Source organism: Leuresthes tenuis, unplaced genomic scaffold, assembly GCF_036924035.1.
Source record: "Leuresthes tenuis unplaced genomic scaffold, fLeuTen1.0.hap1 SCAF_10, whole genome shotgun sequence".
NCBI lineage: Eukaryota > Metazoa > Chordata > Actinopteri > Atheriniformes > Atherinopsidae > Leuresthes > Leuresthes tenuis.
The window spans coordinates 21,663,412-21,805,295 of NW_027325364.1; the positions used below are offsets into that span (position 1 = coordinate 21,663,412).

Below are 141,884 nucleotides of genomic sequence, written 5' to 3' on the forward strand. Positions count from 1 at the left end.
CTCCCAATATTGCCTCAGATGCGTAATGATCAAAGGGATATCAGCCAAATGCTTAGTCTTTCTTTGGAAGGATGGGTCGTGGCTCACCATTTTGTGCCAAACTTGCAAAGAATTTAGGTTTTTGAACATCTACAGCACAAACCATTGTAGGAAACTACTGCTGGATGGACATGACCTTTGAGCCCTGGTATAGCACTGCATGAGAAACCATCATGCTATCATGATCCGTGTTGCCACACGGGCTCAGGAGTCCTGTGGAAAGCCATTTTCACATACCACACCCTGCTGCTAAATCCAGAAATGCAAACTGAAAATGCATTACACAAGGAGGATGCCGTATAGCAGCTTTGTGCAAAGGTGTTGCGAGTTCTCTGCTAAAAGGAACAGTGATTTAACACGGTGGTAAATATGTCTTTATCCTACCTTTTTATAGTTTGTTGCTGGTATAAAAGTTTGTTAAAAATAAAGTTAATATTTCTACAAATAATAAAACCATGAGAACCACAGTATCCAGCTGGTGGAAATCCCTTTTCACCATTAGAAACTTATCTTGTTCTGGAAGAAGAAATGTGCTTGTACTGCTGTGTCTGGGACTGATAACTTTACTGTTACAATTACTGTAATCTGATTTACCACTACTGAAATGGGATGCGTCTGCACTTGTCAGATCAGAGCATTGTGACAGTGAAAGGATGTTTTCATCCCAGATAAAACAGAACATGGGTCCACTTTCTTTCAGAGCATTGTATGTTTCTGACGGTGAATTGGGATTTAATGCATCTGAACTCACATTTCATACCAAGGGCTACTATTTCAAATGATTTTGCAACCAGGATTTGGTTCTATATAGAACTGATATATTTGATATAGCTGTGGTTACTTGGTCCAATATACAAAATAACTGCCACAGATCTACATATTCTTTATCTTTTTATTTTTCAAAAAGTTCATTTTGGATCCTAACTTTTGCGTATTCACTTTCCGGTTTTAAATGTATGTCTGTTACCCTGGCCACCTTATTCCTCTTTTATCATACTCTATCTACATCTTGAGATATGAAATTTATACATGAGAGTTATTGCAACCAGTCAAAGAATATTCTGACCAGCCAAAGCCCCCTTAATCCACCACTTGAGCCCTAAAATCCCATTTCTGTGCTAAGCTAACTGATTCCTAGCCTTAGCTTTCACATTTAGAATACAGACTTGTGTGGTATCAATCTGCTCATCTAACTATGAGTAAAAAAGCAGATTAGCCTATTTCCCATAATAGTTTACTTGTAGAGGACTAATACTTTGCTGGAAGTCTCTACTTTAAAAACCATGTGAGTGTACTTGCAACCCACTTCTATCTAAACAGTTCACAAATATAGAAGGCCAATTGTTATGATAAATAACACATGCTGACAGAAAGGCCGGGAGCCAAATGATGAATGAACAACCATGAACCCATTAAGAAAAAAAGATTCATCATCAGAGAGTGCTTGCACCAAGGAATATTTGTGCCGCTCATTCAGCTGCTCTCTATCAAATTACTCCAAAAGCAGAGTAACAAAAGGTTGTTGATTCAGACTTCACATGCGATGGTCTCTGCTTTATGGTCCGTGATCGCTAAACCCACACCGATGACAGTACTGTTTGATTTGTGTGTGTGTGTGTGTGTTCATGTGTGTACATGTAAGATAAAGGTATGACTAAGTGCACCTTGTCTACAGCACTCACATGAGAATATCTCATCCTTGTGGTGATACAAAAGGCCATCAGCTGTGTGATGAGCATATTTGTGTACATATTTTAAAAGTAAAACTGAAGCAATAAAAGAACATCTAACACAATCATCATAGTGTCAGTGTTATATAAGATTAATGTGGGAGGACAGTAAATACAGCAGAGTATGTCATCTGATTGATAAACTGATAGAGTTGGCAGATGTTGGGCTTTCTTCGTACTGCAAAATAAATTCCCAATAGATTGAAAATGATGATTAAATCCATCAACGTTTATGCACATATTGAAGCAAATGAGCTGACAAAGGATCGTTTTTAAAAACAAATATACAGTTTACACTGTTACACCAGTCAGAGCTTAAAAAAGGGGGTTCCCAAGTGGTGCAGAGTTTTCTGATCTGATTTTATTTTCTAGGAGAACTTAACCTGTAACCTCTCTTGTCCATGTTGGAACGAGAGAATCTTTTCATTTGGGTCAGCAGAAAGAACAGGCTGCCATATTTACAGAGCATTCCTTAGAGATTTGTGACTTTGCATGGTTCTTATTGCTGAGATTATCTTCATGATCGAAAGGTCCATCTTTAGCTCAGTAGTCAGATGTGCATAACTAAGAGGAGGATAATTAGGGTTTATATAAATCAATAGACCAAGTTCATTTTTAAAAGCAGGAATGATTTGGTTAGCTGTTCTTACTGATGCATGAAGTAGTCATCTAGCCTCTTCTTCATATTCATAGTGATCATGTCTTGATTTGGAAATAAAATATTCAGCCTGTTGATTAGACAGGATATTAAACTCAGACTGTAATGACGTATGATTTCTTTTTTGTTCAGTCCTTTTTTTGTATCTGCAGGTTTTTTCTTTTTAGTTTTTGTACCTTTTTAAAAAAAAGTTGTAATGTATAAAACATACCAGCCTCTTAATGACTAAGCAGAAAACAAATTGTGTATCGGAAATGCACACTTTCACATTAGACCATGATTCGACCGGACCAAGCCTGAGCTTTATCATTCATTCGATGTAGGACTATTTTCTGAAGGAAATGTGAAATTCTTCTAAAAAAAGGGGGAAGTTATCTCCACTATATTGCCAAAAGTATTCACTCAGTCATCCAAATTACTTCCATGGCCACAGGTGTATAAATTCAAGCACCTAGGCATGGGGATTGCTTATACAAACATTTGTGAAATAATGGGTCGCTCTCAGGAGCTCAGTGAATTCCAGCGTGGTACCGTGACAGGATGCCACCTCAACAAGTCCAGTCATGAAATTTCCTCGCTGGTAAATATTCCACAGTCAACTGTCAGTGGTATAATAACAAAGTGGAACGACAGCAACCCAGTCACAAAGTGGTAGGCCACGTAAAATGACAGAGCAGGGTCAGCGGATTCTGAAGCGAAGAACACCTTTGGGATGAATTAGAGCGGAGACTGTGAACCAGGCCTTCTCGTCCAACATGTCTGACCTCAAAAATGCGCTTCTGGAAGAATGGTCAAAAATATCCCATAAACACACTCTTGTGGAAAGCTTGTCCAGAGGAGTTGAAGCTGTTATAGCTCCAAAGGGTGGGCTGACGTCATATTAAACCCTATGGATTAAGAATGGGATGGCACTTAAGTTCATATGTGTGTAACGGCAGATGAACGAATACTTTTGGCAATACAGTGTATGTGGGAACACGATTTGATAGTCTACAGCAAATAGAGGTACAGTAATTTCTCATATTCCCATCACTATGATACACAAAGAGATTACAAAACACCATAAACTTTGTGCTGGTGCTGTGTGGTCATAGAGCAGGTCCCAGCTCCTGCCAGGTCTCCCAAGAGTCAAAGATAGGACAGACACAATAGTCATCAACTGTTGTGTTAAATATATCAGCTTTAATGTTAAGTAAGATGAGGGATTAAAAATTTCCATTAATTTATAGAAATTAATTATGATTTTTGGCAGATTTTAATGACTTCAAAATATCATGAGAGTGAGCTTTGAAATGGAATGTCACCTAAAAGACAAATAACTGGCCTGTTCTGTTGTAGTTAAACATTGATTATCTGCACTGTAAGAATACAGAATGAATCAGCAATAATCACACAAGGTAAAATAATATCTTAATGAAAACTGTTGCTGGCTTGCGGCAATATTCAGAGTAAAGAAACTGATTTTCTTCCAAACCTTTAATTACATTTTTGAATATGTTGGTATATAAAATGACATTGAGCAAACATTAACACCATTTCTTTCATTCCAAAATTTCTCATTTACGCATGTTGTTGCTCCACAACCAACTACTGTAAAAGATGGATGTAGCCACTGGGTTTGAGGAGCAAAGCCAATGAGGAAGTGTCTTATGGTTCAATTTCACTGACACTAAGTTTTGATTCCAAAATATCTCTGGCTCCAAGAGACTAGAAGTGTAATCTTCTCTTTTGAGAATTTCAATTTCAACCTTCTAGTAAAGGCTTGATTAGTTAGGTTAAATCCTTTTGGGGGTTTTCTTGCAATTAATTCCATAATCAAGTAGACATTTTGCCCAACTATACATATTTTTGTTCCAGTTTTAGTCCAAGTTTTAAGGCCACAAGAAGGCTTTAAAACTTGTGGCTTTTGTGAAATGATAGGAATAACATTACCATACCTGACTAACCTCCAATGATCAGCACTGCAAGCCCACCCAAAAGTTCTTGAATCTTCAGAAAGTACTGAGCCTGAGCAAGAGCTTTCAGGGGACAAAAACAAAAATTAAAAAAATATTTTATTTGTTGTGCTCACACCATCTTATAAGGCTCTTGACCATCATGGAATGAACACCATCCTACCTTTCTGACAAAGTGCGGCAATAATGTAGCCAAACCTTTCTTTTCAAGCACTTTAATATTACATACTCTTTCTTCTTCGCTGCTCCCTAATGGCGCCATGCCCTCACTTCCCCTTTTCAATTCATATTTTACGTAGTTTGTTTCTGTTACCTTTTCTTTGGCACCATGCAGCCTGGAGGAACACAAGGACAGACACAGATCATGGCAGAAATACAGAGGCACCCACACACAGGGACACATCACACACCTGCCTCAGCAGGTTAATTGCAAAATGTATTTTCTCTGTAGAGTTGCTCCCTCCTGCACCTTTGAGTGGCTGTTCGGACTCATATGGATTTTGTGCACATGGGGAACTGGAGCAAAAAGAAATGTGTAACAGAGAGATACAGTATGTGTGAGTCAGTGATCTGTCCTTGGTGTTATTTCATTATCATTGTGATGACAGATCACACACTGAATTGGCCTCCAAAGACCAATCAGTCTCAAAGGGCTACCACAAGCACTGTGGACCAAGCCCTGTCTAACCAGAAACTGTGAAATGGGAATGTTTGTCCACACTTCAATTACGATGTTGTTTTACAGTCCAGGTTGAGAAATGGTAAAATCATCATTTATCAAGGGGGTGGGTGATGGTGGGGGTGTGTGGGGGTGTTCTTGGTGATATGTTGGTAGCCTAGAATAGCCACCTAAACACATAAAACATCCAAAGCATCAGCACCCAAGGTTTCCCCTTTTAGCAAGAGGATCATCGTTAAACGCACCATCTGAGAGGGGTTTTAATGTTGTGGCTAACTGGCGTATACACTGAAAGAACTAAACCCAAACAGCCCTGTTGAAAAGGACTTGTATAAATGCAAGCAGAAATACAATTGGTTCAATTTTACATCACAGTGTAGTGGAACTTGATGTTATTACATAGTTTATCTGTCCTCTTATCTGCTTGTTTAAATATAAATGTACTTTTAAGTACTTTGTTGTGTGTGTGTTGGGTGGGTGCGCACAGCATATCGTGTTATTTCCAAAACAATTTTTTTATCCACTCCTCTATTACCTGAGAGTGACAGACTGCCTCAGGCTGGTAACATAGCTATGTAATGGAGGAGAGGAGAGAAGAGATAAGAAGAGAACAGGAAGGAGGATTTTTTTTAGGACTCAGAACTTCTACCTCAGAACGAATCAGAAAAAACACTGTATATGGGATGAGATTTTTGACTATTCTAAAATCCATCTCAGATGCATAGGAGATCCAAAGCAAAGAGGTGAAGCCCACAGGGCCAGTGATTTCTGCTGCGCAAATGGTTGCCATTACATTCAGACTAACTTTAGGTAGACTTTCCAAAGGGTCATAATAGAAAAAGATGGTTAGATTGTCTGCACTCAGTCAGGGACAATACAAAGACAATGCAAATGCCATTCATTCCCTGTTATAACTAACAAGATTGACACTAGAAAGAAAATTAATCATTGTTCATCCAACCGATATCAGACATTTAAAATGCAAGTAAATATATTAGTCAGGTAGAAATTGGACAAAGTTGAATTAAATCTACTTCTCAAAACTTGGTTAAAACATCCTGATAAGGCAGCAGGGGTTTGAATCCCTTCTGCATGCACAGTATATCTTTGACTAGACTCAATTTAGCACAGGTGCTCTGTACATGCTCCAAGGTTCCATCTTTATGCCCCTCTACATATAAATGTTAACATGTATCAACACGGTTGAAATCCCAAATAATCCAGCTCTCAATCACATATCTTTCGGATTTTTTTTGTTCATTGTCAGACAGCTAAACTAGAAACTGTAACTGAAATCAGCTCAGTTTATTTGTCATCTCACAGTTGCTTAAAGCATTTCCAGAATGTCGCTCTGCTCTAATAAAATTCAGATTTTATTACCACGGCGTCATCTGACGAAATCCACAGTCAAGTAACTCAAAGTCAATGCCTGTGCAGTGAATTCAGCTATAGTTACATGTAGGATGATCTCCCACAGAGAAAGTTAGAAGCAGCAGATTGTCTTGTACACTTTCTCATACAGTCCACAGCATCGCATTGTCAGTCAATAGCTCGACTCAGCTCCTTTGCATTTATACGGAGACAATGACAGTGGTCCAACTTCAGTAACTATGCTTATTGAAATCAGACAGAACATGACACAGTACACACTTATTTAATACACCACATGTAAACTGTCATTTCTGAATGAGAAATACTAGAGAAATATATTCATGAGTCCACTGAAATGCTTTTCAGAACACAAACATCTTGTTTTCACTGGTTTTACTTTTTGGTATTGGATACCCAAGATAAATTAATCCACCCAAAGAAAGACTTTCGATTTCCTGTCTGATTATAACTCCAAACAATTAAAGATATCCCATATTCAGGACTATCTAATAACATTAGTGAATTAAGATTTCCCCCAATTTCCCCCCGGTTTAATGTGCTGCATCTGAACTTTCTGTCATTAGTCTTACAACCACACACACAAACACACAGTGACACATAGAGAGACACAGAACACGCAGTGTTTTTATGGCCCACAGAGAAGCATTAGTATTGATGAAAGGTTCTATTAGAAAAAGCAACAGATTGTAGTCTTGCTTTATTTCCCATGAGAAACTAATCTCTAAGATGACTCAATAGGACTTCACATTTAGGAGACCAGGCCTGAACTCTGAATAAATTGCACCGTTATTTTAAATTCAGAGAAGCAGAGGACTTTTTGGACTTTCTGATCATCTTGAATGAGACCAGTTGGATTAGCTTCAGTGCAAAGTTTCAGTGCAAAGATTAAAAAAGGGCAGGAAAGTTCAGTAAGATTATTTCCTTTGAGAAAAGAGAGTCCCTAAACAACATACTATAGTAGCAATGTTGTATAATACCTCAGACAGTTGATTATGATCATAACAGAACACACCTTGTTTTCGAACAAAGCTGATGTGGTAAATAACATATCTGATTTTTTTTTTTTTTTTTGCAACTTCGACATGATACAACGTTTATATTTAGACTGATATGTGCTGGTACTTTCACAGCCTTCCTCTAGACAACTTTTCCTTGAGGCTGTTGAGCTGCCTCAATAAAAACATCTGAAACAGATGAAAAACTTCTCTATGAACAAACGCATGACAATAATATTTAATTTTATTATACATGGTTTCAACTAAAGGTTTCATTAAAGAAAACGAGTTATTGTTGTTCTCAAAGGCTGGAAGACCTTCAAAGTCTTAACCCTTTTCATCATCCACAAATATCAGGTGAACACGACATCTTTTCCTTATTTAGTTACTTACAAAGAGAATTTTAGACACTTAAAGTCGAAGAAAAGAATGTAACTACTTCAGTGTTATGAAAATGAAAGCCAATACACTTGCATTGCATTTATGTGTTGCTTTGTAGTCATGGTGATCATGGAAGTTTTGGCCTGTGTCCTATAATCTATGGCTTCTCTTTCTTGTATGTACATGAAACCCTTACTTAATCTTCTGGACTTTCCACTTTTACCTGTGACAGAGCAGCCTGCTGTACAATAAATGGTGACACGTTTGTGTTTTTGTTTTTTTTACAATGATCTTATTATTAATCTATCAACTGCCCCTGCCTTGTGTTCATCTTGCCACCAGCCTCTCCTGAATGTCTGACAATGTAGAACATGCTGGTTATAAGAGCAGGAAAAAAAGGATCCATCTGGTAAAGAGGTTTCTGACCCACACAACACTACAATTAATTCAAGTACCATGACTCACAAATTGGAGAAGGAGAGACAGAAAGAATAAACATGAATCTATTCTTTGAAAAGCTGAGGGTTTTTTCTTGGACACTGTTGAGTCGCTATGAGCCACAAACCTGTGCGTACCGCCTTGTTTGGGTATCCTGAGATAGACTGACAATTTTTTTTTCTTATTTCAGCATAGGCTCAACATCACATTGTACGTCAATGTAAGATGTACTTATCCAATGCACTTTATCGGGAAACACATCTGTGGCCATCGGCTTTTGTAAATAGGTTTAATAATATTAAGCGGGAAATTTCCATTGAAGTCAACTCTTCACGTGGATATAACTAGCAAACCACAAAAGCAGTCTACAAAACTGCATTGTAATGAATTCATAAACAAATAGTGTGTCTTTGTATCAATATGCAGAGTCTGAAGGACCAGAACTGATAAGATTTTGTGTTCAACTTGTATTAAGTTTGTTAAACATGAAGTATTGACTGATCACATCTAAGATGGCTTTGATAGCAGGCAGGTAAATCACATACAGAGGGTAAAAGAGATAAAAAGTACTGGCAGAAATAAGATCTCAAAACCATCTGGATTTATTTTTTTGCTGAGACTGTCTTCCACCCAAAAATGAACCCATGGGGCTTTTGTTCGAATAGGTATGAATTTACATTTACATTTCTAAAACATACGTCACACCTCTAGTAGCTGGGAGAGCAACAGGTTGGGAATTGTAAGAGTGGCATCAATAAAGGTAACTGTTGTGGCTTCATAGTGAAAAGAGTGTATTTAAGCCCTAACTTTGATCTCTTCTGACCCGAACCAACTAATGTTATTGCCTGTGACAAAAGTGTTTTAGTAAAGTGTTGTTGTCTTTCCAACGCTTCTCAGAAGTGAAAAATCTGTTCTCAAAAATTGGTATTGAACTCATGTCATGAACCTAAGAATTATTGAAAGCACTGCACATTGCCTCGACATCCAAACCTCTCATCCCGACTTCAGATGAGAATTTTGTGGCTGCTTAAGAGAAACAGATCACTGACATTTGTTCCCATGTGGAAATGCTCACATGAGTCATATTTTCCTCCTGCCGCCTGTAAGGGCAGTACATCATTGAACACTATTGTGGGTAGTTTATTTTGGGTATAAACAAACAACCAACATGCTTGTATCAATTGGAAGACTAGTTATAATTCAGACAATGGCAACCACACAGAGAAGGAAATCTTGCACCAGATACCCAATGTTCCAGTTGCTGCTGGCTACACAAGGAGACCCCACAACCTTGTTGCAGCGTGCACAGTCAACTTCTTTACCAAAGGTACTCCCCGAATTGGAAAAAAATGTTGCATAAGTAGTCTTGTGCAGTTTGCAAAATTACAGAGATGTCATACATACCAATTCAGTAAATAAAACTGCAACAGATTTAAAAAAAAAAAAATAAATTCTTAAGAATTTAAAAGACAACAAAACCAATATGCTCCCACAACCATATGCTCGCCAAGGCAACTAGTCAACTAGCACACACATACACAAATTACACAGCAAGTCAACTAGCTTCTACTCATATTTGCACCAAAGTAATGCAACAAACTTAGTTTCATATGGTTGCATTTAATCACAAGAGATGAGTTAACCCTCTCCAAAGGAGAAGTAAATTTTCTCTTAATTTGTTACAGAGTGACAATAACATAAATTTGCTAAGTCTACAAAAGTACTACAAAAAAAACTTGAAATCTTAAAGGTAAAATACTCATAGAAAAAAAATACCATATAATATCATGAATCATATCATTACATTATCAACTAGAACTATAACTTTACTTTACAAGAAAATGTGAATCTGACTACGCACGATAATATCTTATGTGAATTATGCAAAAAGTCATGGTTACATTACTGAGCCCAGCATACAATTTTCCCCTCAGCCGAGGATTTGCTTGGAACCATCAGGAAGCAAAAACAAATCAGGCAACAACCTCAAGGGAACCATTCGAGTTTGAAACTCAAATACAGGTCATGTCTCACCACTGCATAAATCAGCATTATGAATAACCTGAACAAGCACCATGAGAAAATGCTAAATTTGCCTTTATTCACCTGACATCGTCAGACTGTTAGCAGCACAACAACACAAGCCAACGGCAGCACAGGGAGCCTCACATACACACAGCTCCTGAGAAGAGCCACAGCATCAAACTAAAGGCAACAAATATCTGCTGAAGTCAAGCTGTGGTCCTCTTCAGCAGACAGTCCTTCAGGTTTGGTTCAAAGCAGAAAAAGTCCAACTCCCTACAGGGTGAGACTGATGCCCAGCAGGTAAGCTGAGTGTCCTCTCAGCAGCAGAAGCAGCTGGCAGTATATAAAATCTCAGTTATGTGTTGCTCCAAACCACCTAAATAGATTTGATCTCTCTGCTGATAAGCCTGAAGGTCTCAGCAAAGATTTCAGATGCAGCAAGGAACAGAGCTCAAGATGCATTTGTTTGTAGTATTATTTTAAATCTATCTCTATATACCAACCAAAATGTAACCCAGTTCTCCTTTCTGCCTTAGCTTGTTTCAGGCTTTTTACAAAAAGTTATATTCAAAGGCTGGCATAATTTATATATCAATATTGTATAAAATGTGTATAGTTTTATATATTTTTGGAATAATCTGTTTTTTAGTAGATCTCCAGATTGAAATTTAACTTAATACTCAAGGAATGCAGACATATAGTATATGGTTTGTACAAATTTGAATATGCTCCTTCTAATAATCGCTCTGAACATCTGTCAAAGGGATGTGATGGAATTTGTAAATAAACAAGTAAAATAAAGAAGAAGTGACAATCATTGATAGGATCCTGTATCCCTCATAAGGATGCAGGAAAAGCAGATTGAGCTTCATTGCACAGGGAGTATATCTGGGAGCAGAAGGCACTTTTTTACATTTACATAGCCGTTTGTGTTTCCCACTTTATGATTCACATCTTTTCAACCCCAAATAAAAGCCAGGACCTGTCTAATGAGGCTCACAGTTTTGCTTCTTTAATCAAATCCTGTGGGAGGAGAAAGGATTAGAAGGATTCAAGTCAGTTGTCTGTTTGCCCAAATGCAGACACAAGGTATTAGACTTAGAAAAATGAAGGCCTCAGGCTCTGTTAGAGGAAAAAGGTAAACTAGAAATGTGAAGTTGTGTCTTTGAACAATCAATAGGTAAGATTGTGTCCATTCTTCCTAACTGTGTGCAGCAGGTGGGCCCTAAATCCAGTTAGAGAGGTGGTTTGAAGGTATTCAAAAAGCTGGTTTTGTGTTTGTGCATGAGTTAGTATTAGATATTAAAGAAGTGGAAGTGACAGTGTTTGGATGCCTATCCTTTAAAAATGTAGCGACAGATGATAACAGAATAATGTTCTGTCCAGTGGAAGTCCAGAGGTGCAGCTCCACATGCCTTTGGCGTCATCTCATCTCATCTCATGACAATCTCACCTTTTACTACTTTATTCTCTCTCTTCAGAATCGATCCAGGAAGTTAAACTTGTTGAGCTACAGGGATTGAGGTGTGAAATTCTTTTTTTCAGAAATACTTCAAAAACCTCCCTGTAACTGCCGCAGTAGCTGAACGAATGAAGAACTGGAAACATTTTCAACAAACCCTGAAGGTAAATCAATGTGCGTCAGAGAAATAATGGAGACACACTGAGGTAGGACTGAATAATTGCGTGGTTTGGGCTTAAACATTTTCTTTTCTCTCACAGAGAAAATAAATGTTTGATGTATTTGTTAATTTATTGATCATTATGGCTTGGCTATTACCATAAAAACATCATGCTAAATGATAAAGAAATCAATCATTCATTAATTGATGCTTCCGCTTGAACAGTGTCTTAACAGCTACAATATTACAGCTTTAATGTACCTTTTACAAGCTAGTTGCTTTATGACCATGTCTTGTTGAATTTCCAGTATGCAGCTCAATAAAATGTGCCCATCAGCCTCTTTTCACTCCATTCATCCTCTCATTCAAAAGACCCTCGTACTGTAACTTTTTCTTTAGCTCTGGAAACATTCATCAGACACAAAAGCTTGATAGTTTGTTCCAAACGTTCTCTTATTCAACTTTGACCTTGAGACCAGTTACATAACACATGATATTTCTGTTGAGCCTTTTCAAAGAAGAATCATGCCGTTGAATAATGAGTTCAGCCTTTCTTTCCTCCCTATTAGACTTACAAATGTTTCATATGTGAATCAAAATCTTGTTGCTACTTACTATACTTTCTGGATCTGTGTTTCAAACCCAGTCTCACAGAATATCTATTGATTAATTTTCACAGGCAGGATTTTTGCTGCTTTCTCATGGTGCAGAACCTGCTGAAAATCCCACATTTAAAGTTCAGAGGGTTTGGCTGGTGGAGCCAAATACCCCGCTGTCAAGTTGAAAGCCGCTGTTTTACACATTTCAAAACTACCTGGTTAGAGTAAGCTGTTAAAACCTACATGGTTAAGGTTTGAAAATCATTATGGCTGATGTTAAAGATGGCACTGTAATAATTTACTGCAGTCCAAACATTTAAATCGCTGCCAAAGAAAGAGAGGATCATAGAGATGTGTGTGTGTGTGTGTGTGTGTGTGTGTGTGTGTGTGTGTGTGTGTGTGTGTGTGTGTGTGTGTGCGTGTGTGTGTTTTGCTTCTCACCCAGGTGTGTGAGGTGCTGCCATCACAATTAAAGCTGTTTCCTCCTCCAGGTTGATGTGTGTGTGTTTGTGTCATCTGTGCATCCTTAGCATGTCTACATGCTTGTGTGCGTCTTCAGTGGCGTCATTGCTTGCAGTTTCTGCGCCAACAGTAGGTGCCTCCTACCGTAATAGGCCCCTCCCATTTCCTCTCTGGCGGTATTAAATATTGCTCCCCCCCTCTCTCTCATTCTGTTACAGCCTCTACGTTGAAGCAAAGCTCAGCATCTTCAGAGCATCCTGTCCTGGTCTCTGCCAGTAACTGCAGGTAAGGACAGAAAATATGCACTGCAGCTTGTGTACTTACTTATTGTATTATGCATTTTTTGTTGCTGTTTTCTTCTATTTTTTTTTTTGTTGCAACTGGGTAATTACACACGGACCACAAACTCTTAAAACAAAAATACTTCTCAGATGGGAGTAGAAGGGAGTTCTGTCTCTTCACTTAATTCTTATTTTCTGTTATTTGGCTGACTTCCTTCTTTTTTTTTTTTCCCTGAATCATCTTTTTGATTTTTCATGAGATTTGTGAGAGCCTAAATCCAGCATCTGTATGTTTGATGTGAAATTTTCAGCAGACGGCTGTCATTCCTAAAATGGACTTGTTTCTAAAAATTGTTTCAAAATAAAACAAAGAAATTATAATGACTGTCAGAACATTGAAACAGGTTGATTAACAGACTATTTTAATGAAAATAACAAGAACATAATAAAACATAGTCAAATCTACACCCAAAAGATAATTCTGATGATTACTTAAGAGCAAAAAACATCCTACTTTCTGAGTGTTTAAATGATGACATTTGCTCTTAACCTCCGCCTGGAGCTAAAATTCTGTATTTTTGTGCATTACATTTACATTATGTGTTGTTGATATACATATCCATTACGAAGATAAAGACAGGGGCTCTACTGATAAAAGAGACAAAAATTCCCAATGAGTGTTGGGGAGTTGAGGAGAGGAGAGGCTTTCACACGCAGTACCACATCATTACCAGTCCACTGAATAATGAGTGAGAGACAATGACCAGCTGCAATCAGGAATTATATTAGCATCAAAAGAATGACTATTTACACCACCACTGTGCCAGTTTAAACAAAAGTATTCAAATGGACTGATGTATTAAGTTACAGTGATAGAAAATCATTCTCAACTTCTCAACTTGGATCTGTATGGTTTGGTTTAAAACTAGAAAGGGGAACAGATTCATGTCAATGTGCTTTAGTTTGAAATAATCATGCCCAGTCAACACCAAGTAGAAAAAGGTTTGAACTGTAAAACTGCACTATAGAAATCTCATTCAGCATATTAAGAGAAGAGCCTGTAACCTAAAAGGATCATTAGGTGATCAGTGAAAGTGTTTCAAATTGGATGTAAAGGCTGATGCTGTGACACTTCTGCACCATATTGTCAAAACGTTTTCCAATTTATGTTTTTCTCAAGTGTACCAGCTCAACAGTTAGTAAAAAAAAAAGAAAAGGGGGGAGACGAAAACCATCCACTGAGTAAATGTGTTTACTAAGAGAGTGAATAAGAGAGATGTGCAGAGAGCGGTGCTGTAATATAACCACTGAGATGGCCGAATGTTTCAATTACTGGAGAATGAAAGCCTCTGAGCAACTGGTGTTGTTGGCTATAATTGGATGTTTTGCACTGAAAACGTTCTGGTATGAAGTGTCATTCACAACTACTGAAAGACACAGTGTTGAACAATCAGTGAAACAGTCATACAGATGTCACGTTCTATTATTTCAGAACACTGACCTACATTTCATAGAGAAAACATATTCTTATGTCAAACACATGATGTTCTAATCCAGTGTTTCTCAATTCCGGTCCTCATGACCCACTGCCCTGCACGTTTTCGATGTTTCCCTCCTCCACCACACCTGATTCAAATGAATGGCTCCTTATCAGGCCACTGCAGAGCTTGATGATGAGCTGATCATTTGAATCAGGTGTGGTGGAGGAGGGAAACATCGAAAACGTGCAGGGCAGTGGGTCATGAGGACCGGAATTGAGAAACACTGTTCTAATCATAGTATGAGAACTTAGAAAATGTATCCTCTCCCCTTTATTAGATTTTTTTATGTAATTTTGCTTTGAGCCCTTTACGTGAGTTGATTGGAAAAAAAAAAAAAAGGAAAAACAAATGTAATTTATTTACCCGGTGTGAGCAATTTAATACAATCTGAGCCCTGTTCAAACAGTGAGGCACGGAGCAAAATTAAGATTTAGAGATAATTAGTGTGTTTCCTTTGGGATTCTGTTGTGTTGCCAGCTATGTGTCCTCATCGAAGCCACACAAAGCCAAACTGTTCCATCACTCAGAGTGAGGGAGCGTGTAAAAAAGATAAAATGATGTTTGCCGCAGGTTCCAGCAGAACCATCAAAGGTTAATCTCTTCCTCCACTGCTGTTCTTCAGTGCCTGTAAAAAGATTTATTGCTGCTTTCAGCTAAGCCCATTTGAGCTGATTTCTTTTTTCCCCGTTCAACAAGCTGAAGGGAGGCAACAAAAGAAGACAAACTGCAGTGGATTGGTTCAAACTTTGTTTTATTTTTCTTTTCTTTCTCTCTATCTGTCCAGTCATGAGTGTAGGTATCCGCCTGTGCGTTATCCTGGCGGCTTTGACCAGCGGCTCCCTAAGTTCGCCTTCACAGCCCATGGTAAGACACACAGATGTGCAGCAAGACATTTTTTAAAAATCTTTCAGCTCATTTGCTAATTTTTTTTTTTTAACATTCGAGTCAAGTAGACATACATAAACGCACTCTCTTTGCATTAAGGTGGAATCCCACAGAATGAGGGATCATGTTTTAAGTTGTATTGAAGTCAGGTATGATTCTATTAAAATGTCTTTCTTTACCATCTCAGAGAGCTGAGAGTATGGCTCATATGACAGAAAGCCTATCTGACCCCTCATCCAACCACATGCGCCAGGCCCGCTCAGCTCCAGCACCCCCCTCAGGACAGTTCACCCACTACAACCAGCCCCAAGAGGACACAGAGGCTCTGAACAGCCTGAGCAAGCTGTTGACCAGACTCATCTCCAGGAAAGGTGAGTGGTCAGAAATGTGAATGCAGACTGAAGAGAAGAGATGGACCAAGAGAGAAATTGGGGCCAATGTCTTTCCCTTCAGTCACCTCATGTCAATACACACACATCATTCTGCTGGGCTTGTTTTTTTCTCTCGTCCCAACATCTATCCTCCTGTCGACTGCCGTCATTCATGCTGTGTTTGCGTCCCACCATCTGGCATTTCCCACCTCCCTCTTGCTTCTTCCGCTTTCCGTCCATGCCTCCTCCCTGTCTCTTCCAGTTCTGCTTCCTCCGATTCCATCCACCAGCCTGCCCACTCCATCATCCCCTCACTCATCTCCCTACTTCCTGACCTCTCTCTGCTTCCTCTGTCACCATGCATCTCTGCTTCTCTCTGAAGTCATCATTGTGTCAGTGGGAGACCTGCTGAGCTCACTGGTCTTACAGAGCACATAAAGTCGGAAATAAAAACAGAACAAGTCAGCAGGAGTTACTTCGACTTTGTAATTCTGGAATTATAGACCAGTATTAACTAAATACAGTAAGGTAGAAAATAAGCTCTGTCAAATTTTCCTCATCCCATGATCAATGTCCACTTTTCTAGGGTTTCCCTTTCAGACCAGAACCTCCCTCACCAGCAGAGCCGTAGCCCCAAGCCACAGGATAAAGGACAGAGATTACCTCGGCTGGATGGACTTTGGACGGCGTAGTGCAGAGGAGTACGAATACTCGCCATAATAAAGCCACAGCTTGCTTTCTTTGATCCCCTGAGTTACAACTCCCAACACCCTCAATCAAAGCTGGCAAAAACACTGAGCTCTTTTCACACTGCACTCACTGTAACCCAGGTGACAAAACAAGATCATACAGTGAACTCAGCATCAGATCAGACAAAATCCTGTGGTCTGCAAACCCAAATATCCATGCTGAACCTTTGCAAACTGTTTCTCACAGTATGTAACAAATGTTACAAGATAAAGCAGAACTTAAGAAAACTTCAGTTCACAGACAGGGCTGAAAAATAATCTGGAAGGCTGTGGCTGCTGAGCAAATGTATGTCAGTGAGATCGATTTACAGATAGTTTAGCTTTTCTTGCAGGATTTGTGACAGTGACAAAATGAATGATAGTTTTAACTGGTGTGAAAAGATTGACGGGTCTGAAATAACACTTAAAATCAGTCTGTGAAAGAACTAACCGTTTGAAAAGTGTCTTCAGATTCAGATTAGATTAGTTCAAAGTAGTTCTAAAATGTTTGCTTTTACGGACATTTCATTGTTTATCTTGGTCCACCAAGGCTTCTTTGGAAAAATGGGACCAAAGTAGGATTTACGTCACTGTCTTCATTTGGTATCATAATGCACAAAGCAAACCAACTTCACTTCGCTTCAGCTTTGGATGAGTGCAGAAGAAAAACATCTTTTCAGATTTCATCATCAGCAGTTAAAGGAAACTGTGAGATACAACATGAAACATATTTTTATTTCAGTTGTTAAAAGTATCTCTATCCACATCCCTGAGCTGGAGTTCTGCCTGCAGAGGGAAACCTTGGGATACAAATGTGCAGTGTGAAAAGCCCAAATCATGTTTTAGAAAGCACAGAGTGTCCATTAGAGAGTTGCCAAGGAGTCTCCTGATCGTTGCAATACTGGAGTTCAGTGGCAGATAAAATCCAATCCTGATTACGATCTGCAGATCAGATATCACAAGTATTATTGCTTTTTGGAAGACCATTATGTATATTTGCACTCTAAAAGAGTAAATTGCTGTAATAAATACTAACATGTTTCCAACTTTCGGACTGTGGAGTATATGTCAAAATAAAGCTCAGTTTTCCTCTGATATCAGTAAGAACTGAATTATTTGGGGGATAATCATTTTTTTTGAAGGACCACTTGAGAGTTTATCCAAAGCAGTAGGAGGTGCAGTGTGTTATTCAGCACTGGAGCAGAAGAAAAACAACATGTCCGTCTTTCCACGAGCAATAGCTGCAATTCAACATGGCTTCAAATGTCAAAGTTCTCATCCTTCCCGTGTGACACATCTTATTGGGGACTTCAGCTACATTGCGACAACATTGTCACTTTCATTATGCAATTTTTACAAATTGTCCCCATGTTCATAATATTTCTGTCCAATACAACACACGTTCTTACACAAGCTGTTGTAGAAACAATCAAGAATAGTTGCAAATTCTCACAATGGACGACAGAGACGATTCTGACATCACACACACACACACACACACACACGGTATATAAACGCAAAAAAGTTTGGAACCCCCCATATTTATACTGGTAAGAGAACATGATGACCACACAAACAACTCCACATGCTGTTTGATAGAAGTAAGCAAAATATGCTAGAATTAGTCCTGTACCATTGGTTGAATCATTATTAGATCTTTGCATTTCTGATCTACTGTGTTGACGCAGTAATGCTGATACACACCGAGGTGTGGTGACATGAAACAATGACACACCTACTGACTCCTAGCTAATTAAAACATTTCTTCTTCTTCTTCTTTTTGACAGTGTTTTATCAGAACTTTTTAACAGCAAAAACAAACAACAACAACAAAAAAGGTTCTCAGAGGGTAATATTTTATTTTTTTTTAGCATATTTTGTTGCTACATTTGGCTTTTTCCTGGACCTGTATGGTCACAGCAAAAAGTGCGCTTCCTGTGGACATCAAATGGTTCTTAAGAACAAATTTAAAGATGACATGCAGTACATGTGCTGTGCAAATATGGAAGCAAAAGAAATGTTTAAAAAAAAAAAAAACAGGTGGGATTTAAAAGCTCATCTCTGAGCATTTAAAAAAGAAAAAAAAAGCTGATTGATCCATAAGTTTTAACAAGTAGTGTTCTACAGCTGTAAAAGCAACTTTCACTTTCACAAGCAGAAAAGGAGAATGAGTCCCACTGCAAGACCGTACATCGTTTTGTAAAAATGAAATAAAATTAAAAAATGAATAAAAATTAAATTACAGAATACCAAAAAAAAAAAAAAAAGACCAGTAAAACGTTAATAGATCGGTTTATTTGTTCATTTTTCAAACATTCTCTCACCACTCTTCAGGTGCTGCAGAACATAAAGTGACATGCAAACATTAACAACACATTTATCCTTTTAAAATAACCATACAGCGGTACCATCGTGTTAGATACACACAGACACATTTCACAACATTCAACATGTTTAAAAAGAAGAAAAAAAAAAATGAAAAATATCAATGGTACAAGATTTATAACTCATTTTAAAGCAAAAAAATATGACTAATAACTATTCATCATTCACCCTTGACCAGGCCATAGTGTTTAAAAGTACAGGAGGACATAAGTCCCCGATTGAAGAGCATGAATGATACATCTAATAGAGATCCAAGACCAGCCCGCGAGAAACATTGTGCAGAAACATTTGTGCAGCTGGAATACTTAAAAAAATATATCAATGAAAGCAGAACTATGGCTCCACTCAAGTTGCAGAGTGCAGCTCTCTCCAGACTTCACCTTTGATATTTGGAAATTAAATGTCATCATGTAATTAGATATTTGTGTGAAGCTTCGTCACACACGTATCTAGTTGTAAGTGAATTCTTGAGTTCCGGGCAGAAATGCATCTTGTGGAGCCACAGAGATTTGGCTGACCATCAAGACCTAATTAGTGCAATGTTAAAATTCAGCCGAGGCGTTCCTGAGATTTCATGGGAATGAGATGAAGACATGGAGGGATGACCTGAAAACAGAATGCTTCCAGCAGCCAACTGTTCCATAAAAAAACAAAAACATAAAAGCTGTGACTCACATCTGTTAAAGGATATTAGCTGAGGTTTGTCTGGAAGCTTTCAGAACAGGGGCAGCATGCCAAAACTTAAAAGTGCAAAAATTCATCTACTTACTGGAAAAAAATTAAAATGAGGACAGACGATTATTTAGCATCCATCTCTGATCGGCTTCAAAGTCCATCATTTGGAGAATTATTCAAGTCAAATGTACAGACCTTCTTAATACAACACACCACACAGACTAATAACTACAGGATGGTAAGTGACAGTTTCTGAAACACACAATCTTGAAGCATCTTACTGTCCAGTCAAACAACGCTGAATGTATTCAGCATATAAGAGACAACCATTAAAAGCAGGCGCAAAGTGTTACTGGAAGTGGTAACAGACATTTGGCACTGGTTTGAGAGTGGTTACACTGTGCCACCTCAGAACACTGGTAAGTATTGGCTTGACTGGCTGGAACTGGCTTGTTTAGAACAGAGTAAGTCGCATTACACCAGCCCCAACTCAAATAATTAAGACTAAATAATGTTTTCCTCTCAAAAATATGAACTGGTGCGTTTATTAAAGCGAACACAGGTGATTCTTGTGGCATGCTAGATGTTTGCACAGTGCACAGCTGAAGACCTCAGTCATAAATAATAGACCAGCCTAAATAATAGACTTTGTCTGGCTCTATGAGGTTCACTAAGGAAATAAATGTTACACCAGAATGTGCTCCGTGTGGCCACCGAGCTGTGATTTATAAAAAGCTTTTCTATGGTTCAATAATGTATGTGAAGGGCAGTGTATGGCACCCATAGATCAGAAGTGTACAACTACTATCCCTGTTCTGAACAAGCTAGTTCACATGTCAGCCACTGTAGGACTGTAGGGTAATGAATCCAGCTGGTTAACAAAGTAAAAGTAATTACTGACTAGTTATTGCTGGCTATGGTTTTGTTTAAATGATATGGAAGACTGGACACAGCTAAGCACAACTATAAACCTTCAAGTTTATTCACTCCAAATCTGGTATCCACTGTAAATTCTAATATTTTATATTACTGATGTAAACGTATCACTGGATCTTCATTTAGGTGTAGGAATAAATTCCAACTGACTGACTGGTGAGAGGGAGAATGTCCAGCACACTCAACACAAGCCAGCGACACAGGAGTAGTCTAACTGAGATTGTCTGAACCTAAACCTGACATCCACTGACATTATCACTAACACACACACACACACACACACACACAGACATGCACCCACACACCTCAGCTACCAGCCATAGGAAAAATTGAGATCATAAATCACGTACAACGCTCATGTGCACATGGAATGGAATATTTAAAGTTCTGATCCTCAAATGTGTTTTAACTTTTGGAATAATAATAAACTCCTACAAAAACGATGAATCTCACTGATAGAAGACTGTAACTCTCTGGCATTGTCAGAGTCAATAGTGAATGCTCCAAACACAGTCTTTGGTCACTAAAATCTAGTTAAGAATGAACACTTCAAGTAACACAGTCAAGAAGATAGATGAAGCTGCTAACTGCTAATTGCATCTTTACTTGTATGATAGAATAACATTAATCTATGTGATAGATGGCTTCCGACTCATTTTTTTCCCCGTCTTGTCCCATTTTGGCTTGACTGAACGTTGCAGTTTACTGCACATTTCAACATTAAAACTATTCTGCAGTGCTGACCAACCACTACTGTCTATAAGAAGCCATTCTGTTACGTGGGTGTGTGCATGTGTGTGTCAGTGAAAGTGTCCCATGGCCTCAGCAGCCTTCCCTCTCACCACAGGATCTGGATCTTGGAGCAGCATCACTAAACCTGTACACACACGCAGACAACAACACAATTAAAACCAAAAAACATTCACAATGACAACTAACACTTTTAAAGAACATGAAGGTTGTGCTTGACATTACCTTTAGTAATGGTGCCCATGTTGAGATGAGAAAGATGCTCCTGTTGAAGATTCCCCAGCAGGAACCCTGATGATGATGAGATATCATCATAATAAGACCAAAGAACATCGCGGGAGAGTGACGGACATATTGTGATCAGGATGCATGTTTGCTACTAATTTGATACAATATTTACGGTCAATTTGTTGATTTGTGAGCATGAGAATGAATCAAAACTATAGCCAGTGCTTATTGTGTGACCGATGAGTGAAGTTAAAAAGTGCTTTGGTACCTATAAACATGGCAGCTGCTGCTCTGACCTCAGGCCAGTTGCTCTTGAAGAACTGAATGACTGAGATGTGGTAAAAGTTCAGCATACCGGGAAAGTCCTGAATCTACAAACAACAAAAGGCACGCTGAGCTGAAAACAACCATCAGCTGTTCAAACATACAATGCACTGAATCCGTGTGGGTGATCTTAAAGAAAGAAAAAAATAATCTTTTTACTACTAGCATTGATATTACACAGCACCGTAAAACTAGTAAGAGCTCAAATGAAGCAAACAACCTAAAAAATTAATTCCTTTTTTCCCAAGACGGCACAATTAGGCTGCTTCTCACCAGATACTTAGTGAGGTCATTGATGAACTCTCCGTAGTGCAAGCTCTTGTCATCGTGCAGGTGGTTCTGAAACATGGCTGTGATCTGTTCTGAGCCCACTACAGGAGCACACACTCGCATTGCATACTTGCAAGCCTGTAATAATGACATGAGCGAGAAGAAGAAGAAAAGAAATCCATGTTTTTATTTTAAAGTAAGCTAATTCTACAACAAGAAAAAAAAAAAAGCTTGAGTGCCTTTACTGTACCTTGACCACCTGTGGGTTTGGGTCAACCAGATGCAACAACAGGCTGACCAGAACATTGTGGATCTGGTCTTTGAACACCGCTTCCCCTGAGCCAAACTTGGACAGGTTCCCCATCAGATGGATGGAAGCACAACGGATATCATCATTATCCTGGATGAGCACAAGAAGATGGTATTGTTGTTATTGCACGAGTCTGTGTAGACATTCAAGTCATGGTATTTTTAAGTTCTAAATTTTTAAATATAAGTCAACTGTATTGTTGACTCTTTGTTGGTTCTTGACGATTTTTAACCTCTCATCTGATTAAGCCTAAAACTCTTAGCTTCATGCATGTTTGAGGCTTTGTTCTTGGATTAACACACAAATGGATGCTTCGTTTGACAGCTATAAAATGTCGTAAATAACATTGACAGTAAACGTACACTTTCTAGAAATGGTTTGATCTTCATGAAGATATAGACCACGAGTAAATGGACATTCTTCTTGTCCAGGTGGAGGAGAACTTTAGACAGTCCGGACATGGCCTCGTGTGTAATCAGCTTACCTGCAGGAGAGACCAGAATTTTTCAAAGGAGCAGCATTTCTGCCAATGAAAATAAATCTAGAATGTCAACAATAAGTAATAGTAATGAGGTGAAACCTAGAACAAAAAGGAGAATCTAAGCTGGAGAATCATTGTAAAATCAGGTGAGCTTGAGCGCACATCACTGTGGCTTCACCTTTGCTGCTCCCTTACCTGGATCATCCTTCTCCTCCATTCCTGAACTCATGGCTGCCAGCAGCTCCTTGGCATATTTATTCACCTTCAAAGGAAGCGAGACACAGAAAGCTTTGAGTGACCTCACAGCTGGAGTGCATACAGTAGCACATGTGCACTTTTGTATATTTGTGGGTACCTTCTCAGGCGATCCCACTGCTATGTTGCCCAGTCCTCGTACAGCTAACATACGAACCGTGGGGCATGGATCTGATATCCTCTCCATCATGTTGTTCATTAAGACATCTATTAGCATCAGCTCAGTCACCACATGATGGTTCAACAGCTGGACTCAGGACATGACAAATAAAGACTGGTCAGTGCCATACATAATGTATTGATCTATTTCAGTTTTATACTTTTTACAACTCTATATGACCCAGGTGACATTAGTGAAAGGCATTAGCAGCTTAGATATGTCAGGTTGAGGGCGCATCAGATTAATTTGACTTTTCTCAGTGGTATGCTGTGTTTATCACCTCAGAGAAGAAGGCCGTGACAGTGATTCTCTGACACTCGTAGATGTTGTTCAGGGACGGACACAGACACTCCACGATTGCAGGCAATCTGGGACCAGCATGCTTAGCCATCGCCCTTATAGAAAAGACAAACATATTCACTTTTATAAGGACATTATTGTAATTGTTGAGCTGAAATATACATTTAGGATGTACTGGGATTTTGCAGTAGTTCCCTGTGAAGTGAAGTGCACGGTGTATTCAGCCACTAGAAAACGCCTTCAAACTGTAGGGTGCAGAAATGCTCAGTTCAAACTGTGAATGTGTGTAAGGAGAAACTAAATAACTATTGATCACTAAGTTGAATAGCAAGATCATCCATTAGTCATCGAGACTCATTTGAGTGTAAAGAGAGGTTGCTAAACAGTTAACATGTGTATTATCATTGTAATCACTGGTATAATTATTGTTGTGATTTAAATAATGACTGCAAAAATGAAAACTCTAAAACAAATTCTCTAAAATCTTTAGGAAAATAAACAACTGCTGACAAGCTAAACTGACTTTGGTTTGGCTAGCTAAGGTGTGGAACCAACATTAAAGTTAGCTTTGGGTGCTTAAGTTACAGCAGCAGCAGTTAAGAGGTATCTCAGGTGATGTGACCAGCATAATGCATGGAGGGAGTACGATCTACGTTAGCAACGCTGCATTGTGTCTCAAATAAAGCAGTTTTGTGAAATTAAGTTCCTTTAGCTGACGAGTTCTAAGCAGGAGGTCAAGGGTTACATCTATGCACACAGTTGAATGCAACACATCTACACTTTTGCATCTATATCCTTAGTCAGACGAGGTTTGAGCAAGAGCCAAAAGATGAGCATGATACGCTGGCAGTACTTAGCATTTTACACAGTTTAACATCCAAGTGGCTTGATGTTTGTGTGTGTGTGTGTCCTTACCTTGCTAATAATGTGATTCCTGTAACGTGTGTACTTTGTTCCTTCATTGCATCCCAAGCATCTTCTTCATCTAGTCTTTTCGTCACTTCATCTAACTGAGCTCGAGCTACCAAAATTCTCAGTGCATCAGCTGCTACCCTGAAACAGAAAACACAGAATATGATGGAACCATTAGCTCATATAAAACAGGTGCTTTCTTAAAACCAACTAACAGTTTACTGGACATAAAGCAAAGATGTTTACCCTGCTACATGGATGGAGCCCGCCTGTTTAGCGTTGTTGTCCTTTGGTGCCAAGACTCCGACACTTGCTCCCAGTCTGACAGTGAGACATGAGAAGAGCTGAGGAAACCGACTGACTGCCGGCTCCTGACTCTGACCGTTTAATAACAGCTCTCTGAGACCACATGTCATCTGAAAACAAAAAGCACATGAATCATCTATAATCCACTGAGTAAACATTTTTTTCATAGTGGTGTATCTAACAACTGTCCCAATAGCAAAACTGAACTAACTGTAGTAACTTCACCTTTGTGGAATTCTTTTAAAGTGGACATGACTTGATCATTTTCGGTCAATTCATTCTTAATCTTCAGTACCTCTAAATTAGCTTTGCACACTTTAATAATTCTGACAAATAGTTTGTAGTTAGCTCAGAACGACTGAGCGCATTCTCTCAGCGGAAGCCTCTTACTTACAGGATCTGGCTAAGCTGTCTTCTTATTGGTTGAATTCATGGAGGTTTGCTGAGACGGCGGGAGGGCAATGATGGTGGCCCATAAACGTGCACTACTACAGTAAATATGCTCAGTACCTGCCATTGTTTGTGAAAGTAATTCTGTGTTTCTGAGCAGTTGTAGAAGCAACAAATGGATGTTGAATTGTCTTGTGTATAAATTCATTAACACAAAATATCATTAACCACTTAGCTGCCTTTGCACACAGAGAACCCATTATGTTTGTGCTTCATTCATATCGCTAATGCTAACACAACGTAGACATTTGAAACCATCAGACTGGTTCTTAGTAACGAAACGGTTCTTTGTGAAGCGTAGTGAACAAAAACGGAAAAACAAACGGCATCCACTGATACAGACTCTTCGGGGAAGCTGAAAAGGTTCAACTTTCCCTCAACCAAAAACAATTTTCTCTTGAAGACATTTCTGAAGCAAAAACAAGGTACCATGCACTGGATTACACGTTCATGGGTGATAATTTCTACTTTTAAAATGCTAGCGGTGGATAATGTGCATGCTGTAGCTCCCACGAGGTGCGAGTAAAAACGGTCAAGAAAAAAAGTGTTGATTGGCAGATAAATGAGTTCCTTTTGCATAAAAACACTAAAACCTGCGTATATACACCTCTTTTTTTGTTGTTTTTTTAAAGCATAGCATGTCATTAAAGCATAGCATGCCATGCAACCTTTAAATCATATCAGAGTGCGTCTGAATATCATTGCAGTCAGTGACGAGTCTGTTGGACTTACAGCCAGTGGCTGACTGGTGGCCACCTTTGTTGCCCCTCCCCTCATCATTGACTCCTTCTTGTCTACATATGGCGCCATGACGACAAGCTTCTCCATCACCATCTCTATGATCTGACTGGCTACAATCGGGTCTGCTCCCAAAGCCATCCACATCTCACTGGTCCAACTACACAAAGAAACAAACAATCTGTACGTTTACACAACGCCCAGCAAAACTACTGGCAGCAATAAAAGTGAGACAAACTGAAGAATGTGGTGATTCAATTAATTTAATTAAACATTTTGTGACCATACGGATGTACATGTTTCTTATATATACCTGTCATAAGGAAGTGGTTGATGAACAAGTGCATTGATAACAGTCTGCAGATGCTGAGAAGCCAGGATTAGTACCGTCTGGCCCACTGCCACCCTCACCTAAACACAAATACAACAAAATATTTATTTAACTTTGACTTTATTAGTATTTATGTACAGAAAATAGATAAAAAGACATTTGCTGGGACCTGTAAAAACCAAGCAAATGAAGCTTGATAATGTTGTACAAACACAGCAAAAGAAGCCTCTAAATAGTTTCTACTATTCTAAACATGACAAAAAATGCAAAAACAACAACTGCTATTACATAATACATGTTGATAACGAATAATATGAGAAATGTACATTATTTTTACCTGCTCCTCTGTGACGCTTTGCAGACGTACATGTAGCACCTCTAGCATCTCTGGGACCTACAACACATGATGCGAAGAAATAAATTTTGACCTCAGATGCTCCAGCAAAAGTACTATGCAAGTGTGTGTGTGTTACCAGGTCTTGCAGTCCGCCTCCTCTGTTCTTCAGCAGAGTATTTAAGATGACTGAAGAAGCTCTGCAGCAGTTCGTTTGACTGTCCGCCAGCCCTTCAAACAACATGAACACCAGCGTCGTCAGCTGTGGCTGAGGCAGACGCTTACTCATCACCTGAAACAAGGAAGAAAAGATTCATTTAAGCACCATTGCACTGGAATAGTTGTTTTTACACCTCTTACTTATCATGAGCAGAATAAAGGCAAGCCGACAGAGAATTGTTGTAAAGAGTTGTTGATGTGAGCCAAAAAACAAAAGAAAACATTTACTCGGCAAAGACACAACAGTGTCTTATTATCATGTTACGATTTAGAACAATTGTGACGCCCACATGTACCTTGGTGAGGTCTGAGCAGGTCTTGTAAAGAACTGTGTGGTCAGGGTTATCTAGTTGATCTTTTAAAGACAGCAGATCTTCAACAGCTTCATCCTTATAACCCAACGAGAAGCCTAGAAAAGAGGAAAAATTTTAAACACAAATCATACCAACTCAGTGTCAACAAAGTTTAAGCTGTGGACTCGATATATGCTGTGCAACATTCTTTATAGATTAAGATTGTAATGTTGCCAAACCCTGCTCGTCATCACTTTTAAAGCCCATTATCACAGACAAAAGACAAGGTCTCATCATTGCCACGGCTTAACATCAACAAGGCAAGGCTTTCGTCAACAAAAAAAGCATTTCCTCTATAGAAAACTTTAAATCCTGAAAGGTTCAGGCCCCATGTGTGTGTGTTTACCTTCATATTGTTGCTGTATACAAAGCAGTGTGTAGATGCAGTCGACGGCAGCAATGCGCACAGCAGGGTGAGGGTCAGAACAGCGTGGAGACAGTCGGCCAAGCAGAGCTCCAAGGTTGTGAAAACACACCATGTTCTGGACAAAGATCCACAGAAAGACAACACAAAGTCAGTCACTACAAAGGCTAGTTACACCAAGCAAATCTAAAATATATAAGTGTTGTTAACACATTCTTTACTTTTTGTGTCAAATCACAGTTTTTTTTCCACCAAAAACTGTAAATTGTGCTGGTGAAAACATAAATGATTCTTTAGTAGATAGTAAAGGATTTCTTAGAATTCATGGCTGATGATATATATCGGCTATGTTTGATAATATTCACAATATCTGTGTTAGTGTCTCTGTGCACCTTGACGTTCAGGTTATCCAGGTAATAAGCCAGTATATGAGCAGTGGCTGCGACAGCCCTCTCCCTCTCGTGGTCCTGTCCAGAGCTCAGCCATGATTCAAGGTGCTGCAAATAACACACACCACAGCAGAAAACTCAGCTCACAAAATCCCATCATTACTTTTAAACAGACGTATGAACAATTACTTAAAACACAAGAGGGGGGCAAAGAGAAAAGGAAACATGGTTGTGGAACTGGTGTAGCCTCTCTGACCATTCTTCCAATTATGACTGAAATAAAATGTAGTTCATCTATCTTTAAAGTTCACCATTTTCTAGAAAGAAAACACTTTTTCAGGTTCCCTCAAAAGTAGACAGTAGGTTTTTTGTTTTTTTTTCAGCACAATGATGTCATCTAAACAGGCTGACGATAATAGATGCATTTATAAAATATCAAGCAGAATCATCAGGCCTCACCTTAAAGACACTCTGTAAGCCATCAGGTGTGGCGTCCCTGGCCAGCACACTCTTTAGGAGCTCCTGCAGCGCTGCCAAAGTGTCTTTGTACAATACCTGTAAAGATTAGCCAGAAAATATTAGTTAAAAAGTACTAGTATTAAAGGTGATGACTTGAAGATGCCATTCACTACACATTAGTGAAGCAGCACCTATATTCTGTGTGCTTGTGCGCACAGCTCGGCCTGCTTTATATTACCTTTCTCTGCTTTGGGTCAAGTATCTCCTCTTCTTTGGATTTCTCTGGAGTGTGCGTCTCAGATGGCAAAGAAAACACACTGTTCACACACACCTTTAGCAGATCAAAGCTCTCATTCTCGCTTAATGAGGGATCCAGGGGCCTGAGGCACTTATGGTCAAAGAAAAAAAAACAATAGAAACCGATCCAGTACAACATTGATGGCTAATCCAACTCTGCCAAGTGTTGGCTAATATCAGTTATAGCTGTCCTCTGCTGTGTGACTTTAAGATCCTATAACGTGGCTGTTGTGTGTTTTTTCAAAGGAAATCATCGTGAATTAGGCCTCTTGAACAAGGAGCTTCATGCGGAGCCTTTTGCACATATTACAAGAAAATGTTCTGTATTCTTTTCTATAACATGGCACAACAAATGCAGTTGTTTTATCAAAATGAAGGATACATAAGGTTGGCACAGGTGGTCATCACCAGATGGCGTACTGGGGTCCTCAATGAATCAGCTGTTTCTGATTTGATAAAATCCTGATCAGCAGAGACAAATGCAGGAAGAGATATCAGTAAAAATCATTTCACTTTCATAAATTGCTATAAGATTACACAGTTGGCTGCTACATGTTTAATCAAACGACTGACCAGCATCACAGTAATGAGCTCCTGCTTGCGGGAGAAGATGTAGCCTTGTTTCTTCACACACTCGCTGATGGCTTTGGCTATGAGCCCAACACTCTGGATCAAACTGAGCTTCATAGTGAGGTCCTGGATAAGGACAATACAGAAAAGTGGAGGTGCACAAAATAAGAGGCAGAAGACAGACAAAGGCTGAGACAAAAAGACACGCACACACGCGCATTTCAGGCAAGAGGCACTTCCCAAAGAGTCGCCAATGCAAAGAACACACTGCAGCTACGCCAAAGCAAAGCAATAAACAACCCCACATCACCCAGTTTATCAAACAATTTAAATCAATCCAAACATGATATTGTAGATTGATCCTCCATGCCTACGGATGGAAAGAAGTTTGAAATCAAAGTTGTGGGATTAGATTGTTACTACAGCAAAAAACCATCCACAGGCTCAAAAAGCTTCAGATGAGCCTAAAGCCTGGAGACACAAAATGTTAGAGATTAGCAAGAAATTACAAAAGCCCTTCCACACTGAGAGTGAGTCGTTGGTAAGAAATTTAAAAACAATCCACCTCTAAGCAACTAAAGACAGAACCAGTGAGTAGAATGTATTGTGAAGGAAATACAGAGACAGATCTGAAAGTGGATTTTTTTTATTCTAAACACAATCAGTGTAGAAATTTCCATCTTATAAGCTGCCATCTTTCAAGTCTTTGTGGGGGAAGTATTTATCATATATTGTGGGTAATGTACCAACTTGAAAAATTATTTTTACTCATCACAAAGAGCACAGCTGTGGTCAACTTGCAATACTGGTCCCAACTATTCCATTTCTGAGCAATAAAATGTGAGAAACTTCAATTATCTCTCCCCATCAGGGTTAGAAGATCAGCCGCTCTGAATCTTTATATAGATGCAGATGCGCAGAAGCTGGAAAACATTTTAGCTTCATTGTGCCAAAGCTTTGTTTTCTTGTCTTGGAAGACTTTCAGGTAAGTCTTTAGTGACCCCACCAGAGAGAATCAAATTAAAACAGGAGAATAAGATGAAAATGACCAAGAAAACAGGAAAGGATAAAAAAAAAAATAAAAAAAATAAATCAAAGAGAATTTCAGAGCCCTTAATTCCAGTAACGATACCTTTGTCTCTACTTTAATCCCGAGGACCTGTATGAAAAAGAGGTGACAGGGTCATGAGCTCAAACAGAATTGATGTGCAGTCCTGATTCCTGTAAGATTATGTTGTTAGAACTAATGTGCTTCTGGCTCAGTAATGGTGTACTTTACATTAATCATCACTTCCTTTATGAATATTTACTTTTATTTATTTATTTTTAAAAGTCTACATTACTGTATCAAGCCAAACTAGGAAATGCTAGTGAATGCTCACAGTTGGATTATCAGTTAAACTGAGAAACCTATTATGCATCATGTGCTGTTAGGTTGGTACTGAACTAAGTCAGTCACATGAGAAAGGTACAGTATGATGAGTGACAGCTGAAATTAAGCCCAATTTTAAATTGATATGCTGAATGGGATAAAATAATTTGAAACAGCTTCACTCTGAAGTAGGGAAAACTAGCAGTAACCACATTAGCTAAAAATGTCATGTGCTTGGAGTAGATTCTACAAATAGCCTCTCACGTTACAAAGGAAAGTCTATCTGAACCATACCAGGAAACTGACTGGATATTGTGTATAAGCTACAGCAGCAAAGAAATTAGTAACATTCAGGGATACAGTAGTGACAGTCACTAGTTCAAACGATAGGGGGATTTTAGCCTGCTTCCCATGCTCTGTGTTACTGTGAGGTAGTGTAGAAATCAGTCTAAGCTGCCGTCCTACATCAAGCGTCTACCATAAAATTCCCGCCTTGTTCTCTTAACCTTTACGTTACCTTGGTATTGAAGTGTTTACTGATGCAGCGCAGGATGTCCTGATCAATGCGGTTCAGTATCTTTTCTGGAGGTGCGTTCAGAGCCACGTGACCATAGCACAAGATTAACGTGCTCTTTACCTTCTCCACCTCAACGTCATTACGCTCCTGGAAAACAGGGAGCCAAGCCCTTTTCATGTAAACAATAAAGCACAGACACACCGGTTTCCTTTGAGATGTTTAATAACAGTTTTGGTACCTTGAGCAGGTTGAAGATGCTCTGGGACTTTTTGAAGGCTTCTGATTTGCCAAACTCATCCAGCTTGGTGAGCGTTCCTTCTAAGTGACTGTTAGCACACAAACCGATGCCCATTGCTACTCCCTGATACACAAAGATAACAGAAATCAAAAGTGGGATCTGAGTATAACAAACTATATCAAAATCAGTGACAGTGTTTTTTTCTTTTTCCTTTTTTAATGTAAGATATGTGGGTCAGGTACCTCTCTTTCAACTGCATCATTGTGCCGTGCTGTGAGAAGGATTTCCTGCAGTTGTTTCTTCACAACCTCCTTATTGAAACACTTCTGGAGAGTCATTCCTATGCATCGATACAGGAAGCTCTATATATGGGGGAAAAAATATATATATATAATTATTATGTGTGACCTATACTGCACTTACTAGTCCCACCCCACATTTCTGTTGTTGAACAAATATAAAACTAACTGAACCAAGATGTGACGGAACCTCAAACCTGACAATTTAACAAAGAAAAATTTAGTTTTTTTTCTTTCAAAAGAGGAAAATACAATTGTGCACAAATACTCAGCAACCATTACAGTGAAAAGGTATTCTGCAACTAAACAGAGAAGCTTTTTCCAAACTCATTTGTTAGTTTTTGGTGTTTTGAGGACAAATAACCAACAAAAAAAAAAAACCGGCCTAATAGCTGACATTAAAAATCTTAGTCAGACATACTGGTCGGCTAACTGGGGGTGAGGAAAGCTCTTTGCCAGTAACAGATACTTGTATTTTATCCATGGTTATTAGATTAGAAGAAACAGAATATCTCAATTCTATCTCTTTTACTCACATCCATGTCCTTGTCAGTTGTCGTCTGGCTCTTTGTTCATTAAATTAGCTGCAGCACCTGCATGATATTTATGTAATGCACTTCTACCAAGTCTCCCTGTCTGTACTTAAATCAGGGGGGGCAGAGAGGGACTCTCCTACACAAAAAGTAATAGTTTTTTTTAAATTGTTGCTCCATTTTTCAGTAGGGACTTTTTACTAAAAGCAGTAATGCAGCCAGATTTTTTCCCGATCCATTCATGATGAACTTCATCCGACGACAGGTGTATTGTTTTCATTCATAAATCTGACATTTAGAAAGGGCCAGTAAGTTTTAGCTTTTTGCATCGGATTGAAAAACAATAGACCGGTCACATTTGAAAGAAAAATTTCTGTATTTTTGACCATTCAAAGCCAGTTAAATCTCATTTGGGTCCAAGGTAATGAAGTTATTAAAAACTTATGCACTCTTAATTATGAGGTATTAATAATTCTAGACATTGAATTATCCGTTATTGCACGAGCACATATCCCCTGAAACATATTAAATAAAGTTTTATGGGTTGAGTTGAACAATGAGCATGGAAATAATTCACAATTCTAATAATTGTGGGATGATTAGTTTAGACATGACTTGCATAAAGTCCTACAGTGATTCAGGCTCATTACGGGATCTTACAGAAGCACAAATGACTTACCTTCTCCTCTAATGCATTGTTATATGTGGAGAGGTATCTTGTTGCCTCGGCTGCCAACTGACACACCCACTTGTCATCGTCAACTGTTGTCAGGGTTTTAGACAAGAGCTGTGGATGATTTCAGTCACATTCAGATTGACAATTCACTAATTCAAAACTCATGCAGGTATTTTCAAAGGAACTAACGAAGCATAATCTCTGGATAAAGATGCCTCTGTCGTGTCCAAATCTACATAAAAAGTCAAATGACCATCATTTTGTCTCTGCACACATAAACAGAAATGATATTCTGAACACATTACTTTAATATTCACAGAAAGCACACCTTCAGCAGCTTTTCATCCCACTGCTTCTTATCCAGACTCTCTGCCGTCGACTCTGGAAAGAACAACAACAACAGGGTCTTCTACAAATGCCGACTTGGATATAAACTCGGTTACAGAAGAAAAGCTACTCTTTTCCTTAAGCCTTCACCTCACTGGAATAAACATTTGAAAAGATCATTTCCTTACCCTCTAGAACAGAGAGCAGAGGAGGTATCTCTTTCTCCCAGAGTACCTCTGTATTGGGGTGGATGTTGTTGCTGAGGATTTGGAGAAGCGAGAGGGAAGGAGCTCCGTGACATCTGTTGTTGAAAGGGAATGCTGCATTGACCTTCAACAAATCAACACAAACCATAAAGACATTTAGTCAGATACCAGACATGAATGATAGACATCATTTATACAGTATTCATCGAAGGAAAAAACAACGGCATTAAAACAATATGACTTGAGCTGTATAATGTGTTGCCGTTTTCTTTGCTCTGGTCTGACCATTAAATCAGTTAAACGAATCAAAACTGTGACCGAAACAGTTTTAGAGGGAAAAAAGAAGAAAATCAGGCTTGAAAGCCGATTAACTACGTAAATATTGGATGTGCAGTTGGAGATTATTTAACAAGATAAATAAACATTGCAAATCGTTTTTTTGACATTTGATTAGAATCCATTCCACCAGCCAGTGATTACACAGGAGGTTTATGGGGCCTTTATTCTGCACAGTAGATGCAGAAGGACAAGCTGTTCATCTACTGCTTCTAGCAGAGTGGCCGATATTTGTGTTTAGTTTTACATGAAGCCACAAAATTTATCATTAAGTAATGTGTGAATTCACTTACCAGCAGTCTGATCATTAGCGTTTGAGGAGATGGCAGATTGACTGACAGAGAGAGAGAGGAGACATTTAATACGAAATCAATCATTCAGAACAAAAGAAATAATGTGGTAATAAATACATTTCAATCTTTTCAACAGCTGTGAAATCCACTGCAGCATGGACCTGCACATTAGATTACTCTAGCAAACTAGTCCACCAACCTTCCTGAGTAAAGTCTATGTGGAAGCTGGGCTCCTGGTTATTTTTCTTCTTGTTCCCCAGCACTGTAAGACTTTTGCAGAGAGGAGTAGTTGCATTGCTGTACTGTGAGGGTGTTACATAGTACAGCAGCTTGGGCCAGAGTACCTTCAAACAGAAAAAATGTCTCTATGTTAAGTGTCTCAGAAATTACAATCCATCTACAGATGAGACAGGCAAACAGTCTGGTAGATAAGCAAACATTTACATCAGCTAGTCGTCCAACTGTGGTGGTCAGGAGATGAAGAGTGTTGTCACACATTGTCCTTAATGCCTCATTAGTCACCTCCTCTGGATCAGTGAGCCTCTGGCCTCGCTAGAGACAAACAGTGAAAAGCAGAGATTGGAATAGAAATATACTCAGCTACAGCCCTGAGTTACACTTCAACTGTACGGTTATTTTTGCTTTACCATACCATGCAGTAGCATGTGTCTGCTTGCATATTTATTGTCTTCCATTTTTGCTTTGGTTGATTAGAAATGACTCTTTCGTTTACCGTTACCTTCCTGTGTCCCACATACACATATTAACAAAACTTTGTCTATCAAGAAATTCCACACAAATCGTGAAATGAAAAAGAGAAAAAATAAGAAATAAACAAAAGACATTTTACCTGATATGTGTCAGGTAAAGCACAGTTTTGTACAATGAATCGAACCAGTAACTCCCCTCCCTCTAATTCCAGGTAGCCGTGATGAGCCATTGCACTGATTACTTGGATCACGCGCTTCTTCACCTACCAAACAGAAATATACAGAGTCAGATATTTAGAGAAGTAAAAAATTACACAATTATCTATACGACTCAGAGAACAAAAACTAAAATAAAAAACACTAAAAGAAAGACTTAAATAAAAGTGTGTTTACACTTGTGTTACCTTGTTACTGTGGTCAGCCATTGGCTGTCTGATGCTGGCCAGGATCAACAGCTTTTTGCTCTCCATTGAAGAAGCTGTAACACACAAACACAGATAAAAAGATGAAAAAAATGATCATATAGAACAATATCATCTAATATGAGAGCACAGTCACAGATAACGGTTTATGTGGTCAATTAGAAATGGTATATACTGGGGTCAGTTATCTTATTTGCTCACTGGAAGAGTTGATGAAGTGACGAAGTACAGCCAGGGAGCCCAACCTGCTCCGTTCATTACTGTTCTCCAACCTCTGAAGAACAAACATAACCAGCCTGTCTGGGAAGGAGTTAGCTAGAGGGAGAGGAGTGGAAGTATTATAAAAAAAGGATTCAACATTAGACATGCACAAGTTGCCACAAAAATAGTCATAAATTACTAAAAACACAAAGACAAAATGTGAAAAACAAGTAGGACAAGGGGGGAGGGAGAGTGTCACAGTTAACATAATTATCTTGAGTAGAAGACGAGTCCAACACACTAATGCATGATCTCATTACAGGACTTGTGACTCCATAGAACTGCAACAGATAGAGCAGCCTGGTGCTGTTGGACAAAGTGTTTGAACGCTTGACTCGGTTTTCACATATTTTTCATATGACTGCAGACATTTAGAATAAATAAATAAATAAATAAATAAATAAATAAATAAATAAATAAATAAATAAATTGGTACCGAGCAAACTGAAGCAGCGCAGGACCTCGTTGTGATTCTTGACAGTAAGGGAGTCACTGTAATCTACAGGGGCAGACACCTGGGGGAGCCAAGGGAAGCGTTACATAGTTTTCAGAAAGAGTAATTAGATTTAATGAGCACATTGTTGGAAAAAGAATGCCATTCAAACAGTAGATTATGCTCAGACACATATGGTCTCACTGTAACTTCCCGACTTAGTTTTATGTATTAACAAACAGAAAGATTGTAGCATAAATTGTGTCTTAGGGCAAAACATTTTTACAGACATTTTCAAAGTGTAATAACATGACTGCAGCAGGAGAGATAAAGTAAGAGCTGTAACAGGTTCAGCTGTCGCAACATTTTGGAGAGATACTCTTCCCCTGCAGGCAACCTGAGATCACAACACACATGAATAATGTTGTGGTAAAGTGTTGCAACACTCAAGCGTTGTGCAAAGTGTCAGCTTAGTCACAAGTTCATAAAAACATTTGACTACAGAGACTTTGTCATTTGACATAACCACATGGAACAGTCTAGTCCACTAACCCAGTCACAGATGAATGCTTTCACTATGGTGAAAACTCACCTAAAATAAAAGTAAAACATCCTTCTACAACACCCTCTAATACCTCTACACCAACATATGATCCAGATCTTTGACCATCACTTGTTAAACCAAATAGACTTTCACAGTATTCTACACCTTCACATGTTATTATGAGTATCTGTATCACGCATTAGCCATTTGGTTCACTTAAGTAAACCGGCAGTATCCAAGTCATGATGTTCTTAAAGCATACCTGCTGATGCAGTGCGATGAGAAGACCATCCAGTTGTGTCTCCAGCACTCTGCTGCCCATGTTGACAGATGCATCGAGGACTTGGCATAAGCTCTGGTCAGATTAAAGACATACACTGCTCAACCTCAAGTATCAGCCAAATGTTTTAAACCAAAAGCCTTGTTCAGGTATGTGATAACTGATAGAAATAAGAGAAGCACAACACATAGTAGCTTAGAGATGAAAGGAGAGTGATGGTCTTCTCTCTCTTTACACAAACTATCCACATAGCAAACCCAGAACAAACAGACCACTGCACTGATGAGGTGTACCGTACCCACCTTACTAATTACATAGTGCTCGTTGTTTTTCTTGTACAGGGACAAGATGGCTGGGATGATTCTTGGAATCTGCTCCTCCAGTTTATCGCTGGCCATCAGATGACACATAGAGCCCACTGCCTCAGCCACTGTCATCCTCAGCTGAAAGAAACAACGACATGCAAGATATGAGGTGCACGACATGAATGAGACGAGATGACGTGCTACAGAATAACCGACTTTAATATCTAGGTGTGTACAGACAGAACAAGTCAAAAGGGGAAAACCGGGCTTTAAAACAGCTTAAAATGGTAACTGCAGGAAAGATTTAAACCCCAACACGACGCATCGCCAGTTTTGAGAGGGTCAATTTCGGTCAGACTGTCATGTTTTTATGCATTTCAAAAGTTTTGGTAATGTGCTTAGTGAAAGTTCTGCCACCATACAAGTATAAAGTCTGCAGAAACTTCTTACTGCGGATGTTGTTCGAGTGAACCAAAATTATCTGTAATGAGCACCACAGTGCCCTCTATTATGCAGCATTACGTCACTCAGTGGACAGTTGATATAGAATCAGAACAAACACTGGTTACTAGATACTAATGTTCATGGGAGGATTAGAATTCTCTATAAGTTTCTCATTCTGAACATAGAAACTAATGATTTCAGTAAGTTTTGGAAATGAGAGTGATCTGCAGTGGGGAAACTCAAAATATCAAACTTTAAAAAAAAAAAAAAAAAAAAAAAAAAGGCCTTCTACTTACTGAACTAGCTTGAATACTGGATGAACATGTGATCTCAGGCCAAGGTAAGTTTGCATTGGGACCATAGGGACAAGTCACAACCAAAGTTTAGGAATGTCCGTTGTCCCTGCCAATATTTGATAATATTCTAATATAACTTTTTTTTTTTTTACATAATGCATTACCTATAATATTTTTCAGTAGAGTTAAGCATTTGTAGAGAACTATTTTTCCGATGTGGCATCTCATCGCAATGTTCAGTGTAACCTGCATTGCAACAAGGTTAGATATGCTGCCATTGATTGGCTGAAGGTCAGCCCCTCTCGTCACCGTGCTCCCGATGAAAAGACGTGCTGTGTGGCAGAGTAGCTGGAAGATGCTGGATTGACGGTAAAATATCAGACTGGGTGTTGCAGAAAGTCACAAAATCATGAAAGTAAATCTTCACATTAATATTTCGGAGTGTCCCTACCAAACTTACGCCCTTGCCTCAGACCAATTATATGTCGTGCATGGATGCTGGTGTTTCAAACCATCTTGCTCACCCAATTATCAGCCTACAGTGACTTTACCTTGAGCTCCCTGCTTTGTAACCAGGTATTGAAGAGGATGTCAAAAGCAGCATAGATTTCACTGGAAAATGTGTCTTTTCTGACTGTGGGATCTGGAGCCTTGTCCAGGTTGGCCAAGTACTCCAAAATGCTGTCGCTGAAATGACACAGGGCTGGCAGGAGAGACGCAAAACAGGGCAAATGAGAAAAACGTAAAATTATTATTCAAATAAAAGAAGGAGAATTTGCAAATACTGAAGTTACTATTTAGTTTTCTTTGTCCTACCCTTATAAATGATATATGGCAATATTCCTGAAATTCAATCAAGTAAAAAAAAAAAAATACAAATACCCACAGGTAATGTTTTAGTTTTCATGGAAGCATGCTGGAAGGTTCTTACCAGAAGAAAAGACCCACTTCATGTTGTCCTGTTTGGCCATGCCCAACATGGGCAGCATGGTGCCGAGAATAGCATTCAGGAATGGTACCATCCCATAAACTAGACAACAAGAGAGAGAACTTGATTAAGTGCAATTAACTGATCTACTTACGCAGTTCCATCTTCCCTAAAGTAAGGTAGCTTACAGATTTTTTTTTTTTATGGTTTTGTTTTAGTTTTTCACAAAGAGTACGATATCAGTATGACATGGTGAAATAACATTTTTGTGTTTTGTTTTTATACACACACACATTTATTGAAATAACCAGGTGAATAAATAGTATCCTAAAATCATAGTACGTCTCAAAACAGTTTAAACAGACTTCAGAGCATGAAGGCGGGGTATTTCCTGCAAGAAGTGGCTTAATATGACAATATATCATAATATGAGTGTATAAAGTGGTACTTATGCACAAAGAAATCTTTTGCCTGCACATGCCATTTCTAAACAGGTTAAACAGGTTCGGCTTTTTCTTTGTCACTCAATACTTACCTTGTGACCAAAAGGTGTAACTCTGGTATTTAAGTGTTTTTTGGCTTTATTTGTGTGTGGAACTACAGATCCTATTTCCAGGATTGGGAAATTTTATTAAGTGTAACAAAGATAAAATTAAAAACAGACAGAAGATTAAAAGAAATTAATTTCAGCATTATCACGGACCAACTTCACTGTACTGGATATCAATAACACACAAAAACAAATTGGGCAACAGAAATGTGTTACATCACCTTTTTAATCATTTGAGAACTGAGGAAACTAACTGTTGCCATTTCACAAGAGCAACAAGTGTGTCCAGTCTCACGAATTACTAGATATCAGCTGCTCAGCAGTCTGTGGCTGTTGTTGTTGGATTCTCCTCTTCATAATGTGACACACGTTTGTTTTTTGTTTTTTTAAAGTCATGCAGAATGTGGTCTGACCTTTACCTTCTGAAATAACCACTTAACCACCCCGTAGAGAAGCTGTCACATTGATAGAAGCATATGTCTCTCCAAAGCTCCAATGTATGCCTCTGTATCAATGGCATCTTCCCACATATGCAGGTCATCCATGCCACAGGCACTGATGCGCCCCCAAACACTTGGAACAGCCTTTACAGTCTTTTTAAACTTTGGCACATACTGTAGAACCCAGCATCCATTTTTTGTAGAAACACCTGAAGCATGGACTGACCTGACCACTTAACACATGTCCACTGTGTTATTTCTGCGCAGAGTTGAAACAGGAGTTTGTCCTTGTGTCATACAGTTTCAGGTTACAATTACAGATGCAGTGTTGGTCTGTGGTTTTCAAGATACTCCTGAGCGCATGTAGCTACACCGATTGTGGTGGCATGATTTGTTTCTCATGCAGTGCCACTTGCACGCACTTCCAACAGTGGATTCAGTCCTTGGCCTTTATGGACTGGCATTTTCTTACTCACTTCCTCCAGGGATGCCCAATCCTGGCATCCTCACCTGTCAGCAGTTGATCTGCCGATGGTAGAATCTGCCAGAACTATGTTCATACTCTTCCAACCTCTTTTAAATGAGTTGCTGGTATCAAAGTTTTTTTTTTTTGTTGTTGTTTTTTAAACATGTTTTAAATACAATGAGGTTTATCAGTGAAGACACTAAAAATTATTTCCTTTGTACTTGTGCCTTTTACATAAACATTGCAAATTACAGGATCAAGTTTTTGCCCTACTTTAGAAAACACAAAAACTTTCCTGGTTTATAGTTTCTTACCATTTGAGTCAGAGAGGTTGGCTAGAGTTTGGACCACAAAGAAGTGAGGTAGGATTCCTGGCTGAAACTTGCTTAGTATCTCCTCCATGATGTCATTGATGTGCTTGTTTCCCACAGCAACCAAGATATTACTGGCTGCCTGCTGCCAGTCAGGGATGACCTCCTGAGTCAACCAGGGGCAAAGAACAAAAGTCAAATAAATGATCCAATGTGTGTTTTCTCTTCTAGATAAAAAATAATAAGTAAAGTTACATAATTTTACCTTTGATCGGGTCATTTCATCTGAGGCCAAAGAGATAATACTCTTTATTCTGGGAGCACTGATCTCCTCTATACTGGAGCTGACAATAAGCTCAATAGTCTGAAGTATCACAACTCTGTGGCTCACTACCAACTTCAGGAGGAAGAGAAAATTGAGAAAAGGAGAAAAATGGAGAAGACAAAAATAACATGCAGTTAGAAATAACAGAGCAAAGTTGAACATCTCAAAAATGGTACAGCAATTATTCATCTGCAACATAAAGTTGCGAATCTACTGCTTCCTCTTTAAATGATAGAAACTGATTCTCACAGACAGAAATGCAACAAGGAAAGGGACTTTTCGAGTGTAATATCGCTGATATTTCAGGACATTTCCTCAGTGCCATAATGTAATCAAATGATCAATAAAATGAATCAGTGTATGAGAGAATAAGAGGATGCTGCAGCATTTTATATATATATATATATATATATATAGTCACAATACGGTTACACAGATTTCAAAACCAGTTTATGATCTTTTTCACTTTAATTTCACTTTTAATTAGATCAAACATAAAACAAAAGGAAAATACTTTCAGAACAATATTTGACAAATCTTTTACTCAAAAAGAATTTGCTCACAAATTAAACTTTTCAACTTTGCAGCTGTCAGAGAAAGTAAGATCTTGTTTTGTTTTGTGACAGTCTGAAACCATGGTTACTGTGACATGAGCAGCACAAATAACTGTTTCCCTGTCTCTCTTCAGTGTTTCCCCGAGGTATCTCTGTGACAGAAACTCACAAAAATAAACTTATTTAAAGGTTATTTAGTATAATTGTGGACCTCGTGAGGTGTATTCCAGGAAAGAGGTTTAAAGAAAATTTAATTTGTTAACCCTGAGATGAGAGAAACTTTTGGTTTGTCATTCAAGAAGATGTACTATAATGTCTGATTAAATAACCATGTTGACATGATGACAAGAATCACTTCTTGCCCTTTTAGTGTGATGCAGCTGCCTGATCCAGTTGTGGTTCCTCATTCTTACAACTGACATCAAAACCACACATAGAGTCCATTAAATTACAGAAGTTAACATTGAAGTCGTGGTTAGATATTCATTCCTAGAGAAGTTACCTAACCGATTTTGTGATGAAAGGACAGTGTCCAGCAGATGTGACTGGGACAAACAAACCATTATCAATCTTTATGTGATTAACACTGCACTGATGAAACATTTTTGTTATACCACATTACATCTGAAATGAAGCGATTATTTGTGAGTGAGGATGATTATGGAGCAGCTGGATTAACTTTTAATATTCTAAATGTTTAAAGACAAATGTGATAGTCTGCTTTGGAGCACATTCATTTTCATGTAGCGCCACAGGATTCAAATGGGGTCTTTGCTCTGTATGTACCTGTTGCCATGGTGAATAATAGTATTTGGAGCTCCATTGACGATAGCTTTTTTTCAACACCCATTCAAGAACTTAAGTCCTCGATTACACCAGTACAGATACTTGCCACTTTTGCCACTGAAAATAATTTTTTTTTTTATTTATTTATTTATCTTTTTTTTTTTTTTTTTAACTTTGACCAGGTTGAAGATATCTAAAAAGTTTGCTTGTTGACGCGTTATCCAGCTGTGCCGTTACCTGTGTGGTGTTACATAAGAGAATTCATTCTCAATGTTATTGGCATAACGGCCAATACCATGAAAGGAACTGCCTGTGCCAAGCTTGTAAGCAGGACTTTTTACATGTTTGCTCATAAATGTAGAATTATTTACCAACTATACAGAGAAACAGAGGCATCAGATGTCTGTGAAATCACTGCGACATAAAATCAACCAAAAAAAGCTGCAAACATAGAAGGCCACCAGTTTTGGATGAGACCTTATTAGACCTTCAACTTCTAGAACTACAATGAACTAGTTGTTTGTGTAAAGAATTTTGGTTGTATTTGCCAATAAGAGGAAGACAACTGTAATAAGATCCCCTCTCAGAGCTGTCAGAAAAGTTGTACGCTGAAGTGTTTCGCCATAGTGGGTTAATTCTATTGAACTTACACTGATCAGCTGTCCTAGAGGCAAAAACCAAAGACGTTCTATAATGAGGGTTCATCAACTTAAAGTCTATCAAATGTTCTTTCTGGAATCCTGCTTTATGCAATTACTTAAAAGGACAGTTTCATCAGAAAGGACACTGATGGATGACAAATGCAGAACTACCAATGGAGTACCCACACCCATTGTGCACCGTAACAGCAGTCACCACAGTTGAGTACTGAATGCAACTATGAGGTGTTTTCATAGTCCTCTTGAAATGTAATTCCAACAATAACAATGTTAGTAGACACAAGAGTTGAATGGCAGTACCAGTATTTGCATTGCTTATCAACCTATAAGAACTAAAGTATTTGCTCTGTGCTCTCTACAGCAGCAGCCACAGGTAATCGCATTATGTTTTATCAGGAATCCTGAGTTCTGCACCAACGCTAGATGTGAAATTACCCATTTGTAGTGTGAGGTTTTACCTTAGGATGTTTCAGGAGGTAATCCTGACATATAGCTAACACTCGGTCTGGCTGCTGTTTTCCAAGAGTCAACACAGACTTTCTGACTTGCTCCTGGACTTCTGCGTCTTTATCATTGGCTGCATCCAACAGAGCCAGAGTCACCTCTACATGAACACACATAATGAACATAAAGAACAGAGAACATACAGTAAAAAAAAAAAAAACATTGGCTCGTCGGCTATTGAGACACCTATGAAGCAAAGCGATTCAACACGCATTGCTAATCCTTTAGAAGAGGAAAAGACTCACGTTCTACATCAGTGTCATCCATGTTGGACAGGAAGACGACTGACTTCCCGGAGCCAGTGAGCAAGGATGGGACTTTTCTCCTGGGCTTTAAAGATAAAGCTGAAAAATTAACATGAATATAACAGACATTATCAGAAAGTGCTACTTTAAGTTGACATTTTCTAATTCATTTAAGCCATTTGTGTAGGCATTCCTACATAATTTTACAAATTGAGTTGTGCTGGGATATTTCAAACATCCTGATCGAAAACCTGCACACACTCATAAACGCCATGTGACGTTTCCATTAACCTGCGTGGCAGCTTCCCTTTGGGACTTCTAGTGTTAACCAAAATCATTGAGACACCACTAACACTATACTGAGTAGTAACTGCAAGTTTTCGCAGTCGGTTTAAATTAACTGAGCTGACTGTCACACCAGTTTTCTACCACTAACTGGTTCACATCATCATCAACTAAGAATACAAATAGCAAACTCATTCAGTCACTAATGAGGTTTTCGTAGACGAAGAAAATATGACACTAATGACATACACACTTTACGGTTGTAACCAACTTAAACAGCCGAGATAACGTCGTCGAGGGTCAGGCTTATCGTTTCCCAATTAGTTTTTGACTCGCTTCGGCGGTTATGCTGATGCAGTGAGCTAACCAATTGACAAACGCTAGCATGCTAACCTAGCAACCGCTGCTACGGAAGAACCGCTAGCCTCCTCATTAAGCTTGCTAATAGCCTTGCTAATAAGGCTAACTCAGGTTTACTAACACACCGGCGTCTTGAGAGCCTCCAACAAGCAATAACTTCTTACCACAAGGCTACTTCTCGTCCTGGTTTGTGGGACAGACAATGTCACAGCTACGGTTTGCAGTGTGAGTGAGTGGCTGCAGGTGTAAACACGCCAGGTCATGTGCTTCTTGTCAGCAGGAACGCATCAGGCTAGGAGGGGGCGTTCCCACCGCACAGCACTGAGTCACATAGAGCTGCTTCTACACGGCTGCGGTCGGCGATCATACCTGTGAGCATACCTTTCTGTGAGGGGTTTAGTACTATATTGGCTATATTGTAACAAGGCTAAATTAAGGCTATATTGTACCATAAACGGTTTATTAGAGATAGCAGGCAAAAACTTAAGAGGGCATTCCATTTAAGTTTTCAACTGGTATGGGATAGTTTCATGGTAATGTATTATACTTAGGAATAAAACCGAAACCATAAAACTTAAAACTCAAAGAAATACATTTTTCAGCTGTAAATGGATGAGTTGGTTCGAAACTTTAAAATATTATCTGGTGGAAAAAGCTGCTGACAAATTTCCAAGCGAGCAGCCAAAATCTTCTTTACATAATTTGAAAATATAATACATCTTCTAAATACATAACTATTTCTTTGATTTTGTCTATTTCTAAAATAATTGGAAAAAAATTGTAAGAACAATGTAATTCTGTCAGAAAATACATTCCACTCTCAGAATAGCAACATGGGCGTAAAACTAAAAGGAATATCGTCTTTGCATGAAACCCCTGTAATAAGTAGGTACGATTTTGTCTTAAAAAGCTTTTGATATAATTGAATAATAGATTACGACTGAATGTAGAAGAAATTATGATAAAGACGGAACAGTTAAATAATGTGTCATGCATCCATCAGCATGCTGAGGATCTTGATTGCCACATTAATTGTCAGTGACTAAGATCTCAACTTCCTCCTGTTAGTGATCTTAAAGTAAATACTGGCAAAAGAGTTTTAGCAATTTCATCATCCTCTTTACGTGTGCAACAACATTGTTGCCGTGTGAAAGCTTTTCACAATGCAAAGGCCCCCTCTTGCAACGTCAGGTGCAAGTCCACACTTTCTGTTCTGTGCTCAAATTGATTGTGAATTATGCCTTTTTCCCTCAAAACTAAAAATCAAATTTTAATTTTTAACAGCATCGGTCCTCACAAGCATATGCCAATTAAAAGTAAGTTATCAGAATCAAAAAGGTAGAGAGAATGGTGACATTCTTCATCTATTCATGAGAAACATCCAGAGAATGATTCCAGCCATTCAAGCCACAAAATTAACTTTTGTATCTTAGTACTTAGGTCTCCTTTGGTGAGCTGCATCTGGGTGTCAGTGTGTCTATCTTCACACACTGAAAATTTGTTATGTTGCTGAATGTTTAAAGACAGTCTCAGACACAGTTCAGATCATTCCTTAAAGACGATAGCTTAAGGTATATCTACTGTATATCATGTCTAAGTGTTGCACCAGGATCCTAATTGTACTGCTCAGTTTGTACAGAAAGTTTTTTAGACCTTTTAAAACTGAGAGGCCAGACCAATGCCATTCTGCTCTGAAAGGCAGCTGACAGCACAATAGGATTTTGCCAAAACAAACTCAAATAAATCTAAGACCAAGATATGATTAAACAGAAAAGAAAGATTGAAATATTTGGTCACAATTATCACAAAAAAAAACTAACAAACAAACAGCATGTGTTTTAAGGAAACCAGGCACTATCACTTTCACTGAGTATCACCTCATTAAAACAATCCACACGGTCAAACGTGGTGGTGGCAGTATCATCCGTTAACACATTTCCTAGAGTGCTTTGGACTTCAGGCACAAGATGATGGAATTTTTGTTTTGAACTGTATCAGCCATATTTGCCACCTAAGGGTCACTATGAATCTGGGGTGACAGCTGAAAGTTCGACTTGAAACCAGTTGAGCACCTCTGAAAATGGCTGCACTCTTGTCGAGAAGAATATGAAAAACGTCCACATAAGTAATCTTTGCAGACTGATGAAGATACATAGAATCAAATATATTATAAGACGAACCAGAAATGTAAAGAGTTGAGAAAAATCCAAAGCTTCCTGCATGCACTATATGTAGTTAGGTTGGTTCACCCAAAAGATAATGTAAAAAAATAAATTTTTATAATCTTTTTCTCCTTACTGGGCCTCTGCACCCTATCAGGTCAACCTCAAATTCCTGCTTTGCTTTTTGTTTTCTTGCTAAATGCATCACACGGTCTGAGCACAGCCCGTTCTGCTCACTAGTTGGCTATAGTTTATAGAACCTTTCTTATCTATTTTGAACTTTTTAAACATGGAATAATCAACGGAATCCGCTGTTTATCCTCTTTGTAAACAGATGGAAAAAATTTAGTATGAGGACAACAGAAAGTTAGATATCAGTTATTTCCTGAGGAAATTCAGTGTTTTAAAAGACTAACATAAGCTCACTGAGCTAGCAATGAGCAGTTGGACCCCATGCCAGCTGTCTAGTTTATCTATAAAAACAAACAAAGAAACAATGTATTTGCTGCTAAAATCAAAGTGATTAGATACGGGATTGGCAAACTTAACAGTTTGTGAAGCCCATGAGCCTTTGTAGAACTACTCAGCTATTTTCAGTGTGGGTTCACCTGAAACTACCCTCAGGCGCCCCGGGGGGGTTGAGATGCCACAGTTTATGACTTTGGTTTCCAGAGCCACTTTACGGTTGCTTGACATATTTGTGAGCTTTTAATGACTTCTTTGTGGCCTCTTCAACATGACAACAAATTCATGTTTATGGCTGTACATTTGCAGCGCTCACGTGGAAATCTGTTTTTATGACAGTGGTGTTACATCCCACAATTTAAGGAAGCCAGAGAGCAAAGAAATAAAACTTACTTTAAAATTAACATGTTCAGTAATCCTGCTTTGGATTTGATTTCAAAACAAAACAAGTCTCTTTAAAAGGAGTTCTTTCTGTTCTTTCTGAACTCGTCTGAGTGTAATAATTAGTACAAATAGTTCATTTTCTCTTAAATGTATGCATTTGTAGCCAATGCATTATAGTGTTTATTGTCTGAGAGAGATGCAGCTAAAAACATTCATGTGGTGAACAGAAAAATACATAAAGCTGTTTTACAGGTTTCTCAACAACAAATATGAACGATGTAACATGTGTATACACAGCAATCTACAGTGTTAAATAAAGTGTTACAACAACATCAGTAGTCAGTGAATCTGCAATCATGCCTTTTGAAAACAGAAAAGCTGTAGGAGAATCAAACATTGTCCTGTGAACATTCTAATCTACAGCAAATAATATTAAAGGGTACGAATGCAAAATAACTTACATGCTGGGATCATCCAAAATAGTCTCACAAAAAACTGCTAAACAGCACAGCATTAGATTTGTTAAGAAAAAAAAGGAATCATCAACAACTCTCATTTGGTTATTGTATGGTTTACATTAACAAGCAATAAATATCAGCACATATTCCTTTATATTCAGTGTTCTACAGTAAACAAACCAAAAAAAAAATCATTAAAGTCATCTAAATTGGAGCAAAGAAAAAGAAGAACACTACACACAGGCTCACATAATCCTCACTTTAACAGTACAGCGGGCTGGATCAGTCCACTTTTAACACACTTTGACCAAGTCAGTCAGCTTCCTAGTGTGGACTTTCCCATAGCAGCTGGGATTATAGGACTTCTTCTCTTGTTCACTGTACAGAAAATTGTCACTAGTTTATACTCCATCTCCTCAGTTTCTGGCTTCACGCATCAACAGTGGGAATTTGTGTTTTCCTGTGGGTGCAAAAATATAAGTGACAGGTTAAAGTAAAACCAAAAAAAACTGAATACAAAAAATTTAGTGCTATAATTTTTTCTCAACATTGACTCTGTTGTTCATCTCTGTGGATTTGAAGTACGTAAAAGAATGAACATACTCATGTCTGGTGAGGGGAGCTTTGTCGCAGGTGACCTCTGTGAGCTGTCCACCCTCCTTGCTCAGTGTCTGAGCCACTGTTTGTTGAATGCTGCCTCTTGGAGTGGTTATACCTTTCAGATTTAGCTCTCTGCAGCCAGAGTACATAAGTGTTTGAATTATGATGCTGACAAACATGAATACACGATATTTGAATATTTCTTTGTTAAACACCTGCTTACCCTTTAGTGGTTCCCTCTCCGTCTTCAACCATTTTGAGGCCTGGAACCTTTCCAAACACTTTCACTGCAATGGACATGAGCAGGCCACAGCGATTTCTGTAGCAGCAGGTGGCGTCTACCACCAGGAATACCACAAGGAAGATCACCATGACGATGCCAACCACACTGCCTTTGGTCATGCTGGTGCTCACTTGAATAGGAGGGGAAAAAACACTAAATAACCAAAAATGAAGGTATCGCAAATGTCCTATGAAAAAAAAGTTTTATTGCCAATAGAAATGCTGTCCAAATTTATCAAAGCTATGTATGGTGATGTTCTTCAGGTAATATCCTGAGCTACATTTTCACAAAGTAGCTGTTTGGAGGCAACATACCAGGTTTTTCTGCAATTGTAAAGTTGAATGTGGCGGGCATAGAGGAACCATTTGTGTTGACTGCTGTGATTTCCAGTTGATATCCTGAGCCAAAAGCAAGGTCTTTTAGGGTGACAGAGTCAGCATTGGATTGCAACTGCATTTCTTTCCACTCAGTTCCTTCTTCGTCCTGTTAAAAAGTACACAGGAAACTTAAGAATTGGTGGGGGCATGATATGATGGAGGTAAACATGGAGATGAATACAGTCTGTCTCCCACCTGTCTGTATCGAACACTGAAGTGCAGCACAGGGGATCCACCATCATCTTTCTGATTGAGAGGAACAGAGAAAGAGTTGCCCTCTATGTTCATCTTATCAGTGGACAAAACTGGGCTGTCTGGTTCACCTATAGCCAGGAGCAGGAAGGGATAAATTATAGCCAAATTTAATAGCAGTAATCGTGTGTCAACACCTATTGCATTTAGTTGTATTTTCCTAGAATACATCCAGATTTCAGTTATGTAAGTAGCTGTGAGCACTTTACCTTCTGAGAATGGATGACAGTGGATTACATGATGTCATCGCCGGCATTAGTCAACAGCAGGCAGCAGAAAATGATGGTTTGAAAATGTAAAAAAAAAATGTTGACAAATGAGGGATGAATAAGACAAAATAACAATGGCAGATGAAAATGAAAAGCACATAAACATTTCAAAACTTACGTATTCCGTGAGTGCGGACGCTCTGTTCATCCGAGAACTGTCCTTGTCCCACCATGTTCAGTGCTGCCAAACGTACTGTGTACAACGTGTATGGCTTGAGTGTGGTGATAACTAAGGGATCTAAAAAAAACATGCAAATCAAGGAACATAAGTTTATGGTGAAAATAGATTTAAATAGTAATGATGAGTGATGCATTCACGGCAGATGTTTCACCTGAAGCTGGGACGATAGTACGTTCCCACTGTTCTGCTGCATTTTGCTTCCACTGCAGTACAAAACTTGTGATCGGCGTTCCCCCACTAATGGGGAGAGTTTTGAGTGAGAAGAAGACAGAGGTCGGACCAGGGGAGACTGACAGGTAATGAGGGGGCCCGGGCACAGCTGTGGGTCAGGCAGCAGGGCGGAAAAAAAAAAAAAAACATATTAGAGGCTTGTTGATCAATAAAGAATGGATCTACTTTTACTTCATTTAATACAGACAGACATAAACTCTTACAGTATATTGCAACATCTCTCGATGCGTTTCCAGAAATGCTGACAGCCATGCAGGAGTATAATCCACCATCAGAGGGCACTACCTCATCAATCTCCAACATGCCTTCAACCACACGGACACGACCAGAAGTTGAATCCTTACAGAAAGAAGAAGGATGAGCTCAAAAACTAGAGGTACAGTATTTGCAGATCATCATGCACATCGTGAACAGAATAGTTGGGAAATAATTAGTTAGAATGATTTTGATACAACAGCATCACTAGAACATCAAATGACCTGTAATTATATTGAAACTATAAAATGTGTTGTTTCATGAAATAGTTTTCAGTTACAGTTTAGGTATCAGTCCATGCATTCTTACCAGTTCCTGCCAATTTTGCTTGTTGAGCCAGTGTAGCTCAGGCTGAGGATGGCCAGATATGTTGCAAGACACAGATACTCTCTCACCCACTGACACATTGACCTTATCTACTGACACAAACACCTCTGGTGCCTCTGAAATGAAAAAGAACCATCATCAAGATCATGTTTCCACTACAGTACAATACTATATATATTAAAATGATATAGAATGAAACCAACCAAAGACATGAAGCATAATAGTGGCACTGTTCTCTGCAATCTTATTGGTGGCTGTGCAGACATACTCCCCAAAGTCAGCCCTGACAACAGACTGTATGGTCAGCTGGCTGCGGTCTGAGTTGAATCTGTGATGCAAGGGGTCAAATGCCACCGGCCTAAGAGTAGGAGATAAAGAGTAAAATACAGTTCAGTTTTGTAATGATGTTATGTGGAATCAAAACATATAAAATGGGTCACCTTGAAAAAACAAAGACCAGGAGAGGCAAGCAGAGAAAAGATTGGAGGTAAAACAGATTGGGCCACAGAATATTAACAAAGTTGATAAGGACATTTCCTTTCTTCTGCTTTGCATGCACACAGACAAGCTCGCACACATACACACATAAACATTAAGAAAGCTCTTAAGCATAATCTGGCACCAATCGGAATAACAACACAACATGACCCACTCATTGTTACTGATGGTAAACTGTCTCCAAACAAGGTTGCCATTGAAAAAGACAAACTGAATTTATACACTTGATATACATATAAAAAAATAAAATTATTTTTATATATAGAAAGAACTGATTCAGATCCCTTTATCATGCATAAATCATACATAAAATCAGGGCTTACATGCTCCAGGTGATGTTGGGTTTTGGTAGACCATCCACCAAACAAATTAGGGAGACATTGGTTTCAGGCCCGGCAATCACTTTTTTTACCTCTTCTGTCAGGCGCACAGTAGGAGGAGCTGCAGGATGAGGCCATTTTAGGACATTTATTTACATGATTGGAACTAATATATACTATCATTGATAGTATATATTCAAAAGAACACTCAGTAGCTGATTGATGCTTTCTCAAACCCTTGCAAACAATACAACAAATAGTACGAACCATTGACAACAACAGAGACAGCGAGTTCCTTGACGACAGGTCTTCCTCTGATCTCGGCATGACACACGTATGTCCCGGCATCATCTCTCCTCACTTTCTCAATAACGAGTCTGTTATCAGATGTCATATGTACACGTCTTCCTACTGAAGTGAGAGAGGGAAGCGCAGACAGGGAAAGGAAGACACAAAATAAAAAGTTGTGTTGCTCGCTGAAGCCCATGTTTGAGTGATGTTACTGCAGATAAAGAAACAAGACTAAGTAATGGCAGTTTCTACCGCAGCACTGAACTTCAGCAGATTCTGGTGCCCTGATTAAAACTGGACAGTGTTTTTTTCATTTAAGAAATATGTTGCCCACAAAGATTTTTTTGTTTTGAATTTATACTTGTACATTATCTATAAAAACATAAGCAAGTTAATAAAAGGTTTAAATAATAAAATGGCCCTTCAGGGGAGCTGAAGGACCTGGGGTGCTACTCTTACCATTAGTAGGGATTTCTTGCTTGTCTCTTAGCCAGTGAACATCCAGCGCTGGCTGCCCTGTCACAAGGCACGGCACCGTCACATTCATGCCCTCCAGAAATTCATGGTAGCTGTTAGTGCTACCAAATGATGGACCATCTGACACAAGAGGACAAGGCAGGGATGGTTACTTCTAATGTTATGAAGCTACTAAATCCCACTATGCTTAGCAATACAAGTTTGCACCAAAAAGCTTCCACAGCAAGACTGATCATTGAGGTCTGTGTGTGCAGCCAGTTGTTACTCACCATAAACATACAGAGTTGTCTGAGTGTCATCTTCGTGTCCATTGTCAAAGGCACACTTGCAGGTATACTTGCCGCCGTCCTCCATTGCAGCCTTCTTGATAAGCAATTTAGAAGAGGTCTCATCTACCTTTGATACAATGTCTTCATCATCTATATCCTCTCCATCCTTCTGCCATGTCATATCTCCCTCTCCTCCAGCTGAAGAAAGATGAAGGGGAGTAAAAAAATCAAGGTGCGACTTTGTTCTAAAACATTCATGGATGGATGGATGGATGGGGTCAATGTTTCATTCATATTGAAAAGTCTTGTGAGATATCCGATGAAATATAAATTGCTTACCTTTACACAGCAGTAGAATCTCTTCTCCAACTTGAACATCAAGCTTTTTTGTAATTATGCTAATTTTCCCATCTATTAGGGGACAGTAGAAGAGGAAAGCATTAATTTAACCAAAACAATCAGGTCTTTGGACTAATACTGAAGCAAAATTACTGATTTAAATATTCTGATTTATTACTGAGGCTTTAGTCTGTATTAATCTACTACAGTTTCTCCCAGAAAATCCCACTGAAACACTCCTTTGAATACCAGATAAAAGTTAATTAGATAAAAGTTTAAACATCTGCGTCTACATCTCCTTTGTTAATTTGTTCCAACCTCCTAACTTCCATTTGTAAAAATTAAGTCTTTGTTTTTTTTCCCTGCGTAATGGGTACAAAAGCTTTTTGTTACCATTGTTTAAAAATCTGATTTTTCCTGAATAATTTCTCCTCATACTAACCAGTAAGTTCAGAAGAGTTCACATACAATCAGTCTTTTAGAAGTATCACATTTACTAACACAATCATTACAATATTGTAAGTGTTGCTAAATTTACTGGTAATGTCAACAGGTCTCACCTGTGCTGTACACCAAGAGCAGGAGCAACAGGACTGTTCTCAAGATGACATCTGATAGGTTCAACATGTTCACCTGGCAGCAGGTTACCAGTCCTTTAGCACTTCTGTTCTGAGCTCTTCTCCCAGGATACTAGACAGATCACTAAAATACAGGATTTTTCTGAATTGAGTTATTTGGCACTAACTCAGAGGCACATGGATCTGTTGACACCTGTTGTCTTCTGTCCTCCTGACACAATTATGACTGAGTTGTAGTCTGTGTCAGAGGTTATATAGGGGCACAAGAGCAGATGAAATGAGAGGAAATGACAAGGGGTGGGGTGAAACAGAGAGCAAGCTCTAGACTGTCATCCTTTCTTAAACCCACAACAAAGCTCCCGTTGGTCTTTCATAGCAAAAAAAGGGAAGTGATAATTGGACAATGTCCATCTCCTTCTGCTTCTGAATCTCTCTTTCGTTATTCACATGCTATTGTCAAATTTATCTCTATTATATGTTATTTTTCAATATTATTTCTCCTTTTTTTGCGTCCTGTTTTTTCTTCCGTCCTCTCTCCACCCTCTTCACCATCTCTCCCTCTAGGCCACCGGATGAAAGCAGGGGAGGCAGCCCTCCAGGGAAAGAAGAGATGGGGCAAGATATTTTTATCACCCCATCGTTTTTTTCCTCCCACATTTAAAAAGATCACGTTCCTCACAAGTACATGCACCAAGCTGCACATAGAGTATGCAAAAACCACCACGATACCACCACTCACATTTGTTGACAATGCACATCCTGTAGGATGCTGATATCAACTAACCTCAGTGATGCCCTCTTTACCACAAAGGAAACTGTTACTTTACTTTTCAAAACATTTCAAATAAGAATTTGTGCTGGTTACTGGCAAAGTACATTTAATCATCTTATTTACGCTGAAGACTTTGTGCCAGTAAAGTCGGACTCTTTAATCAAACTTTTTCTTTGATTAAAGACTTGGAAGTTGAGAAAACAAAAAGCTGAAATTTTACAATTGCAACTTGCTGCGAAGCACAGTTGTTTTCACACTTATGCCTTTTTCACGGCATACTTTTTTATGTGTCAAAGCAGAAAGAGTACAGGCATGAAAATCAACACTAATGATTGATTTAGACTTTTGTGTCTCAGTTTATGTTCATGTCACAGTTTATGTTTTAATAGTCTTGTTTTCAGGTTATGTTCTGGTCATTTTTTTCCCCTGCCACCTAGTTTCACTCACGTCACCTGCTTCATTGTTCACAGCTGCACCGCATTCACTAATCACTCCCTCCACAGTATTTAGTCTCCTGGTTTCCTTTCACCCATTGCAAAATCCTCACTAACCCTTCATGCTATCACAGAAGTTAAGTCTGGTTTCCTGCCTCTTAGCCACAGTAGTTATTCATAGTCATAGTCTTGTTCAAAGTATTTATTCATAGTTTTGTTTTCATTGCCCATTTGTTGTTTTCCATAGTTTTCAAGTATTTTTGAATCCGGCTCTGCCTCGTTTTCTGTTCTTGCCTTTTGCTCCCTGTTTTTTTTTTAATAAACCTGCATCTGGGTCCTACCTCACCACCGATTCCTGACATTTAGTTTTTGAGGTAGTGCAGTATACTAGATGCCATTCTCTATTCTATTTAATATATATATATAGGTACGTATACGTACAAGGTTTCAAACACAACACGTTTGTGTGCCCTGTGTGACAATTATTTGTAGCTTTAGCTTCAAGACTGTTGGTGTTTTGAGGCGGTGATTTCTTTTGTTTAGTTGCTGTGTGTTCAGGCTTCAGGCGATAAAAGCCCCGAGCTGTTTTCGAAAAAAGATGGTGTGGGTACCCAGAGACATCAGAAAAAAAAGTCATACTTCATTTGTGCCATCTTAGGTCATGTCTTAGGTCAAATCTGTGACCTATTCAGTAGGCTTTCACCATGGGTCCAATCACCCTGGCAACCAAAGCAAAGGAGGAGACACTTGTTCCCTGGTGCTGGTTTGTAATCTTAATGTATTACATGCCTCCACTGTGTAGACTGGGGTCGTTAAATGTATTTCGATGAGGCAAAACTGGCCTCAGTTGTATGCGTACAATATGCAGCATTATGTAAGTACATGACTCAAATCATATTCACTAGTGCCTGCTGATTTTGTTGGTGACATCTATGTTTTAGTGATATGTGAAAACTTACACATCTGTGATATGTGTAAGAAAGACTCGATAAAATTAAAAAATTAATTTGATCAAATGTGATGAGCTCTGTAGGCAACCAAGTGTCCCGTCCTCTTAAGAAGTTCTCTCTCTCACAAACAAAATGGATACACCCACACACACACAGTACAGTAGATAATCAGTCATCTCTCAGCAAAGTCATGATCTGACCACAGCGAACGGCTTTGATGAAGAACAGCCCAGACCTACTGTGTCGTTCGCTGTGAGCTTAAAGTCTTTGATGGTGCAGTCAGACAGGCTCACTTAACTAGGAAAGTTAACATGGTAAATATTTCTCAGCAAATTTAAAACATTTTCAGATCATCTGATAGACTTACAGTGTAATTTGGCCTGTATATTCTAATAGAACAGTGTAACACAGTTTTACACACAAGACTCTTTTGATCATAACCCAGAAACAGGGGGATTAATGTTTCATGTTTGCCTCTGATAATCAACCGGATCAACCAAATGACCTTCCTTCACTGAAACAATCTAATGCACACACACATACTTGCACAGTTTACGTCAGCATCCTTTCATCTATGTGACTTAAATGTCCACTGCCAGTCAAGTTCTGTTCCTTGGGGTCCCATCACTTCCACTGGCCAACAGCCAGCCCTTCCCACCCTCCCCTTGATAGCCTATCAGTGCCTCCACACCAACGTCCAGTTATCCAGTCAAATGTTGGCAAGTCTAAAGGGGCCACCTATCAGGTTGTTTTATCAGGAGGCGTTATTATGGCCCATTAGATCGGAGTGTGCTCATAATGAGGACCATTAACGAGGGTGGGCACACACTGAAGGCAGCTCTGCATTTGTGCTTTAGTTTTCTCTAGTTAATGCACATTCTTTATGAAAACTGAAATAGTGTTTTCAATTTATACTGCTGTCAACAGTGGGTTTGAGCAGCCTGGAATGGTAAATACTTTGGAAATGATCAAACAAATGTGAAAATAGTAACACAGAAACTCTGAAATGTATGCTTTGAGACAGTGTGCAGCTTGTTGGCCACCACATAAATACAACACCTTTTTAATTGATCAATATGTTCAGAACATGTTATGACAGTTTATTCAGTTTGGATATAAATGACATTACCCAAACAGATGTGTTGGACCAAATTTACATTTTTGAGGCAGAGATGTAGTGTACCGCACATTAAATGTAACGGCAGAAGTGTCGAGGTAAATCAGTTTGCATAGAATTTCATCATATTGAGTAAAGCCCATAAGGTTAAAATGTGCATTCCACAGTACTAACGCATACCCACTTTGGATGCGTACTTTTGACTGATTGTCAAGGTGTCTTGTCTGTTCGTCTTCTGCCCAAACTTGAAAATGGCCTGGTCCACCATAAGTAAGCACGGGCACAACTCTTTTCCTCTTCACAATTTTATTTAGCCATTAGAGGTATAATAGGTTGAAAACCTTCAAATAGAAACAGAAGTTTACATTTATCTCTCTCAAAGGAAATGAAACAATGTTTTAACTCATTTTTAAATATTTTAGATGATGTACCTTTAACTTAAATGGTTTTAACTTGCAATATTTGCCATTTTAACTTTTCAAATATTCTACATCAATGCATCTTATTAAATTACCATAATTTCAGTGTGTAGACTCTTACAATACAGATAAGCACTCCAAAATATACCCTCAGAGTGTTTAGCTCGCATTGACTACTGAAATGCATATTTGGCAAGCAAACTACTATTTCGGCAGAAACATGACAATACAGTTTCTTTTCACATAGGTCATTTTGTTACTTGAAAATAATTAATTCTGATAAATATCCACTCCTTGTTGAATATTGTATAACTTATATCATACTCTAACTCACAAACAGAACATTTATTTTCATTATTATTTAAAATTATTGGTTATTTTAACATTAAAGAGTGAAATCAATGTGTTACCTGCAGCACTTTAAACAGTACAGTATTTTAAACAGAAACATAAGTCAAAGAGAAAATCAAATCTAAGCAGGCCATATCATTCAATTCATTCATTCATTCACATTTTGTCAGTATCAGTCCATACCAGTAGCCTCTTTGTGGTTTCCCCCAAGCTGAACAGTTGCCTGCTGCAGCCACTCTGAAGTACAAAGGGAATCTGTTGGTGCACTGCAGACAGGTGCCTCCACTCAGCTGAAGGAGCTGATCAGCCTGGAGTTTCCTCACCTGAGCTGGGAGAAATGTACTGCTCTACACAGCCTTCAGGAGGCTGCGTTACTGACTGACTGGGGTGAATGATCTGAGACTGTGACTTTGGACCTGACACTGATACTGCATATAAATGACAAAAAAAAAAATGTTTTCAATTGTGATTCAAAACACCCAAGAGAGTTTGCTATTCTTGCTCTTGTGGAAGACTTCTCCAGGTCAGCGAAAGCAACGAGGTAGGCTACAACTCCGAGGCCCAGCTCAGAAGACCTGTCTTGTAGGAATATAACATAAAAAGCTCACTGATTTACATAGAGATGTCTGTAGATTTTTAACGGATTCCCAAGTTTAATCAGAAAAACAAAAAAGCACAATGAATCCTCCCAGTTATGCCTACAGCTCATTTGAGCTATGGTTACAGCCTGACTTGGCCATTTAATTGGACCACCGAGTTCTTTCCAGTTTACATGCATTGGAGCTGATTAAAATGATTGATTAAAATATGTCCAACACCACAACGCTGTGGACTGACTGAGCAAATGTTCAATACATCCTACCACTTCTAGCTTTCTCTGTAGGGGATCATCATCTTCAAGTTACTTGAATGGTGAAACCATTGTCTAATGACACAGCAGTTATAAAATCAGTAGTTTATTAGAGCAGAGTCTGAAGTTGACTAGTTGTCTTAAAGAGCTGCTTTTAAGTCATAGTTACTTAAACAGAAAAATATATGAATGAGAGCAATGTTAATGAGAATTTGGCTGCATTAATAAACATTTACACTGTACTTTAAAAAAAAAAAGATGGAGCTTTGGAGCATTTTAGAGTGCTTAGACCCATTTGAGTCTTATTGAGTGCATAAATGCAAGAATGAGTTGATCTCATCCACATTGTCATTGTGTATTTATTCAATTTGGAGAAGCTCCGTTCGAACAGTTTAGCTCTTTTTGTTTCTAGTGACTTGTAAACATGCTTAATGAGATTAAAAAATCTAATATTTTCAGCACATTACAGGAGAGATTAAGAACAACATTGCAGCTTTAAATTTCACATGTTTAACATGTCTAACTTGTTGGCTTAAGACATGTAAAGATTAGCCTACAATTTCAGATTTCTCGTCACATCTAGGGGAGCAAATTAAAGAAGCCTTTGACTTTGTTGTTTGTTCACTATGCCATGTACAGGGTGCATAATAGTGTTAAACAACAAAGATTAAACAATTCTAACAACTTATTCAGTGACTAGGACTATGACAGACTGACAAAAAAGTTGGTTATTGACTGGTTTCCATCTATTATATTGTGAGGTCTTAATCTCACTGTGTAAAATGCTTTGAGATGCTGTGATTTGGAGTCATGAGCATAAAAATCAAAAGATAATTTTTTTCCACTTACGCTGAAGATAGCAGGAAAACTTAAATGTCAAGACTGAATACAGAATTTTAAAACAAGGAAAACTGCATTTTTGTCTCCCCTAACTTATTCTGCACACAAACACGTAGCCGACAGAAAAAATATATCAGCTGAAGACATGAGGACGAGACAGGCAGGAAGGAGTGAGAGACAGAAAGAGACTCTCGTGACTGGGGAAGACACACCCTCATTCTCTACTTTAAATGACCAAACCAGACCTGCGTGTGTGTGTTTGTGTCTGTCCTCAAATGTCTTACTACACAGACAAACTTGGCTCACGGTCTGTTTAACTGAAACCAAATTAAGAAATGTTGCTTGAAACTATTTTTGTGAGGCAGGTAGTGAAAGGGAAGCAAAACATTAAACTTTTGCGTTATTCTTTACATAATATTGTTTCCTTGCTGCTTTCCTGTTTTACTTTCACGCTGTATTGGGGAGAAAAGAGAGTTGACTGAAACAGAATAGCAATAATTGTTTATCAGCGCTTGTAAACTTCATCAGTCATCGAATCTCATGTGAAAATTCCTGAGAGGGATGATTGAAACACAAAGTAAAACGTGAAAGTTGTGAAGAAAAATTAGCTTTTTAAAAATGTTCTCATGGTCTGATGTGGCAGGTTGCTCGATCCAATGGGATACTTAAAAGTACTTATTGAACACAGACGCAGGTTAGTTAGTTAGTTAGGTCATTAGAATGCGCTCCATTTTAAAACTGTAATTAAGCTTCTGATACATATAGGAAAATGAATATGTCTGACATCTTACTGGAAATAAGTCATAATAGTCTCTAATACATGTTGGCATGCGGTCAGGGTACAGTTTATCTGTAACATCAAAATGCAGGGTTTACGTAGAGCTCAAACAGCGCCACCAGAATGGTTTGTGTGATTGTGCACATGAAAAGAGCAGAGCCGCCACATTGGCTTCACATACATCTTAGTCTATACTTGGATGACGCACTTGAATGTTCTGTTACACAGAGATTATCATAGATTCAAAGAAAAGAGGTTCAGTGTCCAACGCAATTGAAATATTTTCTTTTTGATCAAATTCTGACTTTAGTTTAGTTATGTAAGATAAGGAGTAAAAATCAGATTCAGTTTAAAATAATAAATCCTATTTGTGTCTTATTGCATTTATATGCTTTAAACTGCAAAAATAATCTATCAAGATTCTACATCTTCCTGTTAAACGGTAAAATTCCCTAAAGCTTTGGTAATGTTCTCAGTTAAAGAATAACAAGCTCATTTATGAATCAAATTTGGATGTCAGTAACCAGGAGATTTTAAACTTTTGGTTGTTCGGTTGATTTATCAGCAGGTGAACTCAGGGCATGAGCAACATCATGTTAGAATGTGATTTTTTTTTTCTTTTTACTATATTACTCAGTTGCCTTCTTTTTCTTCCTCGAACAACCTGATTAGAAATAAGTCATAGAACGGAATGCAAACTGTTGCCTTTTATGACAGGCTGGTGCAAATTGTCACTCATAAAACATGCCGTCCATCATGCTTCCATGTTAGTGGATTATGAATGTGACCACACTTCCAGCATTAGGATTTATTACTAGTTTAAATTAAATGACATACCAATGCTGAAGTGATTATTACCAGTGCAGTGAGCAAAGCTGCTTGTTCCTCTCATGTGTAGCTTCTTTTTATGCTCATGTCTGCAGGATGATCACTGTTACAATGATAACAGCTGACTCGGCTCTAAACAAAGGGAGCATTTCCTTTCTTCTCTATTCTCTTAGAATGAAAGTATCAGCGATGCAGCTCGTTGCTATATTTATCCGCCTGATATTTATTTAGAGAAAACTGTAAGAGACATGGCCTGAGGTCATTGAAACCTGTTTACGCCAACCATTGTTGTCACATAAATAACCAATAAACAAACCCTGCAGTGTGCTGATCCTGTGTACACCAAACAGGGTGCATTGTGTGTGGCTATTGTGATCAGCATTTTGTCTGACCCTTGTACCTCCACATATCTTCAGTAGATATAATGGGAGTCAACCAGATGACTTCCTGGTTGGTGCTCCTCTCTTCCTGACTTCTACTATTTCATACAGGAAACTCAGGTGATAAACTCGGCCATCTTATATCTGTCAAGGGCACTGTATCCTCCGGTATCCCCACTGTTGTGGTAATATTAATTGAAGCCATATCTATCAGGAACCCAACGGAGACATCTGGTGAATTGGAAGATAGCAGCAAATACTGGCTGGATGAAATGCAGATACTGCTTAAGCCGGGATCATGCTTGACACATTGGTCAATTCACATGCAATTTGTGACATCAACACAGTGCCATAACCATTTATACCTGCTTGCACACTATTCCCTCAGGTTTGTCATGAACGTGAACTTCAAGGAATTCAGATCAGATGACAAAAATCTGGAGGTTAATGACAAGCTGGAACAACACAGATGCAACAGCGGAGCTGGTTACGTATGGGAGCATAAGGTTAAACCAGCAAGTATGTTCTTGACCTAAGGAGACTCACAGAGCAGACAACTATGTCAGGAGTTAGTGATGTCTGATCTGACCACTTCAACACCTCGTTTCTTTTCTTTTTCTTTTCATTCTGTTGTAGATTTGCTGCTATGCTCGGAATCATTGTGCCGTTGAATGACCCACTTTCAGCCAAACTTTATCTGTCAGACAGATGGCCTCACATTTTACTCTAGAATACTTTAGTATACAGAGGACTAAATGGTCAACTCGATGACTTCAAGGGGTCCTATGGCTGCAAAACAAGTCCAAATCATTAGCCCTCCACCACCGTGCTGGTGGAGGGCTAAACAGTTGGTGGTTTGTACAGATGCCTCTTTACAAACTTGAGTAGTGCTGCCATGTTCCTTTTGGAGAGAGAGAGGCTTTGTCCTGGAACCCTTCCATATAAGTCATATCAGTCTTTTTTCAAATACAGAAAAATAATTTAACACTTTACATGCTAACTGAGACTGTAGAGTCAAGATGTGGCTGCTTGTTTTTTTTGGAATTTCTCTGAGCATTGCAAAGTCTGAGCTTAGGGTGAATTTGCTGAGTTGCATTATGTTAACACAAACGTGAATGCACTAGATCATCTATCCATTTTCTATACTCGCTTTATTAATTTCATAGTCACACGAGGGCTGGAGCCTTGCTCAGCTGCCACTGGGAGAGGGGCGTGGAGGGTACATCATTCACAAGTTGCTAGAATATAGCAGGACCGGCACCGTACCAAAAAATGACCAAAACTTCTGCTTCTACAGAGGTCGTCAGTCTCACTGATTATCAATTGATAAAGGGCTCTTGATTAGCAACAGCTAACCCTCTTAATATCGGTGGAAGCAGTGCAGGTGTAGTTCATTTTTCACACTAGTTTTTATTAATAATGTAATGACACAACCATGTGTTTTTGTTTATCTGTGCTTGTAATTACCTAATTTTAAGGCCCTGTAAAACCAGTTGATTTTTCTTACTATTATCTGAGTCATTAGCAGGAAGATATATAACAAAGCTTCCCTTAAATGCCCCACAGTATGGTGTGACCAAGATAACTTTTTTTAGCCAAAACCATGTCACTCTTCAAATAGCCGCACAGTCTAAACAATCCTGATGCCGCCACAAAGTCTCTCACCACATCTTTCATCTGAACATCGAAACCCACTCTGGAAAATTCAGCTGCAGATGAGAACTTAGCACTTTGAAAAAAGAAATAAATTCCACACTGTTGAAAACACATCATTTGACAACAAGGCATGGGCAAACTGTAATTGGGCCGATCATCGTGAATCTTGATGATTTGACTAAATGTAAACAGCTTAGAAATAGAGTTTTTTTTCATGAATGACATTTTCATTTTTGTTGACTGTGAAGAAAGTGATTCTGCTGGTCATGTTTCCCCCAGTGTTTACAGTTGTCCTGGGATGAACTGGCAACCTGTCCAGGGTGTACCCCGCCTCTCGCCCAATAGCAGCTCAGATAGTGTATTATAACATTAGTGAGGGAAATATTCTTGCTTACTTGTTCAGTTTATCTGTCATCTGAAGCCACTCTGTGATTTAGAAAGACTTGAGCTGTTACTGTACGCCACTCAAATTCAAAATACAATCAGCAACAACAATAGGAGGAAGGCAGATGGTGGGCCACTATGAAGTAAGGTCATCTAAATTTAAGCATCTTTACATATGTGTGAAGACTGGTCAGCATTTTTTTAGACAAGCAGAGAAGCATACTAACATACTAACTGCTTCTGCCTTAATCTGGGAGTGTTTGAAATATTAATTTACATGAATTTAGTTTAGGCCTAATTGAGCAAACCTTCCTCACTCTTTTTTCATGTGACTTGAACCACTTTAGACCCATGTTTTATCAGACATAGGTCAAGTAAATCTAAATGATCTAAATCTATATTCTAATAGATTATGTAAATTGTATATTTTTGTTACAATGGGGCACCTCTCTGGACCGAGGTGGAAGTCGTTGACTCCGACCCGGACAAAAAATACAAATGCAATACTCGACCAGAATGGAAACCTGTTTATTTAACTTGTGGTTTATTTTGCATGCCATCACATGAGTGAATGAATTTATGTCAACAATGCAATAGGCTGCAAGCACTTTGCCAGCAACTGATATTTCACTAGAATTTCCATTAAGGATGTTTTACTCCAAACACAAACAACCTCTCATTGAGCTCTGATGTAGAAAGAGTGACCAAAAACAAAGTAAAATTTATGTTTGGTAACTAACTGACATAGTAGGAATAACTCACAATAAATAGATTAATTGAATAAAAAAAAGAAAAACAGAGAAGAAAAGCAAACATTACATCTCAATGGAAGAATTCGAAGTAGAGAGGATGGTGAGACTTAGTTGAATTGTTATGCTTAAGTGACTCAGAAGTGGTAAACCATGCAGTGTTACTGTAAGCTGTTAGTTGGACTTATCATGGCCTCATCTGTTGACTGAGACATTTCTTCTGTTTAGCCGCCTTCTCGGGGAGATGATGAAGGGAAAAGTGAAGATTTCCCACACAAACACACACAGTTCCCATTTTATTTATCAAACTCAAATGCACACAAACACAATAAACTTTTCAGATCCTCTCAGATAACAAAATCCACCTCACACAACAGACATGCAGCTGCAGCCGCAAGCCAGTGTCTTTAGCACAGAGAACCTCTCCGTTATCTGTGTGACACATGTTTTGTGTCCTAAAGGAAAAAAATCCCAATGTTATAGATTTCCTTTTTCAGATTTGCAGAACTTTAAAACAATGGTCACATATCCATAAGTCACTGCCTGTGAGAGCAATTCTAAAACAAAGGCTGAAAATGTATTTTCAGTCCTCAAATACACATTTATGAATTATATATAATTTTAAGTCTTGCAGTTTTAATTGCATTTGAACTTCTAATCATTTGCTCACAGTTGAATAAGCTATAAAAGGGAAATTTTGTGGGATTGCCCAATATCATAATAACAGTCTTGTCCGGATTTTAGAAGTAGATACTGCAACCTGATGTCAGCCATTGTTTTGTGAGCTGTTGTTTTAAAGCTTGGCTATACAGCAGTGCAGAGGTTGGCAAGAAGGTTCCTGGTTTGAATCTCAACTGTGGCCTTTGTTTTGTGAGCAGTTTTTATGTTCTCCTAGTGGTTTCTCTATGGGCACTCATGACATTCATGTTAGGTGATTCTAAACTGATGGGTGAATATGAGCATGCATTTTGGTGTGTCTCGTGGCCCTGTGATGGACTGGTGACCTGTAAGATGTACTCATCTGATGGGAGTTAGGATAGGGTCCAACCCCTAAAGAGCCAGGGCGAAGAAACCCTCATTTGAAGTGTGCTTTACTTCCCTTTCACATCTCCTTGACTATGTTCATCCTTTATTTGCAGAAACGTTAAGCTATGTGAGCAAGGCATAGCTGAACCCATCAGCCCTCATAACGGCAGCAACAGGGAGGTTTTAGTTGTAAACCTTAGTCGTAGTTTATACTTCTCCGTCATTTCGACAACATAGCTACGACGTCGACGTAGACCCCTCCGCCGTAGCCTGACGTGCACCTCCAAAAAATTCTAAGTTGTAGTTAGAAGTTAGAAGTTCCACTGGATGCTCACCCTTTCCTGAGACAGTAAAAGGATAGGCCTTACCTGGAGCCAGCTTGAGGCAACACCAAATCACAGCTGAAAGTGGAGGTCTCATGCTAAAGGGAAATTTCAGTGCTGTGGCACATACATAACATACACATAACAGCAAGAGAACATTTCTTTAAGTTTTTTCTTAAACAAAAATGTTTTCGACTACTGACTGACTTCTGCAAGAGTTTGAGTTACAACAAGCGAAGCTGGCTATGCTTCTTTGATTTGATTGGTTCTTTTAACATAGATAGTTATGACTTTTCTAATAACCAGTCAAGTATTGTTTTATAAATTTTATGCTTGTTGTTTTCCAAACCATTTCGATGGACAACTTTCCAGATGCTTTTTCCACATTTTGATTACAACTGGCTTACAAATGCTCTTTTCCACTGAAAATCAAAATAAACTAAAAGAAATAGTTAATTTTTTACCTAATTTTACTAGAGACAGCGTAAGACAATGTAACAAATCTATTCTGCGCTCCAGTACATTTCTCCTGTCTTAGTGTTTTTTTTTTTCAATTTTTGACCAGACGTTGACAAGCTGTTAGATAAAATCACTGCCGCATGTAAATACAAGAGAAATACAATTCCCCTGAGTTCTGCCAGCTCTGTGCGCCTGCCAGTCTGGCAATGTGACCTGAAGCTGGTGAAACCTACGTGACTTTTGTTGTGTCTGAACCTCTTTTGGGGATCTAGCCTGTTTATTGTGTTTAGTCTTTTTTGGACTCCCTGACCACATCCTCTTACGCTTTTCAGAGTTGCTCCTACCGTCAACCCCCCCCCCCCCCCCCCCCCTCAAAAAAAAAACACACCCAGCCACTTCTAGGCATGTGCATAGTGTCATGCATACAGGAAGAGAAACGTGCCGCTGAAACAATGGACACATATTTGAAATACAGCCTGGGGCAGAGCTCTCACGGTGAGAAGTACGAGACAAAAACAGAGATTTTTATTTTCCAAATTACATTAAACAAAAATTTGAGGAATATTTAGCTTTAGTTGAATTAGTAATTATTACCTGATTTAATATGTGACTCTTTATAGTTGATTTATTTAGCACTTCTTCATCTCCTCAAGTCTAATCTGTCTATTAAGATGGTGCCCAGCAGATGTACAAAATAGATGTCCTCTAAGGCCATTTGCGAGAGGGCTTTTTGACTGGCCCACTTCCTCCTCCCTTCCAGGCTCCGTGTCTGTGTCTCTACGTGACCGGTCCAGGGTCTGTCAGTGCCAGTGGAGGCCGCCGTGGCAGCAGATAACGCTAACTAGCTTCCTGCCATTACTGCTAATTGCCCCACGGTCAGGAACTGTGCAGACACCCTGGGTGGGGCGTGACTGAGGGGTATGAGTGCCTGTGTGCCTTTGAGAAAAATTCAAAGGATTCACATATCAAAACATTACCTATGTGCATCTGTACTTAACACAGCATAGTTATGTCCAGAAGTTCCATTGGTAGGGCTTTGATAAAAAAAAAAAGGAAGGATAAAGGCAATCTATAGACAGTAGGTCATATGTAGCCAAAGAGAATGTAGATGTGGGTTGTGTCCATGACGGTACAGGAGAGCAAGACTCCATTATGAAAGCTGGCCTAAACAGCTGTGAGCTGGCTGAAGTAGATTAGAATATAGGAAAGCTGTGTCCTCTAGGAAAGACATGGGTGTGGTCAGTCTAAGAAAACACAGATGTGTCATATGGCTATTCACAAGCATCAATAACAAGTAAATTCCAGAAAAAGCACAATCCCACAAACTCATTACCTTAAGTTTCAGCAGCAGTGTGTCTCAAAAAGATAAGCATTGTGACACAAGGTACTGTAGAAACAGACTCATTGTGGTTCATGATGACGCCATAACAAGAAGCTATGCAGCGGTGATGCTTCATGGCTTTCCTGTGTCATACAGACAGGGAGGAGAGGATGTTTAGATGTTGCACTGTATGTTATCACTGGTCCATCTGCAGATGTCTACAGCAGGCTATATGACCCTGGGGAAAGCATGCAGCAGGCTGAACGTGTCCAACAAGGACACCAATGGGAACAATTTAGCCATGCAAATTATTCAGAGGCATAAAGTAAAGAAACCTGCATTAGGGAATGCAGCACTACCTCTCGTTGAGTATTGAGCTTAATTCTTGCATATATACAGAAACTGAAGTAGGATCTAAGCTTAGCTGAAGGACTGAACACAGCAGGAAAGAGTTACTTCTGCCAAATCCTCTTTCCAGAATATTCAAAGCTGATAAGCAGCACTTGCAGGCATTTGACTTCTCATTTGTTTAATCATGCATAAAGCTCAGTATGAAAACAACAATGTGGCATTTGAAAGCACAAGAAACATGGCAGGTTATTCTGTAACTGTCCATCATACAGCAAACACTATGTTACAATTCTGTGCTTATATAGATTGAAAAGAAAAAAAATCATGCCAAAGTAATTGGTGAGAGTTGCTGGTATTTTCTTCTTTGTTTGCAGGAGACAATAGAGTAATCTAGTCATGTCAGTCTTGAACAAAAAGCAAACAAGCCCAATTTCCAAGGTATCAGTCTATTATTTTAAACCGAGGGTAGGATAGAGAAATAATATTTTCTTACATCCACAAAGATATAAGGGAAATATGTTGCCATTATGTGCTTCTGGAAAACTAAATATGCATACTATGTTCCAATACATTTTTTAAACACAAAAGTGCAGTGTCTACATGACTTATGAACTTGATTTAAATGTAATTTTTACCTTTAGGACATTGTTTAAGGGGTCATGAATGAGTGTCTGTATTTTCAAATGGGGGACTTATTGAGAAGAAGGCTGAGATGGTGGATGGCTCAAATATGTCATTTAAGATGACAGATATGTGTTTAACTTATTTTCTTCTCATTTCACATTGGATATCACTGGCCTGTTTGTGAGTCCTGTTACAGCTGTTTCCCCCTATTCTGACGTTATATTTTCTTTGGTTTGGTTTCAAACCAAAGCTGGTTAAACCTGGTTAAAGTTAGGACATGAGATAGCTGAGTAGGATCGGGGAAAATTACAAGGCCTTGCAATAAGTACCAACCCCGTTCCCAGGACATGAAGACACCTAGTGAGGATACACACTAGAGATACACAAGTCTCCAGAAACACAAAGAGGCAGCATACTGTATTTCCAGGAGACTTGGCTGGTTACATACACAGAACTTTAGAACTTTAGAGCTAACACTCATGTATCCCACTTGATACAGTTTCTGGAAATAACAACAGTTCGTCAACACATCAAAGCAACTTTCGGGACGAGTGAAATAGATGATTGGGTAAAATGAATTCAGGGACACCAGTAGAGCACACGTGACAGAAAACTTGAACATTTACTGAGAGCATTTAATCGCTTCTGCCCAATCGCACCCATTGCACCTGATCAAAACCACTGAGCTGGCCTCGCCTGAAGCTACATTATGTAACCGTCAGTGTGGCTCTGGGCAGTGGAAGTCAAAAGACTTATAAAGACACGTCTGACTGATTCTTAGAAAACTTTAAAAAGATTACAGGATCTTCTGAGGACTTACTGGCTATCTTGTGTACTACATGTGTGTGTGCTGATGAGGGCATCAAAGCAGGCAAACATCCTGTGGGCAGCCCAGGGCAGGACCAGTGGGTACAAGGCGGCAGCAATGTGGGTGTCCTGAAGCACATCGTCTGGTCTCATAGATACACACACACACATACCTACACACACACATGCACACACACGAACCGTCTCCCAGGCACAAAAGGCCACCGTGTAATTGAAGTGGTGTCAGCACCCAGGGGACACACACAAACATACACAAGGGCTGTTATTGACCACTTTAACCTAGTTTTTTGAGAAACATTGTGAGGAATCTGAGACAAATATTAAGATAGAAAACAAGTAGGGAGGAGAGTGGAGTGAATTATTCAGTAAATTTGAACTTTTACTCATAATTCTGATGATTCCTTTTTTGCGTTCAGTCCTAGAAGAAGACATCCTGTGGTTTGCCACCTCAGGATGTTGGCATTAGTCAAATGGTGGTAAATGCACGTGAATTTACAAAGCTACCTAAATTAGATAAAAATACGATAAGTCTACGATCAGAGCAGCACATCAGAAACTACTTCAATTATTCAGGCAAAAAAAACCCCATATATGTTACGAAAGTAAATACATTTTTTCTCAATCAAGGAAAGAGAGATTTTCATGAGGTGTGTATTCAGAAATGACAACGAACAGCATGTTAACATATATGTTAAAGTTAGTGTTGTATTATGCTGGAGTAGTAGGAATAATCTTTTTGATTATATTAATTTCTTCAACATACAGACTTGTATTTTGTAACAACATTGTATAAATATTGGATAAAAGTCATTTCTTGTGTTGACTCAACAAAAAAAAAAGAAAGAGCAAAAGCCCTCGAAGCTGATGTTCATTTAAAAAAGTGTCGAGACTAAAATTGTAAGGGTATCAAAGGTTTGCGTGACTGTCCATGTTGTTTTTTCCGTCAGGTGAAAAAGAAAGTACACCATCTTTCAGTTATGAAGTTCTACTGAACTTCAAGATCTGATTTTGATAAATGTCAGAGATAAAATGACTACTCGGATCTGGTAAGTTGAAACCAGTGAAGAGCTTTTATTTTTGTTGACAAAAAGGGAGCATACACTTCAACAAAGATCAAAATGATGCTCAGAGGGCAGTCCTCTGAGACAGCTTCTTATAACATGAACATGGGTGTTGCTACCGCAGAATTTCACTCCAGGAGGTTGCAGCAGGGATATTCACCTGAGGGAGTTGAAGCTGCAGGAATTCCTCCTTATCTCAGAACTGATTTAGATTGTACCCACAGCTGCTCTTCAGAACATCAATTATCACATTATTTACAGCTTGTAAGCGCTTGTGAGATTAATAACTAAATTGTAACTGGGACATGACATTCTATACCATGAAACCAATACATGTGATTTGATAAAAATCATCATTTCCCAATAATGAATAACTTGTTCTTACCAGGTCTTGAAATTATGTAAATTTAACAGATGAATACACTGTGTCAATATTTATTTATTTTAAAACTAAGTCAAAATTCAGTAGTAGTTTGTGAAAGTTAAGTACACACCATGATTCAAAAACTTAGTTATTTACTTGTTTTCTGTCTGAGGTTATTGGTCTGTCACACCATTCTGGCTCTTAGCTTCTTTACAACTTTGCCTCAGTCAATTGAGGTTTACAGCATTTGTTTATATGCAGCTCTCTTAATGTCCCACCACAGCATTTCAATCATTTCTTTACTTCTTCAGTCATTTTATTGTAGATTAGCTGACATACTTTTAATCATTGTCCTGTTTCATCACCCAGTTCCAGCCAAGCTTTAGGTGTTGGACAGATGGCTTCGCTACGAACTCTAGAATACTTCAAAGGAGTTTGTGGTCAACTCAATGACTACAAGTTGTCCAGGTCTCATAGCTGCAAAATTAGCATAAATGATACCCTTCCATAGTTGGTATGAGGGTGTTTGTGCTGATATGCTGTTTGGTTTTCTCCAAACTCAGTCTTTCTCTAATTGTTCTATCTTTAACATTTAAAATGCCAACCAAGGCGTGTAGAGTCTGAGATTTTTTTCAGTCTCTCTGAGCACTACACAGTCTGACCTTCAGGCGAACCTGCTGGGAAGATCGGCAGCTGTTTAGAATGGTTTCCATTAGGGAATAATCATTTTCACTGTAGAATCACTGTAGAATTATGTCCTTTAAATGATTTTGAATAGTCAACTGAAGCAGTCATCAAGAAGACAGCATTAAGAGGCAGTCAACAACTGCTTCTCTAAGATCATTGATGATATTTTGGTATTGTGTTAACAAACTCCAGACCAGCAAAATGACAAAATAATCAATTTTATTGAGGCGCCGTTCACACTTATGATCAGTTTATCAAATGCATTTGAGTAGTAGCACATTGCTGCTACTTGTCCTCTTAACTCCAATCGAAGGAGTAAGGGTGCACTTACCACACTACTTCTGCATTTTCTGATAATGACACAGCGTAATATGTCATGTGTTGTGTTGAGACCTTCTAAGAACCAGTTAATTTTCTAAAATTTTGTTTTGATAATGTAAAATCCATTCACTTTAAACTGCTGGTTAAGAATTCTTAAACTACTGCATTGTCTATTAGGAAGAACAGTATCACAGCTGGGAGGCATATTAATTGAAAATCTATCCAGCGTTTTAAAAAAAAAAAAAATGTATTAGCGGCTGAGGTAATTGACTGCCCTCTACTGGTTAAACATCACAAGAAATTAGTGTTCCACAGCCACTTTTGGTTGAGCTGCTTCCTGTGCAGCTGCTTAGACTGATCCTGTCAACTTTCTAAACTGTACAACCCCTGTAAAAATGATGGAATCCCCACACAAGGAGGATGTTCATTCAGAGTTGTTTTTTTCATTGAATAGCTTTAAATTCTTTATCTGTAAAACATGGCACTTAAAAAAAAAAAAAAAAAAAGAAGTTATTGTGTTGTTGCAGCTCCGCCGTTTTTTTTACGACAGCTTGAATCATTTGAGGACTACATGGACTTCACTCATTAAAAACAATACTCTTCATCAGTCATGTTTCAGTTGACGGATCAGTTTCGCAGGATGGAGCATTGTCATGATGCGTTTTTTTCAACGGATTGAGAACTGCACCATTTGCTGGCCATACGTTAAGATGTCTTTCATGAAAAAAAAGTTTAAATGCTCTTTGCTCTATGGCAAGAAGCACTGAGATGTGGCCTCAGCATCACAAAACCTCATTTCCACTTATGGAATGGAAAAGTGTAAACGAATCCGTGCATTTGCTGTAGAAATGATGACTGCCAGTGCCATCTCCCCTGGTCCTTTACCTGACATCAACCCCATTTCATCAAAGATTTATATGCTTATTTGGACATTTACCAAACAAAAGTTCCAGCATCATCTCCTTGTTCAATGCAGACTTGTGATTCATCACTAAATATTACATTCATCCAATCATCCACAGCCCATTAGTGCTTTTCTTTACCCCACTGTAACCTTGTTTTCTTCTATTTAGATGTTAATGATGGTTTACATTTGTCTTTTCTGTATATAAATCCCATTTCCTTCAGATGGTTTCTTATTATTTGGTCATAAACATTGTCTCCTGTTTCTGACCATTTTCTTTTCTTTTCTTTTCTTTTTACAAGGTATATTGCTTTGACTTTTCTGTCCTGACGCTTTGACATGTTCCTTGATCAACCTATATGTTTCCTCTTTACAACCTTCCCAGTTGCATGTTGTTGAGGATCTATGTTTTTATCTTTTGTTCCATTTTCTTCCTCAATTTCTTTTCTTAAGTTTTCTCCATTTAGGTCTGTAAGACTCTATCCATCCATCATCTGCCGCTTCTACAGGGGTCGGGTCGCGGGGGCAGCAGCTTGAGCAGAGAAACCCAGATGTCCCTGTCCCCGGCCACCTCCTCCAGCTCTTCTGGGGGGACCCCAAGGTGTTCCCAGGCCAGCCGAGAGACATAGTCTGCCCAGCGTGTCCTGGGTCTTCCCCGGAGTCTCCTCCCAGTGGGACGTGCCCAGAACACCTCACCAGGGAGGCGTCCAGGGGGCATCCTAACCAGATGCCCGAGCCACCTCATCTGACTCCTCTCAATGCGGAGGAGCAGCGGTTCTACTCCGAGCCCCTCCCGGATGACTGAGCTTCTCACCCTATCTCTAAGGGAGAGCCCAGACACCCTGCGGAGGAATCCCATTTCGGCCACTTGTATTCGCAATCTCTTTCTTTCGGTCACTACCCACAGCTCGTGACCATAGGTGATGGTAGGAACATAGCTTGACCAGTAAATCGAGCGCTTCGCCTTCTGGCTCAGCTCCTTCTTCACCACGACGGACCGGTGCAGAGCCCGCATCATTGCGGACGCCGCACCAATCTGCCCGTCAATTTCCCGCTCCATTGGTCGCTCACTCGTGAACAAGACCCCAAGATACTTGAACTCCTCCACTTTGGAAAGGATCACATTACTGACTCAGAGAGGGCAGTCCACCCTTTTCCGGCTGAGGACCACGGCCTCGGATTTGGAGGTGGTGATTCTCAACCCAGCACGCCACTCCATACTCCTGGAGCACCCCCCACAGGACTCCCGAGGGACACGGTCGAACGCATTCTCCAAGTCCACAAAACAATGTAGACTGGTTGGGCGAACTCCCATGCCCCCTCCAGGTCCCTGCTGACGGTGTAGAGCTGGTCCACTGTCCCCGATGTCCACGCGAGGCGTGTCAACCAAGACAGCCCTACAACATCCAGGGCCTTGAGAAACTCCGGACGGACCTCATCCACCCCTGGGGCCTTGGAGCTTTTTGACCACCTCAGCAACCTCAGCCCCAGAAATGGGAGGCTCCATCTTCGAGCTCTCCGAATCTGCTACCTCATCTGAAGGAGTGTTGGTAGGATTGAGGAGGTCCTCAAAGTATTCCCCCCACTGACTCACAACGTCCTTAGTTGAGGTCAGCAGAGCCCAGTTCCCACCATACACGGTGTTGACGGTGCTTCCAGAGTCCCAATAGCCAAAAAGCTCCAATAAGACTCCTTCTTCAGCTTGACGGCTTCCCTCACCGCTTGTTTCCACCAGCGGGTTTGTGGGTCAAGGTCAATGTCCCCCACCTCCCACCTGAAGCTCTGCCAGAGGTGGGAGTTAAAGGTCCTTCTGACAGGGGTTTCCACCAGATGCTCCCAGCAGACCCTCACAATATGTTTGGGCCTGCCAGGTTTGATCGGTATCCTCCCCCACCAGCGGAGCCAACTCACCACCAGGTGGTGATCAGTTGACAGCTCCGCCCCTCTCTTCACCAGGACATTCGGCCGCAGGTCCGATGAAACAACCACAAGGTCGATCATCAAACTGCGGTCGAGGGTGTCCTGGTGCCAAGTGCACATATGGACACCCTTATACCTATACATGGTGTTCATTATGGACAGTCCATGATGAGCACAGAAGTCCAACAACAGAACACCACTCACAAACAACAGTCAGGACCTGTCCGCCCACCTGAAGGCGGAGGAAGGCTACCCTCTCATCCACCGGGGTAAACACCAATGTACAGGCACACAGCCGGGGGGCAATAAGTATGCCCACACCTGCTCTGCGCCTCTCACCATGGCCAAACCCTCTCAAGGAGACTGGTTCCAGAGCCCAAGCCGTGCATCGAGGTGAGTCCGACTATATCTAGCCGGAACCGCTCAACCTCGCGCATCAGCTCCGGCTCCTTCCCAAACAGAGAGGTAACATACCACGTCCCAAGAGCCAGCTTCAGTAGCCGAGGATCAGACCACCAAGGTCTCCGCCTTCGGCTGGTACCCAGCTCACATTGCACCGGACCCCCTTGGCCCCTCCCACAGGTGTGAGCCCATAGAAAAGGGGACCCATGTCATATTTTCGTACTGTGTCTGACCAAGCCCCAGTGGCACTGACCCGGCCACCCGGCGCTCGCTGCCGAGCAGCACCCCCAGGCCTGGCTCCAGAGGGAGGCCCCGGTGACCCGCGTCAAGGCAATGAATAGCGTGATCCAATCATTTTTTCCGTCATGAGGGTCTTTATGAGCTGTTCTTTGTCTGGTCCCTCATCTAGGATCTGTTTGCCTTGGGTGACCCTACTAAGGGCTTAGAGCCCCGGGCAATAGACCCACCATGATAAGGTGACAGCTAATGGGGGGCCTGTAAGATTGAAAAAAAAAAAAAAAAGACAGAAAATGTCTGTTGTGTCTTCAACACAATAAAATATAAAGTTACAAAACATTCTCTTTATCAACACATTTACTCAATAAACTACAGATATTCTTAATGTATATAAATTAAACAAACGTCCACAGTATCACCAAACTCACTGTTGCTCATATTATCCATATAAATAAACAAATCCACTAATTGGCCTGAGGCATAACGCCAAGGCCCCCTGCTGGGCAGATAAAACACTACATCTGCAAAACAAAAGGCTTCAACCGCGAGCTTAACTCGCAAACCGCTTCAGTAACGAACGTAGTAAAAATGCATGACTGAAAGTAAACATGTACATCACACAGTAAACTACAATGTTGGCGTGTAATTACTTACAGACAAAGATCTGACCAAGCTCTGTAATGAAGTAGATTTGAGAATGATTTCCGCGCTGTTGCTCGATCTGGTCCGTCACTAAAATGGGTTCGAATAGGAATTATGACTCTGCGCCGCGGGGAGGAACAAGTAAACCTGATTCAAATTTTAGACAAAGCTGACTGGGAACAACCATCATATTTTGCTACCTTGTGAATTTTGTAATCCTGATAAATTTTTTTGACTGACAGTTCCCTTGTTGGGACCTTATCTCCCGCCAGTTAGCCAGCTCATGAAGCTTTGCTGCCAGTACTATCTGCAGACTCTTTATTTATCTTTAGACTTGGGCATGATGAGACATGTTTAGATGTGTTTTCTTTTTGCCTGCAGGCTCTGAGTATTTCTGATTGCTTAGTAGTAACTGTTACTATAGCCCTGTATTAACTATAGGAAGCAGAACGCTCATTTAAAAGGGATCTGTGAACTATGTAGGGACATTGAACCAAAGTTCATCCCTTCTCACTGAGTTGTCTGTGTTGACAGTCCAAGCTAAAAATAAAAATAGAGACATGTCATTGTAATTAATGTTATCCTTGCTGATGTGATTTGAGAGGTTACCTCAAAACAAGAATGTTCAGAATTCTGTAATATCTTTAGGAAAACAAGCTAGTGCTGACATCAAATTAGCAAGGTAAGTTAATTTGGTTTTGACTGGCTTTGCTGAGTATTATTAATTTAATAAGAGAAGTTTAACAGGCTTTTTTGTTGTTGTTGTTGTGTGTATGCGTGTGTGTGTGTTTGGTATGTCCAGAGCCCTACAAAAGATACAAAACAGCTTCATGTCTGGTTTGTCACTCTAGGAAAAGGACATCGACCACAAGGTGTGTATAACTCTTTTTTTCCTTTACAAAACCTTTTCTTTACATAACCTCTTTGCTATTTTATATCAGGAATGTAGGATGACGCCCTTCCACTTGTCTGAACAGCTCTGTAGAAAAACAACTGTAGAGCCTGCGTTCCTAGGCAAGCAATGAAAAGAGCATCACAGCCTGCGCAGCACGGGAAATTAGACCACTTGACCACTTGTGTTAGATATAGCAGGTTAGTTTGGTTGTAAGAGGTTCTTTGGGTCACCCAAATAAAAAAATATTGTTTTTATAGGCAATACAGACTGTGAATCTTGCATGGTCTTAAGATACATGTATGAGATTTCTGCCACAGTTTCGATAATGGAGGAATTTCCAATTACAACATCAATAAGTAATTTAAAGAAAAGTTAATATCCCCAAAACCTCTCAATAATCCACATATCTTATCACTCAATCACGATCTCGTCACACACACGGTCAACATGCCTGGCCACCTAGGTAGCCTCTTTTGCCCACAGCAGTTCCCGTAATGGATCTGCGGCAACATCAGAGATTGTCTTTGTTCCCTTTATTTCATCTTATTTTTGTACTTAATTTGTAAGATAGTAATCAACCCAGTTTATTGCCAAACAGTTAGTGATCGGAATTTTACAATTAAATAATCACAATAGCCTTTCTGTCTATTGCTACTGTTTATAGTTATATTCAGCTTTATCCCACAGAGGTTGTACTCACACTTGACAGAGTATAATTGGCCAGTTTTTAGTGGCTTGAGCAGGCTAACCACTGTCCTCTTCGTGTTCTTTGGATGTGATAAACAATGTGTGTGTGTGAGTGCTGTTTTAGGCGTGTATCTAATGTACCAGACCTATCTAACTCAATAGAGATGCTTTGTCTGACCCAGTTGTTTTGTCTTGCTATGTCATCCTAAAGTCTTGGACCGTTCAAGGACATACGTTGCGTTTGTATGAGTAGAGTGGAAAAGTACCAGCTAGGAACATAGGTTATTTAATAAAATGTAGAACATGAATACAGAATGTCTAAGAACAAAGCCAATTATAACACTTCTCTTTGATGTTATTCATCATACAATTTATTCATTGGAAAAAAACAAGGATTCAAGGATTCTTTATTGTCATTTCGACATGTTAAAAACATGGGGTGAACAAACAATTACAATGACAAATTTGCAAATCTCAGAACTTGATTAACGTGTCAGATTAATAACTATACTTGTGAGCTGATTGTTATCTGACATAATCTGACAACTATCGGCCCATTTAAGCAGCTGACAGGATTTTAAGCATAACTGATGTGCTGATCTGCAAAGATAAGCTGACTCTTAGCTCTGTAGGGGCTGCCCCTTGTCAGTCTGTAGAACACTTGATTCCCAGCTGAGACCCTTCTGTGTGAAGTTTGCATATTCTCCCCATGAACGGGTGGGTTCTCTCCAGGCTTCACCAGGTACACCGTCCAAATATTGATCCAAAAAGTGAGTGTGAGCGTGCGTGTGTGTCTTGTTTGTCTATATGTGGCCCTGTTCAGGGTGTACCATGCCTCTTGCCAGCTGGGATAGGCTTATACTGTTTCCACTGTCCAGTTTGGACTAAATAAACTATGCTGTGTGGTGTCATCAGGAAGTCACAGTAGATGGTGTGTTGAATTATGTTTTTCTTTTTGTCAATCCAGGCTCCATGGCAGAGAGGAGCTCTCGCCCTCCAACTCTTTGTGAATGTCTGTTGTGAACCGGGCCAGTTGCTCTGGGCTGAAGTGGTTCTTCCAATCTCCAGCAATTCCTGATGTAAAAACACACAACAAGAAACAGTTCTGTAAGCACAACAAATCACTCATTTAAAAGCCATTATACTGTATGTAGTATCTAAAAATACAATCAGATGTTTTAGGAGAACATGTTTAATTAAATGTCACTGTTTGTCACCCAAACTATCCTGTCATTGTCTTGTCATATCTATGTGGACTTTTGTAATTATGGACATAGAGAGTCTCACCTTTCCTCAAGAAAGGAGACTTGTCACAGTCCATGTACTCCTTCGGAACCAGGCTGAAGTTGGACATACTGTTGCCCTTCATGGTTTTGAAAGAGCAATGTTCTGCAATCTTCTGAATGACTTCCTCACTCAGATTACGGCACAGGAAGTCTGACATACGCCTGATAGCTGCAGGAAGGTCCTGAAAGAGAAACACGCAGCCTTTTTCAAATGAGCAACAGCTACTGTTTCCTCTAATCTTTGAGCTTTTTATATAATCTGTAACACTCTGATGATAAACAAATCAATTGGACTTTTGGACTTTTGATAAACAAATCAATTGGACAGTCTACACAGAAATTAATTTCTGTTTTCTGTTTCTAACCTGAGCAAAGTTGGTGATAAGAGTTGGTGTTCACCCCATGTTTTTTCAGTGGTTTGGGGGGTTGTACTGTAACAACTTTCAGTTTGGGGAATTCTAGTCATTTTAATACATGAGTCAGGTATGTATTAACTGTATTATTGAAGAAAAAAGAGAAAGAAAAGAAAAACTGTGATCATCTGATACACCGGTAAAAGATACACCTGCTGTTGATTTGCATTTAATGTTTAAAATGTATGAGAAACTCTGGGAGAACTTTCTTTAAGGGAGAACAATGAACTGCTACGGTGACAAAAACTCTTCTAGGTGTTTCACCTGAACCATGTCTTCATATGTGATGAACAGAATTCTGTCTCCCAGCTCTGCTCTTCTGCAACTTTTCACATGGTCTGTCCATTTTCCAAACCAAACTGGAAAACACAGATACTGGATCACTTCATATTTCTAAAAGATGACTTTGTTCCCCTGTATGCCTTCTACTTCAGAAGTTTCATGTCATTCATACAATTCTCTCAGTAAAGTCTATATGTGAGATGTGACCTCTGACCTCTGCCTTCCAGGAACTTGTCCAAGAACTCATCAAAAGTTCCTGGATCCTCAAGGAAGGTGGCCATCTGGTGGAAGTAGTACGAAGACACCAAGACGTCCTTCGGGTTCCTCGTGACATAGATCACCTACAAGTGAGAAAGTGCAGAAATATGTAAGGACATTTTAAGAGTTTACATGTGGAAATGTCAGAACAAATCTTCACCCATTTACCTTGGCTTTGGAGGTGTGGAAGGAACGAGGCATGAGGTTGTAAGGAAAATGTGTTACCAGAGCACGTGGAGACTTTAGCTGATCTACAGCCTTTGCAAAGTTATTAGCCTCCAGCCATGGGACCCGGTTCCAGTTTACAATGGTATGTACTGGGGTCAGATCTCCCCCGTTCAGCACCAGTGGGAGGATCTCCTGCATCCAGACTGTACCTGCAGAAATTAAGCAAAAAAAACAAATAACACGAAAGAGGTGTAGAAAGTGCTAAGTGAACCTAGCATAACAGATTAGACTTCTCTGGATTAATCACAGCTCAAGGTAACTATCACCAATTTCTTGTTAATGAACAGTTAAGTGATGCCATATTTGTTTTACTCATTGTTTCAAAGACAGGCAAAAGGTATACTGAATATGGTGGCTGCAAGGATACGGCTAATGACAGGATTAGACAGGACCCATCAATTAAACAGGACCCATCAATTAAACAATATTTGTGCCTTTGAAAACACCCGATTCCTCGTCCTAACATCTGCTGCTAAGTACCACAAACACGACACTGAGGCTGATTTTATTACTTACAAAAGGTTTACAGTACACACTTTGAAATGATATCCTGACCGCTATAGAGCAAACAGTGGTATTTCTTTGCATGAAAAGTGCTATATACTTAGCTGCTTGTAGGACTGCACCTCCTCACTGATGTGGCACCCAGAATCTACTAAAGCCCCTCACACAGTCACAGCCCTTAATGAACCTATTACCTGGGACCACTTTCGTTTCACCTTCTGCATCTGCTCCAGCGGCTTCTTCAGCCTCTGGCACTTCCAAATCATCTCCTGTTCATTCGTTGCTAAGTTTTAACCACGTATCTGCTATGAGGAAAGTGTATGGAATGATCAACAATAAAACTCACCTGACTTCGGGTACGTGACAACCACAAAGTCATCCTCTGTAAACTTGAACTCGTGTGCAAACTTCAAACTCTCGGATGAATGACTTTGTCTGGGAATCAGAATTCCACGGTACTGCAGATACTTCTCTTCAGAAGACGACATTATGCTGCAAGGATTGAATACGAAGTACCCCCGAAACACAAAAAGATGTCGCTTCACTGACACAGACAGCAGACTAATAGGTTTCCAATAACAGCTGATGAACATCCAGTTCCTGTTCTGCATTAAACAATGTAATAAGTAACAATTTTCTCATTTTAACAGAGTCTTGTCAAATAGTACCCAAGCAGCATGACATAATCGGTAAGGTTATTGATTCACTCATATAATGCAACTAAAGCAATTGTTGCAACCAAATTCCTTGTGTTTCTGTCAGTACATGTAGTTCACTGGCATTTTCTTTTTTCATCACTCTGAATATCCTGACAGGCAGTGAAGAAGGTATCTGGTATCTATTCATACACACTTGTATAGCATAGGCTAACAGTGGGCCCATTTAAAGTCTTCAGTATTTTGTTGATTATATAAATGTACATGTTTTAAAATGTGAATATCTTTTTAACATACATAAAGTCCAACAAATACACAGAAAGTATGTCCTATTCAGCATATATTTGAGAGTGCTGTTGCGTTCTGTGTTGTGTTGACAACACCTCGCATGATGTCAAACATCCCTTAAACAGCTTTGAATAGTAGATGGTTGGTCTGACTAAAAGGAAAGTGAGATATAAAAATACTTTTGCCTCTGAAAATTGCACTTTCACTGTGTGTTCTGCGTTGTACTCAAAGCTGTAATACCACAAAAGTAAATAGCACAGGAAAGGTGTTTACCTCAATAAACAATCAGTTATCATGGTATTTAGTGGTATCTAGTATACAGGTCTTCAAGCGATATAGTTTTCATTTGAGAGTTTCCATATGAAAACTGTATCTGCTGCACACAGGCTGTGGGGCCTGGAATACACTATTTAATAAAGCTCCTCAAGCCTCCTTTATGTCAAGCGTGGTGTGGAGGGAGGACCCAGACACAGAATTTAAAAAAAAAAAAAAAAAAGTATTCACAAAACAAGAACAAAAAGCGCAGCTGAGCCGGATATCAATAACACTAAACTGTGGAACAAAACAAGACTATGGAAACTAAAGCAAAACCTGACCTGACTAAACGTGAAAAACGTAAAACTTGTTGCATGAAGTGAGGTGAGGATTTTGCAATGAACTGAGGTAAACCTGGAAACTAAATACTGTGGGGAGGTGACTGGTGATGGAGTGCAGCTGTGAAACAAAGACACGTGACTTGAGTGAACCTAATGTGGCAAGAGGAAAAACATGACAAGAAATAAACCTAAAACAAGACATGACAAGGCAAAAGGAGAGATGAAGGTACGGGAAAGCATGGCCGATGGACTTTTCCCCTCCCCTCCCAGGTCTCTGCCAATCCTGGCATCTCCTGGACAGGCCTCCGCCGAAAAAAACTTAAGAATGTCGCCAGTAACTTGTTGTCTCTCCCACAGGCCGGCTCCCTGCACCAAGCAGTCTGCAAAGGCCGCGAATAAATCCTGGATAGCCTGTAGTTCTGCCAGATCTGGTAAAATCCCTCTGTCACGAAAGCTGGTGTTGATGGAGGACCCAGATGCAGAATTGCAATGAAAAACTTGATTTATTTAACAAAGTGAACAAAAAGCACGACTGAGCCGGAGATAAAAAAAACTTAAACTGTGGAATAAATAAAACAAAACTATGACTAAAGGCAAAAACCTGACCTGACCTGACCAAACCTGAAGAACGTGAAACCTGTTGCATGAACTGAGGGAAACCTGGAAACTAAATACTGTGGGGAGGTGATTGGTGATGATTGGTGATGGAGTGCAGCTGTGAAACAAAGACACGTGACTTGAGTGAACCTAATGTGAAAAGGGAAAAAACATGACAAGAAATAAACCTAAAACCTGAAAACAAGGCATGACAAACACAAAACTTAAAACATGACATGACACTTTTTTCTGCATAAGCTTAATAGAAGTTGCACAGTAACAGTGCAAATGCACCCTTGTTGTGCTGCCATTACTTGACTTTGCTCGTTCATACTGACTTAAAAAATAACGGGACGTAGCATAAGCTTCGAATCGAACCTCAGTACCGTGCAAACATTTTGGTTTCATGTTGGTAAAACAAAATGCAGATTAAATGAGTTACGTGAAAAGACAAAGATTTAGACTCAAAATGCTTCTTTTATTTGATTTCATGTTTTCAGTTTTTCCAGAATCTGACAAATAAAAAGTAGCTAAGGAGAACAGTGCTATCTAGTCCCCTATTATTTTTTAATGGGGGGGGGGGACCCAGCATGCAACTGAGTTTTTAACTTGTTCACATGACATCAGAGTTGTTCTTTACCCCCTTTGTTTGGCCTAAGTTCAATTATATGAATTTGATTTGTGAGAAGGCAATAGAATTCACACATGAACAGTCAGCAATATGTATTTTATCATCTTAAAAATGACGTTTTTTGTTGAATTCTAACCTGAGGTAATGACAAACATGCTGCCAAAAACCAGTGAAAACAAATCATTAACAATGGTGAATCTGCAAAAGCTTGTGCTCTATATGTGTTGTCTTAGAACTGATCATTTAGTTTTTTTATGATCCTCAGGCAAACTTTGTATGGTTACAAAAAGTTATAACATAAACTTTACTTGTATAAACATGGCCTATTACACTAAATAATGTGGTATTCCAAATGCAAAGTCTTCAATAAAGAGATAAGTTTGTTCTTATAAAAGGAATAACATACAAAGGTAACATAAACTGAGAGTAAAAAGTAACACAATCTGCAAAAACTGCAAGACTTGTACCAATCTGCAAAAATGAGTGAACTTTACAAAAGACACAATCTGCCAAATGAAGGGTTATTAAATACAAACTCAGTACGGTGCCAAAACTCACATGCTATTCTTATTCTTAATTCAGTCTTGGTTTAAAAAACAAAGCATAACATGGCACAAAGATTTGCAAGGTCAGCGTCTTTTCTTTTCAGAAATGGATACATTTTACTAACAGAACAGTTGTGTAGAATTTAGCACTAAATTGCGTTTTACTGATACAGCAGCATAAAGCTGCAATAAGCTCACAGTGGCGGGACATGTAAATTGTAAGCATTGTAGCAGCATCAATGCTTATAGATGCCATCTTTACATCCTGGACAGACAAAATATTGCCACCTATCAATATCTGTAAACGTTTGGTGCTTCATTAATTAGCTTTAATTAAGTTTTTATCTATACTGAAAAACTTAACCAGGATCTGCAGCTCCCCTGAATCCTGTTGGAGGTGGATGATACTACCTTAAATTCCGGACTATAAGCAGCTACTTTTTTCCCTGGCTTTGAGCACCGCCGGTGCGGATAATGTATGTTTTTTTCTTTTTTTTTTTTATGCCGCCAAAAACATTTTGCCTTGTACCATTAGACCAATAAAATTAACGAATAGTTCACAGTGGTCCAATGAAATTGTACGATAAATCAAACACACGCTACTAAATTATTGTAAATCGGTCATTTGTACTCTCCCTCAACATGTAAAACAAATGAAGAAATGCATATGATGCAGCTTTTCAATTAAAGGCGATCAATCTGAGATGAGATTGTGACAACGAAGAAACGAAGTGAGAGAAGAAGTTCTGAGGCTGTTCAATTTGGACACTAAACAAGATGACTTTGATGGTTTTAGTGCGCAGGAGGAAGATGAAGAATGCGATCAATAACTTTTCCTAGTAGGCTACTGTCGTTTGTTTTATTTACCAGCCGCGTTACAGACACTGTTCAAATAAAAAGCATTTGTGTGTTACTTATAGATATTTCAGTTAAAACCATCGGTGTTACAGGCACTGTTCGGGGAAAAAAAACATTTGCAGTAAATATTTGTTTATGTTACCATACACATTTAATTAAAAGTTTAAAAATCCTCTTTCTGTGTAAATATCTCATATTACAATGTGGACATCCGCGGCTTATAATCCAGTGCAGCCTAAACAAGTACAAAATGGATTTTCTTTTTGAAATTAGAGGGTGGGGCTTATATTCAGGTGCACTCTATAGTTCGGAATTTACGGTACTTAAAATTACTGTTATGTACAGGCCTTGATTTTATCCCCACGCTGCCCTTGTCATTCTCTGCTGGTAGATTCCAGGCTCCATGGCAGAGAGAAGCTCTCGCCCTCCAGCTCTTTGTGAATGCCTGTTGTGAACCGGGCCAGTTGCTCTGGGCTGAAGTGGTTCTTCCAATCTCCAGAAATTCCTGATGTAAAAACACACAACAAGAAACAGTTCTGTAAGCACAACAAATCACTCATTTAAAAGACATTTTAAAGTCTCACCTTTCCTCAAGAAAGGAGACTTGTCACAGTCCATGTACTCCTTCGGAACCAGGCTGAAGTTGGACATGCTGTTGCCCTTCATGGTTTTGAAAGAGCAATGTTCTGCAATCTTCTGAATGACTTCCTCACTCAGATCACGGCACAGGAAGTCTGACATACGCCTGATAGCTGCAGGAAGGTCCTGAAAGAGAAACAAACAGCCTTTTTCAAATGAGCAACAGCTACTGTTTCCTCTAATCTAGAAATTCTAAGATTCTAAGCTTTTTATATAATCTGTAACACATTAACTGGACACTGAAATTAATTTCTTTCTAGACTCTCCTCTCCTGTTTCTAACCTGACCAAAGTTGGTTATAAAAGGTCACTGGTTTGGGGGGTTAAACAGAGTTAAACAGGGTTAAACAAAACAGTCAGGCATGTATTAACTGTATTATTGAAGAAAGAGAGAAAGAAAAGAAAAACTGTGATCATCTGATGAGAACAATGAACTGCTACGGTGACAGAAACTCTTCTCGGTGTTTCACCTGAACCATGTCTTCATATGTGATGAACAGAATTCTGTCTCCCAGCTCTGCTCTTCTCCAACTCTTCACATGGTCTGTCCATTTTCCAAACAGAACTGTGGAAAACACAGATACTGGATCACTTCATATTTCTAAAAAGACAACTGATACATGGCAGAGACACATGGATGACTTTGTTCCCCTGTATGCCTTCTACTTCAGAAGTTTCATGTCATTCATACAATTCTCTCAGTAAAGTCTTTATGTGACCTCTGACCTCTGCCTTCCAGGAACTTGTCCAAGAACTCATCAAAGGTTCCTGGATCCTCAAGGAAGGTGGCCATCTGGTGGAAGTAGTACGAAGACACCAAGACGTCCTTCGGGTTCCTCATGACATAGATCACCTACAAGTGAGAAAGTGCAGAAATATGTAAGGACATTTTAAGAGTTTACATGTGGAAATGTCAGAACAAATCTTCACCCATTTACCTTGGCTTTGGAGGTGTGGAAGGAACGAGGCATGAGGTTGTAAGGAAAATGTGTTACCAGAGCACGTGGAGACTTTAGCTGATCTACAACCTCAGCCAGTCTTTTCTCTTCCAGCCACGGGACCCGGTCCCAGTTTGGGATGGTATGTACTGGGGTCAGATCTCCCCCATTCAGCACCAGTGGGAGGATCTCCTGCATCCAGATTGTACCTGCAGAATCAAACAAGAAAGCAAATAACACTGCTGAAAACACTAACTTCTCCCATCTGAAAAAGACACCAATGGAGTGAAGGCTTTAAGGGAAGGTTCAGTGAATGCAGGCAATGAATTATTACATTAATTAGAAAAGGAATTCAGGTCAGGCCATTTATGTAGTTCGTGTTGTTTGGATAAGTCAGTCACTAATATGTGGATGTTTTGGCTCACTCTTAAAGTATGTATGGGATTAAGAACACAACACAATGCATCTAGTTCTTTATCTGTGGGCTGGCTTATTATCTCGGACTTTGAAAGTCATGGCGTGGGGGGGGTTTCAAGGTCTAACACTAACACAGGCCTGATTTGGACACAAATTGCATAACAGCATACATTAGAAAACATACATGTGCCTTCAGAAGCTTTTGTGAAAATGTAAGTATTGACTTACATGCATTTTAACATATCTATTATTTGTAGTACATCATACAACATATACAGTTTCAGATGTAGTGAAAGGGCCTCAGATCCAAATGGATTTTTGAAAAACACCTAAAGGAAAGTATTTATTGATAATGCTGGCCTTACTGTCCTCCTTGGCTAATTTAATTTTTGCCCATTAAAGTTCCAAATGAAGTTTTGGATTTCATTCTGCCACAGTAGATATCTGATGTTTATCATCAGATGGTCTCAGTGACACAGTTTATCCTGTAGCTCCTGCTCTGAACCAACAGCGCTGTCGAGAATCTCTTTTCAAACTGGAAACTGCTTTCACTGTTTGACACATTTCGACTTGTGTTTCTCACAAATTGTATCTGGGTATGCAGATACAATTATTTTACGATTTGTGGTTTCATGTCATGAAAGGCCTCAGAGGATAATCTGATTTAGGCCTCCCTGTTGTCTCCAGTCAGTTCTGGATTGGAGGACAAAATGCACCATACTTGGCCCGGGACAAGTACCAGTCACCTCTCTGAAATTTTGTGTCGATAAGAAGTCAATCACACTCCTCATGAGACACCTCCTTAAGAGAGAGCATTTCAAACAAGATCAAGGCCTGTCAACTAAGAAAAGCTACATTGACAGGCCTAGAAACAGTGATTTACTCTGCTCTGAGAGACACTCCGTGTTAATGTTATGGCTACCAGAGTTTCAGACAAAATTGGACAAGACAGATAACAAGAGGCTAAGAAAACAATCTAAGTGTGACAGAAGTTATAGGAGGGTTTCCATTCCGTGGCGACTCTCTGTCGCCATGACAATGCCAATGCACAGATTAGTCGAGATAATGTAATGAGAGCAAATTCCATGTTTTACTACAAAGTGCATAATCTATTGTAAGGTTGATGCAGGTCTCCATCTTTCCTCGAAGGAGCAGTTCTAAGTAGCCTGTAGATACAAAGAGCACTTTAAGTAGTGAATTTCACACATTGTGTTCTGTTGTTCTCAAGTACCAACATGACATGTACTGCTATTGGTAAACTTAAGTACTTAAAGTGGTATAACTAAACTGAACATTGCCGATATCATGCTTTTGCAATCTTGCCAAGTAGGATGTGTGCACATGCACATGCATGATCAACAGCAAATTCCTCTTTGGCATTTTATTCTAGAGCGATGCTTTCTACGTGCTCGACTCCATAGAGCATTCCTTTTTATATATAGTATATATACATATAATACAATACATGTATTTGCATTAACCATCAAGATTTCTCCGTGAATCTTCTGTCATGAAAAAATGCATTGAGTCTCTGACCAAAACACCGACCTGATTTCGGGTATGTGACAGCCACAACGTCATCGTCTTCAAACTTTAATTCATGCGCAAACTTTAAACTCTCGGAGGAGTGAGTCTCTCTGGGGAGCAGAATCCCCTGGTACTGCAGATAAATTTCTTCAGAAGATGACATTTTCTTACGAGGACCAGATACAGAGTAAACTGGTACAACACGAAAGGAGGTAGCTCTGATGCCGCGTTCAGGCACCCGGGAAGAAAAACGTTACAAAACAAAGCCGCCGTTGTAGAATTTAAATATTGAACCGTGATGAATTTCAAAATTGAGTTTCCAGAGTTACACCAGGTATCCTTTTTGACACAGAAATTAGTGTATTTTCAAACTGACGGCACATAAACTCTAATGTACTCAATACACTTCACTCTTCTAATGGAACAATAACTTCCGAGGTTGCCATGAAGGCAGCGCATTACTTCCTGAACTGTTAAACTTGAGAGATGGAAATAAATGGGCTTGGGGAAAATGTAAAGAAGAAAGGACAAAGAAATAAACACATCTATGAATAAAATTAAAATAATATGAAAAATGTATAGCAAACAAAATATATGAAATATAGAAATACGTTTTGAGGGAATAAACAGATAAAAGTGATGTAACGGGGATTACATACAGGGATATATACAGGAATCAACAAAGAGATTGATTTTTTTCCAATTAAATTAACAAATAAAAATTGGTAACTGAGTGCCAAAGTAAATAAGTAGCAACATTAAAACGAACTTAATTGAATGCAGTTTAAAATTGAAGCAGAACAATTTATTTATTTAAAATCCTATTCAGTTATGTTTATTAAACTTATTTCGTTATTTAAGTTCAGTAGCATATATTATCATGTAAACTTAATTATTGAGCTATTTATATATTTTTGTATCTATTTCGGATTATGGCCGTTTCAGTCCTTCATACATTCCCGCATTAACATAGATGTTACTTTTGACAGATGTCAGATTTTTTTCATGAGTGGTCAGAGCTCTTTTGGCTGCAGAAGGAGGAGCTGCACGTTGTTGGATGGATGGTGATGCTGTTATGACTCATGGCTGTTTATAATCAAGGCTTTGATCTACCTAACCCAAAATTTCCTCCTTTTCACATTCCTTGTATCCTCTCTCCTCTTCACTTGTTATTGAGTGAAACAAAGTAAAACAATATGAGATATCTTTGCTTTGGAGCAGTCATTTTAACAGTCTAGATAAGTTAAAAGATACTGTGCAGATTTCATGTATAGACACATGAGAAAAGAAATGTTTTTAACCTGGATTTAAAAATGTCTACATTTGGTGACAGTTTAACCTCCACTGGCAGTTTGTTTCGCTTGTTTGCAGCATAGCAGCTAAATACTGCTTCTCCATGTTTAGTCTGGACTCTGGACTAAACCAGCTGACCTGAGTCCTTGGATCTAAGAGCTCTGTTGGGTTTATATTCTCTGAACATATTACAGATGTATTTTGGGCCTAAACCGTTCTAGGATTTGTAAACCATCAGTAGGCTTTTAAAATCTATTCTGTGACTGACTGGAAGCCAGTGTAAAGATTTTAAAAGTGGTGTGATGTGTTCAGATCTCTTAGTCCTGGTTAAAACTCTAGCAGCAGCGTTCTGGGTGAGCTGCAGATGTAAGGACATACTGCACGCCATGAGATATGCTAAGATTTAGGCTCAAAGCTCTCTCCGAAACATCTTGAATGAGCAGAAATATTATTCTATTCCCAACAAACTGAATTAATTTTATGTAGATGCAACTCAAGAAATGGGGAAAAACAAAGTGTCCGAGGATATAATTTCAAATTGTTTTAAAGTTTTCTGCTGTGTTGACACAACACTGGTTCATCCCTTGAGATAGACCTCTTTATCCTTGAATGATTAACAGGTAAGATGATAAGTGTTTTGACCCCAGTCCTTGTACAAGGACTGGACTGAAAATAATTGAAAAGAAGAAATACCTTCAGTAAGCTTTAAAAAGTATTGCCCAACACCATCCCAAAAATTCTGGTTGCTTGGAAACTGAATATAAATAAATGAGTGGTGTCTCAAGACTTTGGTATAGTATTCTATCTATGCTGCTCTCGGAAGCCTTTTTAACCTATTCAGACAAGATGCACTTCAGTAATTCAGACTTCCTTCCAAATGCACACAAAAAGGAATATGGAGCCCAGACAGAAGTAAGGTGTACAGATGTGGCAGAAAACAGAGAGATTATAAGAGCCCTTGTTATAGAACATTTTTCAGGAAGAACGGAAAATTTGTGGTACTGCACCAATACAAGGCACAAAAAAGCTTTTTGATGGTTTAGTTTATAAACTTGCATTTCATAGAAACATGGACTAACTGGCCTTGGCTCTAGTTGTACATGCAACTGGTGATCTAGAATACTAAACAAAGACGGTTTAATCTGATATGATAAATTACATAACTCATACACAGGATTTTCAATTACCTTGTGGTCACTTTAACACTACTCTGTAGGTTCTGTTTGACGTGTACAGAATAAAAAAAGAGGAGAGGAAAAAAAGAAAGTCAACACACTCACCAGAGAGGGTCAGCTGAAAAGAGGTACAAAAACAAATGCACTGTACCTGACTTGGGATAAGTCACAGCAAACACATCAGTGTCTTCCACAGGGAAATTTTGGGCATACTCCAAGCTCTCCGTGCTGTGGGCCACAGGGGGCAGGAGAAGGCCATGGTACTGAATGTACTCAGGGTATGACATGATAAGAGTCCCCAGGGAACTGAAAGCCTGGACGTTGCTCCTATTACTTGCTGTCGGAGGTAGTCTTGTTCCTGTCAGTCACCCTGAACTCCTATAAACTTGCTACGCTAGCTTGCAGGGTTGAGCCACTTTTTTTTCTTGTACATTATTCTGAATGGCAGCTCTGTACTGCAAATCATCAGCTGTTTTCCAATTTAGGGGTTGGAACAAAACCTGATAACGGGGTTTTGAGAGCTTGAACAAAATCCACCTTTGCAACAACACCCTGCACAAATATTACTTAAAGTGTTGACTTCAACCTTATCTTAGCCTTGAGACAAGGTTGCAGTGACTCAATGTCAAAGCAGTGTTGGATTTAATATAATATTAGGTGAAATTGGCACCGTCTGACCACAGCATGTTTAAACTTTTAAAGTGTGATCCAAACTTCATGAGGTAAGGTTGGTACCAGGCTGATCCCAGAATCTCACAGGAATTCTCACTGAAATCCACCACATCAAACTAATGCAATTGTGTCTCTGCAGTCTTGTAAGCGAACACATACAAGTAGTAACAGTGTACATAGAAAGTACTGTGTGTTCATGGGAGTATGTAGGAAACAGAAATCCATTGTGGCATTTCAATAATGGCACCTTTGTTTAAGTCCCGAGGCCCCATTTGAGAGGGGGGGGGATGCAAGCAGTACTTCTTTGTTACGGTGGAGAAAGAATGATGCATCAGGAGATAGTAGAATAAATCAGAAGAGGAAACATCAGGAACATTCAAAAGATGTTGTATCTAGATTTCCTAAAATTTTCTGCAACCCCTCTTTTAGGTGTTCTTTTCATGCAGTTTTCACTGACACAAAGATCATCCATTACATTAATATTATCTCTTTCTGTCTCTATCTGTGATGAACCATTAGTCTCCATCTGATATTCATATTGCAATAATTTATTATGACAAGAACAAAAGACGTACAATCTCATACCTGCAGTTCTTTTAACAGAAACTGATAAAATTCAGTTCCCTCCATAAAGTCCTGTTTCAAGCTAGACCTCTGGAATTTACCAAGTTTTATTCACTCCACATGACTCCACTGTGACTTGCATTTTTTTTTTCTTCCAGAACTGACTTTTGCGACATTCCAGCCTGTTGAGAATTGAATTTCTCCTAATCTAATAATTATAATTTCCCTCTCTCATGGAGACTTGGTGGTATGTGAAGCCAAAAAAAAAAAAAAGAAGTTTGATGGATTAAGTTGTGGTTAGAGGAAGAAAATTGTCCACTAACGTCTGCACAAATCAATGAAAAGTAAAAGTTCCATTTCTGATTCCAGATATTAAGGAAGAAACTTGTGCTGTAAATCAATGTCAAAAGTTGAGACAGATTAAAAACCATAAGGATATGTAAACCTTTCTTAGAGGTTTATGTGCCTCTCTGCTAGAAATCCTCTTTTTAACCTTATCAACATATCATAAGATGTGTTTTTATATATTGCCAATCCTATCATTCAGCAAAATAAGTCATTCTATAGCTGAGGATTTCTGCTTTAAGTCTCTGGAGCGCCACCTACAGTCTAAAAAAGGCAAGATCACATAGTCTGTACTATTTTGAGGAATTGGTCCTGACTACGAGTGAGGTCAGGTTGTACATTTGCATGCTTCACGAGAAACCAATCAAAGGAGAGAGGTGGGCCAGATATGAGGAGAAGTTAGCACAAGAGGTGGAGAAGGCAGCAGAAGAAAGACTGAGGGAGGAGCAAAAGCTGCAGTGGGAACGTGGAGAATGTCGTGAAGCTAGCCAACACATGTCCATTAGGCTTAGAGCTTAGTAGCCAAAAGCCAGTTAAATCAAAATAGTTCAAAATCGTCGCACAAACTATTCAGTTCTTTATGATTGAATCAAAAATAATTGCCCATCTCTAGTGGAGATTAAATTCTGCAGGAGTGAAACTTAAAATTCCTCTTCACACTAGTAGATTATTTACTTTTACTTGTTTTATTCAACATGCTTGTTGGAGTTCCTCTACGTTATTTTTTCTGAGGAATTTTGTTCTTTTTGAGACAAACTATTTCTTTGATTAGTTTTCACAAAATGCTTTTTAAACTTAGAGCGATCATTTTTTATTTCAAAATCCATTTAGCATTAGTAGATAAACAAAAGATGGCATCTTGACCGTCACGTTTTATCATTTGCAAGCATATGGGAATGAACACACATCCACATACCCGATTTCGTCATTTTATTTTGTACTATTCAGTGTAGCCGTTTACTTTGTCACTGTAATTCTCCACAGCTAAATGTCTACATTGAGTTATGGTCTGCAGTCCATGTAATGAAGTTACATGGATCCAGTGTGTGCAACCATCTGATGTAAAAGTGAAGCAGTGTTAAAATCCACAATTCAGCGTCAACTCGAACCGCTATGAAATTTTTAAGGTTGGAGTTTTTAAGATGGTGAAAAATTTGCATTTACGGTGGCCAGAGGGAAACCCCAACTGCCACACCGGGAGCGCATGCAAACTCACATCACACAGAGAGCCAGGGTTCAAACCAGGAACCCTCTGCTGTGAGGCGGGCGACGGTGCCAACCACCACCCATTATCTTAAATTCTTAAATCAGTTTTCAATACATGCTCAGTCGAGGAAACCTTTTCTGTGATTTATGTAGCAGGATGTCCACCAATTCTGCAGAAACATGGTCCTTATATATTGTATTTTCCCGTGTAGCTATTTTATGATGCCGTGAAAGCAGAGCGCTCTTCAGGGAAGTCATACGGACAGTAAGGGACAGCAGAGGAATTCTCTTTCTGCTTAAAAGTAATCATGTTTCAGCTCATTGTCATCCCCAATTAAATGACTTAACTGGTTGGCAAACATCAGGCTTTGTCCTCTGTACTTCTTTTTACACTCTGTGTAAAAATGATCCATTATCCATCCATCTCCTCCTCCCACCAACAGTCAAGAGTTCACTGGATTGTGTCTTTTGTTGAATCCGAAGGTGTTTTAAAGCCCTTTTTGCCCCTCTTTTTTCATGGGCATTATCCGTACTCACTTTTTTCTCCAACTTTCCCTCAGTTGTTTTCAGTCCCTCCCAGTGTGTCTATCTCAGTGTGTTTCGACAGACCCATTTTTCTTAGTTTCAACAGTAACAGTAGAACTGTGGGAAGGAGAGCTCATTCGCCTGTGAAATTTGACCCTGGGTTTGTGAAAACAGCATGAAACAAGTTGTACGTCAAATCATTCACAGTAAAATTCAGTAAACCACAATCTGATTAATAACAACGCTGGTACATAGATAAGACAATACAAAGACATTTAATCATGTAGAAAGCACTTACTTAAAAGTTTAGATTTGACTTAAGACTTCAAATCCTTTACAGTAGTTAGAAAAAAATTGTCCTACAACTATGTGTAACTACTAGTTATAATCATATGTATATAAATAAATTGATAAATTTGTGGCCACACGATCAAGTGTCAAGGAATTGGGACTGTCAATATTTTTTTTAATAAACTTTACTGCTTGATTTTAATATTTATGCTGGCTCATTAGAAAATAGAAAAGAAATGTTACTTATGGTCAACTCATTTGTAATCGCTCCGATGCAAAATTCACATTTTCACAAAACCAACGCAGCTTAGGTAAGCCAATCATACCACAGAAGCCTCGTGAGGTCGCTGCTGATCCTGATCCTTTAACCGATGGACTGAAAGTAGACCAAACTTTACCATACCGGGTTTTTTTCATTGTTGTGTTTTTTTAAACACAGGCCAATACACACTGACCACAACAAACTGAGAGAACTGGTAAGCATACCAGCTGGGGGTTTGTGTCAGTCATTCCAACAACAATTTTTCAGCCATCTTTAAAGTCGTATGATGATACAAAGACCATACAAGCAGCACCTGTCCACTTGGACCCGAGGCAGTTAAGGGCTTATCCCAGGTGCCGAGTGTTACTTAGTTGCTGTGAACCAGAGTGACAAAAAGAAAGAGTGAGCAGAGGGAGATGGCACCAGTCAGCACAGCTTTCACCAGCAACACTGTCCAACTGCCCAACAGGAAGACGTGGACAAACAACCTGAGGATACAACAGAGAGAAACATCATGCAGGTAAGTGACAAGGTAATCCATTAAAGTAGCATGTTCACCAGACGGTGAGTTTGTGCAAAAATCAGATATTTGGCACAAAATGATTATAAAACAGACTAAAGGCTTACTAAACTGTCTCACACCAACCAAATTACAGAGTAAATAGAGAATAATAAATATTGAACTGATACAGTTATATGTATTTATCTATAAAAAAAAAAAAAAAAAAAAAAAAAAAAGCTTTTTTTTTCCCCTGAAGGAACACATTTTATTCATTTCAGAGCTACATTTTCTCTTTCTGTATGTTCAAACTTAAACTAAAGTGTTCAAATAACCAATTATTAATCCATAAGTAAATCAATATTAGACCTCAGTGGTATATATACACTATGAGTAAAAAGTCTGGACACAATATATGGAAGTGTTTCCAAACGTTTGACTGGTATTGTATATTGTTTAACTAATCACATATTTCATAGTCTGAAAGTAAAAGTCTGGTGCAATAAATGAATGAGTCAACTCATCCATACACTCACGTTTACTGCATTCCACAGAGGGGAAATTCCATAAAACTGTCTGTCGTCTCTTTGCGCTCTGATTCTAGACATATCACCAAACTGTGATGGCTCTTAAGCATTTATTTTCCACTGTAAAGCAAAAGCACCAGCTATACTTGCGCTGCTATTGTGCTGTTGTGGTGCCATCAAGTGGTTTCTAAAGTCAAGTTGAGTGTTGTCACTGCAGCTATGCATCATGGGCCGAACTGCAGCTTCCCTTATACACACAGTTCAACTTTTTGGAAACATCCCTATTGTTTAGATGAGAGGAGTCTCGTTGAAGTAACTCGAAATTCAGAGCCAAAGCCAGGCTGCAGTCATAAAGACTAGAAATGTGGGAAACCACATTTAAAAGTCCATTACACAGCACAAAAATATGTATTTTGTTTGTTTGCCACCTGTAATTACATTAATCATAACTGTAGACCTAACTGAGGTTTTATGATGTTTTACTTACCACATTGCCTGTTTTACAGAATTATACACTTCATGTTTCGTTTTGAACAAAATGCTACTTTAGCTATTTTTTTCTTCTACTGTATGAGCTGACATGTATATGTGCGTAAATAGCGTGCCAACACGCGAGACTTACTCCATTAGGAAGGCCTTGTAGACACACAGCGCCAGCAGCACAGTAACAGGCAGCCTGAAGCTCTTAGGGAGGTCGTACCGTGTGAACATCCACACCACTGCTGCCATAGCAATGTAATGAACCTGTGCAAACACAAACGGTTAGCTTTCCTTTGCCGTCAAACAACGACTCATATTTCAGAAAAAATGTCGATAATAAACTGAAGGTGGAGCATTTTAAACGTCGTTCTTATTTCAACATCCAGACAAGACAGAGTTGTTAATATGAACAAGTTTCTTATTTGTAAGTCGCTTTGAGTAAGTAAGTGTCCACTAAACACCTACATGTGAATGTAAGATGGATAAACACTGAAATTCAAAAGCCGTGAGAAGTAAAGCTGAGTGAATATAAGTCACTGACGTAAGAAACATACAGAGTGGTCAATGATAGAGGACAAAGGAAATAATAAGAGTGAAAAAGAAGAACAGCTACTCACCAAGCTGATGTTAGAGTCAAAGCTCATCTGGATGTACTTCCAGTCAAACTCAATCCCTCTGGCTCCAACCCACAGGGGAAGACACCTGAAGAACCACAATGAGAAACAAACAGTATGATTTGGTGTTCACATATGGGGTATAACGTCTTTTTTTAACGCGTCCTCTGTAGGAAGACTGATGACCAACCTTGACATCACGAGTTCTGCTGTTGCCCAGCCCATGGCAGCCACCATGATCTTGTACTCTCCTTTACCAGCATTACGTGACATCACAAGATGGAGACCCAACAGATCTGCCAGGTCCACTGTGGCCTTCATAAATTCCTGGAATACAAAACAGCCCACAGACAGACACATTATATCCTTTCTTGCAGTGACCAGACAGAAAGGTTCCCTGTCATAGTGATGTTGTTGTTGTTGATAAATCTTCAACACTCACCCCAACAAAGTCATAAACACCAGCTCCTCCTTCCCACGTGGGAAAAAATGTTGCGAGAAACAGCATCTGAAACACAGAAAGATAAGCAAACTATGCTCAAACATGCCCCTGCTCACACACAACAAATGCATTTGATGTTCATACTTGCTCTGCAGTGATATCTATTGAAATCTATATCAGAATCAAGCACAAATAACAGTATAGGAGAAAAGGCGCATTCACTTTGCAGAGCTGGACAAACAGGTAGGTTGCTCCTGCCTGGACACATCTCCAGAAGGCGTTGTACTCCGAGCTAAACATTGGACACAGAAACAGACTTGACTGGTAAGACTGAAACACAGATTGCTGGACATGGCGGCTTCATATGTGACAAAGGATATTTCCACATCGAGATGCAGTGTTTTTAGGTACGAGTGCAGTAACAGAGAGAGAGAAAATAAATTGAAGATAAGAGGATTATGAGGACCCTCTCCCAAAACCTCTGACATTACTAAGAGGATTATTGTCAGAGAATTTACAGTCCCTGACCATATGCTGCTGCTGCTGCTGCTGCTGCTGCTACTGTAACAGAAACATTATATACAATTACCATAATGGCTCAAATAGATATGTTCCTTTCAATCATTTCCTCAAACTATTCTTTGCTGTGAATACATTGATTGGCAACACACAGCATCGATGTCGAACAAGCATCATTCAATCAACACATATGTTGCAGGTCCACAGTTTAAACACACTCACAGGCCACTGCACTTGTACGTTATAAAGTAGGGAAAATAGGCCAGGGCGAAGCAGTTTCCAAAATGAAATAGTGTCATGATGTCTAGTCACACACCTCAGCTCCCTCTAAGAATGAAGAGACACAAGAAAAAGACGGTTAAAAAACAACTGTGCAATGCAGCACTATCTATTCAATTATTTTCAGTGATGAACATCCATCTCAAGTTCCCACAGGCAACCTTTAGATGTAAAACTCAACATTTTATATTGCGATTTACAATTATACGAAAGGGAATACAAACTACAAACATATCTGAATCCGTTTCTTCCGTCACACTAACTGATATCAAACGAAAACAGTTATTCAGTCACTACTTACTAGATCAATTTAAAATATACACTGGCTGGTAAATTCATATTACACTTAAATAAAATGTACCTTTAAATGTTAGTGACTTAAAAACGACTAATGTATGTAAGGTGTACTGTTAACTCATCTGAAATTAATCTAAATATTCACGAGGACAATAAAAAACAGCAAATACGTATACATTTCAGAATAAAAACACGTATTTTATAGGGAAGTCATGCGTATAATCTGTACATCAACTGGCTAAGCTATGATGTCTTTACAGGCGTGGACATGCCACAACATGACGCTAACAAAGATTTTCTCACAGACGAGGATAGAGATAAAACTCAGCTCCACTAAGTTTACGGTCATTCCCTATGACAAAACTTGAATACAAAGATAAAAACGTACGATACTGAAAGAGCAGGGAAAAGGTAGACCGTCGTGCAAGTAAATCGTTGAATGACAAACGGAAATGAGTCAAGCTCCACATCGAAATGCATCCGACAACGTTTTCTTTTTCTTACTTTTCGTTCCGGGAGTGGAGGCAAGTCTATTGTAATGCTGCCTCCCACTGTCGAATACATGCCACCGCTGCGTTTGTTTGTTATAACTAAAATCTTATCCCTTCATCACTCTCTTGGTGAGGAGCAACCTCATCACTCAGCAGTATTTTATGCATAATCTATTGTAAACATGTTGCACAGGTTACATGGCTCCACAGTTTTGCCTGTTGTTGTTTCTGCACTTCCCAGGTAGCCCCAGTCCATAATTGCCAGTCCTTACTCTCATTTTGGGAAGGTCTGATGACACCATCGAGCTTTGTTTAACTAATGGCTGGATGTACCCACTCTCCACAAGAAGTCTCTCTGATGTAATGTAATGCCCCCCCCCCCCCCCCCCCCCCCCCCCCTGCTGTCTCATATTTCAGTCTCTCTTGTAAATACCTTGTGCTTGTTTGCATAAAGAAAGTACAGTGAAATTAACGTAAACAAAGATTGCTAATGATTCATTTAATAGCTAAAGAGCTAAAACTGATATTCATGACTGTGCATTACATGATTTGTGACATTGTTCATTTTGTCAAAGACAGTCCATACAACGGTTTTTCACTTACCAAAAGGTGACTGTTTCTCCTAGGACATGACTGTTTGTGCCTCAAAATGGCTTGATTTCATTCAAGAGAGTTGCTTTGTGAAGATTATAGCTCAACAAGTTCTTTCCACCCACTACAATACCCCTAAAGAAGATCTATGAGCCACTGAAGCAGGTTTTTTTCTCTCCTTTTTTCTGTTTTTCTAGCATAGAAAATAGCTCTCATCACTGAAATGTTGATTCTCCTATAATTTGGCTTGATTCAATTAAAAAAGATTATATCGTACAGCTAACAGGCCAACTAGGTCTCCCTGCCCTCTAAAGTTTCGTCTCTGCCACACCTCACCACGACAGTCTTGATATTCTGCATGAATATTTAAAAAATGTTCTCTGTGTGGTGCATTCTAAACGCTCGTATTAACGATATGCATGTTGTCAGAATTTAAACTCCTAAGACAAAAAAAGGTAAACAGGTACGTTTTGAACATTTTGTACTTTAATCCAAAATTGTCTCACCTACTTACAATGCAATTATATCATAAGTATGTAATGTACACCAAAAAACAAGCCAAAATTAAAACAGGAAATCACATGTTGATCTGTTTCTCTTTTTTCTTTGAAATTTTGAGTATTATAGTATATAGCCACAATTAAATTTCAATGATTGTACTGGCTGCTTTTGGGAGTCACAGTTACATTATGATCTGTTGTAAAATGCCTTAATGAACAAAAAACAAGTATACATGCAACTCTTCCTCTCTCAGTCTCTACAAAAGTATTTGAAGTAAGGTCAATTTGAATATTATTTGAATAACCAAAATTGTTTTAATCTTTTTCGACATGATGATTAGCATAGACTATAGTCAGCAAATTGTCGTTGAATCAAAAAAGTTTAACATTTACCTTCATAAATCTGGCAGCCATAAAGACAAGTTATTATGTAGCTGTTGGCAATCCCTAATGATAATATAGAGGGGAAAAAACCTATGAAAAACTAAGGCAAATCAACATATTAGGCAAAGCGGACTTCGTAGCATCCTTTTAGCAGGCATTAGAATGATGTTAATGATACGTTTAAATGAAAAGCAGGCTGAACTTACAGAGTTTGTGTGTCAATTATGCCTCATTCACTTGTCAAAAGAACATAGTACATAAGGATGGAAAGATAACATGATGAAGTGTTACTACGGATATGCAAAGCAAAACATCTATTTTGCTAAGTCAATAAAAAGTCAAATGACGCCCTAATCCTCTCAATGTTGTAATATTTTCCATCTTTCCCAATATCAGCAGAGACATGAACACATCCTACATTTAACTTCAGATTTCTTGAGTGATTAGATAACTATTATGACAAAAAAAATTATAAATATAGAACATAAGACAAGAACTCAGCACTGTAGTGAGGAGATCTCACTTTACACATCATTTTGCTACACTGACTGTTTCATTAAACAGCGTTTTTATAGTAACAGATGAAGTTTTTTCTCTCTGAGCAGTCCCTGGTGATCCAGTTGATTGCGTCATATTTGGGCACGGTCCCACAGTGTTTCCACATGGTCGGGCAGGCCGGCAGCTTCTCTCCGTGGTTCAGCTCTGTTCCATCTGACCACCACCACTCCCCTCCCAGGAAGCGCAGGCCCGACCAGACCTGGCAAACACAAAGCAAGCTCTGAGTGTCACCTGCTGTAGAAGAGTGTTGATGCTTTCCTTCACTCTCTGCTTGGTTCAGTGATAAAGCTGCATCTGAGGAGTTTCTGGTTTTCTCAACAACATTAAGTTAAAGAAAAAGAAATCCTAATATATTTCTTTAAAAGGAAGTTTAGAATTTAGTTTTAATTTTGCAGGTTCCAAAACAAGAACAAGTGAAATAAATTAAACCGCCCTCAAACCTCATCAGTGGCGGCTCTGTAGATCCTTTTACTGACATAGCTGTTAACTGATCTGGTCAGGCTTAGCAGGTCATACTGTTTTGATGGTGTTGACATTTCCCTGCAGTGGCTCAAGGCATCTTCCCATGTCTTGTTCTCATTCACCACCACTAGGTTGTCATCATAACAGAAAAAACGATATTCTCTGACGCATTTGCTCTTGTGCAATTCCTTAGTCATAGGACTAAAAGAGCCACAGTTACCACCAACAAGATCTATAGTACTCCAGTTTACTTCTTGTGCGACATCATCCCCTGAGAGCCCTTCCCCCGTTCTGAAACAAAGACATATATGATGCAAGGTTTTTTATTGTGTTTAAGCTTAGATTTATAGTTAATGCCATCATAAAGATGGTCTCAAATAGGATACTCACGTTACATTTATCCACTTCCAGACGTTGTTTTGCACTGGGTCTCTATGTAGACCTATCCAGAAATTATTGCTTTCATCTCCAAACTGCTTAGCCAGCCAATCTGAGCCCACTATGTCCCAAGTAACCATGTCAACGTGATTTTTTTGGCAGAACAGCCTCGCATCATTCCAGCTCAGTCTCTCACTAGAACTCAAAATTGTTATTCGTACATTTGCTTCTAAGCAAAGTGCAGTCATGAGTAGGAGTGGTAGCATGAACTCAGGGCTGCTGTTTTTCCCCATGTCTTGTCAAGTCGTCACTTGAAGTCAAATCTAGTGACAGAAAAAGACCTTTGCTTTTATACCATCAGCTGGTCAATGCCAGCTGGACACACCTCACTAGATCCAACTGACCAGAAACAGCTCTCAACACCTGCTGTGAAGATAGATGTAGTCACACTGATTAACGTCACCTTAAAACTTAATCATCTTCAAATTTGTGCTCAAAGATGCTTTTTTAGATCCGCAGTCTCTACATCAAATGTGAGTGTGCCAATCTGACACATAGCCAGAAAAAACTTCCTTAACCTGTTGCGTTTCATGAACTTCTGCACAAATCAGAGACATAAATGCAGAAGTCATTTGACATTTGGGAAAGTCAATATATATTTAATCAAATAGCTCCTAGTTTTCATATTTAAACAGAAAACGTCAGAAAATTTGAATTTGTAACTAAAATGGCAGCTATAAGTGATCAACTAGGGAACTTTTGTGGTGAACTTTATTGTTAGTCTTTTTCATAGTACGAAATCTCCAACTTCATGGTACAAACGTGTACTAAACATTTCAATTTTGGTTGGGTTTGTTGCTCATGTTTCATTCTATTGTAGACTGTTTTATGTATGAAAGCCATGACTTTTTTTTCTGTCTGTTTAAAATACTTTAGGATTTATGAAGTGAACTTAGCGCTATGTGGACTTTGTATATTTGATGCTTGATCCAGTCAGTGATTATGGATTGAAAAATTCAACTGTGAGCAAACATTTTTGTGCCTCTCTGGATTAATCTGATGATGGAATGGCATCCTGTCCTGGGTGTACTCTGCGTGATGACAGCTAAGGATAAAACAGGTCCAAAGATGAGATCGATGTCAATAATATGTGACAATATTTCATCCATGACTATTTCTGTTTTCTTGAAATGTGTGCAAAGTTAGCAGATATTTATATGTTTCACACAAATTAGCACTTCTATCCTGTCTGTGTACTTCTCCACTTTTCAGTGTCGTTTCTTTCCTGCCTGAATTGGAATCTGCTTGGAATCATGATATTTAATCTATACTGAGTGGTCAGAAATGCTGGAGGACTAATTGAGAATAAACAGCTTTAATAGTTACGGTGGGTAAATAGCTTTTGAGTTGAGTACATGATCATTTTAAAAACAAATGTTGAGGAAGAACAAAAAACAAAGACGATCCATGCACGCTCTTGTGTGTCTGAGAGGTTCTCTGCATTTCATTCAAATTCTTTTCATTCAAAACAGTCCTTATGAGGCAAATGGAAAAATCAGGTTCCAGGTAAATGAATGAATTTGAATCTCTGCCAAGACATGCTCGTGGTACCATCCTTCAATGGAACTATGTCTGCTTTCCAAATTAAGCCTTAGTTTCCATCAACAGAAAGACGAAAACAATGACATGGACATTCAAAGTCTCTGATGGCTCTTACATCTTTTATAAACACTTCTCATTGTTGCTTGTCCTATGTGGACAGTGATCGTGGCCAGTGGCACTGAGAAATTATCCACTGAGAAAAGAAACAGCTGAAGGTGGAGGTGTAAAAAATTCCAACAGTTGTTGTTATAAAACAACAGCTCTAAAGCTGGCAAGAATAAAACTCTGGTCAGTGAAAATGAACATCAACTGACAAAAAAATGCAGGGATTATAACCAGTACTGACAACTATGTTTATGAATGGGGGAAATAGACATAACATATAATATTTCATTGGAATGTACAAAATTAAAATAATGTTTTTCTCAAAATTCTAAATAAGTTACATTCGATGTCGCCAATTCATTTGAGTTTTCTCATGCATGTACCTGAGAACAGTTGTGTTCGGAGAGTAAATGTCATTTGATTAGATCTATTTCCAGCAAATTGATTATATCACAATAAGTAACCAGTGTGATCACAATGCAGGGCTTACATTATCTGTGCTCTTTGTGGAAAGCAGAGACGAATTTTCAGCCATGCAGGTCAAAGAAATTCTCAAAGCTGTAACAGAACACATTTGAACTGATTCCCTTCCACGTCTCTTTCATGTTTGCTCTCCTGTAGAGGATGGATGAAGTATTTTCAGAAAACCTGGGGAGTCACCTGCTGTTTTTTTTATGCTACTGCAGGAAGACTCAGTCAGAATCCGGACCACATGCAATCAGAGTTTAATTTCTCTTCTGAGCCGACTCCTCACTTCTGACTGGTATGGAGTCCCAGGTGTTTCACCTTTCAGGTTACTACTCAGAACTCAAGAGTTCAACATTCTTTATTTGTCACATGTATGGTTATGTGTTTACAAGTATTAGCCAAACTTGCTGCTGATTTACTTGTAAGACTAACCTGTGATTAAGGTCAAACAAATTTATGGGATGATCAAGGAGGCAATAGGTGTTTTCAATGAGATCCTCCCTTTTTAACTTGGTGCTGTTGTCCACAGAGCTGACATGATATATGAAGGCTTCTTTTTTGAATCTGATCCAAATCTGAACCAATACTAAGATGTTTTTCTCTTCTTCAGTAGAAGTTTGGTGCTATCTTTTTCCACTTCATCAATGCAGAGACTGGCCACAAAGATCTGGGTAACATTGGATCACTCACAACACAGCTGTGCTTTTGTCAGATTTCAGGCTATGTGAAGGAGGCGTAGTGAGGCCGAGACCGAGCAGGACACATACTGTATCTGGGAGTGAAGATGTTGTTTAAAGATCCATCTTGCTGCTGCCATTTTCTAAAAATCTCTACAGATGCACTTGTGAAAGTGTTTCCATGGTTACAAGACAGGTCTTCGTTTTTCTCTTTGTATGTTTGGTATGCAGTGTGTAGGATGTGTGGTGTTAACAGTGATAGAGGTAAATAAGCTGCTGCTGCTGATGTCTCTGAGTTGGGCTCTTTCTTTAGGTGTCCTCACAAGTACACACATGAATGGTGTGGCTTCTTCTGGGTAAAGCCAATAATCAGATGGGCTCTAAGCTCTTGTAGTTGGTATTATAACTGAGCGTGTAATTATTTTTTGCTGTGGTAATCAGCTGTATTAAGTCCCATAGGGCATCACCTCCTCTCCTCCCCACAGGATGGTGATACTCTGCTGATATTTTTTTCTCTAGATTTCTTCTAGTAGTGTGCTCTGCAACTTCTATTCTGAATAGCGACATGCTGTAGTACCACAAATGGACAGCAGGTGGCTTCAAAGTTTCTCTGCCATGATTTCATCCATCCTCTGAAGAGAGGTCAACATGGCGGAGGAAGGGCTTCAGTAGACTGATTCTGTTTGTCCCACCACCATATGATTCAACTTCAAATTCCTCATACAGGAAGCTTTTCAAGCAATTTACAAATAAAATCACTAAAAACACAAGAGGTTTTAGAAATGTATGACAATAAATCTTCATTTTCAGCCACATTCAGTTGTGCAGAATCAGTTTCCTCCATGGTCCACTAACTATTTCATCTTAAGCTATATCACCTACTGCTACGCCCTCATGTGAACATACAGTACACAAGAGGAAAGGGAACACACCAGTGTAGCCATGCGTTGATGATAGATGATTACAAATTACATAATCATTAAGTGTTTGCAATTTCTTTCTTAGCTGCCATGTGGAATATTTCCTCTAATGAAGATCTATCCATCATATACACCTAATCTGTTCGGTTCGGGTTTGTTTTCAACAACAGCCAGTTCAGACTCAGCAATGAGCCTAACATGTATGTCTTTGGACCGTGCAGAAAAGCCACACAGGCAAAGGGGAGAAACATTCAAACTAGGAACCATCATGCTGTGAGTCAACGGTGCTAACTACTGTTGCTTATTAACAAAAGAAAAAAAAACTGAATAGAAAAACTGCTCCAAAGTAGATATTTAACTTGGCTAAACTCAACTCACATGTGACCAACATCAGAAAATGTGATTAATCGTGATTACTGAATTATAACTGGCCACACTTGTGATTTCTACCCCACCAGATGAATGAGTATGACCAAAAAATACTTTGTGATCAACAAACCTCTCCGTTTTGGAACTTTTTGGCTTTTTTTTTATCTGTGTGTTTGCATCAAGGCTCCAGACATATAAGAGCTGCTGTGAGTCTATGCAGGTGGAAGGGAAAAAGACCAGCTAACAATCAGATGAGCCACAGTTGCAGCACCTACAGGAGGGGAAGAACAAGCAACAATGTCACTACCACAGTCCACTACTTGCACAAGAGGAGCTGTAAAAAGGGCAGAGCATCCCTCTGTAAACTTATCCAATATTGGTAGACTCCATGCAGAAAGGGATAAAATCTGTCCTGAAATATTGCATTGGACACACAAAGTATTGGCACGTCTTGGATTCCTAATAATGAAAGGTGGACTGACTTTTGTTGCATCCAATTATTCAATGTTCAGAGATTACTCAACCACATTATTTGTTTACTCTCTTACCTTCATTGTATTGGAAGTCAATATTTCATACAGCTAAGCAGGTATCAGTGAAACAGGCATTTAGTTGAAACACACTGCCCGAAACAAAGTCACTAATATTTTGTTGGACCACCATTATTACAGCATACATTTACTGTGGTATTGTTTATTAAGCTAATGCAAGTTCACAACATTTATTTCCATTCAGAGTTCCATTCATTTTCCCAAGGATCTTTTATTAATGAGTGGAGCCTCGGGCCGCTGCATGGCCTTATCCAGATAGATATTGCCTTATCTAAGCAAGAAGAAGATTAGTCCTGGCATTATCATCGTGCTCGTGACATGAAGGAAGATTTCTTTAAAAAAAAATCACTTGATGAAAAAAAACTATATATAATACCATATATATCACTTTTGGTTCATTAAGAAAATGAAAAAGGATAACCGGAGCTTGAGGTTTTTTCAAGTTTTATTTCTTTGTCTCATTATTCTTAAGCAGAGTTACAATAGGTCTTTCTCTCAGCTTCCTCCTTTCACTGGTGATTAAGCTTTTAAGACACACCAACAGTGAGATGGATACAGTAGTTACCATAGTAATCAGCCATAACGACACATCTAAAGTGGCAGTGAGAGGTGGAGAGGGGACACACGGACACAAATACTTTCACCGACTGGTCGCCTTGTCATTAAAGGAAAAGACGGATGAACTCAGAACACTCAAACACACTGCTGCTGCCTACACATACTGTAGTAGAGCTAAGGGCCATGATGCTATGACTTGGCTATGGTTGGGGCATGTGTGTAAAAGAGAAGGGAGGGGTAGAGGGTGGTTGGGGGTGGTCCCTTTCCAGACTTCCTCTCTGGGCAGGAAGTGTCTACTCCTTGGAGTGCATGTACAGCAGCAGGTCAGCAACACGGTTACTGTAGCCATACTCATTATCATACCTGAGAGAGACAAAGAAAGAAAAATTAGGAATCAAGTGCGTTTGGAAAATTTGTGTTTTTTTTTTACTTTCCCTGCTTATAAAGGTTGGGGCTGGAAAAGACATTTGAGAACTCACCAGGAAATGAGCTTGACAAAGTTGTCGTTGAGGGAGATGCCTGCGCCGGCGTCGAAGATGGAGGAGTGACTGTCACCAATGAAGTCAGATGACACCACCTTCAGAATACAGAGCAGAATGCAAGTTAAATATCAATAACGTAGGCAGCGCATTGCAGATCGGAAAATAGACATTTGTGCTTTCAAAGCAGTCATACTTTCCAGTAATTTAATGATGTTACAGTACAGATCAAATACCTGGTCCTCAGTGTAACCCAGCACTCCCTTCATGGGTCCATGTGCAGCCTTCTTGACGGCCTCCTTAATCTCACCATAGGATGCAGGCTTGGACAGACGGCATGTCAGGTCCACCACTGACACATCAGCCACTGGCACCCTGAACGCCATTCCTGTCAGCTTGCTAAAAAGATAAGAGAGAAAAGACAAAATAGACTAGTTGAAATTTTGGTCAGCTACAGAAATAGCTACAGTGCACGCAATATAAGGCTGAAGATAAATATGTACCCATTGAGTTCAGGGATGACTTTGCCCACTGCCTTGGCAGCACCAGTGGAAGCTGGAATGATGTTCTGGTGGGCACCGCGGCCATCACGCCAGGCCTTTGCGCTGGGGCCGTCCACTGTCTTCTGGGTGGCTGTGTATGCGTGGACTGTAGTCTACAGAGTGGAGGGTCATACAGTGTTAAACATCAATACTTATAGTAATTCTAGCACTTTGGATACTGTACAGCTTAACTGTGACTTACCATGAGAGCCTCTTCGATGCCGAAGTTATCGTGGATGACTTTAGCCAGAGGGGCCAGGCAGTTGGTGGTACAGGAGGCATTACTGGAAATATAAAGACAAGCATGCTGCTATCAAACTCTACTAGACTTTACTTTTATAAAACAAACTGCGTGCCAAAATCAAAGAAACGTTACCTGACGATGGTCATGGAGGAGGGGTCGTATTTGTCCTCGTTAACTCCCATGACAAACATTGGAGCGTCGGGTGAGGGAGCAGACACAACCACACGCTGTGCGCCGCCCTGGATGTGAAACTGGGTTTGGAACAGAGAACGAGCACAGGTCAGAAACAGGACTATCTGGCAAGCTGAATGTGCTGCATGTGTGTACACATACAGAGGCTTTTTCCACACTGAGGAACACTCCGGTGGACTCAACGACGTATTTGGCCCCAACGCTGCCCCAGGGGATCTCAGCTGGCTTCATACTAACCAAAAAAAAAAAGAGAGTGTCAGTGCAGGCAACACGGAAAGTGAGTTAACCACATATAATTCAAGAAAAAGGATCAGTGTTGTTGCTACTATTGTGAGAAAAGTACATCCTGCACTTTCGAAATGAGAGTGCAGAGCCTTGGTATGCAAACTGACATGCAGTGCTCAGTGCTGGAATGTCTCCTCTACAACTATCTTTTTTGCTGATATTGCCATTTCCAGAGCTGAGACCGTATCATACAATGGACTAAAACAACAGCTGGGGCAGAGGGTGGTGGGGTTAGTTATTTGAGTGAAGCCCTGGGAAGCACTGAGTCCCGATCCACTGCCAGGAATTCACTCTGATCACAGAAGACCAGCCGGTCAAACTGGCACAAAGTCTCATCTTATGAATATAACAAATAGATAAGAATGTCAAGTTCATACATAACTTCTCCAGAGCTCTCTCTCTATTTTTTTCTTCTTCTAAGAAGGTTGTACTGCACTTGATAAAGACATTGCTCATGAATCACCGGCCATTTTTTGAGGGGTTTGTTTTTATAGCTTGAGTCTTATAATTCCTCACAGCCACTACCTATTAGCACTTACCACTGGAAGACAGAGATGGGGTTGCCATCGACGACTAGCTTGCCATTGTCGTTTGAGACCTCACCATGGTAACGGCCGTGAGTGGAGTCATACTTGAACATGTAGACCTAGAGGAGGAAGAGAACTGATGGGTTACTGTGGAGAGGTATATTCATATATTGGTAAAAATCACCTTGAAGTGTGTGTAAGGGTTAGCTTATAAGCTATATGCTGTGATATTCTCACCATGTACTGCAAGTCAATGAAGGGGTCATTGATGGCCACAACTTTGATGCCTTTCTCCAGGCATGCCCTCAGAACGAGACGGCCAATACGACCGAATCTGTAGATACAAAGACAGCGATAAAGATTCATTATAGCTGATTTGGGAGCAGCTGAGAAATTTCCTCAGGATGTCGAACCCCCTCTGGGACCCTGCATGAATCTTCTAAAAGAATCTAATGGACCAACTATAGTTTTTTTCCCAACGATAGGAGATGTTTTTTTTCTTTTTTAATTCCCCTGCTTGTTTCACCAGCTGTGTTTCCATCATACTGTCAGGGGAATTTGAAGAGAATTTCAAAATTTTTCAGAAAAGAAAATGCACGTTTGATATGTTTCTATTAACTGCTTAGGAGTGACTAAACACGGCTGAATTGTGCCGTTTCTTCACTTGGCTGCACTGTAATTATTCTTTCATGCCAGCTAATATCGACCATGTTTATCCTCTTTGGATGTGGATGCAGTCCATCATTTATGTGCTCACTCGTGTGAGTTAAAAGTTGACCAAACTTGACTTATGGACAGAACTTATCAGCAAAGTAGTTGCAGCTCCCATCAAACAAACCACCTCCTTGTTCAAAAAAGTTGATCACATCAACCAAACTAAAATGTGCTATTTCAGGTATCTCCTCTGATTTGATACATCAAAATATAAGCAACAGAACTAGAAACATGACTGAAGATGGCTTCTCGAAGGTCAGCGTCAAGCAAATGAGCTTCAGGAAGTGTTGCCTCTGTCATGGGTCGCAATTTATCTCATAAAATACATGGAATGAAAATGAACAAATCAACATGCCGAACTTGTGCGATGAAGAGCTGGAAATGAGTGAATGCACTTAAAACACCAATAGGTAACGAATAACATGAGCTTTTATGTCATAATTAGACTTTGACTGTATTTAGAGTCTCCTGCTTTACTGAAGAGTAGCACAAAGCTCTGCCCATCCCCGAACACACAGACACATCAATCCTGTTTCTGAAACACAAGTGTGGGTCACACTCACCCATTAATTCCAACACAGAGGTCTGACATGGCTGCTGCTGCTTAAGGGGAGCGGAGTTACCTGGAGATGAAAAGATACCAGTTATTAGAAAGACAGCGACTACTCTATGTAAACTACTTGACTTTGATGTGTATATGCTTGGTGTGAGGGAAACTATAAAGCAATATGAGGTACCAAAGCTTTATTTAGATTAGTTAAGATATATGAGAATGAAAATAAAATAAAATGCAAAAAGTCAAGACAATAGACAGTAACATTTATACAATGTTCATTCTGCCTCTTAAGTATGAAACTTTAGACTCAAGGAACCACTTAAGATCTATTAATATCTGTTTATCAGGGAGAAATGGATCAAAATGTAATATAATTTTAAAGAAATCTACGAAGAAACCATACATTCCTGACTAAAATTGTGCTTGAAAATGTTCCATAGACAGAGATACAGTGTCTGTACACATCTGAAAAGCTTTGCATTATGTATGTAAATATTTTCCCCTCATCTGTGAAGATGTTACTTCCACAACAGGACACTCAAACCCACTATTGTGCATTCCAACTATGCTAATAATTTACTGATTATTCAGCTTTCTAACATGAAGCCTGTCAATAGGTTTCCCTCCTCTGCTCCTCCTCTATATCGTTTAATCGTGTATGTTTCATCATCGACCTGTTTAACAATGGTGTGCAGAGAAAAGTGACCGAAAATAGAAAAGAATGCATGTGAAAATGCTCTGTGTTACGGACATCCAGTGCAATGCATCAGCACTAAGGGAAGAAAAACACAGAGGTGTGGGATACTGAACACTGTCAGGGAAAATTACAGGCAGTCATATTGTGTATCTTAGAGATGTGCTGCAGAGGTAGGGCGCTGCCCCATGCGAGGACATGTTTAGAAAACAAAGGCGTAAGAAGGGTGAGAGAAAGCAGTTGGTATGTAACTCAGTAGAGACTTGTCAGAGACTTGTTTGCCAGCTGAGTTGAGGGGAGGCCTGGCTGTGATCCAAATATGTGACCTGTTTCCCCTATTCTTTTCATATCAGATCCATGGCTGCTGGTTAAAAAAAAAAACTCCTTTCCTTCCTGTCTTTTCGGCTCTGTCCTGGCTCAAAATGGGCCTTTCGGTGTCACTATGTTACTATTGCATGGTCTGATTTGTATGGAAAGACAACAAACTTTATAGAAAATGTATTTATTTTCTTGTTTTTTCTGATCATTTGACACAACAGAAATGTAAAAAACAAAGACGAAACTGTTCCGTCTCCTCTTCTTAATTTCTTTCTGTTTTACTTCTGTTCTGTAAGTTCCTGTTTAGCATACTAAATCTATACTAGTCCATGTGACCATTTGCAACTCATTTTTGGACTGATAACAAAATACATTTGTGGCTTAAGTCATACAGCTTTGCAAGGATCGGTAACATGTGTCCAAGATACGTCCAAGTGACCAGAGATGACACCTTGCTGATAATGTTTGTGTGTCTGTTTGGCAGCCGCGGGTGCAGCAGGTAAGGGCAGCCTGGATTGTCCTTGGAACTTGCTGGTTGTCATTTTAAACTACTTTAATCTCCTAATCTGTTGAGAGTGTGTCTGTGTGAGGGTGTATCTCGACGGGAGTATGTAGGACAGACTGCCAATCTGGTTTAATGCTTTGTGGGAGCACTTTAAATAGAATAACGGAGCAGCTAGATTAGGAAACATCATCTCTACCTCACACTTTTACCTGAACAACGATAAATTAGATTTACACAGCAAGTTCAAAACTGATCCATTGAACATTCTCCCAGCCTGGGTGATTTCAACCTGATGATTTCTCATTGGGACTTTATGAGTTGTAGACTTGTTTCTCTGATATATTGTGCTCTCAATTCAAGTTAGAGCAGCCATTTTGTGTTCTGTTGCTAGCATTCATGACACAAGGTCACCAAAGGAGATGGAGGAAGAGACTGGTATGGCCGCTGTTTCTCACATTTCTTTTTAAACTATTATTTGTGTTCACAATAGTCAGCATTGATTGACCGTCTGTTTTGAGCTCTCCTCCTCCTCCTCCAGTCACCTACTCTATAATTCATCTCCTTCACTCTTCCTCTATACTGCCTTCTCAGTTTTCTCTACACAGACCAGTTGCCCAGGGTTCCCAAACAAAATGGCTGCTCCCCTGACAAATGATACTGCAAAGTGGTCTACTCTGCTTTTCTAAAGGAGGCAGAAATAAATGTCTGCTGGACAGAGAAGTGGAGGCACTTGAGACAAATATGACTGAATGTCAGACATGTGAAACCAGAGGTGCACTTTCAGTGTTTCATGTTTGGGTAACGTGCCAAGGCAAGTACTAGAGACAGGAGAATGTATGCATGCCTCAGTCTCCTTCAACGTACATGATGAAACATCCCCATTCATTCTGTTACTGCTGCCTTGGAGCTGTTTGGTGATTGTTCAATCACGGGCAGAAAAAAAGAGAATGGACGCTGCAATGGTTACTCAATGGTCAGGAAGCTGTTTCTCAACTAACTGTGAGTGAACTAGGTTGAGATTGGAAGTCCAGATTAGATTTTTTAGAGTACAAAATAATCTGAAATCAATTAATGAAATCTTGTCACCTCATCCTGAAGGACCTGTTGCTCCAAACGGATAGCTTCAGCCCACTAATTTACTCATCTGTCAGTATTTGTATTGTAATAAATTAACTCCATAAAACCTATATTCAATTTACTCCTCTTCGATTTTCTGCTGATTCTGCAAACAGTGAACTTGAAGGAACTGAAACTAAGGAGCTTTGCATCGAATCAAGAATAATTTTGAATTATGAGTTGATTTTAATCAGAATCATGACGACATCAGTCATCCATCCATTTTCATGAGTTGTGGGGATCAGTCATGTAACTGCTATTACCTAAGATAATCGTGACCAGGGTTGTGGTGAACTGTCTTACACCGGTCTATAAAGCAGCTTGGGGAACCTGACAGATGCCATGTGTCAGCATTGAGGATGGAACACTGACGTGATTGAACTGGTTTGATAACGAGTTTATGCCTCTTTAATGACTTCATCTTGTTGCACACTTGTGGCCATGACATATCCAGTGTGTGCATTTTTGTTAAAGCCCAAGAGGTAAGCTAAATAATTAGCATAACAAGAAAAAACTAGAATTTTAAACAAAGCTGTAGAGATTTAGACAGCTCTATAGTCATCAGCTCTACTTTCTCTGCACCACAAAGCCTGGCCTCATCTTACAACAGAAGACTCTATCAGCCCTGGTCTGGTATTCAGCACACGCTCTCTGAAAGCACTCGTGCAGACATGCCATGGCTCACAGAGGCAGTGCTGGGCAGGAGAGAGTGGAGAGGTAACACGTTGTTAACGGCAGCCTGCAATCTGCTGACACTCATTAAAATGTTAGAGGAAGAGGCAGTCAGTGAGCCAGACATAGTGGCCCTGGCAAGGTTCCTTTTTCTGGACCGATACTGCCATTTAGAGCTTTACTTAAGTGTGTTCAGTCATTTCAAAAGTGGGGATAGAGATGAGGAGTAAATACATGACTCCTTAGGTGGTTCTGGTTATCGGTAAGTTCAGATCTGATTTTACACGAGGTGTAGACAACACATATTGAGGTTTTAGTACTATTTACTCCAAAAAAGCAAAAACAGGAGCCACTACAGCCACACATTCATAGCCAAAGTAATAGCTTATGAAAAAGGATAAGCTAAGCCTAGATCAGACTGAAGTGGGGGATGTGTGGTTCAACTACATCCTCCCCTGAAAGCTCTGATAAGGGACCCATTGAGTGCACACAGAGCTTCTAATTGGTCACCTTTATCTGTTTTTTTCTGTTTTTCATCCATCTGTTCATCCTTCTGATTCCCTTAGCATCTATCTATGCCACCCTTTTCTGGCTGCATGTGTTTCACACACTTACTATCCCATTATCTCCAAACTAGTCATTAAAATTCAGCGACCTCCAGCTCTTTTCATTGCCACTCTTTGTACGTCTGAGCCCCTTGATTTAACACAACCTCCCATCCCCCTCTGGCCTACATTCCTCTGAAAAACAATGTGAGTAACCAGTAAGGGTGAACTTGAAGGTCCACTGTAACCAGTCTACTAGAAAAGGACAAAGACTATCAGATGCATAAGGTGGTAAAGTCTCAGAACTGAGAGGGATATGACACAGCATTTTACTTTTGCCAACATTTTCTTCGACAGAAAAATAACACAGATTCTTCTTAAATCTGTCAACAGTCTGACAGCAGTGTTTAGACCCCTTGAGTTCTGCAGCAACTCTCTGCAAACCCTCATGCAGAATTAGGGTCAAAATATCAAAATGATCTTCACTGTGCGATGGTTCACATATAGACAGGACCCATCAGAGAATTCACCATATTCTAGCCAGGTGAAGCTAACTTAAAAAAATGAAGTTTTATTATTCTTTGCTTTGCCTCGGTTCGTACACTGATTGAAAATTTCCTTACTTTACCTCACCACTCTGAACTCCCTCCCCCCTTCAGCCGTCCTTCTTTCAGCGTCCTTGCCTATTCAGACCTTCCCCCAGCTTCCTATTCCTCGGTCACACCCTCCTTCTCTCCAGTGTTTTTCCACCGCAGTGCGTTGACTGGCCAGGGGCCAGACAGGCTATCCACTTAGGTGACAATTTCTCCTCTTGCTTACCTCTTGGTAACTTGAAAAAGTACAGACAGTTTGAGTCACATGTCCTACAAGCAGCATACCTGCCAACCTCCTTTTGCTATGACGTCGTCCTTGAGAAAATGCCACTTTGCTGCCATCAACCAGTCACCCAAATGTCCATCACCACCCCATAATCTGCACCACTGGTTGTGTCCTGCTTGAGCCAGTGTAGCTGTTAGACATCTTATCAGAAAGAATTGGGATGCAGCTAACTGGGAGTTCTGCTTTTCTATTGTGTGTTTTTTTTTTTTTTTTTTACACAGTTGCCTGATTGTAATTAAAGGACCTGACCAAGTCTACAAATTGTTGGTTTTAAGTCACATGATATGGGGCAATAACTTGGTGGACACAAACTGTCAGATTGGCAGGATAAAAGTGGCGATTAAAGGCACTAATAATGCTCATCTAAAATTAGTGGTGGAAATTATTTGTAGAAGAATTAAGTGTCAATATTTCATGACTGTGATGGCCCGAGCTGCCTCACATGATGCTTGATCTGCATTTGAATATAACAGCTGTGAAATAAGACAAGTTGTCTTGTTTTACGACTAGTGTCCCAGTTAAGCACCTCATTTCATTTCCTAAAACTGGTAACAGTTGGGCTCAGAGTACTGAGTCACTCTGGAGTTCCTTCCCTCTCAATGATGACGTAGACATGATGGCTGGTTGATGGGAGAGCTGTAGCTGGGTGATCAAATAGGAAACTCACATCCAACCACACCACCACAGAGTGGAAACCTTTAGTTAATGCAGAAATACCTCACAGCCACCTCAAAAAGAATGAATGACTCAAGAAAGTAAATTAGTCTCATAGCAAACTGACTTACCAATGAATATCTGCTAACTGCAGGATGCAGCACATGAATCAGAAGTAAAAACCCTCCACTCAAATGAGTACAGGAGGTGACTTGTTGACTAATACAGACAGCAAGCCTTAGAATAAAAAAAGTAAATCCACGTGCTTCCCATAGCTAGCAAGACAATCTAATCCATATCTACAGTTAAAGCGATAAAGACTTCACAGCATCTTCATAGCAAATTGCCCATTAGGTTTGTCCGTATCTCCTTAATAACACTATTTAGTCCTTGTCATTAAATATGTCCTGTATGTTGCTTATTGGTTCTGCTAAATATCACTGACCAGACGTTTGCTCAGCAGAAAGGCAGCAGATATGTCACAGATGAGTACATTTTACATGCCTGTAGCCTAATCTAAAGCACATAAGAGCAGAATGACTGTCTGAGTAATTAAGGCAAAAATTAGATAACAGCTTCAATGTGCTCAACATGGAGCTCACATCCAGTTTTATATAGTAGTAAACCTTTACTAACTCGCACTGTTTTATTGTTAGTAATATAAAGCAGACCAATATGAGAAAACTGGAATAATATTCAAATGTTCACCATAACATTCAGACTAAAGTTGAGTGTAGAAATGAACCTGAAGAAATGTTCTGATAATCATACAATTTGTAAATAAAAATCTAATTAAATTAAAGAACCACGGAAATGTTGTCGTCTGCCTTGAAGCCGCAGAAACATGAGCAAGCTAGCTCCTAGCAGCTCTGGGAGATGCTACGATGCTGCTACTTTTGACCTTCAGTAAATGGAAGCCTAAGCTAACATGTGTATCTCCATATCCGTGACAGCAATGTGAACTTTTCGATTCATTTAAGGTAAAAAAAAAATCAAAAATAAAATTGTGGTTCGCATCACCACGGATGTTCGGGGCCTTTAGTGCCCTTCATTAACTGTTGTGTGACCTTCATCAGTCAGCATCGGCCCGATGGCGACCACACCTGCAAAGTGTGGGGGAAAAAACTGACAAAAATCGCTATCACATTATTATGTGTACGATCTTACTTGTGTTACAATAATGGTTTCCGACAAGGAGACAAGAGTGTGAGATACACGGCCGTGCTCGTTAAATCTCTCGTTGGTCTCAGAAAAACTAAGGGCTATTTGCAGACCGCATCAACAGGTTCGTCGAGTCTGAAGTCAAACTGCGGCAAAATCATGCGACACTGCGCCGTATCTCTGCTCTTCAGAGAATAGGCCAAATAAACTAAAGCTTCACCAAGCCAAATAAATTCAACGAAGCCCATGCTATTAATTTTTTTGCGTTTTCTCTTCACACCACCGCGGTGTATACTTCCTGTAATTGCGAGACCACGATTCATCTCTGAATGGCGTCACGTCGTCAGGCTTCTTCATGATGAAGACCAGGGGAGGCACGTAGCTTATCCATGCGCACTCACTCACCCCGAGAACGATGACAAGACACTTCAGAGCACAACTGCGACAGCAGTGGCTAATTATTTATTTACCATGCGATTGATAAAACTGATATTCTACTGTGATAAACGCGGAATAACCTACATTTTTGCACTGGGGTTACATAACATGGAGTCTAATCCACTTCCGCAGATGCAGCATTACAAGCTGCAAATGTCACGTTACCCGCTTTAGGGAAGAGCACTTAGCTACCTATGAATGAATTAGAACATCTAAAACGTTTATTTATGTAAATTTCAATTCGCATTTGAGTGCTTTAGAGCTTTCAAGAAATGTTGATGCAACGCAACGACTGAGGAAGGGGATATTACACAACCCCAGCCTCTCTTCCAGATAAGAGGCCACGGCGCATCTCCTCCCATCCTCCCGTTTCTCTTCCTGTAGCTAGCTCATAGTGCAAGCTGCTACAAGAAAAATTAACATGACGCCACAACACTCCCTCGTCTTGCAGCCTTTCTACTGAGCTTCTGCGCCACTATAAACGGACATATATTCGACTTTATCAAACCTGAGTGTAGGATGGTGAACCATACACGGTCTACAGAATGGCCACTTCCGTGATAGAGGATACGTTTCAAGTTAAGCTTAAAAAAATACATAACATTTGTAGACTTTCAGATCAGATGCATGAGAAAAAATAACTATTAGTCACAAAGGCTAACAATACCAGGTTAATCGGTTTTGGCTTACCTCACTGCTGATGCTTCTTGAGTGTATCTGCGCAGTTCAAGCGTCGTCTTCCGCTTTTATACTTGACACGTGCTGCGGGGAGCCTGGTCGCCCTAGTGACGTGACGTCACGCCATCATCTGCTGTCAGAATCCATTCGGAACGAGGGACTGGTCACGGTCTCCCAACGGCTGCCATAGAAACTAAAGGAATAAACCAGTGTTCTGGTTAACGTCGCATTTGCAGGACGTATTCACAGGATAAAACGGTGTCGATGATGAAAGTCAGTTAATGAACGACACCGAAAGAAAGACAGACAGAAGAGACAAACAGAGACAGACAGGGCACCTTACAAGATAGAGTGGATGTGAGGAAACACGTAGTATCCTCTGCTGTTCCTGCCTTGCACTGTTATACACGCGGATATGATTAAAAAAAAAACACTGGTGGCGCATAGGCTGCTTCATGTATGTTGCGGAACAGCATGAGAAAAGCACTGTGGAACCTGAAGGTCATAAGGCACATTCAACATTTTTGTCGTGAAATTAGTAGGCTGGTCACTCTGCTTTGCAGGATTGTGCTAGACGGTCGATAAAGCCAGAGGCGTTAAAGCCAGCCTGCAGTGTGCATTGATCTGTACAGGACCGCAGACTGGATCCCCCAATGGATTCAGTGTGTCAGAAAAAGGGCCCGTTTGGGTGGAAGCGGCACTGTTATGTAAGAAGCTCGCATGTAATGTTTCTATGGAAACTGGCATGACTACCTATACAGCGTTATATGGAATCAAGTACATTATAATGAAAATATTTCAATTTAGGTGTGTTCACTTGTGTTATTCCATTATTTTTACACCATCATCTGTATAATGCGCCTCTTCTCTGATAGGAGATGGAGGGAGAGAAGTCCTCTCTTTTTCTCCCCCCTCATTCCTCAAAACCACAACACGTCAGACTGAAAGCTGGTCTACGTGAGGCAAGATGCGTACAGTGGTGTAACATGGGAAATTCCTGCAGTGCAGCGTGAGTAGCAAACACGCCCATTGACCAATGTGATTTACACACTGCACATCCGCTTTCGTCACATCTGGCCAACCGCTGGTTTAATCAAATTTTGAAATTGGTGCTTGTCACAGCTGTTCAAAAGTACAAGGAAGAACACACCGCTTGGATGGAGTGTTTAATATCGACAAATTAAATAAAAACAGGTTTCAAGAAATTGTGTTGTATTTTTGTAATTGTCAACATCGTAAGGCTTTAAGGGCCTCGCGCATCCCCGTCTCTGTCGCTGACTCATGACCACACCAGTAACAATGGCGCCATCTTCTGGACAAACCGCCATCCTGCACAAAAGCTTATGAAAAGTCTGAATCTCCCAGAGGAAGTTGAGTATACATATTTTGGCAGAGAACCATTTATATCCAATCCTAGTGCTAAGGGTATTTCAATTAACAAATTTCTTGCATTTTCAGCTAATCAGATCCTATGAGTTTATTGTCCAGAGTTAAACTATTTAGGATTAGTTTTGCAGGTGGGTGGATGTATAGTCACAAATCAAACCACAAAGCTTACATCTATCTTTTCTTTTCTCTGAGATCAAGTAGATGCGAAACATTTCATCATACATAAATGTTTGTATTTTGAGCCGTCCAGGTCTAACAAGTAACTGGGCTTTGTTTTGACAATAGAAGAAACTTAACCACCCCTCCAAGAGGCTTCTTCAGGTAACTGACTGCTAGGCAGCTGCAAGTGTTTAACCTCTTGGGAGGTCATTAGCACCTCGAGGGTTGTAGGGGTCATAACATGCGTGTGTTTGATCCCCCCCGGTGATCATGTGGGTCAATAGTTAGCACAAAACATAAAGAGCAGAGAATGTATATGAGAACATATAACTGACCAGACGCAAAGAGATGGCGCTTCTCTAGTGGACATTCAGGATAAATGGATGAAAAAATGCACCACACTGGAACCTCATCTAACCTCAGAGTGAGGTATAGGTTTAAGGATTTTGCAATTGCTCCAGTTGACAGGTGAGCCTAAAACCACTGCATCAGCTATAAGGAACAACAGCTCATGACACCTTCCAACCTGAAAACCAAGATAAGTAGGGCAGAAAAAATTCTCTGCAAAGACAAACATCACAGGGAGACAACAGGAAATGTGCTGTGGTACTTAACACAATGGGTTACCAGGTCAAAATAATTCCTTTACTCAGAGACAACACCTTATAAGATTAGACTGAAGGGATTAAGGCGCCTGGCTCAGTACAGTGGAGCCAGCTCCTGAGGTCGAGGCTCAGCGGTCCACCTGCATCACAGTGATAATAGACACTTATCTGAAGACGTGAATGTACAGAGAAGACAGGTAGTTTTAGAGGAGAATGAAGGAAGCTTCTATGTTAAACTGGAACAACCAGCACAAAACAGGGGCCAGATACGATGCAGCTCCAACATCTGTCTCCAAAGTGTTATTCCACCTCGTGTGTGTTCCTAACATCTCCCAGGGTTTCAGAGTGTGTAATCAACCCCCAACAACACTTTTTGTGTTGTGATAAAACAACCCTCATCATGGTCAGTCAGGGGATGATCTCTCAGGTCATCGGGGGTGTTATTCTTCTAGCTGCAGTACAACCGTTGCTACATTGAAAAGCAAACTCAAAAGGTTGTTTTCCCTGTGGTTAATTGCTTTGAGTTTGTGTATTTGCATTGTAGTCCTTGCTTCTTGTACAGTTGTGCAGCAGTTAATGTTTGATTCAGTTTCTGCATTTTTCTTATGCTTTTTTTAAACTTTTTATTGCTGAAAATATATAACCTGAATTCATGCCTATATTTTTATTTATTTTCTTTGAATTTAAATCATAATGGTTAACATGTAATGAAATGTGTTGTATGAATGACGTTCAAGTTTTTTGGACTGCTCTTCTCCAGCTGGAGTTCCCACTTTAGTTAGGGTTGAATAAATATCTCCAAACACCAGATAAAACCATCTTTTGGAGAGTGAAAAGGAATTTTGCCTGACAGCAGATCAACCCAAAGCATAAATCAAATCAAGAAAGGAAAGTCTTCAACAAAAGAAATGCAGTATTCAGATATACAATAAAAGGAAAGACGTAGAGTAAAATGACGAACATACAGACTTCTTTGCAAAAGCAACTGTAATTCACTTAATTTGAAACTCTCACAAAATTCCTTTTAGGGCATGCAGGCTCTGATCTAAAAAAAAAACAAAAAAAAACAGGCAACTTCATTCATAGAATAAAATAACATAAAAATTTGTTCATCTCCACATCCAGAGACAGCGACTGCTGCAAATAATAAGAGCTAACAAATATATTAATTTCATTTATAGAATATCTATGTTGTGTTTCTTTGCCTGGAAAATTTTTTCTTCATAAGTTTGCAAATCCTAAAGCATTTTTCTCTGTGATTTTAACCTCACTAATACACATGTGCAACTGTTTTCTAAGGCTTCCACTACCATGTCACAGGTGTTCAACTGGTTTTCTCCGACTATAACTTTGTAGAATGAAGGAACCAACAAAGAAGAGAAGTGTGAAACAGGAGCTATTGTCAATGCCACCCGGTAAATGTTGGCCTGGGTGTTTCGTGTCAGTGTCAGAAGCACTGGTACAGAATTGTTTTTCTATATTAGGGGATAGACAGCATAATTGTATCCATGTAAAAGTATGGTGTTGTACAAAACATGTCAGGATTCATCATACTTTTCATGATGCTCTCTCTTTTTCACTGAGACCAAAAACCTCACTTTAAAATGAAAGCAAAATCACTGGAACTGATGCTGTGATTCGCCCCAAGATTCACTTATTTACAGAGCTCCTTCATTTTCTGTCAACTAGGGGGAGCAGTTCCCTGTGCAGCAGCAGTCGTCTCAGATGCAACTCTGCATAGTATTGATTCACATTCAGCTTGAAGATGAAATATATATCTAATATCTTAATTCATTTTTAGTCCAGTTGACAAAGCATTTTAGAATAAGTAAATGGTAAAACACGACTAAACTGAATGACACTTTTCTGTATGGAGCAATTTTCTGATGTTTATTCTGACAAGCATTTGAATGGCTTTCACAAACTGCAATAAAAAGAGGTAGCTCATCTTTTGTGGAATGCAAATATGTTTAAAAATAGGTTAAAAAAAACACTGGACTTTATTTATGTTGCTGATTTAAAAGTAATATAGATATTCTGATTTTAAAACTTCAGTGGCAGACCCCTGCAGCTCCCATTTTCATGCATAATCTGTACAGCAGCAAACAAGTCTCAACAACAGAATATCCCCTGCTTCCCTTATCTATTTGAACAAGTAAGATACAATTAAAAGGTGGGGGCCTAGTACACAAAATTGAACAAATAGATTCACAGAAATGAGAAAGGTATTAAGGCTTTTTTTGTTGCTTGTAGTGCGGATAGTTACAGTGTTGTGTGGCTTTGTTTATTGAGATGAAGTCAGCTTTCCTGAGATGAAATTTGTCATTTATTTCCTCTATACACACCATAGATCATGTTTCATAAAAGGAAAGCACCTGTGTAGCAGGACAAACTAATTATTGATATTTAAGTCTCCTTACATAAACTGTCAGCTGAGGGGAGCCACTAGCAAAATGACAAATCTTTCATATACACCTCCTACCGCCACTTAACAGGAAATTTAGGTCTGAGTAGAGGTGTGTGGGTGTGCGTATATACGGATGTGAACATATGAGAATTCAGGCCTTCCTTCATACACAGCTCTGAAACAACAAACCATTTGTCATGCTGTAATTTTAAAATAATTTCCACATGTTATGTCAAGGTCTTAATAGCCACAGAGCATTACGCCTAATTTTCACGTTTACATTACTGTATATATGATTAGATCCCGTATAGTTTTTCTTCTCATTCTCGACCCACTTCAAGTGATTTAAGACAACTCTAATGCAGTGAGTTTGAACAGTTCAACACAGTGAGCCCATGGTGCCATTAAAACAACCTCCTGACCCCCTCAGGCAAAGAACTGGCTCTCTCTGATAATATTTTCATAAGCTGTGAATTATAAGTGCTTAAAAGGGCACTGATCGCAGAGTAACACCCCATGCCAAGAGCTGCTTAGCATCAGTAAACCACAGAGACTGAATGGAGGGCCTGGAGAGCCAGATTTGAGCCAAAGTTAAAACATTCATCATACCAATTATCTTTTATAGCATATCTGCTGTTAACAAAGTATACAGTGGAAAATAAAATAGAGGAAACGATGGGAAGGACTGGGGATGAAATAATGCATGGCCATCTTTAGTCAGATTCAAACCCTCAATACCGTCGAATGCTTGCGCCCGTGTTCACTACACAGACAGAATTTTCCTGAGTCCAAACATGATGGAGGGCAAATTGAGGGGTATTTTGCGTGAAGATGTGAAAGTGTAATGGCCCATGTATTTGTGCACTATGGTTGATTAAATCCACAAGAGAAAACTGAAAAATTCCTTTACAAAAGATTAAATTAGTAATTACCTTCAGGCGAATCCTTTTGTGGCGCTCCCAATGACACAAATATAATTGTACAGTGAAAGGTCTGCATGATTAGCTAGATTGTGACGGAATTATCATGTTGGCTCCAGTAAAACTAAAAGGAACACAAAACAGAATATTTTACAGTTATCAAAAGCTCAAAAATAAGCTAGAGAATCTGATTAAATCAGCCATGAACAAATAAGTGTGACAATATCAAGACACTACTGTCAGTTTTCTACCATTTTCTTATACTTTCTTAATCACTTTCTAACTAAGTCTCACCAGCAAAAAAAACCCAAGTGAGTGGAACAGTATACATGACATACATTAACAGTACATTTTCAAGGATGTGTCGATACAGTCACACTTCTTTTCTCAAATCCATCATTGTTCAACTGTTATGGGGTTAATGATCTCTCAAACAGTGTTTAATTTCATGCTGCCTTAACATAGGCATGATGCTTATTTTGATTTACTTTTTACTCTAATTGTATTTGTCATGTGAAGCACAGTAAAGTATTTTGGAAAGAGCTTTATTGTGAAAAAAAAAAAAATTTGTGAAGTCAAATATACTATACATTTCTGTCCACCATGAAAGTGAAATAAAGAGCTAAGAGGCTTATCAATCAATCTTGACATCCTTTACTTCACATTGCCACCTACCTAACCACCTTCCTATCTGTTCCTCTTCCCCTCCCTTCACTCATTTTCTGCCATGTTTTCTTTGGCCTGGCACTGAGGGACTGGAAGTGTCACCTCATCACAGAAGAGATTTGTTTTCCTTGGAGGTTACTGTAGGATGTCTGTTAATCTGATCAAAAATCCTCAACTTGGATTTGGCAGCTTCTTACAAACACAGTTGGCTCTAAGACAAGTCTGTGAAGTCTTTCTAACAGTGTTGTCTGTCTGAGAGAAAGCGGGCCTGTAATAACTCTGCATCAGCCTCGCGGTGTGTAGGCCTGCGCCAGTTTTAACCTCTCTTCGCTTTGGCTGGATTTTGCTATGGAAACAAACAATGTATTGTGCAATTTCACTGTTCTCAAATTCAGCTGAGCTGCCATAGTGATGTATTGGACGTTTTGACAGAAAACACTTGGAGGACCAATTATTCAGCTATATGGAGTCAAATAACATATCAGGAGCACAAATACAGAGGAATTACATGTAGGTGCAGAGCAGCAACTGGCTAGATACAGGTGCCCAGGGTTAGCTCTCCAAGAAACTTGAGTTTATTGTGATTCTTTTAATGGCACAACATTGTGCCAAGAGGTGAGGTAAAACTGGACATAAGCTGAGGGTGACTGGCATTTGCTAAAGTTAAACTGGAACTTCATCCACCTTGCAAATCACAGCCCCTTTACAGGTCTCGGGGAGTAACTCTGCATACTTGAAGAGAGTTATAAAAAGACTTTTGTTTCTCAGATGAAGCCACAGGAAGTCTAATAAATGCTGTTAAGTGATGTCATCTGAATCTGTGTCAGCTTGGGGTAAAGATTAAAAGGCTCAAAATGAAAAAGCATCCGGGATTGTGGAGTTAGAGCGAGGTGAGTTTACTGGACCTCTGTACACCATTCATCATCTCTCCTGGAGTCTCCAGGCCACATTGCCAGTACTAGCATAACACATCTGAGTTTATGAACTCAGATGTGTTATGAACCACACTGTCATAATAAAAACAACACCATGGCTAGTTTGTTCAAACAAGAATTATGACTTCTTTTGCATTGTGAATATATGCAACCCAGTCTCACGGCAAGATATGAAATAGTTACGTAAATCAAATCTATTGATTCGTGTCCACTGACATGATTTTTGTTGTTTTTTTTGTGCTCCATCACATAAAAATAACTCCACAGCGTAAAACAGCATGGCAGCATTTCATGAAATAGTTACTTATTGACTGTTGCATCACATTTGATAGGCAAAAAAGATCCACATTTGAAAGTTGGTGGGGTTGGAGGCTGATAAGACACCTGACTGATATGTGGGAGAGTAAATATTAAGTCCTGTCCAAACAACTATTGCCTTCAAATAACTCTACTTTGGGATGTTGTTTTGCTTTTAGAAACTGTTTCACACATTACAAACTTTTAGGTTAAGGTGAGGTATTTGAAACAGGATGGTTAAGGTTAGGAAAGTATCGTAGCTTGCATTAAAACAGACACAGTAATGATAAATTGCATCAAAATATCCTTTTGTTGGATTACTGGTTGATGAGGCCCAACCCAACTATTTGCATGTAATGTGACACATTGGAAACACTCATATGAGTCGCATTTCGAGGGGCACAATAAAACAAACAGTGTAAGTGTTCAGACAGAAGGGACATTGTTGGACTGAACGTTCCACAATCATGTTCCAGAGTGGGAGTTTGAGTTATTCACAAGGAAGAAAAGAAACTCTGACTCAAAAAAAAAAAAGAAAAAGGGAGACATCTCCTTCATCAAATCAGATCATTGTTGCCAAAAATGCTTTTCATTAGTCACACAGTGTTTATAGACAGCAAGGCTGAATGTGTTGCACAAACTTAAATCGGAATGAATAAAAATGTTTACTTTGATAAACACTCAATATCACCAGTTCCTGTGTCTTTTGTTCTTCTTTTCTTCTGTGTCTCTTGTTTGTGGTGCTTTTCCTTCATTATCTAGATGTATGGAGCCCTGTGTGCACCTCCTTCCTTATTTTAGTTGGACCTTTCTAAGTCAGCCTGGTTCAGAGGTGGTTTACCTCTTTGTGGATGACAAGCTCTGGCAGCGACAGACAAGATGGCCAATTTTTGTATAGGTGGTGTGTATATTACAAGTTCTAACTAGTTTTCCATCTGGGGCGAAAGTGATGTGCATGTGCTAAATTTATTTTTGTATAACTTTTTGAGTGTGTATATGCACACACCGTATGTTCTACCACTTGTTGCGGTTTGAATTCAGCACAAGAGCAGAAGTTCAGTCAAATAGTGGTTTGGATGGATGTCATGGTTAAAGTATATAAAAAATAGGCAAGTAAATGGAATGTCCTAACAAATGAGAGTGCGTTCGCAAGAGAGATATTAGATGAGTTTGTGTGCGTGTGGGTGTTTGAAATGTGGTATGGCAAGGGTAGGATGACATTTTTTAAATACAAAGTGTCTCTTCTGTTTCGCTCACCTTCTGTCAAAAACATCAGGTGGGTCTCTCGAGAGATGAGTAACAGTTCTTGGAGCATCGCAGAGTGAGGTAGGGAGAGGGGCTGAGGGGAAGTCGGGGAAAGACAATCAAAGAGAGGAAGATGAGTAAACGCTTACCAGAATTCATAATAACTCTTCTATTTCTGACAGCCAGTTTAAGACTCAAATTAACCAGCAGCTTAGAAGTGATGAGTTCAACAGAAATGTTCAAAACTAACTTATTCCGAATGTAAATTCTTGTATAACTGCTCCTATAGTGGCACTCTGCTTATTACCTTTGAATCCTTGAACCAGCTGTCACTCCTATATCAGTGCATAGAGGTTTTAACCATGCAATTTTTTTCTTGTAATTACTTGATAATTAAATGGTAAATTAATTACATTTATTATCTTTGCACACTCAGGGGTATTTGTATATCAAATCTGAATATGGAAAAAAATAATTAAGCTGGAATTATATATTGCTTTTGTATTGTAACAAAGTGCTTCACAAAGAGTGATTGAACATTTCACAGAGACTCCAGACAGGAACACATCTCACTTCAAGTATTCATGTTTTATTTGGTATTTTGATTTATGATGTTTAATCTGGAATGTCCTTCAAGAAGCCTGAAGAACTATTCCTGAAGACAACTTAAAGAAATGACAAGAAAGATTGTTTAAGAAGGTTCAGGCTGTGTTGTGGAATTTAAGTGGTCATGCCAAAGAGTGACTTTCACAACTGTAGAAATGTTTGAAATATATACTCAAATGTATACTGTTATTCCATTTATGTTTGCACATGTTTGGATAGATTGCCGCAATTATTTCTTGTTTTCTTACTAACAAACAAGGAATTGAGGTGTGGTTCAAGACTTTAACACAGAGGTGACCTTTAATCGATAAAAAGTTTGGACTCACCTACCCACTGTATAAGTAAGTATACAAGAAATGTATAAAGACAAGAAATCACCAGTTGAGACATTCAGACAAAAGTTGTATTTTCCTAATTAATTTCTCTTTAAAAGTGTTTGTTTGATCCTTGAGATACTAAACATTCTTAGATAGAGTCGTAACTCTTATAGAACTGGTACTAAACTCAAATTTATTCCAATATATTTCCTTCAAAGCAGGCCAATAAAGCTGAAAGTTTTTTAAATGAACATACAGGAAAGATCGTATACATTCTTCCACTCTTTAAATATCTTTCCCAAGATTCTTATTTGAAATTGTAAAAAACTAACTGGATGAATAAATTAAAATGATAATTAATAAATAGATAGAAACCAATTTACGTGTTCCTGACAAATTTACAGGCTACTGCTTTCAGATCACGAACTGTAGTCAATGGTAATAATAACTATCACCAACATATCTAGCATTCTAATATTTTTTTTCCTGTCATTTATGAATATATTGCATGAATATTTAGATTTGGAACATTTTCTGAACTACAGTCCCTCTCTCTTTGAGATTAATGATGATATGTTTAATTTTTCAGTGTGAATTACAGATTGCAGCTATTTTAATCCTTGCCACACAGCTGATCGACATGGTTTCGTTTTTAGAAATTATAAGAATATTTCTCACTTTTTCACGTTTTCTTGACAAGCTCAATAAATTAAATGCTATTAACAACAGTCTACACACAGAGAAAACCATCAACTACAATGATGTTTGCACAGCTGCAAAGTCAAGCTCTTCACCAGAAAACCCAGCTATATATACAACTCCTGCCCTCTCCTCTTTCCTCTCCTCTCCACTTTTCTTTTTTATATATTTTTTCTTTTTTTTTAGCTTTCTGTCTCTTCTCCTCTTTCAATAGTGCAACCTTGCGTAAAATATATTAACACCTTAGCCTTCCTCATCTCACACTCCTCTCTTGTCTCCTCTCACCTACTCGTTTCAACACCCAGTCCTGCATGTGACCGCTCCCCTTTCCTTCGCTCCTCATCTTTCGCTTCCCCTCGTCACTATCACATCTGCCAGTTTGTAAATAACAGACTGTGAAACATATTTAACACATCATCTGGTTAGCGACCTATGAAACATATCCATAGGCTATACCATGCTTTCTCTTTGTTTTTCAAGTCTGTTTTTTCCATCATATTTGTCATTATTTCTTGGTGTTATTTTCGCATTTCCACCTCCTCCTCTTCCCTTTCACCTACCGGTAGTTTTGCCTGTTTATCATTACAGCCTCTCCTTCTGCACGTCTCACACTTCATTTTTCAGTTTCTCTCAACACAGATTTCTGCTGGTTTGTGTGAGTGTCCCTCTGTATTCTGATGTCATGTGTTTGCCTTGGGCTGCCCTGCAATCTTTGACACATATATGGACAAAAACACGTCATAATATTTACCCAGATAACTCATTTAATTGTCTGTTTGAATATCCAAATACAATAATTCACTTTTCTGAATTCCTGAGGAAGGGGCCAAAAGGGACCTCGTAAGAGAGACAATAAGAGCTTGAGGTCCAAGTCTTAGGCAGTTATCTGTCCTTAAAGCAAAACCTTGAGAGGAAGTGATTGTAAATTTCATGGCAATTATTTTCCATCTTGAGTCTGCTACATCTAGAATGAAACCAAGGCTGGTTGGGCTCTTCAAACAATAAAAAAACAAATGTAAAGTCATGATAATATACAACCAGAAGGAGAAAGGATTTGCCTCTTCTTCCTGTATGTGCCTTTGTTGCTGCGTCCCATAATTCTGCACTTAGATAGTAAAGGGTTTTGATGTTTTCTACATGTTGAGAGGAAACTTCTTCTTAGTGGTCCCCCAGGCTGATCCATGTTGAGCAGCTTTATTTACAGGTAGATTCAGGAGCGTATCATATCTGTCGCATGGGGCCTCCTCTCAATCATTTTTAGACTTACACCTTCCATCTGCCATCAAACACCATCAGTCAGTTTGATGGAATTGGAGTTGTTGTGCCAGACAGGAATGAGACCTTGACCACCTGTGCAGATTTCTACCACTGAATCACCAGCAATAACAAACATGAGTCCACATTTCACATGTAACTAAGAACCACAAAAACATACACTGGTCTTTGGCAGTTTTGTGGTTGATTAGACATAACTGTAATTAGTCAACCCTGGAAGCCTCTTGTCAAGGTGTACATTCAAGATAATTACACTGATGCTTATTCAATTTAGTGTGTACATTTTTAAAACAACCATGCCCATATATTTCAAAAACTTTGAAGCCCGAGTCTTGTCTCATTCTCATGGCCACTTCCAGCAATATGTCAGGACCCTTCGGTGTCACAAATGAACAAACAACCCTTTAGCCATAGAGTTAAACAGGACATGTGAGCAGAGTGTAAGCTAAACCATGATCTTTTCTTATCCTAAGTGAGCAGTTTTGGTGCCTAGATGTAAGCAGATAGCAAATGAGAGGGGAAAAGTAATGGTGTCAAACAGACATCTCCCCCGGAAGTTAAATCCAAGTCACAAAAAAAGTTTTGTGACCTATTTAATCACTGCCCCTCCTCTGGCATGGGGGCACTGATCCTGAAGGACACCTTGTGCAAATCTTAGAGATTTTATCAGCTTCAACTAAACTGTATCATTTTACTCCCTGAGCATTAGAATGAGTTGAACATACCGATGAATGAGATCTGTAAAACCTGCTAGTTAACTTTGTTCTTACAAGCCTGAGTGACATGAAATTCAAAAGTCTAACACTTCAAAATCCAATATCATATTGTAAAATCCATTACAAAATCCAATATATTATAGTCATTATGTGAAGCAACTGGCCAAGAGGTGAGTTCAAGCTCACACTGTTGCTAACACACAACTTTCGTTGGCCACAGAGATCACCTTGTTAGTCTTCTGACCCAAACCTGGAAGTTCCATCTGTGTGACTGCTCCAAAGTCGATGGAAGGATCAGGTTGCCCCTCTGGCTTCCTGAAAAATGTATATTTATACATGCATCCATATATATACTGTATGTGTATGTATATATATATATATGCTACTTCTGTAGTACACAGAAGGAGGGCCAGGTATGAGTTGAGGAGAAGGATTGATTGTCCTGGAGGGACGCAGCAGCTGGAACAGTGAACACCAGACAGACAGACGGACGGATGGAGAGGAACAGAAATAAATCAGGGAGACAAAGGAGAAAAGCAAGGTGGATGGAAGTGTGGAGGACAGAGAGAAAAGGGGGGAAACAAGAGAGGAGAGTGAAAAGGAGACATTAGGAGAAGAGGAGATTTGTCCAGACAAACAAAGTGCAAATTCTTCAGAAATGATGTGATGTAAGATTTCAGCAATAGTCTAGCAAGCACAATATGTGCCGTCATTCAAAAATTTCAGGAGACCATAGGAAATATCATATAATACTAATGTATCTGACCACAGCCATTCTTGAGCCTGTGCAGGCACAGACAGATACACACAAGCACACACATACACACCTCATATCCCTCCCTCTCTTTTTCCCTCTCTACTTCTCTTTTCCTTTTTACCACATCCCTTACTTTCTCTCTGCTGCTTTAACATTAAACACACACACAAACACACACGCACATACACACTTTATTCCTCTGTCTCTCGACCACATCCCCTCCTCTCTTCTCTCCTCCCAACCTCAGGTCGTGTGGTAATGAGTGTGTGATGCAGCCTCGTGGCCACGAGACTGGCAGAGGTATTTTTAGCACTTCTGGTGGTTTCCATCACTAAATATGCTCCAACTTCATATTTCAACATTGAGACCAACCTCAAAGGGGAGAAATGAACGGATTGTTGCAGTTAGTTTAAGTTATTAGACGTCACTGTTAAATGTAGCAGGAAGCTGTGAGGACTGACGGGTAGGAAGATAATTGGTGATACGGTGACTGGAAAAATAACAGCATTGATCCCCATGTACAAGTTTTATAAGGGTAAAAAACTAGGAAATATGTAAAAAGTACAGTAGTTGGAAAAGTTGCATTACCTTGATGCTATAGTTACGTATCTCGAGGGCAAGTACGAGTGGAAACAATCATCACATTCAATCAGTCAAAGCACAGATTTTTCTTTATGTGGCAACCCTTTTTATTTCAAACAGATGCAATGCCTTGCAGCAGGCACGATTATTATACAGTTGGCACTTTACTTGTGCACAAGCAGTCAAAACATGACACCATATTCACCATACAATGTGTCTATTTAGCCATGGCAGCCAGTTACCTCATGTTTAAAACATTCGATAGATATTTTTGATTAGACCTGACAAGATCTAATAACAAAGCACACCTGGGAGCAGCCTGATGTCGGTTTTCAGTACCATAGCTCATGCCCTGAGTCATAAAAGACCGGCACCATTACAAACTCAAGATCCTGTTGCACCACTTTACTGTAAGATGCTGGAAATGTGAATGACGGAATAACAGCAAAAGTGAACGAAGCCACACAAATAATTCAATAAAAAGAAAGATAATGCTTAATATAGTAATCTTGAACAATGCTGCAGCAACACCACCTTATGTAGCAGCATTGTAGGCATCAAAATCTTTAAGTTTGTCAGTACCAGGCAGATTCCATGGCAACTTTGAAAAATTGACTGGCTTTTGAATCAGAGGATGACATATGCCATATGGGTATTGTGTGGCGTGTGCTCAAACGCTGTTGGCAAGAAACAAAAGCCATGACAAAGTGTGCTCTAAAAAAAAAGTGCAGACTTCCTTAAATGTCACCAGTTTCCCTGAAATAGTGGTTGACCGAAAGTAACTCTACAGCTTGACCATGCTCGTGTGTGCCATTTTTGTTGTACAAATAGAGCTGCCTCAACCACATTTTGCGTTGATATAAAAGCTGCTCATGTATTACTCACTTTGTTTCCATAATACCCGTCAGCTGCAGCTGCCACTAAACAGTACATTTAACTCCCAAAGATTCCAGTAACACGGTCAATTTGTTCCCAAATGTGTCCCTCAACAAATTATCCGACCAACTCGTTGTTGTCACTTTACGCAGATTTTTGCGAAACCTCAATGATTATCCTGCAAATTTTCCCCAAGAAATAAAAGAAATGGTGATACTGCAGATTTTTGAACAGCAGAAATGTTCCTTTTCAAAATGAGTCATAATAGTGGTTAAAGTTGGACAGTTATGTCAACTCTTGTGCTGCTGTCCAGATTAAAAAAGAAAATGCTTAAAGAAAGCCTTCCACCTTGGTGCTTGTAGATAGTGATGAAATCAATACTTGTATTTGCTTTCATGTGTTCAAATGTTAAACTGAACTGTCCAGGATTAAGCTTCACATAGCTAAACAAGTTTATTAAAAAAACAGGAAAGAAAAAAGTTGCCATGGTGCTAAAGTAGAAAATACTCTTATTTTTCTCTTGATATTCCCTCTCCAGCAATTATCAGATCCCTCAAACCATCCTCAAAATGTACATTTCAAAGTTTTTGCCAGGAAAATAAGTCTTGTGGCCTCAGAATAGCTTGGAATAAGATTCCGTATCTTTTTACCTCATGCAGTGAGCAGGGATCTATGAATCTGGCCACAGCAGTATCTCAACCCACCAGCAGATGACATAGGTTGCTCTGTTTACTCCAGTTTTAATTATGCTGTGCTCTGTTTAGCACAACTAATGCTGGGATAATTCAGCCACACATGTTTAAATCATACAGTTATTCTGAAACAGAAGACACTAAACTGAAAAATATTTCAAGTGTTCACTTGATATACCTTCACATGAGGGATTAAAGGAAATTCTTGGCAATCTGCTAGATCATTTTAGCCAAATGTTTTTTTCTTACAGAAATAAAAAAAAGCAGTTCACTTGCTTTTATGTACGATCTGAAAAGTATGACTGACTCAAGTAAGCCCACTTAGTATGTTGTTTTGAACCTGAAGCAGTTTTACCAAATCAAGACACAAAATTGCGGTGTTTATATCACCACTGACAGTAACCCCACCATGTATCTCAGTGATTTCTCAGAAATTCATGCAGTCAGTCAAATAATTTTGCTGCAAAACATTTTTTTATTCTTGCTTGAAATATGATTTCAGCCGCTCAGTCTTTTGGGTATTCCTTGGTTTCATAATGTGCCAAATGTTCTCAGTGTGTGACACATGTGGACTGCAGACAGGCCAGTTCAGCATCCACTCTTTTACATCAGAGCCGTGATGTTAACTGGTAATAGGTGCAGAATTGAGGTGGCTTTGGTCTGATTAGATAAACAATGTCTTCCCAGAGAAGCATCCTTTTTGTGATAGCAGAGTTTACACCGAAACGTACATATATTATTCTGCCCAAATGTGCTGTCTTCATACAACTGAAGACTTATGTGACATCAATGATTTAAAAGTATTTGCATTCTGCCTCACATTTATTTACAGTTTTTACAGAATCATGGAGATGAGAAGATTGATAGCACTGTTACGGTTGTTAAGGTTTTCCCTGTGTTCCAGATAAATCTTTATTGGCCTGCATACCCAAGCAATATCTGCCACTCTGTCTCCAGATTCAATGAAAAAAATTTAGCCGACTATTGAATCTCTGCAGCTGATCCATCTTAAATCTCCACTAGACCGGTTGCATTTGTCATCAGACTTTTCTTTTGCAATCAATCTCAGGAAAAATGTCCCCTGAGTTTCTGCAATGCATTTGGTCCCTCTGTTTTTCTAAACCTAATGTATGTATATATTGAAGGCAGAAGACTGGATGAACCAATCCTGACTACTTGCCGTATGGGGCTTTTTGCATGCTCTGCAATGAAGGTTGGAGGAAAAGTTAGCACAAGTTAGGCCGATAAGACAGTATTATCAAAGAAGAGCTGGATGCCAAAGCTCTAAGCCCTCAGCTGAGCGGACGTTGAGAGCTTAAGACTGAGAGAGCACATCGTGAGCCAGGAAAATCGCAGCTGGGCCGAGCAAGCTGGAAGTGGGCAAAGTGGCGAAAGGCAAATTTCTGAAATAGATTGCTATCAATCTTCTCATCTCCAGGATTCTGTGAAAACTGTAAATAAATTGGAGGCAGAATGCAAATAAAATTTAAATCAATGATGTCACATAAGTCTTCAGTTGTATGAGGACAGCACATCACAGAAAAAATGGTTGTTCTTGCACATCTGTGACGACACCATTTGGGCAGAATAATATATGTACGTTTCGGTGTAAACTCTGCTATCACAAAAAGGATGCTTCTCTGGGAAGACATTGTTTATCTAATCAGACCAAAGTCACCTCAATTCTGCACCTATTACCAGTTAACATCACGGCTCTGATGTAAAAGAGTGGATGCTGAACTGGCCTGTCTGCAGTCCACATGTGTCACACACTGAGAACATTTGGCACATTATGAAACCAAGGAATACCCAAAAGACTGAGCAGCTGAAATCGTATTTCAAGCAAGAATAAAAAAATGTTTTGCAGCAAAATTATTTGACTGACTGCATGAATTTCTGAGCAATCACTGAGATACATGGTGGGGTTACTGTCAGTGGTGATATAAACACCGCAATTTTGTGTCTTGATTTGGTAAAACTGCTTCAGGTTCAAAATAACATACTAAGTGGGCTTACTTGAGTCAGTCATACTTTTCAAATCGTACATAAAAGCAAGTGAACTGCTTTTTTTTTTATTTCTGTAAGAAAAAAACATTTGGCTAAAATGATCTAGCAGATTGCCAAGAATTTCCTTTAATCCCTCATGTGAAGGTATATCAAGTGAACACTTGAAATATTTTTTCAGGATGCACTAAATGTCAGCATTTAGGATCAACCATTTGTCATGAGGAAGAAACAGGATGTTCTTTTATGTACAGCATCTAATTCATGCAGACCAAATATTATCATTTCTTCTTCTTTAGCAAAAAGAGAGAAACTTTTGAGCTGATTGATGACTCATACAGCAGCAAAGATCTGATCCTTTCTTTCATTTGAAAGCTTCCACATTTTTACTGAGATCTCCATCTCATCCATCTTTATTTCTGTTGGCAGGCTCATCTTATTCTCCCTGAACATCCTTCTTCTTTCATAAGGAGGCTCATTGTCTGTAGAGGACTCGGTAGGTTTACGGTCCATAAAGAGACAAGTGGCACAGGCACATTCCATAACTTATTGGGACTTGCAATCCCATCATCCCACACCTGCCAAGGTATGTTTTTACTATATCCACCACTGGGTTTGGTTTACTTTCATTTCAGCCAATACAAAGTGTAAGCAGACACCAATCTCCACTCTCTGCTTTCTCATATCTCGAAACACAATCACATTCATGCAATAGCAACATAAATTTGCAACTGTGGCTCTGATCCCTTCTGTGCTATAGCCAAAAACTCCGAAAGTAAAATGAAAGTGAATAAGGACAGTCGTGGTTGTCAGTCTCTCTATTCGTCATTTTCATATAAAAAGCAGAGGATAGCTTGCCTTCTGCATGTTTTATTGGAAGCATCTTCTTTTCATTATACTTAACCCACCATTTTTTCTTTTCCTGTCTTGTCTGCTTTGTCGTTTGCGTCTGTGCAGGAGTCAGTAGATCCTCTGAGTAAGCCAGCCCTCTGAGAAGAGTTTTGAAGGCTTTAATCCTTTCGACTTAAACCATCCACATTAAGAATTTATTTGTGAGCCTCTTTGTTGATTATATGATTATGCTATATGACCTACAATGATAATAACAATAAAACTATATAAAAAAACTAAAATAGTTTTCAGTGAAGAGAGGCAGGAAGGTGGGCACAGCGAGGGAGAAGACATCCTGGTAAAGACTCTCAGCCACTTTACACGAAGTACCTGCTGAACCAGTGATTTAAGCTTTCAGAGTAATAAGCAGCTGTTTAAAAAAGCCCCTTGCTGCTGATTGTTAGGCCAAGTTTTGAAGAGTTAGAGCATTTGTAAAGTTTTCCTAATGATGACTGTGATGAAGTAATAGCTAATTGCAGGCTGATTGGGCTCCAGTTTGCATTGTAGTTGTTCCTTTTATTTTTCTCTATATCAAACTGAACTTGTGTTGTGTTCACACTTACTTCTTTTGAAATGCAATTTTGTATCTAGCTTTAGCATGCCATTGTATATTTCAGACTTCCCGTGCAATATACAAAGGAAGTTCTGTCATACTGGGTTTTATTAATGTGTACATTGGACGCATGCGTTTGAAATTCAATCAAATTTCTTGGTGTAAGTATTAGATATTATTGTGCATACAAGTAAGTCAGCTCAAGAAGTGTTAAATAATACCCCTTCACATTGGGCAAACGACCTTCAAAAAAACACTCACATCTGACATTTAAGGGAAAAACTATATTTAAATGCAAGTTCTGCAACAGATGACTCTGTAGTTGCCACAGGTATCTATTGTTTAAGTAAGCATTGATGGGGAAACAAAGTCTGGGAGCACACGCTCATTTTTATTGGGAGTGGTGCTGTTGGATCTGGGAGAGAGGGAAAATCTCATTTTTATTTACTGAAACACATGTTTACCAGCAGTAATGTCTTGCATGGAAACTGAAACTGACATCAACAACTGACAGAGAAAGAAGACAAGATTGACTGACTCACTCCCCTTGTGTTAACTGACCTCTGAGGGTCAGTTAAAAATCAAAACTTAATTAGAAAGTTGTGATTATCAGAAATTATTGTCTAATATGGCCTACTGAATACAGTGCAATGTCATTCCTTCATGCTGTTGTTTTCCCATGGGAGGCAGGGGGTCTTGCTGGAATAATAATGATGTTTTTCTTATTTACAGCCATGATCACAAGCTGAATGATAAATTGACTACTTGTAACCAAGAGCACCGCCTTCCTTCAAAGTAAGCTATGCCTGTGAATTTAGCCTGTGAGGGCTGACCTTTCTTCAGATAGTATTGGTTCTCTCTGAGGAAGGCCAGTGTGGTGTAATCTCCGCCCTGACCACAAAACCCTGCTGTAACTGACTGGGTAAACTGCTCATGGAAGTGGCTGCAAATCTATGGCACCCAAATTCCACAGGGCGTATCCTGCTCTTCCAGCTCGCTGCTCCTCATTTGGTGTATTTCCTTCCTTGCACACAGCATGCAACATTTACTTCATTTTCCCAGAACAAGGGGAAGCTTGTAAGGTAAACATGCTAATGAGTAGTGGATAGGCCAAAGTGCACCAGGTCAAATCTTTGTCAGCTGCTGAACTGCTTTTAAATAACAACTGCTCATTATTGTGAATTTTCCGAATTCCTGATTTATTGTGACCTTATGTGAAATCATTTTGCATCACTGCATTGTGGTGAACAACATTAAGATGAATTTCAGCCTTTGTTTTTTCAGGCTGCAAGTACAACTTATCTTGATTTATCAGCAGATCTTGATTTCTTTTTTTAAAAAAGGTCCTAAGCTCTATTTTTGAAATGCCAGAAAACCTAAATATTTTTGCAATTAGTGGGAGCAGGTGGAGCAGTTTGGTACAGTGTTTGCCTCTAATGGAGTAGGGCTTGAAAAAGCAGAGATATGGGCTCCGTCACTTGGAAATGAGAAATGCTGTAGTATTTTGGCAGATCTCAACCTGGATTTTAAGTTGTCACATATAGAAATGTTGCAAAGTTGCAAAGTGATACAACCAAGCTTCTATAGAGCCTAACCACTCTCGGTTGGAAAACATTCAAACCAAATACCTGAGGAAAACCCTGTAAAATACCAATAACAGCAGAGTTGGGAACATTTAGTGTCCCGCATGTTAAATTTCCAACCACATTTTTTTTTCCATGTCACAGAAGTGACTTAGCAGCATACAACGTAACGTATATTATTCCATATTAATAACAGTCTGTGTGAAACATTCGCAGTGGGCATTACCTAAAATTTCAACATTGCATCAAGACGTAGACCTTGTTTAGTCCAAAATATTTCCAAATGAATTCACTCTTAGCCCAAGCAATTTAGTCCGTAAATGTAGTGAGATGATGTCTTTGAGTAGTCTTCGTTTCATCCACCAGTAAGAAATTTGTTTGAAGAAATATCATTATATTATTGAATACTGTCTCTCTTTCAACTCACAACTGAACAAAATTATTATTTTTGACACAATCATGCTACCTTGGATGAGATGAAAACCAAGAGAATTCAGAAAAGCAGCGCCACAGATGATAGTTATCTATACGTGTGTACAGAGAACCAGAGTCCGGCTCAAAAGAAAGGGGCCAAAACATTGTGCATCTACTATGTGCGCTTACAATTTCACATGCAAGGAGTTTGTGATTCATTTAATCTGGTGGGAACGCTGTCAATCAGTTTTTCCATCTAAACTCTCACTCACACCCACAACCACACAAAGGAACCACACAAAGGAACCAAATTAGCAAATAACAGATGGTAGAGATCAAAACAGAATTAAAAGCAGAGACTGTTTCTCTTACATTCATTAATACTTACCTCATGTGTACTGTATATGTACCTAAATTTCCATGGGATAAAATTAGCAAAAGTTGATTAGTTAAGACTGGCGACCTGTCCAGGGTGTACCCCGCCTTTCACCCGATGACTGCTGGGATAGGCTCCAGCCCCCCCGCGACCCGACTGACAGATTGACGGTATAGAAAATGGATGGATGGATGGATGATTAGTTAAGCATAGCAAAACATAATAATTTTAGAATATTTACTTTGCTGAGATGCACAATTCTGCATTTCAGCAAACAGTAGCTTGTGGGACGTTCAGTTGCTGCATTTCAATCTTTTATGCAGTCCTAAATAAAAATCTCTGCTCAGTGAGGCAGCAGTAAAGAGTGAATTGTCCTGACACTGATGATTTTGTCTTGTCCTCTTTTATTGGCTCCAGACCAGTACCAGTCAAAGAATATATACTTTACAAATCTGTATGGCCGGGTTTCCATTTGTAGCCAAATGCTGACCGTGTGTGAGCAGAGGGAATCATATGGAACATATTGTTGTTATTATGAGCAATGGAAGCTGTCCAGCTGCCTACAGAGAAAGAAAAGAACAGGATCCCATGGTCAAAAAACACACCGCTTCTACTCTGCACTCTTTAAATCCCCTCTCTTTCTAACACACACGCACACACAACGAAAATCTTTTTTTATATAAAGAAATGGATGCACACAAGGACACCCAGCAGACACACATACAAATCATCCACATACACGCACAATTAATGCTGATATAAATCAGCTGCCCACTTTTTTTTGTTGGAGCGTGGAACAATTTTTTCCGAAATTCCGCAAAATGATCTGCAGTAATTTATGGTGTGTTTTCCACCAAGGGGAGCGATACGAGGTTCTGGGCTGTAAACGTTGCTCTGCCATGTTTATTTTCATTTCATTTTGCTCTGCCTCTACTAACACTTTACCTTGGTGATTTAAGGAGGCTAAGAGTGGTTTTGGAATTCAACCAGCTGGCTGTGTGTGTGTGTGTGTGTGTGGGGGGGGGGGGGGGTCTCTGTGTGTGCATGTGTGTACATGTCTTATGCAGTATTAAACTTCCAAGTCCTCCCCTGTCCTTCTTCTCTCACTTTGTGGTATGTTACTGTAAAGATTGTGTAAGGAACAACTTAATCTACTCTCAGTGGTGCACCTGACTTCTCAACATGTGCTGATTACAATTAATATAATTACTGAAATGTAACATTACTGCACTTCACAACATTGCCTTCCTGCTGGCATGACACTGTTTTTGTTTATGGCACCACATAACACACCAACAACCAGATAAAAACACACTTTTACTCAAATTAATAAGGTAGAAAAAAATCCATTACAAATAGAGTTAAACTTGGGAAAAGTCACTGTTGCCATTACCAATAAAGTAAAAAAAAATTAATAGAATAAATTAACTCTGCAGTGAAGATATGCAAGACAATGCAAAGAGGAAGAGAGGATGAAGAGAATAAACATCAGGTTGGAGTCAGATGAGTCTTGAACTCATGTTACCGTTACATTCATTTTTGGCAAACCCTTCCTTAAACTGGGGAGGTATATCTGTGGTTTTCTTTTTGTTTTCCACTACAGTGAAGCATATTTTCAGCGCTTTTTGTTTGTCTTTGAGCCTGTTAGCGCAACTGGCTGAATTTATGAAAGTGGAGGAAGAGGTGGAGCATGTCGAAAGGAAGAATCCACTGAAACTGATGTTGAAAGAAGATGAAGGGATCTTAAGAAACTTTTGGACTGATGAGACTAATCAAGATAAGTACAATTAATGCCATGTAGGACTGCTGTTGTATTGACAGCTAAAAATGTCATTGTTCATATCTGCCCCAGAGTAGTAATGTAAATGTGAAGAAGACATGGCTGTTTGACTGACTTGCAGTCCACATCGGACCAGAAACCAGAACTGGAAGAAGTTTTTCTTGCTTCATCTGGTATAAGAAAGAGTTCATTAATCTCACGCATACTGTATGATGCCAGCTGCCACTCAGTCAGTCAGTAATTGTCACTCATCAGTCAGCCAGTCAATCCTTCATTCTGCCAGCCACGTTAGCCACCATGTCAGCACCAGACTAGCCCATCAACTAGTCAGTTAACCAAACAAATGAAAAAAAAAAAGAAAAAACATCCAAGCAGCCAACAAGTCAAATCAGATCCCATCATGTTACTTAAGAATAGTTTTCCTAAAGCAAATCTGATTAAGCATGAAATAGAACGCGAGAGAAACAGGAGGCTACATGAACCATGTCTGGAGCATACACGCACACGAATGAATGTGTGTGTGTATATGTGAGTGAATAAAGGAAGATATGTATCTGTGTACGACTGTGTGTATGTGTGTGCAGGCTGATCCTGGAGTTATTTTCTGTAATACCCCCAGTTTCATTTCAGGTTTGGTTTGGGTCCAGGTGGTTGGCTTTAATGCAGTCCAGATGGGAAACGTAGAGCAGAGAGTGGCCAGACTTTTCCAGAGTTTCTGTCGAACCAGGGCTTTGCTAATAAAAGCAGAAGAGATTTTCACAGTTCCGCAGACAAAACCTTGCATTCTAATTCTCGAAGGGGAACGGAGAGCGAGTGAGACCGCAATGTTATACTTTGTTTTTATTAAAGGGGGTGATTGACAGCTTGGAGAGAATTTTCCAGCATTAAACCAAGGGTCTTATTGGAGAGGACAGAGCAGAGAGCACAGGGACCTGGCGAAGCACAGCAGTGCTCTGGCAAGCTGCTACTGACTGAAGGCTTGGCGTCTTTTCCAATTCTCTCTTTCTTACCATCGTTTTTTTATTTTTCTCTAGTCTCTGTCTATAGCCCAGAAAAGGGTTGCTGTAGTGTGTACCTGCTCCTCCTCATTGCCCCACCCAAATATTTTCTTGCCTGCAAAGTCATTTTTTCATAGGGATGCACAGTCCAACACATGAACTCTTTACATTTAACCTAAAATTCTGCACTTATGTTTCACATTTTTCTTATTCTTGGCTTTATCGTCTTTTTGATTTGTCATCTTACACCAAATAAACATGCCTTATATGCCCAGAGTTTTTCTCCAGGGAGGGCAGCACGTTTAGTTGGATCTGTATACGCCTGCTTCGAGGCTAATAAAATCTAAAGTGCCACCTGATTCACGCAGCCTGTAAAAGGATGAAACACTTACTGTGCTGCACTTGCAGTTGTGTGTGTGTGCAACTTTAGCAGCCTAGGGTGTGTCTCAATCTCCACCTATTCCCATTATTCATCCATCACAATCACAACCCAGAAGCAGTAGACAAGTGTTTGTCGGTCACCCAGTGTTGCTTATGGTTGACAACTTAATGTAGGAATGGAGGAAGAGATCAACATCACCTGCTGAACAGTTACCAGATATTCTGTTTTCTTTTGGTT

The 141,884-nt window shown here is 39.3% G+C and overlaps 8 protein-coding genes across 12 annotated transcripts; 1 reads left to right on the plus strand and 7 right to left on the minus strand.

Moving 5' to 3' along the window:
* Positions 1-13,185: 13,185 nt before the first annotated feature.
* ccka (cholecystokinin a) lies at positions 13,186-17,876 on the plus strand. The gene is made up of 4 exons (XM_072393324.1): positions 13,186-13,260; positions 15,582-15,661; positions 15,870-16,053; positions 16,640-17,876. The coding sequence occupies exons 2-4, from the start codon at positions 15,584-15,586 to the stop codon at positions 16,771-16,773; spliced, it is 396 nt and encodes a 131-aa protein (XP_072249425.1). The 5' UTR covers positions 13,186-13,260; positions 15,582-15,583; the 3' UTR covers positions 16,774-17,876.
* Positions 17,877-19,056: 1,180 nt separating this feature from the next.
* On the minus strand, positions 19,057-44,747 carry mroh1 (maestro heat-like repeat family member 1). 2 transcript variants are annotated; one of them, XM_072394716.1, is made up of 45 exons: positions 44,647-44,747; positions 43,838-43,936; positions 43,547-43,692; positions 41,030-41,161; positions 40,768-40,930; positions 39,001-39,099; positions 38,621-38,772; positions 37,327-37,467; positions 37,007-37,099; positions 36,204-36,282; positions 35,708-35,821; positions 35,489-35,562; positions 35,225-35,347; positions 34,819-34,926; positions 34,574-34,718; positions 34,375-34,415; positions 33,728-33,869; positions 33,541-33,593; positions 33,216-33,323; positions 31,947-32,066; positions 31,705-31,827; positions 31,467-31,613; positions 30,710-30,736; positions 29,581-29,703; positions 29,390-29,469; positions 28,949-29,090; positions 28,711-28,806; positions 28,255-28,359; positions 27,845-27,980; positions 27,442-27,554; positions 27,066-27,218; positions 26,930-26,986; positions 26,575-26,672; positions 26,256-26,421; positions 25,014-25,183; positions 24,771-24,908; positions 23,836-23,950; positions 23,496-23,642; positions 23,336-23,402; positions 23,022-23,143; positions 22,600-22,749; positions 22,353-22,487; positions 22,024-22,126; positions 21,753-21,818; positions 19,057-21,654 (listed from the first exon to the last, which is right to left on the minus strand). In XM_072394716.1, exons 2-45 carry the CDS (start codon positions 43,857-43,859, stop codon positions 21,578-21,580), a joined length of 4,911 nt encoding a protein of 1,636 aa, XP_072250817.1. In that variant the 5' UTR covers positions 43,860-43,936; positions 44,647-44,747; the 3' UTR covers positions 19,057-21,577. The 2 variants fall into 2 exon arrangements, with proteins under 2 accessions (XP_072250817.1, XP_072250818.1); XM_072394717.1 differs by lacking the exon at positions 30,710-30,736.
* Positions 44,748-48,170: 3,423 nt separating this feature from the next.
* On the minus strand, positions 48,171-53,654 carry ncam3 (neural cell adhesion molecule 3). Of its 3 annotated transcripts, none has more exons than XM_072394727.1 (17): positions 53,481-53,654; positions 52,921-52,992; positions 52,582-52,779; positions 52,295-52,432; positions 51,812-51,952; positions 51,548-51,665; positions 50,930-51,084; positions 50,709-50,842; positions 50,348-50,483; positions 50,065-50,232; positions 49,851-49,970; positions 49,658-49,675; positions 49,407-49,534; positions 49,149-49,317; positions 48,775-48,964; positions 48,555-48,683; positions 48,171-48,411 (listed from the first exon to the last, which is right to left on the minus strand). In XM_072394727.1, exons 1-17 carry the CDS (start codon positions 53,545-53,547, stop codon positions 48,381-48,383), a joined length of 2,112 nt encoding a protein of 703 aa, XP_072250828.1. In that variant the 5' UTR covers positions 53,548-53,654; the 3' UTR covers positions 48,171-48,380. The 3 variants fall into 3 exon arrangements, with proteins under 3 accessions (XP_072250828.1, XP_072250827.1, XP_072250829.1); XM_072394726.1 differs by having other exon boundaries at positions 51,812-51,955; XM_072394728.1 differs by lacking the exon at positions 49,658-49,675 and having other exon boundaries at positions 51,812-51,955.
* Positions 53,655-77,725: 24,071 nt separating this feature from the next.
* Positions 77,726-81,366, minus strand: LOC140315736 (sulfotransferase 1 family member D1-like). Its single transcript, XM_072393325.1, has 6 exons — positions 80,376-81,366; positions 79,466-79,674; positions 79,254-79,380; positions 79,022-79,116; positions 78,346-78,526; positions 77,726-78,132 (listed from the first exon to the last, which is right to left on the minus strand). The coding sequence occupies exons 1-6, from the start codon at positions 80,638-80,640 to the stop codon at positions 78,017-78,019; spliced, it is 993 nt and encodes a 330-aa protein (XP_072249426.1). The 5' UTR covers positions 80,641-81,366; the 3' UTR covers positions 77,726-78,016.
* A 1,401-nt stretch (positions 81,367-82,767) lies between these two features.
* LOC140316757 (sulfotransferase 2B1-like) lies at positions 82,768-90,571 on the minus strand. 2 transcript variants are annotated; one of them, XM_072394714.1, is made up of 7 exons: positions 90,340-90,571; positions 85,777-85,985; positions 85,565-85,691; positions 85,309-85,403; positions 84,785-84,965; positions 84,524-84,705; positions 82,768-83,753 (listed from the first exon to the last, which is right to left on the minus strand). In XM_072394714.1, exons 1-6 carry the CDS (start codon positions 90,473-90,475, stop codon positions 84,575-84,577), a joined length of 879 nt encoding a protein of 292 aa, XP_072250815.1. In that variant the 5' UTR covers positions 90,476-90,571; the 3' UTR covers positions 82,768-83,753; positions 84,524-84,574. The 2 variants fall into 2 exon arrangements, with proteins under 2 accessions (XP_072250815.1, XP_072250814.1); XM_072394713.1 differs by lacking the exon at positions 90,340-90,571 and adding an exon at positions 87,742-87,924.
* A 3,181-nt stretch (positions 90,572-93,752) lies between these two features.
* Positions 93,753-98,187, minus strand: tmem147 (transmembrane protein 147). Its single transcript, XM_072394715.1, has 8 exons — positions 98,099-98,187; positions 97,357-97,461; positions 96,838-96,907; positions 96,616-96,681; positions 96,364-96,500; positions 96,177-96,261; positions 95,702-95,823; positions 93,753-94,541 (listed from the first exon to the last, which is right to left on the minus strand). The coding sequence occupies exons 2-8, from the start codon at positions 97,431-97,433 to the stop codon at positions 94,421-94,423; spliced, it is 678 nt and encodes a 225-aa protein (XP_072250816.1). The 5' UTR covers positions 97,434-97,461; positions 98,099-98,187; the 3' UTR covers positions 93,753-94,420.
* A 1,448-nt stretch (positions 98,188-99,635) lies between these two features.
* On the minus strand, positions 99,636-101,390 carry LOC140315737 (lymphocyte antigen 75-like). Its single transcript, XM_072393326.1, has 3 exons — positions 101,087-101,390; positions 100,675-100,987; positions 99,636-100,433 (listed from the first exon to the last, which is right to left on the minus strand). The coding sequence occupies exons 1-3, from the start codon at positions 101,365-101,367 to the stop codon at positions 100,233-100,235; spliced, it is 795 nt and encodes a 264-aa protein (XP_072249427.1). The 5' UTR covers positions 101,368-101,390; the 3' UTR covers positions 99,636-100,232.
* Positions 101,391-106,193: 4,803 nt separating this feature from the next.
* On the minus strand, positions 106,194-117,616 carry gapdhs (glyceraldehyde-3-phosphate dehydrogenase, spermatogenic). Its single transcript, XM_072394729.1, has 11 exons — positions 117,536-117,616; positions 109,871-109,930; positions 108,831-108,927; positions 108,606-108,712; positions 107,923-108,013; positions 107,722-107,840; positions 107,548-107,629; positions 107,307-107,458; positions 107,040-107,202; positions 106,804-106,901; positions 106,194-106,687 (listed from the first exon to the last, which is right to left on the minus strand). Exons 2-11 carry the CDS (start codon positions 109,897-109,899, stop codon positions 106,618-106,620), a joined length of 1,008 nt encoding a protein of 335 aa, XP_072250830.1. The 5' UTR covers positions 109,900-109,930; positions 117,536-117,616; the 3' UTR covers positions 106,194-106,617.
* Positions 117,617-141,884: the final 24,268 nt, after the last annotated feature.

What these genes read in the sequence shown, in the direction of transcription:
- ccka (XM_072393324.1), top strand. Translation starts at nt 15,584, where the DNA reads ATGAGTGTAGGTATCCGCCTGTGCGTTATCCTGGCGGCTTTGACCAGC. An exon ending in GTTCGCCTTCACAGCCCATG is followed by an intron (nt 15,662 to 15,869) that starts GTAAGACACACA and finishes TTACCATCTCAG; the next exon opens with AGAGCTGAGAGTATGGCTCA. An exon ending in CAGACTCATCTCCAGGAAAG is followed by an intron (nt 16,054 to 16,639) that starts GTGAGTGGTCAG and finishes CCACTTTTCTAG; the next exon opens with GGTTTCCCTTTCAGACCAGA.
- gapdhs (XM_072394729.1), bottom strand. Translation starts at nt 109,899, where the DNA reads ATGTCAGACCTCTGTGTTGGAATTAATGG. An exon ending in CTCTGTGTTGGAATTAATGG is followed by an intron (nt 108,928 to 109,870) that starts GTGAGTGTGACC and finishes TTGTATCTACAG; the next exon opens with ATTCGGTCGTATTGGCCGTC. An exon ending in GTCATCCCTGAACTCAATGG is followed by an intron (nt 107,203 to 107,306) that starts GTACATATTTAT and finishes TTATCTTTTTAG; the next exon opens with CAAGCTGACAGGAATGGCGT.
- LOC140315736 (XM_072393325.1), bottom strand. Translation starts at nt 80,640, where the DNA reads ATGCAGAACAGGAACTGGATGTTCATCAGCTGTTATTGGAAACCTATT. An exon ending in TCCACACCTCCAAAGCCAAG is followed by an intron (nt 79,381 to 79,465) that starts GTAAATGGGTGA and finishes TCTCACTTGTAG; the next exon opens with GTGATCTATGTCACGAGGAA. An exon ending in CATATGAAGACATGGTTCAG is followed by an intron (nt 78,527 to 79,021) that starts GTGAAACACCTA and finishes TTTCTCTTTCAG; the next exon opens with GACCTTCCTGCAGCTATCAG.
- LOC140316757 (XM_072394713.1), bottom strand. Translation starts at nt 87,883, where the DNA reads ATGTCATCTTCTGAAGAAATTTATCTGCAGTACCAGGGGATTCTGCTC. An exon ending in TCCACACCTCCAAAGCCAAG is followed by an intron (nt 85,692 to 85,776) that starts GTAAATGGGTGA and finishes TCTCACTTGTAG; the next exon opens with GTGATCTATGTCATGAGGAA. An exon ending in CATATGAAGACATGGTTCAG is followed by an intron (nt 84,966 to 85,308) that starts GTGAAACACCGA and finishes TTTCTCTTTCAG; the next exon opens with GACCTTCCTGCAGCTATCAG.
- tmem147 (XM_072394715.1), bottom strand. Translation starts at nt 97,433, where the DNA reads ATGACACTATTTCATTTTGGAAACTGCTTCGCCCTGGCCTATTTTCCC. An exon ending in ACGTACAAGTGCAGTGGCCT is followed by an intron (nt 96,908 to 97,356) that starts GTGAGTGTGTTT and finishes TCCAATGTTTAG; the next exon opens with CTCGGAGTACAACGCCTTCT. An exon ending in TTGACTCTAACATCAGCTTG is followed by an intron (nt 95,824 to 96,176) that starts GTGAGTAGCTGT and finishes GTGTTTGCACAG; the next exon opens with GTTCATTACATTGCTATGGC.
- LOC140315737 (XM_072393326.1), bottom strand. Translation starts at nt 101,367, where the DNA reads ATGGGGAAAAACAGCAGCCCTGAGTTCATGCTACCACTCCTACTCATG. An exon ending in TGGAAGTGGATAAATGTAAC is followed by an intron (nt 100,988 to 101,086) that starts GTGAGTATCCTA and finishes TCTTTGTTTCAG; the next exon opens with AACGGGGGAAGGGCTCTCAG. An exon ending in ACAGAGCCGCCACTGATGAG is followed by an intron (nt 100,434 to 100,674) that starts GTTTGAGGGCGG and finishes TGTGTTTGCCAG; the next exon opens with GTCTGGTCGGGCCTGCGCTT.
- mroh1 (XM_072394716.1), bottom strand. Translation starts at nt 43,859, where the DNA reads ATGGATGACACTGATGTAGAAC. An exon ending in GGATTAAAGTAGAGACAAAG is followed by an intron (nt 29,704 to 30,709) that starts GTATCGTTACTG and finishes GTCCTTATCCAG; the next exon opens with GACCTCACTATGAAGCTCAG. An exon ending in GAGGCGGACTGCAAGACCTG is followed by an intron (nt 26,987 to 27,065) that starts GTAACACACACA and finishes CATGTGTTGTAG; the next exon opens with GTCCCAGAGATGCTAGAGGT.
- ncam3 (XM_072394726.1), bottom strand. Translation starts at nt 53,547, where the DNA reads ATGTTGAACCTATCAGATGTCATCTTGAGAACAGTCCTGTTGCTCCTG. An exon ending in TGTCTCTGTTGTTGTCAATG is followed by an intron (nt 51,666 to 51,811) that starts GTTCGTACTATT and finishes CTCATCCTGCAG; the next exon opens with CTCCTCCTACTGTGCGCCTG. An exon ending in CCCAACATCACCTGGAGCAT is followed by an intron (nt 51,085 to 51,547) that starts GTAAGCCCTGAT and finishes TCCTACTCTTAG; the next exon opens with GCCGGTGGCATTTGACCCCT.